This window comes from Bufo gargarizans, chromosome 2 (assembly GCF_014858855.1).
Source record: "Bufo gargarizans isolate SCDJY-AF-19 chromosome 2, ASM1485885v1, whole genome shotgun sequence".
Lineage (NCBI taxonomy): Eukaryota > Metazoa > Chordata > Amphibia > Anura > Bufonidae > Bufo > Bufo gargarizans.
This window is the reverse complement of record NC_058081.1, coordinates 500,621,168-500,765,346: the sequence shown is the minus strand read 5'-3', so window position 1 is coordinate 500,765,346 and position 144,179 is coordinate 500,621,168. Positions and strand designations below refer to the sequence as shown.

At 45.3% G+C, this 144,179-nt stretch overlaps 1 protein-coding gene across 1 annotated transcript; it reads right to left on the bottom strand.

The window, feature by feature from the left end:
- Positions 1 to 63,505: 63,505 nt before the first annotated feature.
- LOC122928424 (E3 ubiquitin-protein ligase TRIM11-like) lies at positions 63,506 to 65,731 on the bottom strand. Its single transcript, XM_044281236.1, has one exon. The coding sequence runs from the start codon at positions 65,726 to 65,728 to the stop codon at positions 64,136 to 64,138; it is 1,593 nt and encodes a 530-aa protein (XP_044137171.1). The 5' UTR covers positions 65,729 to 65,731; the 3' UTR covers positions 63,506 to 64,135.
- Between the last annotated feature and the right edge of the window lie 78,448 nt (positions 65,732 to 144,179).

The following is a 144,179-nucleotide window of genomic DNA, read 5'->3' as shown; positions in this document are numbered from 1 at the left end:
GTTTTTTTTTATTTTTACTTTTTTTTCACTTTTTTTTTTACCCAGACCCACTTGGTTCTTGAAGATCCAGTGGGTCTGATATCTGTATAATACAGTACAGTACAATATATATTGTACAGTACTGTATTTTACTTACACTTTGTCTGAACAGATCTCTGCCTTCAGCACAGATCTGTTCAGCACCATGGACAGCAGGATGCCTGAGACGGCGTCCTGTTGCCATGGGAACCTTCCCCGTCTGCTCAGTAGTGGTCACAACTGCGCAGACGGGGAAGGGTAAGGACGGGGCTTCGGGGGGGCTGCCTGGGAGCTCTCTTCCTCTCCATTCGGGGGGCTGAAAAGGCACTGCAGCCCCCCGATGGGAGAGGGAGGGAGCTACTTCTTACTGTTAACTTTTTCCATACAGCAGTCCGTACGGACCGCTGTATGGAAAGGGTTAAACGGCTGACATCGCATCACCGATGTCAGCCGTTTATACCAGGGTGCCAGCAATGTGCTGGCACCCTGGTATACCCACTCTACACCAACGAATTTTCAAGGGGAGGCGGGCGGGGGATCGCGATCCCGCCTGCCGCACCGCCCGCCTCCCGCACCGCCCACAACTCCCCCCCCTGCACCACCCGCCGGCAAAAAATCATGCAGGGGTGCAGGGGAGATGTAAAATCTATATTTGAGGTACACTAAAGTTTCTGACCGCGGGGATCAGAAACTGCAAAAAGCGCAGCAAACCGCAGGTCTGAATTGACCTGCGGTTTGCGGCGATCGCCGATAGGGGGGGGTCACATGACCCCCCTGGCGTTGTCACAGGATGCCGGCTGAATGATTTAATCCGGCATCCCGTTTCCATTAACCCCCGCGGCGCCGGAATCTGCATTTAAAGTTAGGACGTACCGGTACGCCCTGAGTCCTTAAGGACTCGGGAAATAGGGCGTACCGATACGCCCTGCGTCCTTAAGGGGTTAAGGTTCTTTGGTGGCTGGGCCCCTGTGTTTGTGACGCCAGCACCGTCAGGTGTAGAGTTGAGCGAACACCTGGATGTTCGGGTTCGAGAAGTTCGGCCGAACATCCCGGAAATGTTCGGGTTCGGGATCCGAACCCGATCCGAACTTCGTCCCGAACCCGAACCCCATTGAAGTCAATGGGGACCCGAACTTTTCGGCACTAAAAAGGCTGTAAAACAGCCCAGGAAAGAGCTAGAGGGCTGCAAAAGGCAGCAACATGTAGGTAAATCCCCTGCAAACAAATGTGGATAGGGAAATGAATTAAAATAAAAATTAAATAAATAAAAATTAACCAAAATCAATTGGAGAGAGGTTCCATAGCAGAGAATCTGGCTTCCCGTCACCCACCACTGGAACAGTCCATTCTCAGATATTTAGGCCCCGGCACCCAGGCAGAGGAGAGAGGTCCCGTAACAGAGAATCTGTCTTCATGTCAGCAGAGAATTAGTCTGCATGTCATAGCAGAGAATGAGGCTTCACGTCAGCCACCACTGCAACAGTCCATTGGCATATATTTAGGCCCAGCACCCAGGCAGAGGAGGGAGGTCCCGTAACAGAGAATCTGTCTTCATGTCAGCAGAGAATTAGTCTGCATGTCATAGCAGAGAATGAGGCTTCACGTCAGCCACCACTGCAACAGTCCATTGGCATATATTTAGGCCCAGCACACACACAGGCAGAGGAGAGAGGTCCCGTAACAGAGAATCTGGCTTCATGTCAGCAGAGAATCAGTCTGCATGTCATAGCAGAGAATGAGGCTTCACGTCAGCCACCACTGCAACAGTCCATTGGCATATATTTAGGCCCAGCACACACACAGGCAGAGGAGAGAGGTCCCGTAACAGAGAATCTGGCTTCATGTCAGCAGAGAATCAGTCTGCATGTCATAGCAGAGAATGAGGCTTCACGTCAGCCACCACTGCAACAGTCCATTGGCATATATTTAGGCCCAGCACCCAGGCAGAGGAGGGAGGTCCCGTAACAGAGAATCTGTCTTCATGTCAGCAGAGAATTAGTCTGCATGTCATAGCAGAGAATGAGGCTTCACGTCAGCCACCACTGCAACAGTCCATTGGCATATATTTAGGCCCAGCACACACACAGGCAGAGGAGAGAGGTCCCGTAACAGAGAATCTGGCTTCATGTCAGCAGAGAATCAGTCTGCATGTCATAGCAGAGAATGAGGCTTCACGTCAGCCACCACTGCAACAGTCCATTGGCATATATTTAGGCCCAGCACACACACAGGCAGAGGAGAGAGGTCCCGTAACAGAGAATCTGGCTTCATGTCAGCAGAGAATCAGTCTGCATGTCATAGCAGAGAATGAGGCTTCACGTCAGCCACCACTGCAACAGTCCATTGGCATATATTTAGGCCCAGCACCCAGGCAGAGGAGGGAGGTCCCGTAACAGAGAATCTGTCTTCATGTCAGCAGAGAATTAGTCTGCATGTCATAGCAGAGAATGAGGCTTCACGTCAGCCACCACTGCAACAGTCCATTGGCATATATTTAGGCCCAGCACCCAGGCAGAGGAGGGAGGTCCCGTAACAGAGAATCTGTCTTCATGTCAGCAGAGAATTAGTCTGCATGTCATAGCAGAGAATGAGGCTTCACGTCAGCCACCACTGGAACAGTCCATTCTCAGATATTTAGGCCCCGGCACCCAGGCAGAGGAGAGAGGTCCCGTAACAGAGAATCTGTCTTCATGTCAGCAGAGAATTAGTCTGCATGTCATAGCAGAGAATGAGGCTTCACGTCAGCCACCACTGCAACAGTCCATTGGCATATATTTAGGCCCAGCACCCAGGCAGAGGAGAGAGGTCCCGTAACAGACAATCTGGCTTCATGTCAGCAGAGAATCAGTCTTCATATCATAGCAGAGAATCAGGCTTCACGTCACCCACCACTGTAAGAGTCAATTTTCATAAATTTAGGCCCAGAACCCAGGCAGAGGAGAAAGGTCCCGTAACAGACAATCTGGCTTCATGTCAGCAGAGAATCAGTCTTCATATCATAGCAGAGAATCAGGCTTCACGTCACCCACCACTGTAAGAGTCAATTTTCATAAATTTAGGCCCAGAACCCAGGCAGAGGAGAAAGGTCCCGTAACAGACAATCTGGCTTCATGTCAGCAGAGAATCAGTCTTCATATCATAGCAGAGAATCAGGCTTCACGTCACCCACCACTGTAAGAGTCAATTTTCATAAATTTAGGCCCAGAACCCAGGCAGAGGAGAAAGGTCCCGTAACAGACAATCTGGCTTCATGTCAGCAGAGAATCAGTCTTCATATCATAGCAGAGAATCAGGCTTCACGTCACCCACCACTGTAAGAGTCAATTTTCATAAATTTAGGCCCAGAACCCAGGCAGAGGAGAGAGGTCCCGTAACAGACAATCTGGCTTCATGTCAGCAGAGAATCAGTCTGCATGTCATAGCAGAGAATGAGGCTTCACGTCAGCCACCACTGCAACAGTCCATTGGCATATATTTAGGCCCAGCACCCAGGCAGAGGAGGGAGGTCCCGTAACAGAGAATCTGTCTTCATGTCAGCAGAGAATTAGTCTGCATGTCATAGCAGAGAATGAGGCTTCACGTCAGCCACCACTGCAACAGTCCATTGGCATATATTTAGGCCCAGCACACACACAGGCAGAGGAGAGAGGTCCCGTAACAGAGAATCTGGCTTCATGTCAGCAGAGAATCAGTCTGCATGTCATAGCAGAGAATGAGGCTTCACGTCAGCCACCACTGCAACAGTCCATTGGCATATATTTAGGCCCAGCACACACACAGGCAGAGGAGAGAGGTCCCGTAACAGAGAATCTGGCTTCATGTCAGCAGAGAATCAGTCTGCATGTCATAGCAGAGAATGAGGCTTCACGTCAGCCACCACTGCAACAGTCCATTGGCATATATTTAGGCCCAGCACCCAGGCAGAGGAGGGAGGTCCCGTAACAGAGAATCTGTCTTCATGTCAGCAGAGAATTAGTCTGCATGTCATAGCAGAGAATGAGGCTTCACGTCAGCCACCACTGCAACAGTCCATTGGCATATATTTAGGCCCAGCACCCAGGCAGAGGAGGGAGGTCCCGTAACAGAGAATCTGTCTTCATGTCAGCAGAGAATTAGTCTGCATGTCATAGCAGAGAATGAGGCTTCACGTCAGCCACCACTGGAACAGTCCATTCTCAGATATTTAGGCCCCGGCACCCAGGCAGAGGAGAGAGGTCCCGTAACAGAGAATCTGTCTTCATGTCAGCAGAGAATTAGTCTGCATGTCATAGCAGAGAATGAGGCTTCACGTCAGCCACCACTGCAACAGTCCATTGGCATATATTTAGGCCCAGCACCCAGGCAGAGGAGAGAGGTCCCGTAACAGACAATCTGGCTTCATGTCAGCAGAGAATCAGTCTTCATATCATAGCAGAGAATCAGGCTTCACGTCACCCACCACTGTAAGAGTCAATTTTCATAAATTTAGGCCCAGAACCCAGGCAGAGGAGAAAGGTCCCGTAACAGACAATCTGGCTTCATGTCAGCAGAGAATCAGTCTTCATATCATAGCAGAGAATCAGGCTTCACGTCACCCACCACTGTAAGAGTCAATTTTCATAAATTTAGGCCCAGAACCCAGGCAGAGGAGAAAGGTCCCGTAACAGACAATCTGGCTTCATGTCAGCAGAGAATCAGTCTTCATATCATAGCAGAGAATCAGGCTTCACGTCACCCACCACTGTAAGAGTCAATTTTCATAAATTTAGGCCCAGAACCCAGGCAGAGGAGAAAGGTCCCGTAACAGACAATCTGGCTTCATGTCAGCAGAGAATCAGTCTTCATATCATAGCAGAGAATCAGGCTTCACGTCACCCACCACTGTAAGAGTCAATTTTCATAAATTTAGGCCCAGAACCCAGGCAGAGGAGAAAGGTCCCGTAACAGACAATCTGGCTTCATGTCAGCAGAGAATCAGTCTTCATATCATAGCAGAGAATCAGGCTTCACGTCACCCACCACTGTAAGAGTCAATTTTCATAAATTTAGGCCCAGAACCCAGGCAGAGGAGAAAGGTCCCGTAACAGACAATCTGGCTTCATGTCAGCAGAGAATCAGTCTTCATATCATAGCAGAGAATCAGGCTTCACGTCACCCACCACTGTAAGAGTCAATTTTCATAAATTTAGGCCCAGAACCCAGGTAGAGGAGAAAGGTCCCGTAACAGACAATCTGGCTTCATGACAGCAGAGAATCAGTCTGCATGTCATAGCAGAGAATCAGGCTTCACGTCAGCCACCACTGCAACAGTCCATTGTCATAAATTTAGGCCCAGCACCCAGGCAGAGGAGAGAGGTCCCGTAACAGACAATCTGGCTTCATGTCAGCAGAGAATTAGTCTGCATGTCATAGCAGAGAATCAGGCTTCATGTCAGCCACCACTGCAACAGTCCATTGGCATATATTTAGGCCTAGCACACAGGCAGAGGAGAGGTTCATTCAACTTTGGGTAGCATCGCAATATAATGGTAAAATGAAAATAAAAATAGGATTGAATGAGGAAGTGCCCTGGAGTCCAATAATATATGGTTATGGGGAGGTAGTTAATGTCTAATCTGGACAAGGGACGGACAGGTCCTGTGGGATCCATGCCTGGTTCATTTTTATGAACGTCAGCTTGTCCACATTGGCTGTAGACAGGCGGCTGCGTTTGTCTGTAATGACGCCCCCTGCCGTGCTGAATACACGTTCAGACAAAACGCTGGCTGCCGGGCAGGCCAGCACCTCCAAGGCATAAAAGGCTAGCTCTGGCCACGTGGACAATTTAGAGACCCAGAAGTTGAATGGGGCCGAACCATCAGTCAGTACGTGGAGGGGTGTGCACACGTACTGTTCCACCATGTTAGTAAAATGTTGCCTCCTGCTAACACGTTGCGTATCAGGTGGTGGTGCAGTTAGCTGTGGCGTGTTGACAAAAGTTTTCCACATCTCTGCCATGCTAACCCTGCCCTCAGAGGAGCTGGCCGTGACACAGCTGCCTTGGCGACCTCTTGCTCCTCCTCTGCCTTGGCCTTGGGCTTCCACTTGTTCCCCTGTGACATTTGGGAATGCTCTCAGTAGCGCGTCTACCAACGTGCGCTTGTACTCGCGCATCTTCCTATCACGCTCCAGTGCAGGAAGTAAGGTGGGCACATTGTCTTTGTAGCGTGGATCCAGCAGGGTGGCAACCCAGTAGTCCGCACAGGTTAAAATGTGGGCAACTCTGCTGTCGTTGCGCAGGCACTGCAGCATGTAGTCGCTCATGTGTGCCAGGCTGCCCAGGGGTAAGGACAAGCTGTCCTCTGTGGGAGGCGTATCGTCATCGTCCTGCCTTTCCCCCCAGCCACGCACCAGTGATGGACCCGAGCTGCGTTGGGTGCCACCCCGCTGTGACCATGCTTCATCCTCATCCTCCTCCACCTCCTCCTCATCCTCGTCCTCCTCGTCCTCCAGTAGTGGGCCCTGGCTGGCCACATTTGTACCTGGCCTCTGCTGTTGCAAAAAACCTCCCTCTGAGTCACTTCGAAGAGACTGGCCTGAAAGTGCTAAAAATGACCCCTCTTCCTCATCCTCCTCCTCCTCCTCCTGGGCCACCTCCTGTTCCATCATCGCCCTAAGTGTTTTCTCAAGGAGACATAGAAGTGGTATTGTAACGCTGATAACGGTGTCATCGCCACTGGCCATGTTGGTGGAGTACTCGAAACAGCGCAACAGGGCACACAGGTCTCGCATGGAGGCCCAGTCATTGGTGGTGAAGTGGTGCTGTTCTGTAGTGCGACTGACCCGTGCGTGCTGCAGCTGAAACTCCACTATGGCCTGCTGCTGCTCGCACAGTCTGTCCAGCATGTGCAAGGTGGAGTTCCACCTGGTGGGCACGTCGCATATGAGGCGGTGAGCGGGAAGGCCGAAGTTACGCTGTAGCGCAGACAGGCGAGCAGCAGCAGGATGTGAACGCCGGAAGCGCGAACTGACGGCCCGCACTTTATGCAGCAGCTCTGACATGTCGGGGTAGTTGTGAATGAACTTCTGCACCACCAAATTCAGCACATGCGCCAAGCAAGGGATGTGCGTCAAATTGGCTAGTCCCAGAGCTGCAACGAGATTTCGCCCATTATCACACACCACCAGGCCGGGCTTGAGGCTCACCGGCAGCAACCACTCGTCGGTCTGTTGTTCTATACCCCGCCACAACTCCTGTGCGGTGTGGGGCCTGTCCCCCAAACATATGAGTTTCAGAATGGCCTGCTGACGTTTACCCCGGGCTGTGCTGAAGTTGGTGGTGAAGGTGTGTGGCTGACTGGATGAGCAGGTGGAAGAAGAGGAGGAGGAAGCCGAGAAGGAGGAGGTGGCAACAGGAGGCAAAGAATGTTGCCCTGCGATCCTTGGCGGCGGAAGGACGTGCGCCAAACAGCTCTCCGCCTGGGGCCCAGCTGCCACTACATTTACCCAGTGTGCAGTTAGGGAGATATAGCGTCCCTGGCCGTGCTTACTGGTCCACGTATCTGTGGTTAGGTGGACCTTGCTACAGATGGCGTTGCGCAGTGCACACTTGATTTTATCGGATACTTGGTTGTGCAGGGAAGGCACGGCTCTCTTGGAGAAGTAGTGCCGGCTGGGAACAACATACTGTGGGACAGCAAGCGACATGAGCTGTTTGAAGCTGTCTGTGTCCACCAGCCTAAATGACAGCATTTCATAGGCCAGTAGTTTAGAAATGCTGGCATTCAGGGCCAGGGATCGAGGGTGGCTAGGTGGGAATTTACGCTTTCTATCAAATGTTTGTGAGATGGAGAGCTGAACGCTGGCGTGTGACATGGTTGAGACGCTTGGTGACGGAGGTGGTGGTGGTGGTGTTGGTGGTACATCCCCTGTTTGCTGGGCGGCAGGTGCCAACGTTCCTCCAGAGGCGGAGGAAGAGGCCGAGGCGGCAGCAGCAGAATAGGCCGAGGCGGCAGCAGCAGAAGAGGTAGCAGGGGGAGCCTGAGTGACTTCCTTGGTTTTAAGGTGTTTACTCCACTGCAGTTCATGCTTTGCATGCAGGTGCCTGGTCATGCAGGTTGTGCTCAGGTTCAGAACGTTAATGCCTCGCTTCAGGCTCTGATGGCACAGCGTGCAAACCACTCGGGTCTTGTCGTCAGCACATTGTTTGAAGAAGTGCCATGCCAGGGAACTCCTTGAAGCTGCCTTTGGGGTGCTCGGTCCCAGATGGCGGCGGTCAGTAGCAGGCGGAGTCTCTTGGCGGCGGGTGTTCTGCTTTTGCCCACTGCTCCCTCTTTTGCTACGCTGTTGGCTCGGTCTCACCACTGCCTCTTCCTCCGAACTGTGAAAGTCAGTGGCACGACCTTCATTCCATGTGGGGTCTAGGACCTCATCGTCCCCTGCATCGTCTTCCACCCAGTCTTGATCCCTGACCTCCTGTTCAGTCTGCACACTGCAGAAAGACGCAGCAGTTGGCACCTGTGTTTCGTCATCATCAGAGACATGCTGAGGTGGTATTCCCATGTCCTCATCATCAGGAAACATAAGTGGTTGTGCGTCAGTGCATTCTATGTCTTTCACCGCTGGGGAAGGGCTAGGTGGATGCCCTTGGGAAACCCTGCCAGCGGAGTCTTCAAACAGCATAAGAGACTGCTGCATAACTTGAGGCTGAGACAGTTTCCCTGGTATGCATGGGGGTGATGTGACAGACTGATGGGGTTGGTTTTCAGGCGCCATCTGTGCGCTTTCTGCAGAAGACTGGGTGGGAGATAATGTGAACGTGCTGGATCCACTGTCGGCCACCCAATTGACTAATGCCTGTACCTGCTCAGGCCTTACCATCCTTAGAACGGCATTGGGCCCCACCATATATCGCTGTAAATTCTGGCGGCTACTGGGACCTGAAGTAGTTGGTACACTAGGACGTGTGGATGTGGCAGAACGGCCACGTCCTCTCCCAGCACCAGAGGGTCCACTAACACCACCACGACCATGTCCACGTCCGCGTCCCTTACTAGATGTTTTTCTCATTGTTATGGTTCACCACAACAACAAATATATTATTTGGCCCAATGTATTGTATTCAAATTCAGCGGGATATAAATTTGAGGCCTAGTATTTAGGCGCTGGGTGACCGGTATGGATTTAGTGACAGAATTAGACTTGGAAATGCACAGAAGCGTGTGTGTGTGAAGTTATTCTGAATGACCCAATGTGCACCTTGAATATTATATACCCTTTTAGGGATAGATTTCAAATAGCTCTGATATAGCAGAAACCACTAAATTATGAAATTGCTAAATTGGGAATTGTACTTCAACCCAGAACAAAAAATGTGCTTTGACGGACACTAAATATCTTGCCCAGCAACAACAGTACAACGGTGGGTAACGAGAGATTTAGAGGGAATTAAATTTGAGGCCTAGTATTTAGGCGCTGGGTCACCGGTATGGATTTAGTGACAGAATTAGACTTGGAAATACACAGTAGCGGGTGTGTGTGAAGTTATTCTGAATGACCCTATGTGCACCTTCAATATTATATACCCTTTTAGGGATAGATTTCAAATAGCTCTGATATAGCAGAAACCACTAAATTATGAAATTGCTAAATTGGGAATTGTACTTCAACCCAGAACAAAAAATGTGCTTTGACGGACACTAAATATCTTGCCCAGCAACAACAGTACAGCGGTGGGTAACGAGAGATTTAGAGGGAATTAAATTTGAGGCCTAGTATTTAGGCGCTGGGTCACCGGTATGGATTTAGTGACAGAATTAGACTTGGAAATGCACAGAAGCGTGTGTGTGAAGTTATTCTGAATGACCCAATGTGCACCTTCAATATTATATACCCTTTTTGGGATAGATTTCAAATAGCTCTGATATAGCAGGAACCACTAAATTATGAAATTGCTAAATTGGGAATTGTACTTCAACCCAGAACAAAAAATGTGCTTTGACGGGCACTAAATAACTTTCCCAGCTACAACAGGACAACGGTAACGAGAGATTTAGAGGGATTTAAATTTGAGGCCTAGTATTTAGGCGCTGGGTGACAGGTATGGGTTTAGTGACAGAATTAGACTTGGAAATACACAGTAGCGGGTGTGTGTGAAGTTATTCTGAATGACCCTATGTGCACCTTCAATATTATATACCCTTTTAGGGATAGATTTCAAATAGCTCTGATATAGCAGAAACCACTAAATTATGAAATTGCTAAATTGGGAATTGTACTTCAACCCAGAACAAAAAATGTGCTTTGACGGACACTAAATATCTTGCCCAGCAACAACAGTACACCGGTGGGTAACGAGAGATTTAGAGGGAATTAAATTTGAGGCCTAGTATTTAGGCGCTGGGTCACCGGTATGGATTTAGTGACAGAATTAGACTTGGAAATACACAGTAGCGGGTGTGTGTGAAGTTATTCTGAATGACCCTATGTGCACCTTCAATATTATATACCCTTTTTGGGATAGATTTCAAATAGCTCTGATATAGCAGGAACCACTAAATTATGAAATTGCTAAATTGGGAATTGTACTTCAACCCAGAACAAAAAATGTGCTTTGACGGGCACTAAATAACTTTCCCAGCTACAACAGGACAACGGTAACGAGAGATTTAGAGGGATTTAAATTTGAGGCCTAGTATTTAGGCGCTGGGTGACAGGTATGGGTTTAGTGACAGAATTAGACTTGGAAATACACAGTAGCGGGTGTGTGTGAAGTTATTCTGAATGACCCTATGTGCACCTTCAATATTATATACCCTTTTGGGATAGATTTCAAATAGCTCTGATATAGCAGAAACCACTAAATTATGAAATTGCTAAATTGGGAATTGTACTTCAACCCAGAACAAAAAATGTGCTTTGACGGACACTAAATATCTTGCCCAGCAACAACAGTACACCGGTGGGTAACGAGAGATTTAGAGGGAATTAAATTTGAGGCCTAGTATTTAGGCGCTGGGTCACCGGTATGGATTTAGTGACAGAATTAGACTTGGAAATACACAGTAGCGGGTGTGTGTGAAGTTATTCTGAATGACCCTATGTGCACCTTCAATATTATATACCCTTTTTGGGATAGATTTCAAATAGCTCTGATATAGCAGGAACCACTAAATTATGAAATTGCTAAATTGGGAATTGTACTTCAACCCAGAACAAAAAATGTGCTTTGACGGGCACTAAATAACTTTCCCAGCTACAACAGGACAACGGTAACGAGAGATTTAGAGGGATTTAAATTTGAGGCCTAGTATTTAGGCGCTGGGTGACAGGTATGGGTTTAGTGACAGAATTAGACTTGGAAATACACAGTAGCGGGTGTGTGTGAAGTTATTCTGAATGACCCTATGTGCACCTTCAATATTATATACCCTTTTTGGGATAGATTTCAAATAGCTCTGATATAGCAGAAACCACTAAATTATGAAATTGCTAAATTGGGAATTGTACTTCAACCCAGAACAAAAAATGTGCTTTGACGGACACTAAATATCTTGCCCAGCAACAACAGTACAGCGGTGGGTAACGAGAGATTTAGAGGGAATTAAATTTGAGGCCTAGTATTTAGGCGCTGGGTCACCGGTATGGATTTAGTGACAGAATTAGACTTGGAAATACACAGTAGCGGGTGTGTGTGAAGTTACTCTGAATGACCCTATGTGCACCTTCAATATTATATACCCTTTTTGGGATAGATTTCAAAGAGCTCTGATATAGCAGGAACCACTAAATTATGAAATTGCTAAATTGGGAATTGTATTTCAACCCAGAACAAGAAATGTGCTTGAACGGACACTAAATAACTCGCCCAGCTACAGCACTAGGGACAGATTTAGCTGGATATAAATTTGAGGCCTAGTATTTAGGCGCTGGGTGACCGGTATGGATTTAGTGACAGAATTAGACTGGGATATGGCCAAAAAATGAACAGACTATTGCTGGTTAAATGCACTTGGTGTGACAGCTTCACCCTGATGTAGGCTTTAGCCAAAAAACAACCACACCATTGAGGGTTAAATGCACTTGGTCGCAGCTTGTGCTGGCGCACCACAAGACACAAAATGGCCGCCGATCACCCCAGAAAAATGAGACTGACAAACGGTCTGTGCAGCCTAAAAACAGTGAGCAATTGAGGATCAGCAGCTCAATGATCCACAGCTGCAGATCGATCAGTTAATCAAGTCCTTTGGAGGAGTTAATCTGCCTAATCTCGCCCTACTGTCGCAGCCGCAACCTCTCCCTACGCTAATCAGAGCAGAGTGACGGGCGGCGCTATGTGACTCCAGCTTAAATAGAGGCTGGGTCACATGGTGCTCTGGCCAATCACAGCCATGCCAATAGTAGGCATGGCTGTGATGGCCTCTTGGGGCAAGTAGTATGACGCTTGTTGATTGGCTGCTTTGCAGCCTTTCAAAAAGCGCCAAGAAAGCGTCACAAAAGCGCGAAGAAAGCGACGAACACCGAACCCGAACCCGGACTTTTACGAAAATGTCCGGGTTCGGGTCCGTGTCACGGACACCCCAAAATTCGGTACGAACCCGAACTATACAGTTCGAGTTCGCTCATCCCTAGTCAGGTGTAAATGTTGAGTGTTGTAGTGGAAATGATGAGTAGAGATGGCCTTGCAGTTCGCCCGGCGGTTGTTTCAAGGCAAACTTTGCGTGTTCGCAATTCACCGAACATTCGAACATATGGAGATATTCACGCCCGCCATATTCTTTTACATTGTGAAGAACTTTAACGCATGTCACATCCATCAGGTGGTACAGGACGGCCAATTGAGACGTTTCAGCACATAGACATACCCCCTACCTTATAAATATACCTGATCTGGCCGCCATTTTACATTCAGTGTTTTGCCAGTGTAGGGAGAGGTTGCTGTGTGGAGCAGGGACAGGCTGTTAGGGACACCAAACGGTAGCCACCCTAAATTAGGGCAGTTGAGATACACTCTGGTGTGCCAAATCAATGTACCCCCCCAGGGGTTAATATCCACGCGTGGCTGAGAGACTAGACACTGACACAGAAGTTGGTCAAAGCAATCTCTAACTTTTAATTACATGGGGGTAAGCGTATATACATTTTCAGAAGAGGGCAGTCCTCACTGAGGCTAAAACATTGTTTCATTGGTCAAAAAGGAAGAAGAGATAAGAGAGAGGAGATAGCACCCTGGCTTTTGCGCACTGGGTCCTACTTTGGAATGTGAACTAATGTAAACATCTGGTTACCATTGCCATTTTGTAATGGAGTTTATTCTAACAAGAATACTGCCTACGTCATATGTGACACTTCAAAGAGGTGCTTCTCTATAGGCAGTGAATAATATATACATATCATCAAGCCATATGATTGGCTTACGCATTCCACCACACTCTGTAGAAAGATGACACCTGTAGAAAGATGAGAAATCAGACACTGACCACAGCACAGCTCTTTGCCCCCCTCTCTCTCCTCTCCAGTCTTGAAACAAAGAGGGGGGTGGGTGGGCACTTGGAAGTAGAAAAAGTTAACTCATTACAATCCTAGATATACAAAATATAGAATAAAATTCACACATCTTTAACAGTCCCCCCTTGAATTTCATTCTCTCCCTAAACCTAAACATCTGTCCCAATGCTCCGCCTCCTCTTCACCAGCTTCCACGACAAGCCATTCCTAGCGAACAGCCTCCCGTGACACTGGATTTGAGCAAGGGGAAGTCAGATGATCTTTCCCTAACTGGCGTTGACATTATATCGGGGGACTAGAGGTCATCAGTGCTCCTGATTTTCTGGATCGAAGTTTTCATACAATTTTTCCATATTCTTTTGAGTCATGATCAACAGTCACACAAGGGAAAACCAGTCTCAACACTTCCTTGAAATCAATCCAATTATGCTTTTCTTTGAGCTTCACTGTGCTTGTGGTCAACAACACTCGGAATGGACCATCAAACCAGGGTTTTGGGACTTTTCTAACGTGTCTTTTTCTACCACCCAATCTCCAGACACAAGTGGGTGGGTTCCTGGTACTTTATCAAAACCTGGAAGTGAAGCAAAAACTCGAAAATGTACTTTAGTCAAATGCTTATACAAAACTGATCACATAATCTGTCAGACAACCATGTTGCATCTGGAGCTGCTGTGGGAAGTAAAATCCTATTCTAGGGGCCGACCCAAAAAGGACCTTATAGGGACAAAGGCCTGTCTCACGGTTAGGCGTATACCTTACTAAAAGAGGGCTACCAGCAGGTACTCTATTAAGGCTTTGAATCTTTAACTTAGTGTCCCGTTCAGTTCCTTTTCCCTACTCTACTGCTGCTTTGTGGATGGTACGAAGCATGTAAGGCCTGTCCTACACCCAAAACCTTCATCATCTCCTGCATCACTTCACCTGTGAAGTGAACACCTGTGTCACTTTCAATGATCTAAGGTACCCCATACTTGCACACAACTTCGGCCATAATCTTCTTTACTTCTTTGGGTACGGTTTTGGCCATCCTGAAAACAAGTCATCACATATCAATACATACTCATACATGCCCACCTTGGATATTTGAAGGTAGTCTGCAAACATTGAAACAGATACAAAAAGCAAGACGTGTTTCTTGGGTACCTTAACCACCTTGCCCACATTGTTCTGGGCACAAACCATTTATCCTTGAGTATGTCTGACTGTTACAGTGCTGAACCCTGGGGCATACCATATGCTACGTACTAAATCACATATAGCAGTTTTTGTCTCGTGCATCACTCCATGGGTTGCCTGTGCCATCGTGGAGTAGAGGGACCTGGGAAGGTAGTTTCCCTTCTTATTTGTAGTCCCCCCTTTTTCATCCACCAGTCCCTTTCCTCCTTCCCCATCTGGTTGAGTAAGGTCTTAAGAACTTTCGGGAGACAGGAGGAGTTATTTCAGGGACCTGAACTGTGGCCACTTAAGACAGGGGTCTGCTTAGGTAATTTGGCAGCAATTTTTGCCGCCTGAACTGCCGTGGCTTTCCCCTTTGCCTCCTCTGCATCTGTTTACAGTGGCCTTTCGTTGCTATCATCACCCCTCATGTTAGTGACAAGAGGGCTTCCATCAGAGACCTCACTGCTTCCCCATTTTCGATGGGTTTACCTGAAGCGATCAAGGAGTCTCTGGCTTTCCATATGGGCCCATAGTCATGGGCTATCCCAAAGCACACCTGGAATCAGTGTAAAGGGTGGCTGTTTTCCATCTGCATATCTGCAAGCCATCTTCAGAGTCTTTTAGCTCCACTTCTGAGCAGACATGTGTGGTAGTTCACGTTTAATCACCACTGCCCAACCTGTGTAGTACCTGCCATACTGGCCATACCTTGATCCATCCACAAAGAGCTCATGATCTAGATTACCTAATGGCTGATTTACCAAATCCCACTACCTCTTGTGACATCATCTGCAAACAGTCCGGAGCCTCTTCCTTTGAATCTGAAAGAAAAGTTTAAAGTGCGGTGCCCTAACTCTTCCCTCCCCCCTTGGTCCAGAGGCAACAGGATGGCTGGGTCCAAACTATTACACCTTTGGAGAGCAACATTGTCAGGCAACAAAATGGAACAATAATGGGCAACAAAACAATCATTTGGATTGTACGTTCATGAGGATAGATGTAATATCATCATCACTTTGTGGTTCAGAACTATCTCAGAGCTTTCATCAAGCACAGCTAGTACAACTACTATAGCTCTGAGGCAGAAAGGGGCACCTCTGGCCACGGGGTCAAGTCTGACTGAATAATATTGTCACGGACGGTGTACAGGAAACAAGACAAAGCAACATGCATATATGACTGAGTGGAACCAAAGCTAAGGAACCAAAAGGGAGACCCCTGCACAAGACCGGAGACTATCCCTGGCTGCTCAGCCTATGCAAAGATCCGAAAGGTGGAGGTTTGCATATCCACGTACCTCGACTATATAACCCCTGAACACCCTACAATAGTGAGGGGACACGACCACCGGCTCCCTACTCCAGACACGGAGGGAGTCAGGGTCTTCTGGGATCCAGCAAACAGAAAATAACAGATAAATGTTCAGCACTTAACTTTGTAGTAGACAGGAAAACAAGATCAGAATACACACACACTCCAGGAGGAAGTATAAGCCGCCCAGCAATGCACCATGGGGAGGGATTTAAAGGGAAGCAATCAGTCCAACTCCATGACACCTGAGAGAGGCTAATGAGATGAGGAACTGAACAGCACAACAAAGAGAACTCAAGGAGGAGGTTCTGAAAGGCCTCTGTCAGAGCTTCTCAGCTGTCTGGTTGTGACAGTACCCCTCCCTCTACGAGTGAACTCCGGACACTCAGAGCCCACCTTCTCAGGATGGGACCTATGGAAAGCCCTGATGAGACGAGAGGCCTTAATGTCCGTCACTGGGACCCACATCCTCTCCTCAGGACCATAACCCTCCCAATGAACAAGGTACTGAAGAGAACCACGAACAAGACGAGAATCCACAATCCTAGAGACCTGAAATTCAAGATTCCCATCAACCATAAACGGAGGAGGAGGCAAAGGCGAGGGTACAATGGGTTGAACATAAGGTTTCAATAAGGACTTATGAAAAACATTATGGATCTTCCAAGTCTGAGGAAGATCAAGACGGTAGGCAACAGGATTGATGACAGACAGGATTTTGTAAGGCCCAATAAACCTAGGACCCAACTTCCAGGAGGGAACCTTCAATTTGATATTCTTGGTAGACAACCACACCAGATCACCAACATTCAGGTCCGGACCAAGCACACGTCTCTTATCTGCCACACGCTTATATCTCTCACTCATGCTCTTTAGATTATCCTGAATCTTTTGCCAAATAGATGACAAAGACGAGGAGAATCTGTCCTCATCAGGTAAACCAGAAGACCCCTCTCCCGAGAAAGTCCCAAACTGCGGATGAAACCCATATGCACCAAAAAATGGTGACTTATCAGAGGACTCCTGACGACGGTTATTTAAAGCAAACTCAGCAAGGGACAAAAAAGAACACCAATCCTCTTGATTCTCCGCCACAAAACAGCGCAGATATGTCTCCAGATTCTGATTGACGCGCTCTGTCTGGCCATTCGACTGCGGGTGGAAAGCAGAAGAGAATGACAACCGAACCCCCAAGCGAGAACAGAAAGCCTTCCAGAATCTGGAAACAAACTGCGTGCCCCTATCAGAGACTATGTCTGAAGGAATACCGTGCAATTTGACAATGTGATCAATAAATGCCTGCGCCAGCGTCTTAGCATTGGGCAAACCAGGAAAAGGGATGAAATGCACCATTTTGCTAAAACGGTCCACCACCACCAGAATCACAGTCTTCCCCGAGGAACGAGGGAGGTCCGTGATAAAGTCCATGGACAGATGTGTCCAAGGATGGGAAGGAATGGGTAAGGGAAGGAGAGGACCTGATGGCCGTGAATGAGGGACTTTAGCACGAGTGCAAGTCTCGCAGGCTGCCACAAAATCCTCAACCGACTTATGAAGCGCAGGCCACCAGAATTTCCGAGCGATGAGATCCAGTGTGGCTCTTGCCCCCGGGTGCCCAGCAAGGACCGTATCGTGATGTTCCTTAAAAATCTTGTGTCTTAAAGTGAGAGGCACAAACAACCTCCCAGGAGGACAAAGATCAGGAGCCTCTGACTGGGCTGCCTGCACCTCTGCCTCCAATTCAGAAAAAAGAGCAGAGACCACCACACCTTCAGCCAAAATGGGACCCGGGTCTTCAAAATTCCCGCCTCCCGGAAAGCAACGTGACAGGGCATCTGCCTTCACATTCTTAACTCCAGGGCGGAACGTGACCACAAAATTAAACCTAGAAAAGAACAAAGACTATCTGGCCTGTCTCGGGTTCAGACGCTTGGCTGACTCCAAGTAGGCCAGATTTTTATGGTCAGTAAATACGGTAATAGGGTGTCTGGCTCCCTCTAGCCAATGGCGCCATTCCTCAAAAGCCAACTTGATGGCCAACAATTCCCTATCTCCCAAATCGTAATTTCTCTCTGCGGAGGAGAGTTTTTTCGAGAAAAAGGCACACGGTCGCCATTTGGCAGGAGAGGAACCCTGAGACAAGACCGCCCCCACACCCACCTCAGAAGCATCAACCTCAACTATGAAGGGTAAAGAAATATCAGGTTGCACCAAGATGGGAGCGGAAGCGAAACTCTCCTTGATATTAGAAAAAGCCTTACGCGCCTCTACTGACCAAGAAGACAAATCTACCCCCTTTCTGGTCATATCAGTGAGTGGTTTAACAATAGAGGAATAATTCAAAATAAACTTCCTGTAATAATTGGCAAAGCCCAAAAAACGCATCAGCGCCTTCTGATTCTCAGGAAGCTCCCACTCAAGCACAGCGCGGACCTTCTCGGGGTCCATGCGAAAACCAGAAGCGGAGAGAAGAAACCCCAGAAATTGAATTTCTGGAACCGCAAACACACATTTTTCCAGTTTCGCATATAATTTATTCTCCCGCAGGATGAGCAAGACCTGACGTAAATGTTCCTTATGAGTTTTGAAATCAGGAGAAAAAATCAAAATGTCATCCAAATACGCTAATACAAATTTTCCCATCAAATGATAAAAAAATGCTGTTCACGAAATGCTGAAAAACGGCTGGGGCATTCATTAAACCAAAAGGCATAACCAAATTCTCAAAATGGCCCTCAGGAGTATTGAAGGCCGTCTTCCATTCGTCTCCTTCTCTGACCCTGACCAGGTTGTATGCCCCTCTTAGATCTAATTTGGAAAAGACTTTAGCCCCAACAACCTGGTTAAACAGGTCCGGGATCAGAGGAAGTGGATAAGGGTCACGAATAGTGATACTGTTCAGCTCCCTGAAATCCAGACAAGGTCTTAAAGAACCATCTTTTTTCTTAACAAAGAAAAAAACTGCGGCAACAGGTGACTTCGAGGGTCGTATGTGTTCTTTTCTCAGACTCTCAGAGATATAAGCACGCATAGCGATCCTCTCAGGTTGAGAAAGATTGTATAAACGAGATTTAGGCAGTTTGGCGCCTGGGATGAGATTAATAGGGCAATCATACTCCCTGTGCGGGGGCAAATCCTGAACTCCACTCTCAGAGAAGACATCCGAAAATTGAGAGAGAAAAGATGGTACAGTCTTAGTAGCAACCTCAGAAACAGATGTCGTGAGGCAATTCTCTCTGCAAAAGTCACTCCAACCATTTATTTGCCTCGCTTGCCAATCAATGGTGGGGTTATGTTTAGTGAGCCAGGGTAGCCCCAACACTAGAGGGGTAGGTAATCCGCTAAGGACGAAACATGACACATCCTCAACATGAGCATCACTCACAATTAAACGGATATTGTGAACTATGCCCTTTAAAGGGCTTCTGTCACCCCACAACAGTCATTTTTTTTTTTTTGGGCTAGTTACATTCCTTATAGCGCGATATAGGAGAATATAATGTTGTCACTTACTTTCATGCGGCCGTTTCTTGAGAAAACGAAGTTTTATAATATGCAAATCCGGTCTCTACCAGCAAGTAGGGCGTCTACTTGCTGGTAGCCGCAGCAGAAAACCGCCCCCTCGCCGTGTTGATTGACAGGGCCAGCCGTGATCTCCTCCTCCGGCCGGCCCTGTCAGTATTTCAAAAATCGCGCGCCTGTGTTGATTCGGCGCAGGCGCTCTGAGATGAGGAGGCTCGTCTCCACAGAACTCCCTCAGTGCGCCTGCGCCGATGACATCACCAAAAGAGAAGACGTCATCGGCGCAGGCGCACTGAGGGAGTTCTGAGGAGACGAGCCTCCGCATCTCAGAGCGCCTGCGCCGAATGAACAGAGGCGCGCGATTTTTGAAATACTGACAGGGCCGGCCGGAGGAGGAGATCACGGCTGGCCCTGTCAATCAACACGGCAAGGGGGCGGTTTTCTGCTGCGGCTACCAGCAAGTAGACGCCCTACTTGCTGGTAGAGACCGGATTTGCATATTATAAAACTTTGTTTTCTCAAGAAACGGCCGCATGAAAGTAAGTGACAACATTATATTCTCCTATATCGCGCTATAAGGAATGTAACTAGCCCAAAAAAAAATATGACTTTTGTGGGGTGACAGAAGCCCTTTAATGATTTCTGAGAAAGTGGAGCGGAATCAATAGCAAAAACAGGAATATCCATTCCCAAAGTGCGCACCTGGAAACCATGAGTTATCGCAAATTGATTATCAATGAGATTGACAGCTGCTCCACTATCCACAAAAATCTCACAAAAAATGTTCTTGCTCTCTAGCGCCACCCTAGCCGGCAGGACAAAACGGGAACTACAAGCAAACTGAAAACCTTCAATTTCCGCCTCAACCCTGCCAATAGTAACAGACGGAACATTTTTAAAAGATTTTTTCCTGTTTGTTTCTTTATTACTCCCAGAAAACTGCCTGAATCTCCTAGAGGGACAAATATTTGCCAAATGATTTATACCTCCACAACAAAAACAAACCCTCCCATGCGAGCTGAATCTTCTATTGTCAGCAGCAATCAACCCCAGCTGCATGGTCTCCTGCTCAGAAGGGGCTGACAGCGACTGAGACCCCTGCGCACAGAATGGGACCGCTGCACTGTCCTGGGACTGAGTATGACAGGAAGGGGACATCTCTCCTCTCTCTCTAAGACGCCTGTCAATACGAACGGCCTGAGACATAGCAGAGTCCAAAGAAATAGGCCTCTCATGAAAGGCAAATGCATCTTTCAATCCCTCTCAAAGACCATGGCAAAATTGACTTCGGAGTGCAGCATCATTCCAACCAGTATCAACTGCCCATCTCCGAAATTCTGAGCAGTATATTTCTGCGGATTGTTTACCCTGGCATAATAGACGTAGTCTAGACTCAGCCAGAGCAATACGATCCGGATCATCATATATCTGACCCAGGGCTAAAAAGAATTTATCTACTGAACGGAGAGGCCGTGCCCCCTCCGGCAGCGAAAAGGCCCAGGACTGAGCGTTACCTCTGAGCAGCGATATAATGATCCCCACCCTCCGTTCCTCATCACCAGAGGAATGGGGAAGAAGGCGAAAATGGAGTTTGCAAGCCTCTCTAAAACGCACAAAATTCGCACTACCCCCGGAGAACGTATCCGGGAGCGAGATCTTAGGCTCAGAACAAACTCCATGAACGCAAGCTGAACCGGTCACTTGAAGCTGAGAAAAAGTCTTACGGAGATCAGCTACCTCCAATGAAAGACCCTGGAAGCGTTCAGCCAAAAGTGAAACCGGATCCATGCTTGAGACGGTTTGGGCGGCTTATAATGTCACGGACGGTGTACAGGAAACAAGACAAAGCAACATGCATATATGACTGAGTGGATCCAAAGCTAAGGAACCAAAAGGGAGACCCCTGCACAAGACCTGAGACTATCCCTGGCTGCTCAGCCTATGCAAAGATCCGAAAGGTGGAGGTTTGCATATCCACGTACCTCGACTATATAACCCCTGAACACCCTACAATAGTGAGGGGACACGACCACTGGCTCCCTACTCCAGACACGGAGTGAGTCAGGGTCACCTGGGATCCAGCAAACAGAAAATAACAGATAAATGTTCAGCACTTAACTTTGTAGCAGACAGGAAAACAAGATCAGCATGCACACACACTCCAGGAGGATGTATAAGCCGCCCAGCAATGCACCATGGGGAGGGATTTAAAGGGAAGCAATCAGTCCAACTCCATGACAGCTGAGAGAGGCTAACGAGATGAGGAACTGAACAGCACAACAAAGAGAAATCAAGGAGGAGGTTCTGAAAGGCCTCTGTCAGAGCTTCTCAGCTGTCTGGTTGTCACAAATATGCTACGGGGCGTAATTGCTGGCCATGCAGTTGGGTGAGGATTGCTAAGTCATGGCCACTCACTTCATAGCAATACAATCTAAATGTAATAATCTGATAGGCTCAGTGTGGGGGAACACAAAATTGCCAGTTCTTGGCATAAAAAGCATCTACCACCTCATCTGTGAGGCAGTAGGGACTAAAGGACAAATCAATCACAGTGGAGTGAGTAGAGGTAACGGGAACCTGAGCCGACAAGGTGTCTGTGTGTTGGGCACGATGTGGGTGTTAGAAACTGTGGCTTCATTAACGGCATGTAGGTCATGTACCATCCAATGGTGAGTGGTTTGTTTTTCTCAGCTTCTGGGAGTACTGATACAAACATGGACCAGGGAATTTTATCACCAATGGCCAACAAACAAAGTTCTTGGTCGTCGAGGGCACCTGTAAGCGTCACAGTGCCGTCCTCCTGATGTGGGATACCAGCATGTACTTTTGCAAACAAATCTGCACCTAGGAGGCAACAAGGGGCGTTACCACTGACCAGCAAACGGGCAAGCGCATCTTGGTTAGGGGCAAATCTAATATGGATGGTTTCTGTTGAAAAAAAGGGAGCGTACTACTTTCCCATCCACTTCTACCCAAAGACTAGTGTCCTTGGAGAGTAAATCAGGGGAGTCCATGTTTGCTGTGCACAACTGTCTTGGCTGCTCCAGTATCAATCAAAAATGGGACTACTTCTTTATCACCCAGAGTGAGGGATATCATTGGGCCAGACTGAATCTGCTAAAAATGTTTAAAGATAGAGCCGATACTGGATTTCCTGTTTCTTAATCTTGATCTAACTCCCCCCCCCCTCACCTGTCTGTGTTCCCCTTTGACAAAAAGCATAGGTGTCTGTGGGGACAGACAGTGATCCGGGCATGGTCAACATAGATTACAATCCTTTCGTGAGGTGTGCACGAGGAGTACCACACACAGCACAACACTCTCTCTTCTGGGATCTGGGTCCCACAGACTCTGCAGGCCCACCATAGGGTGGCAGACTTACTTTTCCCTCACTTCAATGAGGCGTTTGACATCAGGCTGAAGCAATGCCAAAGGAACACTACCTATGGTTGGCACCACTGAACCACCCAATGCCGCTTGATGTTACTCTGCATTTTGGCTTACAGAAGTATCCAACTTTTCCTATCGCAGAATTAATAGACTGGAAAACAAAACAGGACTTCTCATCTTCCATGGGAGTGTCTGTAACTAGGGGATGGGCACAAGGGCTGTCGTTGTCTGTAACGTCCACCCCTATCCTGTCCCTCCGCTCTGAGTCATCTAAGTCCACCCCCTTCAGTCGGACGCTGTGGTCCTCCTTCTTTCTCTCATTAGTGCCCCAGCATGAGAACAGAGCTCTGATGTGAAGCACAACACTTAACATGTAACACGTAACTTCAAACATTGAAACAAACAGATCGGACAATACAGACATGAACACACAAAGGGCCCATAAGAAACTTTTCATTGACTTCAATTTAAAAATAAAATAAATAAATAAAAATGTACAGCTTGATCAATGCTGTTGGCACCAAAAAACTTCCAAGAAAAATAAAATAAAATACTCAATGCGCATATTATTTTAAAAAAATTAATAAAAATAAATAAATACCGTACTCCATACGCATTCATGTTTTCATGTACTCATTTTCACAAGCAGCTCATAACCACGCCCTCATACATAAAAACTGAATTGCATTCACAGCTCTGCTAAAAACCTCCATCAGTCTTCACACATATTTGCCTCAATTACAACTCAAAGCCACACCCATTCACATTCCACTGAATCATTTATGTCTTCCAACCCACATTGTTTCATCCCAAAACTTGCAGCACAGACAAACACAGCTTTCCTGGAAACAGATAGCCACACCACACCCAGAATTGCTGATGGTCTGTCGCTGTAAGACAATATACATGTTATAATCATTCAGTCATTTTGTTAAAAGCTGGATTCCCACAGTACACTGCTTGGGAAAGAAGAAAGAAAGAAAATTATTGAACAATTCTTTGTCTTGTATAATATATTACACATCACTTAGTCTGCATCATTCCCTCATTCCCTCCCACCTTTTTCCTTCGCCTGCTCCCCTTATCTCAGGAATGTTTCTGTTAAGGTGGGGGAAGTGAGTCTCTGTAGCTCACACTGGATACAACACCTATCCATTAATTGACCATCTTTGACTGCTGTAATCTCTAGGATATTCCCTATTTAAACACACACATTTTATTAGGGTAACAAAACTTAACCGGTTCATTTCGGAACATTTAACACAAGCGCCGTTCTGATTGCAGACACTGGGGCACTTTCTTTCTTTCTTGTTAATGCCATCAGTTAACATCCTGACACTGCACTGTTTCTCACTTATTAGAACTCCCCCCCTCAAAATCATGGGAGTTCTGATGCCCACAGTCTGTAAGCTCTATGTCACGACCCTTGGCCATGGTCGTGACTCCTTGGGAGCCGCATGCTGTTGCCCGCGGTTTGCCGTTGTCAACCGCAGCTGGGAGCACTTAGTTGTTTGCCTCAGGTGCGGTTGACGCGGACAATAGGCATGCGTGCGGTTGCCCTTGGCAACGTGTTTTATGTGCACTCCCTTTGTCGTTTTGTGGTGCACGAGGTTATGTGTTGTATGCACGTAGACACCTCCCTTCACCGTCCGCGGCAACGTCTGTTGTTGTATGCATGTGGTGGCAGGGTTTCGGCCTGCGGGCTGTTCCCCAGTACATGGTGCCACGCATGCCGTTGCTGGCGGTAACAGGTGAGTGGGTTGGTGTGGGTTATGTATTATGTGCACTTCCCCTTATATGTGTGTTTTCCCTTCTGTGTGCTGGAAGGGTTAACTTCCTTCCCAGTGTGTGTGATGTCACTGGGTGTGGTTGACTGGTGGGTGTGGCCTTTTGGCCTATATAGCCTGAGTCTCTTGCAGGCTTCAGTAGGTTGCTCTCAGCCATGCTGGCTGGAGCAGCCTCCTGTCTCCTCCATCTGCCTGGTGAGGACCATCCTTCTGGTCATAAAACCTCTGTCGGGAATTTCTATGTTTCACAGTGTTATTTAGGTGTGTGTGGGGTTTTATGTTAGTGCAGCTTGTGGTCCTGGGTTCCTGTGGGATGTCTGGTGTGTGCTGTGTTCGTTGGTGTCTGAACCGCAGCACCTGCACATGGGATCCAGGGTTTGTTGTCTGTGGCAGGTGAGTGGTGTGTTGGTTCCATTTGCCTGTCACTGCCATAAGTCTGTTATTGTATTCCCCTGTGTTGCTTGGCCGTTGAGACTCCTGCTCCCCCGTTCCTAGGAGGAGCAGGTCGTCTCACTCTGTCCCCTAGTACAGGGCCGACTTGAGGGCTCGTAGGGACTTTAAGGTTCCGGCGTATGAGTCCTCCTACCACCAAGGTCGGCTCATACAGATAGGAGACAGGGTCAGCGTTAGGGACGCAATAGGAGGTGACCTGCTCCCTAACTCTGTGGTCCCGGCCAAGGGGTAACCCTACCATCTCCTGGCACCGCACGGCTGGGGGTTTCCCCCACCGCCAGCCGTGACACTCTAACTTCACAGATTCTTACAGATCTTCATCCCTGTTGCCAGGGGACGACCTCTGTCCGAGTCTACACTTTCTCTAACATTCTTTTTCACATTTTAACTTTCAATTCTTCCCTCGCTACTAGCTAGGGGCTGTATTTTCTCTTTCTTCATAATGCTGGCACTGACCCATATCAAAACAACAGTATTTCAGACTGACACACACACAAAACAGAGGAGTCATCAGCACCTTTAACCCTTTCCTCCGCAGACAAAGGATTCACCCTCCCCTCTGGTTGGCTCAAATCTGACTATCACGTCTGACTAGTTAGCTGGGACTCCCCGCACGTCTTCCCTAAGACCAGGGGTCAGGCGGGCTCCGTCACATCTTCCTGGGGTCAGGTCAGTTGGAGAATATCTCCGCAGTCTTCCCTTATCTCAAGGATCTAAGGGTCATGCGGATCCACGCCTCTCCCTGCCAGGTCAGCCGGAGCTTACTTTGTCCCATTCCTCGGTGCTACAGCGCCCCCTTCCCAACCAGGAGGTTACTGTCCCCTCCCTTTGTCTGTGGCTTTACCGTCTGTGCTCAACTCACTCCTCACATAAATCACAAACACACACAAAACATATACACACCAGAGTGATCTATCATTTCAGACTATTGGTTCTATAGACTCCAAGCTTTCAGCATTACAGCCGACTACTATACTTACATGGGTACCACCTCACAGCAGACTGAGCTATCTGAGCATGACAAAGTAACTAACAGAAAGGCAGATGAGATAAAAAGTTTTCTCACCTTTCTTTGAGGTTGTAATCCTCTCTTCTCTGCCGTTCGTCAAGCTCACGGGCCAATCTTGTCAGCTGTCTGATGCTACGTTCGCTCAGAGTCCCATCTGGGGTGCCATTTGTTAAAGCCACCCTAAATTAGGGCATTTAAGATACACTCTGGTGTGCCAAATCAATGTACCCCCCAGGGGTTAATATCCACGCGTGGCTGAGAGACTAGACACTGACACAGGAGTTGGTCAAAGCAATCTCTAACTTTTAATTACAGGGGGGTAAGCGTATATACATTTTCAGAAGAGGGCAGCCCTCACTGAGGCTAAAACATTGTTTCATTGGTCAAAAAGGAAGAAGAGATAAGAGAGAGGAGATAGCACCCTGGCTTTTGCGCACTGGGTCCTACTTTGGAATGTGAACTAATGTAAACATCTGGTTACCATTGCCATTTTGTAATGGAGTTTATTCTAACAAGAATACTGCCTACGTCATATGTGACACTTCAAAGAGGTGCTTCTCTATAGGTAGTGAATAATATATACATATCATCAAGCCATATGATTGGCTTACGCAGTCCACCACACTCTGTAGAAAGATGACACCTGTAGAAAGATGAGAAATCAGACACTTCCCACAGCACAGCTCTTTGCCCCCCTCTCTCTCCTCTCCAGTCTTGAAACAAAGAGGGGGGTGGGTGGGCACTTGGAAGTAGAAAAAGTTAACTCATTACAATCCTAGATATACAAAATATAGAATAAAATTCACACATCTTTAACACTATCGATAGGTGTGATAAACAGAGCTGAGCGATGTGTATAACCAACTAGGTCCATTTCTTTATAGGGTAAGGTTCTGGACGGGGTCGCTCTAATCTGGTCTGTGGTTAGGCTATCAGGGCCAGAATAGCACCCCCTGTAGGGCAATATCAGGGACAGTTCTTTGCCCACCCTGTCCCTCAATACCACATCATCATCTAGCCCAGGGATAGAAGTTTTTTGCTTTCCCTCCGGGATTCATGGATGTGCACTGGAAACCCCCAGATTGTGGTAGGACATATGGTTTCTGATTTGGTGCCGCCGAGCACCTGATTTAGTGCCGCCGAGCACTTGTTATTGCCTACCACATCTATGCTTTTTGCTTAACTTTAATAAATTGAATTAATTTTAATTTTGAGGGATATCTTTTCCATTCACACGTCCGAAAATGGGTCCGCATCCATTCTGCAATTTTGCGGAACAGGTGCAGACCCATTAATTTTCAATTTGCAATTTTCAATGTGCTGTCTGCATCTGCATTTGCGGATATGCACTTCCGCATCCGTGCTTCCGTTTCCACATAAAAATAGAACATGTCCTATTCTTGTCCGCAATTGCAGACAAGATTAGGCATTTTCTATTATAGTGCCGGCGATGTGCGGTCCGCAAATTACGGAATGCACATTGCCAGTGTTCGTGTTTTGCAGATTCGCAAAACACTTACAGACGTGTGAATGGACCCTCATAGTAACATTATTAAAGGTTACGTTTTATCTTTATGTATATTCTAATGGATTGCCTTCCTTGTACAATGTTATAATATACTTTCTATGTTAGAAAGTATATTATAGTGCATTTGTATTGTGTGGCAGTTGTGTGCAGTTCTGCTGCAATACTGCAGGTATATAGAGGGACAAGCGTTATTGGAACAAATAATTTCTAATTTCGCCTAGTAAAGAAACTACTCACCAGCAGCAGCTAGACCTAGAGCAGGACCTGAACCAGCAGGTGGTGGCATACTTGGACAGTACCCTGCCACCCTACATTGAAAATCCGCTGGACTACTGGGCAGCCAAATGGGATTTGTGGCCGCAACTGGCAGAGTTTGCCCTGGAAAAGCAGTCCTGCCCGGCCAGTAGTGTGGCAACAGAGCGGGTGTTTAGTGTGGCGGAGGCCATAGTTACCCCAAGAAGTACTCACCTGTCCACCCAAAATGTGGAGAGACTGACCTTTGTCAAGATGAATCAGGCCTGGATCAGCCAGGATTTCCACCCACCAGTGCCTGATGTAACAGACTAGATCATCCATTGTGCCAACACTTTGACAAAAGAGACCGGTTTCTTCTGGCTACCTGCCTTAGCTACTATTCTGATGTTGCCACCCGCCTGATGCCACACATTAAATGCCACACATCTGATGCCAAGTGCTCCTTCTTTCACCCACCATCTTAATATGGTACTGGTATTGCCACCCACCTCCCCACTCTGTCACCGGGTCACTCTGTGGTCTCCTGATGCTGCCGCCACCTCAACACTATGTCACCTTGCCACTCTGTGGTTTCCTGATGCTGCCACCACCTCCACACTATGTTACCTTGCCACTCTGTGGTCTCCTGATGCTGCTGCCACCTCCACCCTATGTAACCTTGCCATTCTGTGGTCTCCTGGTGCTGCTGCCACCTCCACACTATGTCACCTTGCCACTCTGTGGTCTCCTGATGCTGCTGCTACATCAACACTAAGTCACCTTGCCACTCTGTGGCCTCCTGATGCTGTTGCCACCTCCACACTGTCATTGTGCCACCCTGTGGCCTCCTCATGCTGCTGCTGCTGCCACCTCCACACTGTCATTGTGCCACTCTGTGGCCTCCTGATGCTTCTGCTTCCACCTTCACACTGTCATTGTGCCATCCTGTGGCCTCCTCCTGATACTGCTGCTGCCACAACCTCCACACTCTGTCATTGTGCCACTCTGTGGCCTCCTGATGCTTCTGCTTCCACCTCCACACTGTCATTGTGCAACTCTGTGGCCTCCTCCTGATGCTGCTGCCGCCACCTCGACACTCTGTCATTGTGCCATTTTGTTGCCTTCTGATGCTGCGTCTGCCACCTCCACACTGTCATTGTGCCACCCTGTGGCCTCCTCCTGATGATGTTGCCACCTACAGACTCTGTCATTGGGCCACTCTGTGGTCTCCTCATGCTGCTTCCACCTTACCACTATGTCATAGGGCCACTCTGTAAACTTCTCATGCTGTTCCCACCCTCTCCACTTCATGACTGGGCCACTATTTTGCCTTTTGGCCTGGCTGACATCATCATTTATTTGACCCTTCTTCTGATCTGTCAGAAGGAAGGAAAAATTTGATGCACAACGGATCCTGTCTATGTAACAGCTGTAAGGCCTCATGACATGGTGCCTATTTTGCATCAGAATTGGCTTATGATTTGGTAGCCAAAAGCTGGAGTGGGTACAAAGCTCAGAAGACATGCAAATATTCCATTCACATGTCATCTCTGTTTTGGATCCACTCCTGTTTGTTTTGGCTTTAGCAAGACTGATGTATTACTGACCAAATGCTGACCGAGTGAAGGCGGATGCTCCACAGACCGGATCCGTTTTTTGGGAGTTATTGTTCTGACGGATCAGAGGAAGGGCAAAATAATGTCAACACAAACTTACTGCTGACACCCTCTCCACTCTGTTGGGGGAGCTCTACTTGTATAAGCGTTTAATAGAACAGGTTCTGTAGGCATCCACGTGGAATCAGCTGCCGACGGTGTAAAAGGAGTGCACTTCTTCTTGGCGCTAACATTGACCTGTAAGGCTGGGTTCACACTTGAGTTATTTAGGCAGTTTTGGCCCCGTAACTGCCCAAATAAGTGAAGTGTGCAGTGATTCTAAGAGCGACGCCTGTCATCTGCATGTCATACTGACTCACAGTATTATTTTACTACCACAGCAGACTCCCTATGCGTGTTACTGCAAGCAGGGCTGGACTGGGGATAAAAACCAGCCCTGGAAAAAGTTGCATACTAGCCCCACAGCATTGCGTCAATATTACTTGTTTATAAAAGGGAAAAGCATTCATTTTAAAACACGTGTGTTAACACGAATATGAACTTTGTCCCACAATAGCTCTTTTGTAGAACCCCAATTGTTCAGTTTATCACAGTGGACCAGCTTTTCCCAACCAGGATGCCTCCAGCTGTTGCAAAACTATAACTCTCAGCATGCCCAGACAGAGTTTGGCTGGCAGTGCATGCTGGGAGATGTAGTTTTGCAACAGCTGGAGGCATCCTGGTAGGGAAACACTACAGTAGACCATTATCCCATCCAATTGGGTCAGAACTAAGACTAATCAAAGAACTTTACTTTAAAGAATGGAAGACGCAGTTTCAAACTCTTACTTTATATTAGTTACTCAACAAACACAAAACCAGTAGTTGATGAATAGTGCAAAAAAAAAACTTGAGGGTAAAAAAGTGCAAATAAACCTTTTGAGGTAAAAAGTGCAAAATGTTATACTAAACCACGTGACCATGGACCATGCTGGTATAACCCGGGTATCTCCTGTATATAATTATATATGTACAGCTGGTATAAGTTATATATCTTCTTGTATATAGTGATATGTAGTGATGGACGAACATCTGCCGGGATGGTTCGCGAACGTGATCGCGAGAACGCGATCAAATGTTCGCGAACCGCAAGTTTGCGGCAGGTCCCATTCATTTTAATGGCAGGCGAACCTGAAAAACCTTCAGCTCATATTTGCAGCCAAGAAATAATTACTAGAAGTGCCCAAATGGTCCCACAACATGGACAATGACATACCAGATGTATTATTTGAATTTGCGATCTCCATTTATTATTTTTTTCAATGCGAAATATCGGCAATATAATTTCCTCGTACGCGCATGCGCAAATGCACTATACAGTACCCAAATGCACTATAAAGAAAGTATATTGGTTTATAACACCCCGCTTCAATCAATTTTTGGGGGGGGCGACTGGTATATCACACCAGTAGAAATGATTTGTTCCAATAACGCTTGTCCCTCTATATACCTGCAGTATCGCAGCAGAACCGCACACAACTGCCGCACAATACAAATGCACTATAATATACTTTCTAACATAGAAAATATATTATAACATTGGAAGGCAATCTATTAGAATATACATAAAGATAAAACGTAACCTTTAATAATGTTACTATGAGGGTCCGCAAAACACGGACACCGGCAATGTGCGTTCCGCAATTTGTGGACTGCACATCGCCGGCACTATAATAGAAAATGCCTAATCTTGTCTGCAATTGCAGATAAGAATAGGACATGTTCTATTTTTTTGCGGAAACGGAGGCACAGATGCGGAAGTGCAGATCCGCAAATGCGGATGCGGACAGCACATTCCGGCCCCATTGAACATGAATGGGTCTGCACCAGTTCCGTAAAATTGCGGAACGGATGCGGACCCATTTTGCGGACGTGTGAATGGAAAAGATATCCCTCAAAATGAAAATAAATTTAATTATTAAAGTTAAAGGGGTTCGGCACTTTGTTTCAACTGATGATCTATCCTCTGGATAGATCATCAGCATCTGATCGGCGGGGGTCCGACACCCAGGACCCCCGCCGATCAGCTGTTTGAGAAGGCAGCGGCGCTCCAGCAGCGGCGCGGCCTTCTCGCTGTTTACCGCTGACCCAGTGAAGTCACGACTAGTATCAACTAGAGTGGGCGGGGCTATACAGTGAGAAGGCCGCGGCACGACTGAAGCGCCGCTGCATTCTCAAACAGCTGATCGGCGGGGGTGTCGGGTGTCGGACCCCCGCCGATCAGATGCTGATGATCTATCCAGAGGATAGATCATCAGTTAAGGCTACTTTCACACTAGCGTTCGATCGGATCCGTTCTGAACGGATCCGTCCATATTAATGCAGACGGTGGCTCCGTTCAGAACGGATCCGTTTGCTTTATAACTTAGAAAAATTTTCTAAGTGTGAAAAGTGTGAAAGTAGCCTGAGCGGATCCGTTCAGACTTTACATTGAAAGTCAATGGGGGACGGATCCGCTTGAAGATTGAGCCATATGGTGTCATCTTCAAGCGGATCCGTCCCCATTGACTTACATGTTAAGTCGGAACGGATCCGCTCGCCTCCGCACGGCCAGGTGGACACCCGAACACTGCTTGCAGCGTTCAGGTGTCCGCTCACTGAGCGGAGCGGAGGCTGAGCGCTGGCAGGCGAATGCATTCTCAGTGGATCCGCCTCCATTGAGAATACATTAGGGCCAGACGGCTGCGTTTAGGGCCACTTGTGAGCCCCTTCAAACGGAGCTCACGAGCGGACACCTGAACGCAGGTGTGAAAGGAGCCTTAAACAAACTGCAGAACCCCTTTAAGCAAAAATCATAGATGTGGTAGGCAATAACAAGTGCTAGGCGGCACTAAATCAGGTGCTTGGCAGCACCAAATCAGAAACCATATGTCCTACCACAATCCGGGGGGTTCCAGTGCACATCCATGAATGTTGTATTGAAGGACAGGGTGGGCAAAGAACTGTCCCTGATATTGCCCTACAGGGGGGTGCTATTCTGGCCCTGAAAGCCTAACCACAGACCACCTGCCCTGATAAGAGCGACCCCATCTGGAACCTTACCCTATATAAAAATGGCCCTATTAAGCCCCTAGCCCCTAGGCCCCTGACTTCCAGGTGATCACTATATAGATCTATGTGTTTTTGATTCATTATAAAAGTATATTATAAGTATATCGCACCCCTTTGTGTATCACACATATAGATGGCACACCTATACTAGTCCTTAAAATGACTTTTGTGGCCCTATTAGCTAGCGTTTGGTGTCCCTAACAGTCTGTCCCTGCTCCACACAACAACCTCTCCCTACACTGGCAAAACATTGAATCTAAAATGGCAGCCAGATCAGGTTTATTTATAAGGTAGGGGGTATGTCCATGTGCTGAAATTGGCGTGTCTCAATTGGCTGTCCTGTACCACCTGATGGATGTGTCATGGATCAAAGTTCTTCATAATGTAAAAGAATATGGCGGTCGCAAATTTCTCCATGTGTTTGCATGTTCGGCGAATCGCTAACGACCGCTGGACGAACCGCAAGGCCATCTCTAGTGATATGGACCATGCTGGTATAACCTGGGCATCTCCTGTATATAATTATTTATGTACAGCTGGTATAAGTTATACATCTTCTTGTATATAGTAGTTATATAGAAACATAGGAACATAGAATGTGTCGGCAGATAAGAACCATTTGGCCCATCTAGTCTGCCCAATATACTAAATACTATAGATAGCCCCCGGCCCTATCTTATATGAAGGATGGCCTTATGCCTTTCCCATGCATGCTTAAACTCCTTCACTGCAGGAAGGCTATTCCATGCATCCACTACTCTCTCAGTAAAGTAATACTTCCCGATATTACTTTTAAACCTTTGCCCCTCTAATTTAAAACTATTTCCTCTTGTAGCAGTTTTCCTTCTTTTAAATATTCTCTCCTCTTTTACTTTGTTGATTCCCTTTATGTATTTAAAAGTTTCTATCATATCCCCTCTGTCTCGACTTTCTTCCAAGCTATACATGTTAAGGTCCTTTAACCTTTCCTGGTAAGTTTTAGCCTGCAATCCATGTACTAGTTTAGCAGCTCTTCTCTGTACTCTCTCCAAAGTATCTATATCCTTCTGGAGATATGGGGCCAGATTTATCATTACTCTGACAGATCACTCCACTTTCACATATGGCTAAAGTCAGTTTTAGCTAAGTCAGATTTATGATCGGCCCTTTATGACTGTGATAAATGTGGTTTGATGATAGCAGTTTATCCGTCAGTAAGAGACTTTAAAAAAGTCGCACATCTGTACAAAAAAGTTGCATGTTCTTTTAAAAAGTCACATAAGATAAGCATGGTCCACACTGGAATGATTTTGCAATTTTTTTTGCGACTTTTTAAATTGGCGCAATAGTAAATCTGTCTAGTGATTCATTTACAAAAAAACACGCCCACTTTCAGAAAACTAGCGAGCATAGTGCAGAGCCAATAAAAGTCGCACATTTTTGTGCAGTTTAAGCGATTGCGCAAAAATTTGCAATTTTTTCACTCCATTATTCTGACTTGAAATTATGATAAATCTGGCCCATGGTCTCCAGTACTTTACACAATACTCCAAATGAGGTCTCACCAGTGCTCTGTAGAGCGGCATGAGCACCTCCCTCTTTCTACTGGTAATGCCTCTCCCTATACACCCAAGCATTCTGCTAGCATTTCCTGGTACTCTGTGACATTGTCTGCCTACCTTTAAGTCTTCTGAAATAATGACCCCTAAATCCCTTTCCTCAGATACTGAGGTTAGGACTGTATCACTGATTTTATATTCTGCTCTTGAGTTTTTATGGTGCATTATCTTGCACTTATCAACATAAAATTTTAGTTGTCAGATTTATGACCATTCCTCTAGTTTTCCTAAGTCCTTTTCCATTTGGTGTATCCCTCCAGGAACATCAACCCTGTTACAAATCTTTGTGTCATCAGCAAAAAGACACACCTTACCATCAAGGCCTTCTGCAATTTCGCTGATTAAGATATTAAACAATATGAGTCCCAGAACAGATCCCTGAGGTACCCCACTAGTAACAAGACCATGGTCTGAATATACTCCATAGACAACCCTCTGTTGTCTGTCCCTCATCCACTGCCTAATCCATTCAACAATATGAGAGTCCAAGCACAAAGACTGCAATTTATTGATAAGCCTTCTATGTGGGACAGTATCAAAAGCCTTACTAAAGTCTAGATAATCGATGTCTACTGCATCTCCGCCATCAATTTTTTTAGTCACCCAATCAAAAAAATCTATAAGACTAGTTTGACATGATCTCCCTGAAGTAAACCCATGCTGTATTTCATCTTTCAATCCATGGGATTTTAGATGTTCCACAATCCTCTCCTTAAAGGGGTATTCCCATCATCAGTTTTCATACTTACCTGCGTCCAGCGCGACGTTCATTTCCTGGATTCAGCTGGGCGTGATTGACGTCTTCTCCCGGCCGGGCGGCGCTTGCGCAGAAGACTGAAGCTTTTCTCCTGGCTGGTCCGCACAATGTCCTGAACACGCACGCTGCCGTGCATGCTCCATGGTGACTTATTCCTGGCCTGTAAAGTACAGAGACGGCGTGCGTATTCGTGGCTCTGTACTATACTAGCCAGAAAGAAGTCATCATGGCGCATGTGCGGCGGCGTGCGCGTTCAGGACATTGCGTGGCCCGTCCGGGAGAAAATCTTCAGTCTTCTGCACAAGCGCGGCCCAGCTAGATTCAACAGGCGAGAGGTAGCCGTAACCAGGGAAGACAAAAGACAACAATCAGGTAGGAGGGGACTTATTTTCTCAAAAAGGGTGGGAATTGGGTAATAAAATGTATTTACAAAAATGATCACTGTCAAATCATTAACAGATTTAACAGTGATCATTGTGATGGGAATACCCCTTTAAGTATGGTTTCCATTAATTTCCCCAATATTGATATCAGGCTTACTGGCCTATAGTTGTCCGATTCCTCCCTACTATCTTTCTTGTGAATGGGCAGAACATTTGCTAATTTCCTATATTTTGGGACGACTCCTGTTACCAGTGATTGGTTAAATAAATCTGTTAATGGTTTTGCTAGTTCACCGCTAAGCTCTTTTAATAGCTTTGGGTGTATCCCATCAGGCCCCTGTGACTTATTTGTATTAATTTTAGACAGCTGACTTAGAACCTCTTCCTCTGTAAAGAAATATGCATCAAAAGATTTATTAGTCTTCCTCCCTAACCAAGGTCCTTTTCCTTCATTTTCCTTTGTAAAAACTGAACAGAAGTATTCATTGAGGCAGTGAGCTAGTTCTTTATCTTCTTCCATATACCTTCCTTCTTTCGTTTTAATTTGGTAATTCCTTTTTCCTTTTTTCATTTATGTATCTGAATAATGTTGTAGCTCTTTTTTTCACTAACTGAGCTAATTTCTCTTCTGCCTGTCATCCTCGTTTTGTTTGTTTTTTATAATTACTAAATGCTATCTTTTTGTTTTTAATGATTTTGGCCACTTCTGCTGAGTACCACAGTGGTCTCTTCCTTTTTTGCTTTTACTGACAAGCCTAATGCAAGTATCTGTTGCCTTCAATAGTGCCATTTTTAAGTAATCCCATTTCTACTGAACTCCATTGAAACTGTTCCAATCTGATAGGGACTCGTAAACGACTAATCTAATTTTAGAAAAGTCCGTTTTTCTAAAATCGAAATGTTTTGTTTTTGTGTGGTGTGACTTATTCACTGTACTTATAATAAACCACACTGACTGGTGATCACTAGATCCCAAGCTTTCCCCTACAGTAATATCAGATACCAAATTTCCATTTGTGAATACTAAATGTAAAATGGCCTCATTCCGGGTTGGCTCCTCCATTACTTGCTGTAGAGATAATCCCAGTAGGAAAATTTAGAATATCTATACTCCTGGTAGAACTAGCTATTTTGGTTTTTCAGTTTACATCAGGAAGATTAAAGTCTCCCATAATGATAACTTCCCCTTTTAATGTCATTTTAGCTATTTCCGCAACTAGTAGATCATCTAATTATTTGACTTAGCTAGGCGATCTATATATCACACCTACACAAGTTACCCCTCAAGCTGCAACGTAACTCAAACTGACTCTAAATTGGTTTTGCTAACTTGAATTAGATTAGATTTTATGCTATCTTTCATATACAGGGCCACCCCTCCCCCTTTCTTGCCTTCTCTGCCTTTCCTATATAGAGAGAACCCTGCTATTGTTATATCCCAGTCATTACTCCCATTGAACCATGTCTCAGTAACAGCCACTAAATTTATATTCTAAGATGCCATTAGAGACTCAAGTTCATTGATCTTATTCCATAAACTGCGAGTATTTGTAGACAAGACCCATGAGCTACTGGCATCTTCTGGCATTGTTCAGGGGGGCAGTCAGACTGCTGGATTATCACTCTTTTGCCAAACTTTCCTAGTTTAAATGCTCCTTAGCAAATACTTTGAACTGTTCACTGAGGACATTCGTTCCCTTGAGAGAAAGATGCAAACCATCTTTCTTGTACAGTTCTTTTCCATTCCAACGAGAGCTAACACGAGAGACAAAGCCAAACCCTTGGTTCAGACACTATTTACCAAGCCATACATTAAATTCCTTAATGTGCATCTTCCTGTCATGCTGAAGGTTATGCACAGGCAAAACTGCAGAGAATGAATCAGTCGATGCAACCTCCCATATATCATTACCAAGTTTGTGAAAAGCTTCCTTCACCTTTGAAACCTCATTTCAAGTCAGATCATTTGTCCCAAGATGGACAATAACACCCACCTCCCTTTCCTGCTTTGCTTGCCTAACAATATTAAGGTTACGTCGTCTGTCCCTGCTAGCGGCAGCAGTAGGGAGACATCTCACAAAACCATTTTCCTCAAACTTCACACCTCTTATGATAGAATTGCCCACCAACAGCTGCTTACTATCAGATCTCACCTTATCCTTTTTCTCCTTGACTGCAGTCTAGCATACTTTAGGCATAAGAGATGATTGTTCCTCACCCACTGTGCCTGAGCCATCCTCCACGTTGCTCTTGCGCTCTGAAAGTGCTGCAAATGAATTATGGAGAGCCACCGACTGTGGGACATGTCTTCTATCAACAACTCTAAGTCTACCAGAACCTGCTGTAACCCATCTTCCATTTCTAGGGGGCCTCTGTGGCAGTGGCATTGCTATGTTCCAAGCCTGAGTTTAACAGTTAATTTACAAATCTCAGATTTCAAAAATGACATTTCCTGCTGCATTACGGAGAGCTGTCTACAGATCAGACAGCATCCGAACCTCCAAAGAGTGGAACCTGAAATAAAAGCACAACAATTCCTGCACAGAACCAGGTCTGCCATTGTAACGAGGGGAAATATTTTAAACAAACTTTTTTAGATTGTATCCACCTCCAGATTACCTCCTGAGTATCTCAAATGCACTTAGTAATGCTGCACTTGAGAATGCTGCAAGCTATAATTAGGCAAGCTAATACTATGTTGCTATATATACACACACTCCTACTAAAGCTCCTCCCCCAACAACACATTTAACACCTTAATCACCCTATGCTCATTTGCAATCAAACAATAGCAAAAACCTGTCTAACAAATTCCTTACCTGTTTTGAAGCACAGTGTCTGAGTAGCCACCAAAAATACATCTTAAGCTCTGCTGTTTTGAAGCACAGTGTCTTAGTAGCCGCCAAAAATACAGCTGAAGTTCTGCTACAGTGGAAAAGCTCTAAGTTAGTCTCCTGAATATCTCAAATGCACTTAGTAATTGTTGCATTTGAGAATGCTGCAAGCTATAATATGGACGATGCTGGTATAACCTGGGCATCTCCTGTATATAATTATATATGTACAGCTGGAATAAGTTATACATCTTCTTGTATATAGTGGTATGGACCATGCTGGTATAACCTGGGTATATTCTGTATACAATTATATATGTACAGCTGGAATAAGTTATACATCTTCTTGTATATAGTAAATGGACCATGCTGGTATGACTTGGGTATCTCCTGTATATCATTATATATGTAGAGCTTGTATATAGTGTATAACTTATACCGGCTCTACATATATAATTATATATAGGAGATGCACAGGTTATACCAGCATTCTCCATATCAGTATCACTGTATACAAGAAGATGTATAACTTATGCCAGCTCTACATACATAATTATATACAGGAGATACCATTACCCAGGTTATATATCATTATATACAGGAGGTACCCAGGTTATACCAGCATGGTCCATTAAAGATTTATAATTTATACCAGCTGTACATTTATAATGATATCCAGATAATGCCTAGGTTATTCCAAATTAGTACATATTTAATTTATACTCAGATATATAGTCCTCCTGTAAGTACCTGGGGCAGCAGGATCTGTGCTAACCTTGTGCCTAGTGGGCTGAGTGCTGATTCTGCTGGCTCTTCAAGCACTGGATGGCCTGGACCAGGAGCGAGGAATTGTGGATGGCAGGCAGTGCTAGTGAGCATTAAACAATGGCACCCATGCTCTGCAGCCGCTCCCGCCTAAACTAAAGGTACGCGCCGTCGGATGTGCAACTCACGCAGCAGTGCTGATGACGTGTGACATCACATCATACAGCACACTGCACGGTCCTGGGCAGATTATCGGTATGTCCAGGTTCAGCTCTGAGCCCGGACAACCCCTTTAAGGGGTCACTGACCCTAAATTACCCAGCTTATATATATACAAGTAGATAGATGTAGGTGCAAGGATCTCAGCACTGAAATATAGTAAAGATGGAGGCATCCCAGGTCAGTCGCTCCCCAGCCTTCATATGGCCAGCAACACAAGAAATGCAACATTTAGATTTACTACCCCTTTAAGAAATTGGGCATTGCAAAATGGATTCTTTGGTTTAGGCGCTTTGGTAAACAGGACAATGCCTGGCAACCATGCCTGGCTCAAACTGCCAAGTTTTCCCTTCACAGAATTGTTTATACCCAGTATTAAAACAGTGCCAAGACAAAGAGTTAGGGCTGTATTACACCAAACAGACTGATTTTCTCACCAATCATTGGTCAGATGGCCGTTTACACACACAGATCTTTTGTTATACTCACCAGCTATTGGTCTGATTGGACAGAAATTTACTGGTGTAATACAGCAGTTAGAGGACAGTCGACAACATGATCTTAGGATTCATGTAAGGTCTGTCAGGTAACTAGAAACCCTTGTATCCATAAGACCGAGTTAGTCAGTGAGGTCGGTGCTGCCCCTAGATGGGCATTTAAGCAGTTCTGTGCCCCACTAAAGGTCACATGACGAGGCCAGCCTAGACCCAGGGTATACAAAAGAGGCCGACCTGTGACACCGAGCCACACAAAGCTGGTGCAATGGGTATGTGACAATCCCTACATCTGCACATGCATCCACTGATCTGATGACAGCAGGCAGAGGTAGTGAGGACTTGAGACACTAATATATGCAGATCTTTCCATTAGGCCCCTGCACACAACAAAAAATGAGGACAGCAAACGATGCGCTGCCCACATCCGTAAATCTGTTCTGCAAAAGAGCTAGAGCGTGTACTTTCTGAAGACAAGAATAGGCATCCTACCTCCCTAGCCTCTGTCTCCACGCCGCCGGCACACACTCGCTCCCGAGTCGCTGGGAAAGCGTATTAAACCTCTTGTGACATCATAAGGACACATGCTGCGTGACCAGACAGGCCATCCACTAACACCGCCTTGTTCAGGGTGGGGCGTTTTAGACGTAGCTTGTGCGGTAAGCCAGACCTTGCAGGGGAATTATGTGTGAGGTCACAGTGTGAGCAATAAGTGGGCCGAGGTGAATACAGTTCTGGTTACTCACGGTTATGTCGTCCCTGGGCAGGCTCGCATTAGTGAAAAGGAGAATGGCACAAGGATTCTCTGGGGCACACTCTGGTGTAAGGGACACTGGTCAGATGGTGGTTTGAGGTGCCCTTAGTGGTCTGTATTAATGTGCTAGTGGCAAGGTCCCTTGTAGTCGTGACGCCAGTACCTTTTGTATGGAGGTACAACCATTTACTGTTGTATTAATAGAGGAACTTGAGTCTGAGGCAAACAGGATGAAACTCAAAAGGGAACTTTACTGAAGATGACTCTTGATAATAACACATCCAATGCATTAAAACAGTCTCTTGATACAATCCGGCATTAAGCACAATCTCCCATACATATGGGGAAAGGGAAATGCAAATCCTCAATGAAGTACAGGCTCTTGTGTCATATCAGAAAGCTACTGCTCAGACTAGGCTTGTAATAATAATGAAAGTCTTACACTGGTCAAAACTCTGGCTTTTTCTGAATCCTGAAACTTCTATTCCAATGTTGTTCTGACAGTTGGCCTAACTGTCCTCAGGATTTAAACTGGAGATGTAGATGCTTCAAGCTATCTCCTACACCTACTACAAAGGTGCCTAATTAGTCCTCAGGTAATAACTATCTTGCTAATCCTTTGTCTTGCATAAACATGATACTCGGCTGTATACAGTTTAGACATTGGTCACCCTGGAAGAGCGATCTATAGGAGTGGATTGCTCACCTCTAGGTAGAATACTTGCAGGCCTTAACCCTTGGCTATGGAGCCGACAGGAACAGAGTAGAGAGGCTAGCAATATGCCTCCCTCCAGATATTCGGCTACATGACTGTTGCTTTCCTGTAGGCTCATGAGAGAATTGCATTGAACTGAACTCTCACTTGGATTGACCTGAGCTCATCTGAACTGGTTTTGATTGACCTCAACCAGCCAACAACACTCTGCCTAACTCTGGTCAGAGCTAAGCTATTTATACACACTGGCACTGCTCCATCTTGTGGAGAAAAAAGTGTAGTGCACCCTAACTAGGCCTGTGTAAAGGATATTTGCATATAGAATCACATTGTGACATGGAGAATATGACAGGAGATAAAATACAAAATACAGGCATATCACACAACATTAATACATAATTAAAATAAGTTTGCGGTGCCCATGGTCACGTTAGTGGGACACTGCATAAACCCGTAGTATAACATGTGTCGACCCCGACACATCCAGTAACAGGAAGACGGTCATCTGAAAAACACCAATACATATGCCATGTACAATCACCTCCAAAAAGAGCAAATATAAATATGGACTTTGCAATGTAATACAAATACATTCTATGCAAATACGTCACATACAATATATATACAGTACAGACCAAAAGTTTGGACACACCTTCTCATTCAAAGAGTTTTCTTTATTTTCATGACTATGAAAATTGTAGATTCACACTGAAGGCATCAAAACTATGAATTAACACATGTGGAATTATATACATAACAAAAAAGTGTGAAACAACTGAAAATATGTCATGTTCTAGGTTCTTCAAAGTAGCCACCTTTTGCTTTGATTACTGCTTTGCACACTCTTGGCATTCTCTTGATGAGCTTCAAGAGGTAGTCACCTGAAATGGTTTTCACTTCACAGGTGTGCCCTGTCAGGTTTAATAAGTGGGATTTCTTGCCTTATAAATGGGGTTGGGACCATCAGTTGCGTTGTGGAGAAGTCAGGTGGATACACAGCTGATAGTCCTACTGAATAGACTGTTAGAATTTGTATTATGGCAAGAAAAAAGCAGCTAAGTAAAGAGAAACGAGTGGCCATCATTACTTTAAGATATGAAGGTCAGTCAGTCCGAAAAATTGGGAAAACTTTGAAAGTGTCCCCAAGTGCAGTCACAAAAACCATCAAGCGCTACAAAGAAACTGGCTCACATGCCGACCGCCCCAGGAAAGCAAGACCAAGAGTCACTTCTGCTGCGGAGGATAAGTTCATCCGAGTCACCAGCCTCAGAAATCGCAGGTTAACAGCAGCTCAGATTAGAGACCAGGTCAATGCCACACAGAGTTCTAGCAGCAGACACATCTCTAGAACAACTGTTAAGAGGAGTCTGTGTGAATCAGGCCTTCATGGTAGAATATCTGCTGGGAAACCACTCCTAAGGACAGGCAACAAGCAGAAGAGACTTGTTTGGGCTAAAGAACACAAGGAATGGACATTAGACCAGTGGAAATCTGTGCTTTGGTCTGATGAGACCAAATTTGAGATCTTTGGTTCCAACCACCGTGTCTTTGTGCGACGCAGAAAAGGTGAACGGATGGACTCTACATGCCTGGTTCCCACCGTGAAGCATAGAGGAGGAGGTGTGATGGTGTGGGTGCTTTGCTGGTGACACTGTTGGGGATTTATTCAAACTTGAAGGCATACTGAACCAGCATGGCTACCACAGCATCTTGCAGTGTCATGCTATTCCATCCGGTTTGCGTTTAGTTGGACCCTCATTTATTTTTCAACAGGACAATGACCCCAAACATACCTCCAGGCTGTGTAAGGGCTTTTTGACCATGAAGGAGAGTGATGGGGTGCTGCGCCAGATGACCTGGCCTCCACAGTCACCGGACCTGAACCCAATCGAGATGGTTTGGGGTGAGCTGGACCGCAGAGTGAAGGCAAAAGGGCCAACAAGTGCTAAGCATCTCTGGGAACTCCTTCTAGACTGTTGGAAGACCATTTCAGGTGACTACCTCTTGAAGTTCATCAAGAGAATGCCAAGAGTGTGCAAAGCAGTAATCAAAGCAAAAGGTGGCTACTTTGAAGAACCTAGAATATGACACATTTTCAGTTGTTTCACACTTTTTTGTTATGTATATAATTCCACATGTGTTAATTCATAGTTTTGATGCCTTCAGTGTGAATCTACAATTTTCATAGTCATTAAAATAAAGAAAACTCTTTAAATGAGAAGGTGTGTCCAAACTTTTGGTCTGTACTGTATATATATATATATATATATATATATATATTTATATATCTCAGTAGTTTGGGTAAATCATGGGCGTTGACACTGTTCGGTGCTTGACAGGGAAATATGGGCGATGATCATCAGTAAGGGCAATAAAGTCCATGGCAAGTAATAAAGAGTCTCAATAAGTATTGGTAGATATCAAAGTGCAAATATAATATTATAGCATATAAAACTTTTTAAGAAATAGTTTTGTGCAATGATCACAGAAAATGTCTTTCTGGGCATATAGCTTAAAACATTATAAAACATGGTCCATTGCAAAAATCCCTAATCAACTTGAAAAGGGGGTTAAAAGGGAAAAAATTTGCAAAAACAGGCACAACGGTGATGAGTAATACTGTAGTGTTCAGTAGGGAATCCTGAAACAGGCACAATGTGGCATTTGGATCCAAAAAGTGACTTTAGGAACTGTCACTAGCCGTGGTGAACTGGCAGCAGCTAAACATTGTAACAACAAAGGAAATCCCAAACTGGAAAAGTCAAGGTAAATTGTATTAAATTGGCAGGCCTATTCACAAATAAGTGTCCATTCCACCCTGGTCATCAAAGATGGTGAATCCAGGATCTGCTTTTAACTGAGGTCGGTAGTTTGGATCAAATAAAGGGTTCACCTTGGCAATTGTGTTTGCTGCCAGGTAAATTGGAAAAGGACCTACCCATTGCATTGACTCTTTAAGTTGTGGGGCAGATACTCTTTGTGGACGAACCCGGCTGGTAGCATAAGATAGTTTGCTTATAGATTCTCAAATCATAGGCTCATCACAGATAGATTTTGTGTTTAAAGGAACAGCAGCAATTGGCTCTGATGTAGCAGAGTCCATAGGAGTGCGTACTGCATTTGTTCACACTCACCATGTGGAGTCTGGTCTGTCTGAAGTGCAGCAATATGGCATAAATCCTCTAGCTGTATCTCCAGTCTAGCAATCTTCTCTTGTATATTTTGGGTCTTGGCATCAGGCTCTACAGCAACAGGTTTTATCTTTTCTTGGCGCATCTGATCCAGATAAGTGCTGAACCGTTCCTGATTCACAATGTCCCCAGGCGTTTGAACTTTGCGCGGCAGCTCCGGTGATGGATATGGACTGATAGGGCGCTCCAAGACAGTAGGTTGCCAGAAAATGTTGGGTCCAATAAAGGTGGCTTTCTCTTGGTAAGTGGTATGGATTGGCTGACTGGGGACCTCTGTGGTAGTCTCATATAGTTCATCGGCTTCCTCCCAGTTTTCCTGTTTAGGCCAAGGGCGTGTCACAGCTGTGGCATACGGACCTCTCAGGCGCTCCGCAGGGGTAAATTGAATGGGCTCACCTCAGGTTCTGCAGGTATCCCGGCAAGTAGCTCTGCTTCACCGATCTGCGGTTTACGAAAAGATCACGGCCAGTGGTAAGATCTTTAATAAAGCCAAACTCACGATCCTTGTCGAAGGTGATTACAGTGCCCGACCTCCGTTGCAGGCGGGGCTGACATTCTCTTGGGTCCTCATGAATGGCTTTAGCAACTTCTTCGAAGTATATTTTGGCTTGAGTCGTCTTGCATACCGCAGCGGCACGTATCTCTTGCATTAAAGTAGGCCACAAGGGATTCGGCCTAGGAAAGTCTCTGTTCAAATTTAGGCAGGGGCAGGGCGGCCTCTCCGGTCCCGGAGAGTAAGCTGGTGGCTCACCCATTTCGAGTACTGCGGCTCCGGGCTGTGCATCGGCAGGTGCTGGAGTCTTGTTCACTGCTCCGGTGCCAGTCATTCTTAGGAGCGCAGTCTCCGGTATGCTTTCAGACAGCAGGACATGCAACAGTCCTTCCCACTGCTAAGTCAGACTTCCTCCTTTTTCTGGCACGCCCCCTAGGTAATCCAAATGCAAATTATGCTTGGTCTGTGGCACAGCAGAAATATTACTACCGCTTTTTTCAAATCCAGTGGCGCCAAATTTTCCCGCTTTGAGAGTGGAGTGTCTTAGTTGTTACTGCCAAGCTGCTCAGTGATAGCGCAGAAAACAATTACAAGTCCTTCGGCGGCCATTTTAAATGCAAAACAGTCCATTCAAATACAGCAAACAGCACTACTGACTTTTCAGAAATCCACAATTTTGCAGTTTTAACGATGCCGTTTTGTAGTAGAAGGATAGCGCAACACATGCAGTTTTAACAGTTCTTTGGCCCAATAGAAGCAATAAACAGTTGGGGCTCATTCACAATAGGCAATCACAATAAAGCAGGGTTTTGCAAGTCCAGTTCTCACACAGCGCCAATTTCAATTATTGCAGTGCACAAAAATACAACAATGCACAAGGCCAGTTCATTTAAGGCACATAGGATATTTATCGGAAATCCTGTTCTATAAGGCACAGAGGATATTGATCCTGTTCATGACGGCAATTTTAATTATGCGGTATGCCAGACTTTGCAGGGGAATTATGTGTGAGGTCAATAGGTGGGCCGAGGTGAATACAGTTCTGGTTACTCACGGTTTGTCGTCCCTGGGCAGGCTCACATAAATGAAAAGGAGAACGGCACAAGAATTCTCTGGGGCACACTCTGGTGTAAGGGACACTGGCCAGATGGTGGTTTGAGGTGCCCTTAGTGGTCTGTATTAATGTGCTAGTGGCAATGTCCCTTGTAGTCGTGACTCCAGTACCTTTTGTATGGAGGTACAACCATTTACTGTTGTATTAATAGAGGAACTTGAGTCTGAGGCAAACAGGATGAGAACTTAAAAGGGAACTTTACTGTAGATGACTCTTGATACGTCACATCCAATGCATTAAAACAGTCTCTTGATACAATCCGGCATTAAGCACAATCTCCCATACATATGGGGAAAGGGAAATGCAAATGCTCAATGAAGTACAGGCTCTTGTATCACATCAGAAAAGCTACTGCTCAGACTAGGCTGGTAATAATGAAAGTCTTACACTGGTAACAACTCCGGCCTGATTCTAATCCTTGATTAAAGGTGCTTTTCTGAATCCTGAAACTTCTATTCCATTGTATTTCCGACAGTTGGCCTGACTGTCCTCAGTATTTAAACTGGAGATGTAGATGCTTCAAGCTATCCCCTACACCTGCTACAAAGGTGCCTAATAAGTCCTCAGGTAATGACTATCTTGCTAATCCTTTGTCTTGCATAAACGTGATAATTCCTTATATACTCGGCTGTATACAGTCTAGACATTGGTCACCCTGGAAGAGAGATATATAGGAGTGGATTGCTCACCTCTAGGAAGAATACTTCCAGGCCTTAACCCTGGGTTATGGAGCCGACAGGGACAGAGTAGAGAGGCTAGGAAGAGGCCTCCCTCCAGATATTCAGCTACATGGCTGTTGCTTTCTTGAAGGCTCATAAGAGAACTGCATTCAGCTGAACTCTCACTTGGATTTACTTGAGCTCATCTGCACTGGTTTGGATTGACCTCAACCAGCCAATAACAGCCTAACTTAGGTCTGAGCTATTTATACACATTGACACTGCTCCATCTTGTGGAGAAAAAAGTGTAGTGCACCCTGACTAGGCCTGTATATTTGCATATAGAATCACATTGTGACATGGAGAATATGACAGGAGATAAAATACAGGCATATCACACGATATTAATACATAATTAAAAAACCTTTTCGGGGCCCGCGGTCACGTGAGTGGGACACTGCACTTGTACGAGGAACTAATCACGTGAATAGATGTGGGCGTGTCCTGCGGGTTGCCTGTAGGGGGCCAAGGAGCCTCCTTGCTGTTGCCTGCGGCCCGCCGTGCGGCAGTCAGGGCTATCAACCTAACAAGAATTTTCCGGCCAGCCAGTCCGGCCCTGACTGCAAGGCACAGTGTTCTACACCACTATAAAGGCTCTCTGGAGCCAGGATATAGCAATTTTTTATGGCGATTCGCCATGAAGAAATTCGGATAGATTTTTTGGGAAAAATCTGGCCAACCTGCTGAATCGAATTTTTGAGAAATTCACACATCTCTACTGTAGACCATCAAAGATGTTGGCCATGACATTTACACTACAAAATATTTACTTGGACACTATGGGAGACATTTACTGAGACCAGCATTTTAGACGCTGATCTTAATAAGCCCTATAGCTGGTGGTGGAGCGCTGGCCTCCACATAACTTCAGTGCATCCAGTGCCAGTTCTAAATGTAAGACAGCTTCCTTGCTGTATTACATTTAGACCATTTGCTATGCCTAAACCAGGCATAGAAAATGATGAATGAGACGGGTCTGATAGCCCACCCCCTTCCCCACCCATGCCATGCCCACTTTTTCAGACCTGGCGTGAGTAGGGAAGAAGTCGCAGATTCTGCTGCACCATGGTGTGCGACAGAATCTGCACCAGATATACATCACAAAAGTTGCGTATATCTGATCATAAATGACCCCCCCTCATGTGTCTGGCTATTTATTTCAGCCTTATATATCATTATTATTCATTTGAAGTTGGTTTGATACACCCAGTGTACAGATAATAGCGCCCAGGTCACCAGCTACCTACCAGCTTCTGGAAAGATATAACCCATTACTTAATTTCCCATATACAGTTGAGATCAGTAATCCATAGGCTTTAATTTAGCCTGCAGCAATGATTTGCAAATATTACCATTTGTGAATCTTCTCTTTTATCATTACAGAGGTTAAATCCTGTAACAATATCCATTCTATCCCTGTAACCGTTCTGTGCCAATTTGTCAAACGCGCAAACGCGTGGCCTCATTAGCGGGGTCTATGATAGAAAATTTCTTCAGCAGCTTAGCACGATTGTTAAATCATATTATGCTTAATCTTATTAATAGCATGACGCAATCCCCCAACCAGTATTTCATTAGTCTTAAAAAAGCGCAGCGGGATGAAGAGGAATCCTCAAGCCAACCATAGGATAAAATTACCTTGGAATTGTTACACATTTAAAAGGATAATGTATTTTATTAAAAGACAATGGCAAATTGGAGAAAGATTCTTATTAATAGCAACAGCAATAGTAGTTAGAGCTGCTTTGTCAGATCTGGATCTGTGCTAAGTATAAGAAAGGCAAATTCTTCATCTTATAGAGGAGCAATTCCAGTCACCAATCATACAGGAACAATTGCTTAATGAATTGGTAAATCATTTTTAAAAACAGGTTTTGCTATATACCTATTTGTTATGGATGTCTATCCATCATGCCTAGGAAAGGGCACAATTTTTACACCTTTTATTGCCTGGGAGGAACCTTGTTCAATGTTTATTTTCATCACCTATGTGACAACAATTTTGTCTAACAAAAGTGGTTGTTACTTTTAACCCCTTCCAGCAAAAACCAGTTTGGACCAAATGCCGAAACCCCATTTTCAAATCTGACATGTGTCACTTTATCTGGTATTAACTTTGGAACACTTTTACATATCCAAGTGATTCTAAGATTGTTTCTCGTGACACACCATACCATGTTAGTGGTGAATTTGAGTTGATATGTTTTACCCTTATGTATAAAAATAAAAATCTAAAATGTTCTGAAAATTTGGAAAAATTAGCAATTTTCAAAATTTTAATTTCTCTGCTTTCAAGACAAATAGTGATTCCTCGCAAAATAGTTATTATCTAACATTCCCCTTACGTCTACTTTATGTTGGCATCATTTTGAAAACGTCATTTTATTTTTTAAGAAAGTCTTATATTTTTGGAAGCAATTCTTAAAAAAATAATTTTTAAGGACCAATTCAGTTCTAAAGTGACTTTAAGGTGGTTACATAATAGAAACCAACCAAAATTGCACCCCCTTTAAGAAACTAAACCCCTCCATTTATTTAGAACTGATTCTACAAACTTTGTAAACCCTTTAAGTGTTCCACAGGAATTAAAGCAAAATTTCAGGGGTCATTTATTGAGACCGGGCGTACCAGTTACCGGAGAATGCATGGACACACTGTAGGTAAAGAAAGTGCAGAAGGGCTCCAGCATCCAAATTTCCAAGTCTTTATTAGCAAATCGCTTAAAAGTCAGTACAGGAAACATACAGTCGACGCATTTCGACTAACATATGTAGCCTTAGTCATAACATGAAGGTGCATGGTGAACAAGTGAATTTTGAGAGGAGCCAGGAAACAATGACAGCTCTCTAAAATTAGACGACTGAATAAATAAATAAGGAACTGCCTAGTAGTGCTGAATCAGATCAGATTTCCTATTCAGACCAAGGAAAGGGATGCATGTCCTTAAAACAGACACAACCAAAAAGTTTCTCTGTTGAAAAGCGTTGTCTGATAGTCACCTCCCCTAGGGAAACATGTTCCCTCATCTGCAATTTCATACTAGAGATATTTTTTATTGTGAACCTGCAGAAAATGTAAAGAAACAGCAGATAACATTTGTAAAATAGGCTGGTCTTTGGAAATGTCAGAGATATTCCTTCTGATCCGTGTCGTTAGTGAACATGTAGTGTAGCCGACGTAATGCAAGTTGCAAGGTGTGCAAGTGATCAGATAAGCCACATAGGTGGAGTTACAGTTTGCATACTGCACTATGTTGTAACGCCGCCTGTGGTGCAGAAAACAAAGAAGTGTGAGACCTTAATTACAGAAGAGCAGAAACACTTGGAATGCCCATTTGTAGGTTCCCTTGTGGGAAAGCCATGATGGACTAGGACCACCAGAGGATAGAAACAGACTAGAGGATAATAATCCAAAAAGTATACCGTATGGTAAATCTGTATATATAAGAAGTATGGAGACAGCATGTCCTTTCTGTGAGATTTATTTCAGATGCAACATTTGCTTGACAAAGGCTTGTATCTAGAGTTGAGCGAACACCTGGATGTTCGGGTTCGAGAAGTTCGGCCGAACTTCCCGGAAATGTTCGGGTTCGGGATCCGAACCCGACCCGAACTTCGTCCCGAACCCGAACCCCATTGAAGTCAATGGGGACCCGAACTTTTCGCCACTAAAAAGGCTGTAAAACAGCCCAGGAAAGGGCTAGAGGGCTGCAAAAGGCAGCAAAATGTAGTTAAATCCCCTGCAAACAAGTGTGGATAGGGAAATGAATAAAAATAAAAATAAAATAAATAAAAATTAACCAATATCAATTGGAGAGAGGTCCCATAGCAGAGAATCTGGCTTCATGTCAGCAGAGAATCAGTCTTCATGTCATAGCAGAGAATCAGGCTTCACGTCAACCAACACTGGAACAGTCCATTGTCATATATTTAGGCCCTGGCACCCAGGCAGAGGAGAGAGGTCCCATAACAGAGATTCAGGCTTCATGTCAGCAGAGAATCAGTCTTCATGTCATAGCAGAGAATCATGCTTCACGTCACCCACCACTGGAACAGTCCATTGTCAGATATTTAGGCCCCGGCATCCAGGCAGAGGAGAGAGGTCCCGTAACAGAGAATCTGGCTTCATGTCAGCAGAGAATCAGTCTTCATGTCATAGCAGAGAATCAGGCTTCACGTTACCCAACACTGGAACAGTCCATTGTCAGATATTTAGGCCCTGGCACCCAGGCAGAGGAGAGAGGTCCCATAACAGAGATTCAGGCTTCATGTCAGCAGAGAATCAGTCTTCATGTCATAGCAGAGAATCAGGCTTCACGTCACCCACCACTGGAACAGTCCATTGTCATATATTTAGGCCCCGGCACCCAGACAGAGGAGAGGTTCATTCAACTTTGGGTTGCCCCGCAATATAATGGTAAAATGAAAATAAAAATAGGATTGAATGAGGAAGTGCCATGGAGTACAATAATATATGGTTAAGGGGAGGTAGTTAATCTGCACAAGGGATGGACAGGACCTGTGGGATCCATGGTTCATTTTTATGAACGTCAGCTTGTCCACATTGGCTGTAGACAGGCGGCTGCGTTTGTCTGTAATGAAGCCCCCTGCCGTGCTGAAAACACGTTCAGACAAAACGCTGGCCGCCGGGCAGGCCAGCACTTCCAAGTCATAAAAGGCTAGCTCTGGCCACGTGGACAATTTAGAGACCCAGAATTTGAATGGGGCCGAACCATCAGTCAGTACATGGAGGGGTGTGCACACGTACTGTTCCACCATGTTAGTGAAATGTTGCCTCCTGCTAACACGTTGCGTATCAGGTGGTGGTGCAGTTAGCTGTGGCGTGTTGACAAAACTTTTCCACATCTCTGCCATGCTAACCCTGCCCTCAGAGGAGCTGGCCGTGACACAGCAGGCTTGGCGACCTCTTGCTTCTCCTCTGCCTTGGCCTTGGGCTTCCACTTGTTCCCCTGTGACATTTGGGAATGCTCTCAGTAGCGCGTCTACCAACGTGCGCTTGTACTCGCGCATCTTCCTATCACGCTCCAGTGCAGGAAGTAAGGTGGGCACATTGTCTTTGTACCGTGGATCCAGCAGGGTGGCAACCCAGTAGTCCGCACACGTTAAAATGTGGGCAACTCTGCTGTCGTTGCGCAGGCACTGCAGCATGTAGTCGCTCATGTGTGCCAGGCTGCCCAGAGGTAAGGACAAGCTGTCCTCTGTGGGAGGCGTATCGTCATCGTCCTGCGTTTCCCCCTAGCCACGCACCAGTGATGGGCCCGAGCTGCGTTGGGTGCCACCCCGCTGTGACCATGCTTCATCCTCATCCTCCTCCACCTCCTCCTCATCCTTGTCTTCCTCGTCCTCCAGTAGTGGGCCCTGGGTGGCCACATTTGTACCTGGCCTCTGCTGTTGCAAAAAACCTCCCTCTGAGTCACTTCGAAGAGACTGGCCTGAAAGTGCTAAAAATGACCCCTCTTCCTCCTCCTCCTCCTCCTCTTCCATCATCGCCCTAAGTTTTTTCTCAAGGAGACATAGAAGTGGTATTGTAACGCTGATAACGGCGTCATCGCCACTGGCCATGTTGGTGGAGTACTCGAAACAGCGCAACAGGGCACACAGGTCTCGCATAAAGGCCCAGTCATTGGTGGTGAAGTGGTGCTGTTCCGCAGTTCGACTGACCCGTGCGTGCTGCAGCTGAAACTCCACTATGGCCTGCTGCTGCTCGCACAGTCTGTCCAGCATGTGCAAGGTGGAGTTCCACCTGGTGGGCACGTCGCATATGAGGAGGTGAGCGGGAAGGCCGAAGTTACGCTGTAGCGCAGACAGGCGAGCAGCGGCAGGATGTGAACGTCCCGCACTTTATGCAGTAGCTCTGACATGTCGGGGTAGTTGTGAATGAACTTCTGCACCACCAAATTCAGCACATGCGCCAGGCAAGGGATGTGCGTCAAACCGGCTAGTCCCAGAGCTGCAACAAGATTTCGCCCATTATCGCACACCACCAGGCCGGGCTTGAGGCTCACCGGCAGCAACCACTTATCGGTCTGTTGTTCTATACCCCGCCACAACTCCTGTGCGGTGTGGGGCCTGTCCCCCAAACATATGAGTTTCAGAATGGCCTGCTGACGTTTACCCCGGGCTGTGCTGAAGTTGGTGGTGAAGGTGTGTGGCTGACTGGATGAGCAGGTGGAAGAAGAGGAGGAGGAAGCCGAGTAGGAGGAAGTGGCAACAGGAGGCAAAGAATGTTGCCCTGCGATCCTTGGCGGCGGAAGTACGTGTGCCAAACAGCTCTCCGCCTGGGGCCCAGCTGCCACTACATTTACCCAGTGTGCAGTTAGGGAGATATAGCGTCCCTGGCCGTGCTTACTGGTCCACGTATCTGTGGTTAGGTGGACCTTGCCACAGATGGCGTTGCGCAGTGCACACTTGATTTTATCGGATACTTGGTTGTGCAGGGAAGGCACGGCTCTCTTGGAGAAGTAGTGCCGGCTAGGAACAACATACTGTGGGACAGCAAGCGACATGAGCTGTTTGAAGCTGTCTGTGTCCACCAGCCTAAATGACAGCATTTCATAGGCCAGTAGTTTAGAAATGCTGGCATTCAGGGCCAGGGATCGAGGGTGGCTAGGTTGGAATTTACGCTTTCTTTCAAATGTTTGTGAGATGGAGAGCTGAACGCTGCCGTGTCACATGGTTGAGATGCTTGGTGACGGAGGTGGTGGTGTTGGTGGTACATCCCCTGTTTGCTGGGCGGCAGGTGCCAACATTCCTCCAGAGGCGGAGGAAGAGGCCGAGGCGGCAGCAGCAGAAGAGGCCGATGCGGCAGCAGCAGAAGAGGCCGAGGCGGCAGCAGCAGAAGAGGTAGCAGGGGGAGCCTGAGTGACTTCCTTGTTTTTAAGGTGTTTACTCCACTGCAGTTCATGCTTTGCATGCAGGTGCCTGGTCATGCAGGTTGTGCTAAGGTTCACAACGTTAATGCCTCGCTTCAGGCTCTGATGGCACAGCGTGCAAACCACTCGGGTCTTGTCGTCAGCACATTGTTTGACCACTGCTCCCTCTTTTGCTACGCTGTTGGCTCAGTCTCACCACTGCCTCTTCCTCCGAACTGTGAAAGTCAGTGGCACGACCTTCATTCCATGTGGGGTCTAGGACCTCATCGTCCCCTGCATCGTCTTCTACCCAGTCTTGATCCCTGACCTCCTGTTCAGTCTGCACACTGCAGAAAGACGCAGCAGTTGGCACCTGTGTTTCGTCATCATCAGAGACATGCTGAGGTGGTATTCCCATGTCCTCATCATCAGGAAACATAAGTGGTTGTGCGTCAGTGCATTCTATGTCTTTCACCGCTGGGGAAGGGCTGGGTGGATGCCCTTGGGAAACCCTGCCAGCGGAGTCTTCAAACAGCATAAGAGACTGCTGCATAACTTGAGGCTCAGACAGTTTCCCTGGTATGCATGGGGGTCATGTGACAGACTGATGGGCTTGGTTTTCAGGCGCCATCTGTGCGCTTTCTGCAGAAGACTTGGTGGGAGATAATGTGAACGTGCTGGATCCACTGTCGGCCACCCAATTGACTAATGCCTGTACCTGCTCAGGCCTTACCATCCTTAGAACGGCATTGGGCCCCACCAAATATCGCTGTAAATTATGGCGGCTACTGGGACCTGAGGTAGTTGGTACACTAGGACGTGTGGCTGTGGCAGAACGGCCACGTCCTCTCCCAGCACCAGAGGGTCCACTAACACCACCACGACCATGTCCGCGTTTGCGTCCTTTACTAGATGTTTTCCTCATTGTTATCGTTCACCACAAGAACAAAAATATTATTTGACCCAATGTATTGAATTCAAATTCAGGCCTTTTTTTAAAGACAACTAACACTATCTGGCTATCTATTTAGATACCGTATTACACTAATACAGGCACAGCAGTAACCACAGATTTAGCTGACTATAAATTTGAGGCCTAGTATTTAGGCGCTGGGTGACAGGTATAGGTTTACTGACAGAATTAGACTTGGAAATGCACGGTAGCGTGTGTGTGAAGTTATTCAGAATGATCCTATGTGCACCTTGAATCTGATATATCCTTTTAGGGATAGATTTAAAATAGCTCTGATACAGCAGAAACCACTAAATTAGGAAATTGCTAAATTGGGAATTGTATTTCAACCCAGAACAAAAACTGTGCTTTGACGGACACGAAATAACTTGACCAGCCACAGCAGTAACGACAGATTTAGCTGGATATAAATTTGTTTCCTAGTATTTAGGCGCTGGGTGACAGGTATAGGTTTACTGACAGAATTCGACTTGGAAATGCACAGTAGCGTGTGTGTGAAGTTATTCAGAATGACCCTATGTGCACCTTGAATCTGATATACCCTTTTAGGGATAGATTTAAAATAGCTCTGATACAGCAGAAACCACTAAATTAAGAAATTGCTAAATTGGGAATTGTATTTCAACCCAGAACAAAAAATGTGTTTTGACGGACACTAAATAACTTGACCAGCCACAGCAGTAACGACAGATTTAGCTGGATATAAATTTGAGGCCTAGTATTTAGGCGCTGGGTGACAGGTATAGGTTTACTGACAGAATTAGACTTGGAAATGCACAGTAGCGTGTGTGTGAAGTTATTCAGAATGACCCTATGTGCATCTTGAATCTGATATACCCTTTTAGGGATAGATTTAAAATAGCTCTGATACAGCAGAAACCACTAAATTAAGAAATTGCTAAATTGGGAATTGTATTTCAACCCAGAACAAAAACTGTGCCTTGACGGACACTAAATAACTTGCCCAGCCACAGAAATAACCACAGATTTAGCTGACTATAAATTTGAGGCCTAGTATTTAGGCGCTGGGTGACAAGTATAGGTTTACTGACAGAATTCGACTTGGAAATGCACAGTAGCGTGTGTGTGTGAAGTTATTCAGAATGACCCTATGTGCACCTTGAATATTATATACCCTTTTAGGGATAGATTTAAAATAGCTCTGATACAGCAGAAACCACTAAATTAGGAAATTGCTAAATTGGGAATTGTATTTCAACCCAGAACAAAAAATGTGCTTTAACGGACACTAAATAACTTGACCAGCCACAACAGTACAGCAGTAACGACAGATTTAGCTGGATATAAATTTGAGGCCTAGTATTTAGGTGCTGGGTGACAGGTATAGGTTTACTGACAGAATTAGACTGGGATATGGCCAACAAATAACCACACTATTGATGGTTAAATGCACTTGGTGTGACAGCTTGACCAACCACACTATTGAGGGTTAAATGCACTTGGTGACAGGCTCAGCTTGCCCCTGATGTAGTATATGGCCAAAAAATAACCAGACTATTGATGGTTAAATGCACTTGGTGTGACAGCTTGACCCTGATGTAGGATTTAGCCAAAAAACAACCACACCGTTGAGGGTTAAATGCACTTGGTGACAGGCTCAGCTTGTCCCTGATGTAGTATATGGCCAAAAAATAACCACACTATTGATGGTTAAATGCACTTGGTGTGACAGCTTGACCCTGATGTAGGATTTAGCCAAAAAACAACCACACCATTGAGGGTTAAATGCACTTGGTGACAGCTTGCCCCTGATGTAGTATATGGCCAAAAAATAACCAGACTATTGATGGTTAAATGCACTTGGTGTGACAGCTTGACCCTGATGTAGGATTTAGCCAAAAAACAACCACACCATTGAGGGTTAAATGCACTTGGTGACAGGCTCAGCTTGCCCCTGATGTAGTATATGGCCAAAAAATAACCACACTATTGCTGGTTAAATGCACTTGGTGTGACAGCTTGACCCTGATGTAGGATTTAGCCAAAAAACAACCACACCATTGAGGGTTAAATGCACTTGGTGGCAGCTTGTGCTGGTGCACCACAAGACACAAAATGGCCACCGATCACCCCAGATAAAAGTGACTGAAAAACGCTCTGGGCAGCCTAAAAACAGTGAGCAATTCAATAGCAGCAGTTCAATCATCCACAGCTGCAGATCGATCTCTGAATGAAGTCTTTTGGAGGAGTTAATCACTGCCTAATCTCGCCCTAACGTCGCGGCTGCAACCTCTCCCTATGCTGATCAGAGCAGAGTGACGGGCGGCGCTATGTGACTCCAGCTTAAATAGAGGCTGGGTCACATGCTGCACTGGCCAATCACAGCCATGCCAATAGTAGGCATGGCTGTGACGGCCTCTTGGGGCAAGTAGTATGACGCTTGTTGATTGGCTGCTTTGCAGCCTTTCAAAAAGCGCCAAGAAAGCGACGAACACCGAACCCGAACCCAGACTTTTACGAAAATGTCCGGGTTCGGGTCCGTGTCACGGACACCCCAAAATTCGGTACGAACCCGAACTATACAGTTCGGGTTCGCTCATCCCTAATTGTATCTAACAAAATTGCACTTCAGTAGGAAATAACTCCATGAGGACACCTACCATCCCTTGACCTTTTGACCTTTTAACCATTTAACCACTATTTATGAACATTAATGAACAATTTTTAATCCTTTTACTCTTTGGACAATCGCCTGGGACAATACCCTCTGAATGGTTATTTAGAAGGACATATACATTGATGTAACCATGTATATGACTATATCTACACTCACCTAAAGAATTATTAGGAACACCATACTAATACGGTGTTGGATCCCCTTTTGCCTTCAGAACTGCCTTAATTCTACGTGGCATTAATTCAACAAGGTGCTGATAGCATTATTTAGAAATGTTGGCCCATATTGATAGGATAGCATCTTGCAGTTGATGGAGATTTGAGGGATGCACATCCAGGGCACAAAGCTCCCGTTCCACCACATCCCAAAGATGCTCTATTGGGTTGAGATCTGGTGACTGTGGGGGCCATTTTAGTACAGTGAACTCATTGTCATGTTCAAGAAACCAATTTGAAATGATTCGAGCTTTGTGACATGGTGCATTATCCTGCTGGAAGTAGCCATCAGAGGATGGGTACATGGTGGTCATGAAGGGATGGACATGGTCAGAAACAATGCTCAGGTAGCCCGTGGCATTTAAACGATGGCCAATTAGCACTAAGGGGCCTAAAGTGTGCCCAGAAAACATCACCCACACCATTACACCACCACCACCAGCCTGCACAGTGGTAACAAGGCATGATGGATACATGTTCTCATTCTGTTAACGCCAAATTCGGACTCTACCATTTTAATGTCTCAACAGAAATCGAGACTCATCAGACCAGGCAACATTTTTCCAGTCTTCAACAGTCAAATTTTGGTGAGCTTGTGCAAATTGTAGCCTCTTTTTCCTATTTGTAGTGGAGATGAGTGGTACCCGGTGGGGTCTTCTGCTGTTGTAGCCCACCTTTCTTTCCCATTCTGACATTCAGTTTGTAGTTCAGTAGATTGTCTTGACCAGGACCACAACCCTACATGCATTGAAGCAACTGCCATGTGATTGGTTAACTAGATAATCGCATTAATGAGAAATAGAACAGGTGTTCCTAATAATTCTTTAGGTGAGTGTATATCTATATGTAGCTCTTTATATATATTCATATATATTAATAAGTATATATATTAATATCCATCTCTGTTCCATATTTTTTCTTTCTACTTTTTTATCCACTCTGTCATCCCCCTAGCAATTTTTTTTATCAGTATCTTATTGATATGTAGATTTTTAATTGTAATATTTTTTTTTATTTTTTTTTTTATTGATTTTATATTGATTTTACCCTTATATATACTTAATAAAATATTTTCCACCCGTCGTATGCGGGTGGTTACAGATAATGAGTTCCTGCCATCCTCTATTTTAAATTTTAACCACTTTCTATTGATTGGGTGTAATCAATCAGGGCAAGTGCAGCCTCTATATTACTATCTAAGATTTAAGCTCATGTCTATTCTGGATAGGTTCTGGGCAAACTTTGCCAGGTTTAGGGACACAGGGGGCTGGAATAAATAATTTTCATTCCAATTTCCAAGCCAGACACAGTTATTGTCAATATATTCTGTAATGAATCTGTTCCTCCCCAGGACATTGTGGTGTGGCTTCGGAGGCACTGTGACCTTGTGTCTGACCTCACCAAAAACAGGAACTATGATGGTGTCTGGACTGGAGGGTGGAAGGTTTTCTCTAAAAATTGCTTCAAGCAATGTGAACAGCATCAACGTAAGAAGGATCAGACACGCGGTATAAGATCATCTCATATATCTAGATGTCATCTTTTTACAAGAGACACGTTTGACCACCTTAGGGCATCTACGCGAGGCTTCAAGTAAATAGCGATCTGGTCCTTCTTACTGGTCACTGGCTGTGGAGCCTTATGCCGGGGTGGCCATATTGTTTAATACCAATGACTTGACTGTGCACAGGTTAACGGAGGTAGCTATTTGAAGGTGCTGCTGCTGGAAGTGACCATCCATGGTAGACGGCTCCGCTTCATTAACATCTACAGCACACAGACAGTGGCTGAGAGAATCCAGCTATTTAATTACATAAAGCAGTATCTCTTTACCTCTAAACCTGTGGTGATGGCTGGGGACCATGTTACTTTGTCATCAGGTGATAGGTCCTCGGTCAGAGTGGTGTTCAGAGACTCCAGAGTCTTACAAAACATGATATTGCAGGCTGGCCTAAGTGATGTCTTCGCACAGGATGGTAGGAAGCCAAACTTTACACATTCTCGTGCTGACAGGAGCAGTAGAATAGACATGGCGTTTGTGAATCCTACAGAGACTGTTAGCGAGATGAGTGAGAAGGTTGTCCCCTAATTTGACCACCTACTGTACTTACAGTTCTATCAATTATATTATAGACTTTATGTGAGTCAAATTTAAGAGGAATAAGTGAAACTACAGTATCAAGATCATGACAAGACCATAGTAAGATGATGAAGAAAATGCCTAATAAGATATTAGATTAGTTCTTAAATCTATTTTATTAGTAGTCAATCACAGTTTACCATATATTCAGCAAATATTATTTTGTTGTCAAATAAATAATTAAAGAACAATTAATTTATAAGTAAGAATGAAGAGTCCAAGATAATTGTAAAATTTGATGTTGTGGGTTCGAAAAGATATATCTTACCCTCAAGAGGGGGAGATGTTAACCACCTCAGCCCCCCTAGCTTAAACACCGTTAATGACCAGACCACTTTTTACAATTCTGCACTACACTACTTTCACGGTTTATTGCTCGGTCATACAACTTACCACCCAAATCAATTTTACCTCCTTTTCTTCTCACTAATAGAGATTTCATTTGGTGGTATTTCATTGCTGCTGACATTTGTACTTTTTTGTTATTAATCGAAATTTACCCAAAAAAATTCCAAAAAATGAAAATTTTCACTTTCAGTTGTAAATGTTTTTTTTTAAATACATTTCTATATGAATTTTTCTCAAAATTTATTGTTCTACATGTCTTTGATAAAAAAAAATGCAATAAGTGTATATTTATTGGTTTGGGTAAAAGTTATAGCGTTTACAAACTATGGTACAAAAATGTGAATTTCCACATTTTGAATCAGCTCTGACTTTCTGAGCACCTGTCATGTTTCCTGAGGTTCTACAATGGCCAGACAGTAGAAAACCCCCACAAATGACCCCATTTTGGAAAGTAGACACCCTAAGGTATTCACTGATGGGCATAGTGAGTTCATAGAACTTTTTATTTTTTGTCACAAGTTAGTGGAAAATTATTATTATTTTTTTTTCTTACAAAGTCTCATATTCCACTAACTTGTGACAAAAAATGAAAACTTCCATGAACTCACTATGCCCATAACGAAATACCTTGGGGAGTCTTCTTTCCAAAATGGGGTCACTTGTGGGGTAGTTATACTGCCCTGGCATTTTAGGGGCCCTAATGCGTGAGAAGTAGTTTGAAATTCAAATGTGTAAAAAATGTCCTGTGAAATCCTAAAGGTGCTCTTTAGAATTTGGGCCCCTTTGCCCACCTAGGCTGCAAAAAAGTGTCACACATGTGGTATCGCCGTACTCAGAAGAAGTTGGGCAATGTGTTTTGCGGTGTCTTTTTACATATACCCATGCTGAGTGAGAGAAATATCTCTCTAAAAGTCAACTTTTCCCATTTTTTTATACAAAGTTCTCATTTGACAGAGATATTTATCTCACCCAGCATGTTTATATGTAAAAAGACACCCCAAAACACATAGCCCTACTTCTCCTGAGTACGGTGATACCACATGTGTGACACTTTTTTGCAGCCTAGGTGGGCAAAGGTGCCCAAATTCTAAAGAGCACCTTTAGGATTTCACAGGGCATTTTTAACACATTTGGATTTCAAACTACTTCTCAAGCATTAGGGCCCCTAAAATGCCAGGGCAGTATAACTACCCCACAAGTGACCCCATTTTGGAAAGAAGACACCCCAAGGTATTCCGTGAGGGGCATGGCGAGTTCCTAGAATTTTTTATTTTTTTTGGCACAAGTTAGCGGAAAATGATGATTTTTTTGTTTGTTTTTTTCTTACAAAGTCTCATATTCCACTAACTTGTGACAAAAAATAAAAACTTCCATGAACTCACTATGCCCCTCATGAAATACCTTGGGGTGTCTTCTTTCCAAAGCAGGGTCACTTGTGGGGTAGTTATACTGCCCTGGCATTTTAGGGGCCCTATTGCGTGAGAAGTAGTTTGAAATCCAAATGTGTTAAAAATGCCCTGTGAAATCCTAAAGGTGCTCTTTAGAATTTGGGCCCCTTTGCCCACCTAGGCTGCAAAAAAGTATCCCACATGTGGTATCGCCGTACTCAGAAGAAGTAGGGCAATGTGTTTTGGTGTGTCTTTTTACATATACCCATGCTGGGTGAGAGAAATATCTCTCTAACAGACATTTTTTTTATACAAAGTTGTCATTATAGAGAGATATTTCTCTCACCCAGCCTGGGTATATGTAAAAAGACACCCCAAAACACATTGCCCAACTTCTCCTGAGTACGGCGATACCACATGTGTGACACTTTTTTGCAGCCTAGGTGCGCAAAGGGGCCCAAATTCCTTTTAGGAGGGCATTTTTAGACATTTGGATTCCAGACTTCTTCTCACGCTTTAGGTCCCCTAAAATGCCAGGGCAGTATAAATACCCCACAAGTGACTCCATTTTGGAAAGAAGACACCCCAAGGTATTCCTTGAGGGGCATGGCGAGTTCATAGAAGTTTTTTTATTTTTGGCACAAGTTAGCGAAAATAGTTTTTTTTGTTTTTTTTTCTCACAAAGTCTCCCTTTCCGCTAACTTGTGACAAAAAGTTCAATCTTTCATGGACTCAATATGCCCCTCAGCGAACACCTTGGGGTGTCTTCTTTCCGAAATGGGGTCACATGTGGGGTATTTATACTGCCCTGACATTTTAGGGGCCCTAAAGTGTGAGAAGAAGTCTGGAATATAAATGTCTAAAAAATGTTACGCATTTGGATTCCGTGAGGGGTATGGTGAGTTCATGTAAGATTTTATTTTTTGTCACAGGTAAGTGGAAAATGAGACTTTGTAAGAAAAAAAAAAAATAATCTATTTCCGCTAACTTGTGCCCAAAAAAAATTAAATCTTCTATGAACTCGTCATGCCCCTCAAAAGTGATCTTTTTTTAGCGCCGCAGCGATTTTACGGTGTTTTTGCAGTGATCATAAAAAAAATATTTCTGTCACTGCGGTGGGGCGGACTGAACGCAAGTGTGCGCACAAGATCAGGCCTGATCGAGCGAACACTGCGTTTTTTGTAGAGCCTATAGAACATGTCCTAGTCTTGTCCGGACAAGAAAAGGCATTTTCTATATAGTTCTGGCAATGTGCGGATCTGCAAAATGCGGAAAGCACATTGCCAGTGTCCGTGTTTTGCGGATCCGCAGTGTCTGTGTTTTGCGGATCCGCGGTGTCCGTGTTTTGCAGATCCACGGATCCACAAAACACATACGGACGTCTGAATGGAGCCTTACAGGGGGGTGATCAATGACAGGGGGGTGATCACCCTATATAGACTCCCTGATCACCCCCCTGTCATTGTTTACCCCCTGTAAGGCTCCATTTAGACGTCCGTATGTGTTTTGCGGATCCGATCCATGGATCCGTGGATCCGCAAAACACATACGTACCTCTGAATGGAGCCTTACAGGGGGGTGATCAATGACAGGGGGGTGATCAGGGAGTCTATATGGGGTGATCACCCCCCTGTCATTGATAACCCCCCTGTAAGGCTCCATTCAGATGTCCATATGTGTTTTGCGGATCCGATCCATGGATCCATGGATCCGCAAAACACATACAGACCTCTGAATGGAGCCTTACAGGGGGTGATCAATGACAGGGGGGTGATCAGGGAGTCTATATGGGGTGATCACCCCCCTGTCATTGATCACCCCCTGTAAGGCTCCATTCAGATGTCCATATGTGTTTTTCAGATCCGATCCATGGATCCGCAAAACACATACGGACCTCTGAATGGAGCCTTCCAGGGGGGTAATCAATGACAGGGGGGGTGATCAATGACAGGGGGGTGATCAGGGAGTCTATATGGGGTGATGAGGGGTTAATAAGTGACAGGGGGGGTGTAGTGTAGTGGTGTTTGGTGCTACTTTACAGAGCTGCCTGTGTCCTCTGGTGGTCGATCCAAGCAAAAGTGACTACCAGAGGAACAGGTAGCAGGTACATTAGACGCTGTTATCAAAACAGCGTCTAATATACCTTTTAGGGGTTAAAAAAATCGCATCTACAGCCTGCCAGCGAACGATCGCCGCTGGCAGGCTGTAAATCAGCTAGTCTACCTGCAGTTCCTGTGAACACGCGCGCCTGTGTGCGCGCGTTCACAGGAAATCTCGCGTCTCGCGAGATGACGCCCAGGCGCGTCCGGGAGGAATAACAGGGCTGCCGCAAAGACGCAATCCTGCGTGCGGCGGTCCTGTACTGGTTAAATAATATGTGATATAATATTAATTGGTATTTAGTATAAAGAGTTTGTTACACTACACACTGACACCATCTATAGTAATACATTTGGCAATGGGAGGTCTGTATGAGAATGTCAAGACCTATATTTGAAGTCTACCATATACATTATGACAATATATAAGCCCATACATTAGTAAGACACGCCTCACGTCTGTATCTATGGTATAGGAACAGACAAAGGGGTCGTCTTCTTACTCACTCTGCTGGGGGTTGCTGAGGAACGTGGAGCCTTGGAAGAGGATTCCTGACGTTAAACATTGATACTTTATGGACTTTCATAGTCACACATGGACAATAGATTAAGACTTCCTAAACTATTTTTGTAAGTAATCATCTTTTATGAAGACTGAAAATAAATCACAATATTATTTTATTTTTTTATATATAACTCTTGTTGAATCCTGGTGATGAGTCCTCCTCGCGTTCTTTACTCCAAATAACTCATACACTAGATTTGGAGAGGATTACCAAATCCGTTTCATATTACAATTTGTGATATCTTACAGTGTCACCAGTCTCAGGGCAGATTTTATAGGTTATGAAGGTTTCTCCCAATTGCTTCTTCCCCCTGATATCTTTACAGAACTGCTCCATACACATAATGCAGCATGAAGGGGCTCTGTGAAGGTGGCAGTGAAGGTGTGTAAGTGTCTGATGGGGTCACACAGCTCATAAAAGGACAGCTGCCCGGCCTCATAGTCCAGACATATCCTGAATCTATTACTGGATATCTTGTCAGGTAATTTGATACCTTTACCATCATGTTTCACTACATACTGATTAATAAACCTACTCAAACACCAGGACTTGTTATTATCTCCAATGTATGACTGGCCTCCCCACCTGTCTATACTGGGATAACACATCCCCACCCTCCATGTCTCTGATCCACTAATCTCCACATCCCAGTAATGTCGCCCTGAGGTAAATCTCCTGCTGCTCATCACCTGAAAATTCTGGAATCTCTCTGCTGTTTCTGGGCGATTTTGATCCTTGTATGTCGCAGTTGCAGTTTTCAGGTCGTCTGATATAAGGATGTTATTAGCAGCTGTGTTTACATCCAGTAATATGTCTCCAGGACCCTCCATATAGATCCCTCTCCTTATATCTGTTATTATGTCACATAATGTGTGTAATTTGTCTGAGATCACAGCCACATCCAGATCACCTACATCATGGAGACATCTATTTATGTCTTCATCACCTCCTTCCTCCTCAGGATCACACAAATCACCTGTATCTGGTTCCTGTAAGACAGTCAGTGGATCAGTCATGTTACACATCTCCTCAATGTGTCTCATCTTCCTGGACAGCTCGTCCTTCTTTACTTCCAGCTTCTGGATCAAAGAAGATAATGAAAGTGACTCTTCCTTTTCCTGCCTGGAGATCTCACTTAGGACCCTCTTCTCCAGGTCGTCCAGTTGTCTCCTGATATCTGTAAACAGGGCAGTGACTCTCTCTGCTTCCCCAGATGCTTTTTCTTGTGCTTTTCTCCAGTGCTCCTCTAGGTTCTGGACTCTTTTCTCAGACTCCTCCCTCTTTCTGGTCAGTTTCTGAAGAAGATTTCTTTGTTTCTTCTTCTTCTTCTCAGAGGCCTCATCCAGCATCTCCACCCGATGTCCCTTATGTTCTCCGGCCAAACTGCAGGACACACAGATACAAGCAGAGTCCTCAGTGCAGTAATACTCCAGGATCTTCTTATGTACAGAACATTTCCTGTTCTCCAGGGAAGTGCTGGGGTCAGATAAGACGTGTTCTGATGACTTGCTGTGAACTCTCAGGTGTTTTTCACACAGAGAAGCCTCACACATCAGACAGGATTTTACAGCAGGTACAGGAGAGTCCACACAGTAAGTGCAGCAGATCCCGGTTTCCATATCTTTATGTTGCGTAAACAGGAAATTCTCCGTAATGTTACGCAGAGCTAAGTTCCTCATCAGTGCAGGCCGCTCCTGAAACTCTTTTCTGCATTCAGGACAGGTATAAACCCCAGACTCGTCCTGTGTTTCCAGTGCACGATCAATACAGACCCGGCAGAAGTTGTGTCCACATCTCAGCATTACAGGATCTGTATAGGTGTCCAGGCAGATGGAGCAGTCCAGCTCAACTCTCAGATCAGCAGACGCCATGGCTGACAGAGGACAACAGAAACGAAACTGCAGTTCTCTGAGGTTCAAAATCCAGAGGGCGGGTTTATGCATGTGTGCACAGAGTGCGGCTGAACAACACAAGATCAGTCACTATAAGGCTACATTCACACGACCGTATGTGTTTTGCAGTCCGCAAATTGCAGATCTGCAAAAAAAACTGATGACATCCGTATGGCAATGTTTTTTTTTTGTGGATCCATTGTAACAATTAGTGATGAGTGAGCACCAATGTATTCGAGTGTTCGGCCTGAACACATTGCTATATTCGTGTGCTCAGTCGAGCACCAGAGTATAAGGGAAGTCAATGGAAGACCACACACCCCCTGCTTGGAATAGAAGAGGGTGTCTGGTTCACAATAAAAGGTTAAAAATGGATGGATACCCCATCAAAATGGCTTGGAAACAGCATTAAGAGGATAGCTGGATACATCTTAGACACCTATTTCGTACGACATACAATAGACAACCACACAAAAACTAATTGCCAAAAGCCAGGTATGTGCCCAATCTATCCATGTATCCAGTATACCTTACAATAGCAGCCGTGTGCACTATGAGATATTCCAAACCAGCTCTCATCTGACTGAGAACCAGTAAATCTCAAAGTTATTTTGCATCTGTTGGATAGCTTGGGTGGACCTGCATACCTAAATCAATATCATTGGGGGGCCAAAAAGTTTTCTGATTGTCCTAACATAATATTCAATAACCTTTCTATACAGTTTTGTCATGTAAAAACTCATTTGCATAAACATGGGCTTATGAACATGCAAATGGACTGAATCTGCCTTGTTTTTCAGCTCTCATAAGACTATGAAAACCAATAGATGGCGCTATGGAGTTATGAACAGCGCCCTCTATTGGTTTTACAGACTTATGACAAGTCTAATATTCTTTTCAGAAGACTATGAAACCAATAGAGGGCGCTGTTCATAACTCAATAGCAACCTCTATTGGTTTCATAGTCTTCTGACAAGAATATTAGACTGATTCTTATGACAAGCTTATTAGCCTTTTGCATGGCAAATTCGCGATTAGAATATTCGCGATCTACACTAGGATGATATCTGACACTGGGAAAGCTGGGTAATAACTCAGTAATAAAATCTGACACTGGGAAAGCTAGGTAATAACTCGCAATCTACACTGAGTTATTACCCAGCTTTTCCAGTGTCAGATATTATCAATGACTTACTACATAATTATTACATAATATTCGCTATATTGCTATATATTCATTTTTTAGAATATTAGTAATATTCTAAAAATAGAATATATAGCAATATAGCGAATATTATGTAATAATTATGTTGGAATAATTAGCTTTGGTTTTCTACTTGAGAGCCACTAAACGGTCTGATATTGGTAGGGGGCTATGGAGGCTTAATTCCAGCATCCTGGATGATGTCTATGTCCAGGATTGTGTCCACTCCCTTTTTCAGGTTCAGCTACAGAGAGTGGACTTTTATAATAACATGGCTGACTGGTGGGAGGACGTCAAGTAGGAGATCAGATCCCTCTTAAAGAGGCTGTCAGTTAAAAGAGGGAAGAGTAAGTTCAGCCAGTGTCTCAAGCTGCGGAAAGAATTCGAGTCACTCTATTCGGCGGGTAGGAATGACAAACAAAGGATCGACCGACTGAAATCTTAAATAAGTCCATATCAGTACAGCAGGTACACCTCTCTGTTTTTTGAACGGGATTATGGGTCCTTGGGGGCTCCTGATCCCTTTGAAAATTTCAGGGAACGTGTGGTTAATAAATCGGTCGCAGGTCTCACTGACTCCCAGGGCGTTTTGCAGGAATCTCGGGAGGGTATCCTGGGGGTGGTGAGATCTTACTATGCTGACTTGTTTCAGAAGAAGGTTTTGGATAATAAAAAAATGGCTCAATCCTTGGAGGCAACTCCAGGCCCTAATACTAATGATGTGAATTTTTCTCCTTTGACAGCAGAATTAACAGTGGAGGAGGATAAAGAGGCCATTGATCAGTTACATCTAAAGAAGGCACCAGGTCCAGATGGTATTACCGCAGAATTTTATAAGAAATTTAGGGACCTCCTGGCTCCAATCCTCATGGACGTGTACAAAACCTGTCTAGAAAATCACCTGGTGCCTCCGTCCATGAGGGTGTCCTCATTAATTCTGCTGTCTAAAGGTAAGGAGCCTAGTGACATCAAGAACTCGAGGCCAATAGCCCTCTTGAATGTCGACGGGAAGATTCTGGCAAAAATTCTGCCCTCTTGTTTAGTTTTTTTGTCCCGGGCAGTGTTGGCAGGCTGTCAGTTCGGCACAGTAAAAGGGCGGAACATATCTGGAACAGTCATCTCAATAAGAGAGATTTTTGAGAGATGTAAAGCTCTGAGGTATGGGAGATACCATATGTTGTTGGTCTTGACCAGGCTAAAGCTTTTGACAGAGTAGACCATGAGTATCTATGGGCCACTTTGTCAAAGTACGGTATTCCAGGACAATTTATTGATTGGCTAAAAACTTTATACTGTAAGGCAAATAGCTTTCCTCTGACCAATGGTTGGCAGGGGGGCACTTTTAAAGTAGAGGAAGGGGTGAGACAGGTTTGCCCGTTGAGTCCACTGCTGTATGTATTTGCCTTAGACCCGTTTCTGAGGTCACTGCAGGAGTATGATTTTCAGGGTGTGCCGGTCCCCATTGCTTGCCTTTGAAAGTAGTTGCCTACGCGGATGATGTGACTGTGGTGATATCTGAGCCTCGTGAGGTGCAGATGTTGTCTGCAACCATCAGAAGCTACTCGGAGGCCTCCAGGTCAACCTTGAGAAGAGTCAAGCTCACAGGTGTTGATTGGTTAAAGGGCATCTGCAATGGCCAGGATACGGGTTGTCTAAGTTCTGTATTTGTCATGACGCCAATTGCAGCATGCGCAGGGTACTATCCCAGGGCCTTTTCAAGGTGTTATAACACACGTCCCAGAATAGAAATGCCAGAGTGGTGTAATGGCTTATAATGTATCTATAGGGTGGTGATAATTGTGTCAACGGTGTCTCCTACCTGGACATGGCTGGACTCCTGGCTCCTGGCTCACTTGCAATAAATTTAAGTGTAGTGATAGTAGGAGTAATAGAGGAATTTTGCAGCAGAAATGCAGTCCAGACCTTTAGATGAAGTTCAAATGTTTCTTTACTGAAGATAACTTGTATCCAAGCAGTATACAGCTTTGGTCTCTGGTCCCAGCAGGTTTTAGCAATGATTGGCTGGAATGAATACTTCCCTTTCGTCCTAACAGCAGCACAAGTGGGGTATTTGCCCCTGTGAAGCTGGTCAGGACAGGCAGAATTGTTGTTGAATAAAATTCTGCATCATCAATAATTAATTAGTTAATTAATTCCCCCCCCCCTTATATAGCCTGTCCCCAACAGGACCAGTTGCTTTTTTTCTGTCCTGTGGGTTCGGTCAGGCAGGCATGATTCTACCCCTAGAGTCTCGGCAGATACCTGGCGGGCCAGGTTACTCTTTTTCCACGAACTGTGGTACTATTCTTGCGGGGGGAGGAGGGGGCAGTAGGAGCCCCCTTAACTATAATTTGAACATTTTTTTTGTTTAGACTATAGGATAGTTCGATATACATAGGGAGCCTGGGGGTTGTTGGAGGAGGAGCTACCACTCCCTCCTCCCCCCTACCTCCCCTTCCTGCTATATAAGGCCAGGTTGCTGGCTGGGTCAGTGTTGCACTCAGTCTCTGTGTGCAGCTGACCTTGACTTTGGCTGATCCTGTGATCCTTACTCTGATCAGAAGTTCCTCAAGGCTGTGTTCAGGTTTTCAATATGACGTCCCCCTCTCACGCTAAGATTGACGTCTGGTGCAGACCCTTTTGATTTGGAGCAATTTTATTAGTGCTTTATTTCTTTCTTAGGAAAGTCTGCTTACAAGCAAAAACATTTGACTTGTTCCGGTTGTGGCACCCCGTTGCCAGACTCCTACGAGTTTAATCGATGTCCAGGCTGTCGTCCCAGGCCGACCAATCCTGAGCCTACTGTCGTGGAGATGTTCTCGTGGATAAAGGAGTTCATGGACACCTCCATTGCTGAGATCAAGGGGGCGGTCTCTAATAAAAGACCTAGGCAGGCCTCTCCTGGGCCTGTTCTGATGTCCGAGGATGTGGTCTCGCTCGGAAATGATTCCTCCTCTGAGGAGGAAGAATCGGTCTTTTCCTTTCCAGCTGAGAAGACCCAAAGATTCCTGCGCTTCATCAGGTCAAGGGACCAGGATGTTGAGCAGGGGGAAGCTCCACACTCCACCGCTAGGGGGCCAAGGGCCTTCAAAGTGGATGAGTTGCTTAAAAAATTAATGGCGACAGAATGGAAACATCCAGAGAAAGGTCCGGTTTTAACCAAAAGATTTAAGCTTATGTTCCCCCTACAGGACGGGGACTCCCTGGATTGGGTCCCACCACCTAAGGTGGATATGGCTATAGCCAAACTTTCCAGGAGAACCTTGGTCGGATGATGGGAGTAATCTGAAGGATCCCCTTGACAGGCGCGCTGAATGTTCGCTTAGGCGCAACTACGCGGCGGCATCCGCCTCTGCCTCTGTGGCCATAGCCTGTACCGAAGTGTCTGACTTCGTTCGTGCCCGCACTCTTAAGATCCAGTCGGATATAGATTCGGGAGTCGCCAGAAATGGTATTCTGGACCAGTTCAAGACTCTACTGTTGGGCATAGATTTCTTGGCGGATGCATCTCAGCGGCAATTAAAGCTAGCTGCTAAATTGATGGCTCTGTCTGCAGCCAGCAGACGTCCTCTATGGCTGAAGCCCTGGTTAGCGGACAATATCTCCAAGTTCAACCTGTGCACTCTTCCTTATGAGCCTGGCAGGTTGTTTGGTTCCGAGCTTGATCGCTTGATGGAAAATCTAGCGGACATGAAGGGGAAATCACTTCCTCAGCAATCCTTTCAAGGACGTGGAAGAGGAACAAGATTCCAGGGAAGAGAGAGGAGCCAGAGACGCTCCGAAGGCTATAAGAGGGGCAGAGGTCGCGGTCGCAGGAACCGCAGGGCTGATCAATGACTCTCGGCAGCCCACCACCTCCCCGTCCCCACCCCCCACACTTCCGCACAAATCTCCCTGTTTGAATCCTCCAATAGGAGGTTGTTTGTTTTGGTTAAAAAAAATTTGGAAGCAAGCAATTCCAGATCCTTGGGTGTTGCAGGTCATCACAGCCGGATACAGGATTGACTTTATTTCCCAACCTCAGGAGAGGTTCGTCCTTACAAGGCGTTTAACACCCAGCAGGCAGCTGGTTCTGGAGGACTCTGTACTCCAGTACATAGTGAAGGGGGCGTTAGAGGAGGTTCCTCCTCGAGAGCTCGGTCAGGGAGTATATTCTCCCATTTTTCTCGTCCCAAAGCCGTCAGGAGACTGGCGCATGATTATTGATCTGCGTTACCTAAATCGGTTTATCAGAAAGAAGCGTTTCCGGATGGAAACCATTCGCTCAGTCCTAAACATCCTGAATCTGAAGGATGCTTACCTTCATGTTCCTATCTATCCGGCCCACAGGAAATATCTCAGAGTTGCTGTTTCCATAAAAGAGGTAGTGAAGCACTACCAGTTTGCTGTGTTGCCTTTCGGCATCTCCTCTGCGCCGCACACCTTCACAAAGGTTGTGGCTCCTGTGGTCGCCCACTTAAGACTTCTAGGCTTAGAAGTCATCTCTTATTTAGACAATTGGCTTTTAAAAGCCGCGTCCGCAGACATCTTACAAGTCCAGCTTCAACAAGCTCTCCACACTCTGCAGAACCTGGGATGGCTCATAAATTGGGACAAGTCTGAGTTGGTCCCCTCTACCACAAGGCGGTTTCTGGGGTTTGTGATAGATTCACAACAAATGACCTTATATCTGTCTCCTCAGAGGAGAGACAGAGTAATAAAGGCTGCAGAGTTCCTCCTATCCCCCAGACGGGTGTTTATTCGGGTTCTCATGAGGATGTTAGGCCACATGTCAGTGTCTGCAGAGGCAGTGCCTTGGGCCTTGTGGCATCTTCGCCCACTACAAGAAGAGGTCTTAGCGGTTTGGAGTCGCAAACCCAGGGACCTAGATCGGACTCACTCCCTGTCTGTAAAAGTCCATTCTTCCCTCAGGTGGTTGAAGAACCTTGTGGATGGAAAGCCTTTGTCCCAACCTCATTGGCCGATTTTGACCACGGACGCCTCCCTTCTAGGCTGGGGAGCCCATCTGGGACACAATACAGTTCAGAATACCTGGAATCCTCAGGAGAGACTCCTCTCGTCCAATCTGAGGGAGTTGAGGGCGGTCAGGTTAGCCCTCAATCATTTATCTCCTTTCATCGTAGATCAGGCTGTGAGAGTACGGACCGACAACACAACTGTGGTTGCTTATCTAAACAGACAGGGAGGAACGAGATCCCGGACCCTCCTGAGGGAGGTGGGATTAATTCTATCTTGGGCAGAGAGCAATCTATCTCATCTAGTGGCAGTCCACATCAGAGGGGATCTCAACATGGTAGCAGATCGTCTAAGTCGGGGCCTTCCGGTACCCGGGGAGTGGTCCCTGAACGACAACATCTTCTCCAGGATAGTCCAATGCTGGGGGACTACCGAGATCGATTTGATGGCAACTCGTTTGAACGCCAAAGTAGGCAGGTTCTGCTCCCTGTACAAAGAGGACAATCCGGTAGCGATAGATGCTCTGTCCATAACATGGAGGTTCAGGCTGGCTTATGTGTTCCCTCCAATTTCCATGATACCAAGGGTATTGATGAAGATCAAGCAAGACCAGATCTCAGTGATAGCCATCATTCCATTCTGGCCGAAGAGGTCTTGGTTCACCCAGCTCATGCAGATGAGCCAGGGCAATTATTGGAGACTTCCCCTAATACAGAACCTAGTGTACCAAGACACAGGTCCCTGTCTAGATCTGAGGAGGCTCAGTCTGACAGCCTGGAGACTGACCGGTCCCTTCTAGAAGCTAGAGGACTTTCGGTGAAGGTCCTGAGGACAATCTCTCACTCCAGGGCGGATTCTATGAACCAGAAATACTCTCGCATATTCAAGATATTTATGCAGTGGTGCACGGATAGAGAGGTAGTTGCCTCAGATCCTCCTCTCTCTGATATCCTTCAGTTCCTGCAGGATGGCCTAGACAGAGGTCTAAACCCATCTACACTGAGAGCTCATGTTGCCGCCCTGTCGGCAGGCCTTGGTAAACCAATTTCTCAGGACCCCCTAATCAAGAGGTTCCTTAAAAGTGCTCAAAGGCTTAGGCCCAGCATCCAGAGACCAATCCCTGATTGGGAGCTACCAGTGGTATTAAGGGGGTTGTGCTCTCCCCCCTTCGAGCCTTTGGAACAGGTAGACTTAAAGTACCTATCCCTCAAAGTTACTTTTCTTTTTGCCATAACCTCAGCCAAGAGGGTTGGGGAGCTCCAGGCCCTGGGGGCAGCGGAACCATATTTAAAATTTCTGCAGGACAAGGTCCTGTTAAGATTTCTGCCTACCTTTCTACCAAAGGTTCCTTCGTTTGTAAATACCAATCAGACGATAACACTACCTGTGTTTTTTCCTACCTCTAACACTCCTGAGGAGGAGAGACTACTTACCTTGGACCTCCCCAGGGTCCTCAGAATATATTTAAACAGAACTGAAGAATTCAGGAGATCGGAAAATCTGCTGATTGCTTATGCAGGGAGCAACAGAGGACTCAAGGTTTCCAAGCCTTCCTTGAGTAGATGGATTAAGGAGGCTATTAAGCTGGCTTTTATGTCCCAGGACTTACCACCGCCATCTTTCTTATCTGCCCATTCTACTAGGGCAGTTTCTACGTCATATGCAGAAAGGAAATTAATCCCTTTAGAGCAGATCTGTGCTGCCGCCTCGTGGAGTACGAAAAATACCTTTATTTCCCATTATCGCCTAGACAGTAGGCGTGCAGAGGGAACAGCCTTTAGACGGTCTGTGCTAAATGCTGCTCTCCCATAAGTCAGATTCCTAACTCCTGTGGGATAGTTCAACTAGTCAGTGGGAAGTCCTTTAGCCCTCCCAAAATTTGTGCGAGGTTCTTGCTACTTCCCCACTTGTGCTGCTGGTTAGGACAAAAGGGAAGCGTCAATTTTGACGTAAATTTGTTTTCCCTTAGTCCTAACAGCAGAACACAAATATCCCTCCCTCTATGCTGTTATGATTACTTGTTAAAAAAGCAACTGGTCCTGTTGGGGACGGACAATATAAAGGGGGGGGGGATTAATTAGCTAATTAATTATTGATGATGCAGAATTTTATTCAACAAAAATTCTGCCTGTCCTGACCAGCTTCACAGGGGCAAATACCCCACTTGTGCTGCTGTTAGGACTAAGGGAAAACAAATTTACGTCAAAATTGACGCTTCTGCTCTTTAAATGTGAGCTTGCAGGATAATTCTTCTGCTTGGTAGCTCTGTAATTGTGGCAGGTACTAATCTTCAGCGCTTTTCTATAACTTCTGCTTTGTGGGGACAGACTAGCTGAGGAAGAATGGCTTCTCCTAGGTCTCTGGACTTATCTCTCAGATGGTTTCTCAGGGGAGGCTTTCTTCCTGAAACTCTGGAGGCTGTCTTTAGTTCTCTGCTTCTTCCTGAAGCTGAGGCTGAAGGAGCTCAGACTGGGAATATGACTAAGACTCAGACTGAGACTTGGTCCTTGCTGTCTCCCCTATCCAGGGGGTAACTAAAATCTGGTTCTAACAGTTTTTTTCCTCCCTTGCTGCAGGAAGATGGAATAGTCCACCTCTCTTCAGAAGGGGGGCAGAATAGAACAGGATTGTTCTACTCTGAACTGCCATAACATTAAAACTATCTCTACCAATGATGCTGCCACTTGCTGGTGACCAGGCAAATTAAAGGAAACAATTACATTTAACATAGGTTTATGCACATTTGTGGAGGACATAAGCAAAATCACATCAGATGACAATACAAAGGCTCTTAGAAGATAGTAGCGGGGTAGAGGCGTGCAGTAACAACTCTGGGGTGTGTGGTAATGTGAACAGTGCTGGAAGGTGTGTTGTCCCACTTCAGGTATCTCAGATATGTGAGACAGATAAAATCCAGAGAGTGGCAGTAGTCTCAGCAAAGCATAGTTTGCTGAGACATTTTTGTATACATTTTCTGGGCTGGATTTTACTTGGACTGGTGGCTAGGCTTGGTAAAGGGAGTTCCCAGTCCACACCCTTCCAGTATGGGTTTTTCTTTCTACCTGAGGTGATCGCAGGTGAGGCCTGCTGTAATCAGGCTTGCATAAAGCGCCTCAGAGTAGGTCAGTCTGAGGAGGGAGAGCGAGACTGTTCTGTGAAGCAGAGGCTCTGTGTGTGGTCTCAGTCAGGAGGACTGAGGGGCCACAAGGCTTTGAATAGCCTGAGGTTTGGAGGACCTAGCAACACCTGGAGAATGAGGGTTGCACGCCCAGCGTCTGGAGGACTACTGGGCCACACTCCCCCAAAAGGTACTGGAGTTGCCACAGCCTTGAGGCTGCAGTATTGGTGTTGGCTGAGGAAAGCCGCATATAATGTCCATGTGTGAACTGAGCTCTATGAGTGAGGTAGGGACGTATTTTGTTTAGTTAGCGCCTAGACGGGCAGGAGTTTATTTGTGTTTTAAGTGTTGGCGGTGCGGGAACCTCACCCCACCCAGCGATGTATAACTGGACTATCCTTTATGAGAAGACTGTCAATAAATGCACAGTTTGGACATGAAAATCCGTTGTCTGGTGAGATATCTGTGAGTGTGACCCCCTGAAAAGAGACGATCCCTTACATATGGTGTCGGATGCGGGCAAGTTGTCCATGAGAGAAGGGCAACGGTCGGTTGCTAGGGGAAACAACAAGAGAAAGAGCAGGTGCTGCTGAATCCTGCTGTGCTGGAGTTTAAAGGGCTGGAAGCCTGTTTATTTGGTGGAGCAAGGGCTGCTCATGCTATTGTGGACTATTTTTGCTGTGGTGCAGAGATTTAAAGGGCCAGAAGCCCAGAAAAAAGACTGACCTGTTTGAAAAAAAAAAAAATAATAATTTTTTTTTTCCTTTTGCTGTTTTGCTATAGAGGACTATCTGTTGTTATGGGGTGGATGGAGGATTTCACCAAGCAGCTGATGCGGGCCAATCTGAAGGCTAGCCAAAGGCAAATGATGTGGCAACAGGAGCAGGAAAAGCTCATGTGCGGGTTGGACAAACCAAGAGACGTCCTATCCCAAGGCGTTTCCCATAGTAACCGCTGTGCGGAGGAACTGGGCAGTGACCTCGTGACCAGGAACCAAGAACTGCAGGTTCTCGGGATGCGGTTGGATGCAGAGGTGGTGTATGCCGTTGCCAAGGGCAACCGACGGGAAGAGAGTGAGATGGAGAGCAGTGCGGCTCTCAAGAGTTCAAGTGTTTTCTGCCAAGGTGTACAGAGTCCTAGAGAGGATGTGCAAAGATGCCGTAATGCTGTTGCTAAGAGCAACCAACCTCGACAGCATGTAGCTGTCCGGCAACAGAGAGAGTGCTACTGGAGATGTCGCCAAGTGGGAAGGTGTGCACCTGGTTGTCCTATGACCAGGAATCCAAGATGGGAGGTTCCCAACATCCCGGGAAAAGGATGATGTCTACTGTGGAGATGGACATATCGCACGTGAGAGGGACGAACCCGAGGCGACAATGGGTAAGATCGTTCCTGTAATTGCTGGTGTAGCAGACCACGTGACAGTGAGCATGGCTCTGGAGGTTGGGCATGTGACTGACCGGGGCCCTGGTACCTCAGAGACCGTGAACTGTGGTGTGAGCTGGCGGCAGTTGCTATATGCTGGGCCAGGAGGTGTTGAGACATTGGGACTAGAGACTGCGCCGAAAATGTGCAACATTGTGGTGAATGGCAGTTCAGTCCAGGCGTTGTTGGACGCAAGGTGCCAGGTGAGCCCGGTACATGCCAGTTTGGTTGCTGGGGACTATGTGCGGAACAATCATGTGGATAGTAAGGACTATCCAATGGCTCTCACTGAGTGTGAGACTCCAGTGGGAACTGGGACTTATAAGTTTGGAGTTGCAAACAAGCTTGCGCATGATGTAGTTTTGGGCCGTGATTTCCCCTTGTTTTGGGAGTTGTGGAGTAATGGAGACACTTCTGCAGAGAGTGCAAAAGCTCCTGCAGAACTTGTACCTGTCCCTTTAAGTGAACGTGTAAGGGAAAGGACCATTAAAAACAGTGATGTAGTTGAAGTGAAAAATGAAAATGTGAGGTCATGTGAAGTATATGATGTTGACATGCCTTTTCCCTTTCAGGATGTGATCAGGAGAGAAGTGCCCCTCCTGATAAAAATGTATGTGATACAAAAATGCTGGTTAATGTTGTGAGCCCAGAGGGTGTACCACACGTACCAGGGGTGGATATGCAGTACCCACGGGGTTTGATGGTTGCTGGGGAAGTGTCCAATGTGGGGATTAGCACATCGGTGCCCCTAGAGGTCAGAATGGATAATGATGACACGAGTAATATAAGTGACGCATGTGCCGTAGCCGATAGCAACTCAGAGAAAGGAGCTACCCAGTCAAGGTCTTGCGAAATTAAAGTAGTTGCTAGTAGTGACCAGACAATAGTTATACCTGACGTGACGAGAGTTAAGTGGGGAGACGTCAGCCTAGTGACTGAGACCTATACCCAGGCAGTGGTAGATGACCAGACGTGTCAGTATAGCTGCAATCAGAAAGAGATGAGTGAGCTGAAGGATCTACTGCCTGATATCCAGGTGAAGAGTAAAGGCTCCAAAGAAGCACAGAAAACTGCGGTAGACATGGACAATGTGCTTAAAGAGACTCTGGGTAGGACCCCCACAGGGTGTCTAAAAGAGAATGGTGGTACTCCTACATCTGCTGCTGCAACAGAGCAAAGCGGGGAGCAGCTGGAACAGGAAGCCAAAGAGCGGGGCGCTTCCTTCACGGTTGTGCGCAAAACCAAGAAGAAACTTCAGCGAGAATTGGATGATCTGATGGTGGACCTGGACCACCAGAGGCAAATTATGTCTCATATAGAGAAGTACGGCTCGGCCCGATATGACAAAAAACGTGACCGAGCTGAGGCTGATGCTCCAGTGAAGGAGACCAAGGCCCTCTGCTTGGTTAGAGCCCTTGAAGTAGCGCTTGAGGAGCGAGGTGAATGTGAGAGGCTGAACAAGCAACCCAGAGCAGAGATGGAGAATCTCATGAGCTCAAATGATGACGTCGGGAAGAACGTCTATGAGTTGGAGAAGATGGAAGAAGTTTCTTCTGAACAAGTTGATGAAGCTGAGGTGGAGGCAGAAGTCAAGAGACTCATGGCAATGAGTGGCCAGGACCGGGTCATGAAAGATGTCCCCTCTGCCGTCAATGCCTTCCAGAAAGCCAGCGGTCTGCTGGGGAAGAAATATGAGGAGACAGACGGCCAGTATACAGATGTTGTCTGCTACTGTGAGATGGCTCTCCTAGAGCCTGCCCAAAAGGAGAACAATATCCTGGGTGACCCTCTGGAGGAAATGCCAGAAGATGAAGAGTCTGATGAGGACCCTGGTGTTTCCAGTACCTCCAACCTTGATGAGAAAGAGGAGGAGGGGTTAATAATGCAAGTAAATGCCGTGTCCGAGAAAGATGAGAAGGCCAACAAAGGGAATGAAGACTCCAAAGGAGACTCAAAGGCTGAAGAAGCTAAGGACGATGAGTTGGAGTGGGAGAAATTCTCAGATGTACCACAGACCAAAGATAAGGCTGAAGAAGAGTCTGCCGAAGTGGGCAGAGCTACTGAAGAAGCAGAAGACTCTGAAACTGAAGCTAAACCTGAGCTAAACCCTGTGGGGAGTAAAGAAAAAAGTGAAGTGTTATCTGTTGATAGAAGAAAGAAACAAAGCGTGTGTGACCAGGTGACACCAGAGCGGCTAAAGGGTGATATAAAACTGACCAGCCGGATCTCCAACAAAAGGAGGAGGCGGGAGCTCCTCATGGAAAACACGACTGTAAAGATTGCGGAAGTTAGAGGTCGTGGACCTAAGAAGAAATCTGGAAAAGGAGCAAGCCAGAAAGCTAAGAAAAAGTTCTCCAGCAAAGAGGAGAAGGGGGAGTCCATTAGACACTGTCTGCTAGGTAGAAAATCAGTGTTTATGAAAAACCAAGCTCTACTAGCCTGGGGGTGGCAGAATAGAGAGAAATATGTGACACTGACCACATCTTCCAGAGGGCATGGTACGATGTGGGAAAATCCCCAGACCTCGGGTCTGAAGAAGAGGGGGGGGGGGGGGGATATGTGGTAATGTGAACAGTGCTGGAAGGTGTGTTGTCCCACTTCAGGTATCTCAGATATGTGAGACAGATAAAATCCAGAGAGTGGCAGTAGTTTCAGCAAAGCATAGTTTGCTGAGACATTTTTGTATACATTTTCTCGGCTGGATTTTACTTGGACTGGTGGCTAGGCTTGGTAAAGGGAGTTCCCAGTCCACACCCTTCCAGCATGGGTTTTTCTTTCAACCTGAGGTGATCGCAGGTGAGGCCTGCTGTAATCAGGCTTGCATAAAGCGCCTCAGAATAGGTCAGTCTGAGGAGGGAGAGCGAGACTGTTCTGTAAAGCAGAGGCTCTATGTGTGGTCTCAGACAGGAGGACTGAGGGGCCACAAGGCTTTGAATAGCCTGAGTTTTGGAGGACCTAGCAACACTTGGAGAACGAGGGTTGCACGCCCAGCGTCTGGAGGACTACTGGGCCACACTCCCCCAAAATGTACTGGAGTTGCCACAGCCTTGAGGCTGCAGTATTGGTGTTGGCTGAGGAAAGCCGCATATATTGTTCATGTGTGAACTGAGCTCTATGAGTGAGGTAGGGATGTATTTTGTTTAGGTAGCGCCTAGACGGGCAGGAGTTTATTTGTGTTTTAAGGCCTCTTTCACACGGGTGTGAGTTTTTTTTGCCCGGATAAGAGCCGGGTGCGTTGCGGGAAAATGCGCGATTTTTTCTGCGCAAGTGCAAAACATTGTCATGCGTTGCACTCGCGTGAGAAAAATCGCGCATGTTTGGTACCCAAACCCGAACTTCTTCATAGAAGTTCGGGCTTGGGATTGATGTTCTGAAGATTGTATTATTTTACCTTATAACATGGTTATAAGGGAAATTAATAGCATTCTGAAAACAGAATGCATAGTAAACCAGCGCTAGAGGGGTTAAAAAAATAATAATAATAATTTAACTCACCTTAGTCCACTTGATCGTCAAGCCCGGCATCTCCTTGTGTCTCCGCTGCTGATGAACAGGACCTGGGGTGAGCTGCTCCATTAAATACAGGTTAAGGACCTTCGATGACGTCACTCCGGTCATCACATGGTACGTCACATGATCTTTTACCATGGTGATTCACCATGGTAAAAGATCATGTGATGACCGGAGTGACGTCATCGAAGGTCCTTAAGCTCTATTTAATGGAGTAGCTCACCCCAGGTCCTGTTCATCAGCAGCGGAGACACAAGGAGATGCCAGCTTCGCGAGCAAGTGGACTAAGGTGAGTTAAATTTTTTTTTATTTTTTTTTAACCCCTCTAGCGCTGGTTTACTATGCATTCTGTATTCAGAATGCTATTATTTTCCCTTATAACCATGTTATAAGGGAAAATAATAATGATCGGGTCTCCATCCCGATGGTCTCCTAGCAACCATGCGTGCAAATCGCACGGCATCCGTACTTGCTTGCAGATGCCATCCGATTTTCACACACCCCATTCACTTCTATGGGGCCTGCGTCTCGTCAAAATCGGAAAATATAGAGCATGCTGCGATTTCAACTGAACGCACAAGTGATGCGTTAAAAACATCGCTCATGTGCACAGCCCCATAGAAATGAATGGGTCAGGATTTAGTGCGGGTGCCATACGTTCGCCGCACGGATCGCACCCGCACGGAAAACTCGCCCGTGTGAAAGGGGCCTAAGTGTTGGCGGTGCGGGAACCTCACCCCAACCAGCGATGTATAACTGGACTATCCTTTATAAGAAGACTGTCAATAAATGCACAGTTTGGACATGAAAATCCGTTGTCTGGTGAGATATCTGTGAGTGTGACCCCCTGAAAAGAGACGATGATTTACAGGTGTTACACATCTGTCAGCAGATTTATACCTATGAAACTGGCAGACCTGTTCCATGTGCGCTTGGCAGCTGAAGACATTTGTTTTGACCCCATGTTCATATGTGCCTGCATTGCTAAGAAAAAGGAAGTTTTAATATATGCAAATGAGCCTCTAGGAGCAATGGCTGTGTTGTCATTACACCTAGCCGATCTGCTCTCTCTGCAACTGCCGTACCATTTCCACTTTGACAGGGCCAGGCAGTGAAAATGTCATCACCTCCGGGCCCATCAAAGCAGAGACGGTGTGAGTTGCAGAGAGAGTAGAGCCTCTAGGTGTAAAGGCAATGCCCTCGTTGCTCCTAGAGGCTCATTTGCATATATTAAAACATAATTTTTCTCAGCAATGCGGGCACTTATGGAAATGGGACCAACACCGATGTCTTCAGCTGCCAAGCGCACATGCAACAGGTCAATAGTGATGTCCCGAATAGTTCGCCGGCGAATAGTTCCCGGCGAACATTGCTTGTTCGCGTTCGCAGCTGCGGGCGAACATATGCGATGTTCGGTCCGCCCCCTATACATCATCATTGAGTAAACTTTGACCCTGTACCTCAGTCAGCAGACACATTCCAGCCAATCAGCAGCAGACCCTCCCACCTCCTGGACAGCATCCATTTTAGATTCATTCGGAAGCTGCATTCACAGTGAGAGGAGGGAGAATGTTGCTGCTGCTGATTCAATAGGGAAAGCGTTAGCTAGGGCATTGTTCTGTGTCCACAGACTCATCTGCTGTAAGGACAGCATCCTGACAGCACCCCAAAAAGCCTTTTTTTTTTTTTTTTTTTTTTTATAGATATATATAATCTCTTGCAGTTGCCTGGCTGCCCATGTGTGAGAGGCTGCAGGCTCAGTCACAGACAGCACGTGCACACCATTCATACAGGGTGTGACAGAAAATACCTTGCAGATAAAAATTCTATTTAATATTTTTCTGTGACAATCACATTTGCAAGCCCGTGTGTGTCAGGCCCACACCGACTGTATTGTGGCCACTGGCTAGTGGCTAGGCCTCCACTCATACCATTACAGGGTGTAATTCACTCAAATACCTTGCAGATAACAAAAATTATATAAAAAAAAATTTCAGTGATATAATCACATTTGCAAATTGCAAGCCCGTGTGTGTCAGACCCACACAGACTGTACTGTGCCCACTGCCCACAACTTATATAGGGTGGCACAGTACCTTGCACGCATAAACCACTTACCTAAAAAAAAATGTCAGGCAGAGGCAGGCCACCCCGCAGGGGCCGTCGTGGTCGTGGTGCTGTGATTTCGACTGGAATAATGCCCAGTGTTCAGTGGCCACGTACCCTGAACCCAAAAAATTCTGAGAAAATAGTTGACTGGCTTACACGGGACACCAATCCTCAACAGCTTCCGCTAAGAACCTTGACGCACCATCCTCCTCCAGCTCAGCTTTGGTCACCACTCTCCCGCTACCGCCACCACCACCACAGCCGCTTCACTTGATCCCTCAGAGGAGTTATTTACACATCAGTTGAATGAAATTAGTGATGCGCAACCATTATTGCCAGGGGATGTAGATAACAGGGATATGTCTCAGTCAGGCAGCATTACACACATGGATGTACAGTGTGATGATGATGATGATGTTGTACCCGCTGCTGCTTCCTTTGCTGAGGTGTCAGATATAAGTGAAGTGGTTGATGATGACGATGTGTCCGTGGATGCCACGTGGGTGCCTGCTCGAAGAGAAGAAGAGGGGGAAAGTTCAGAAGGGGAGACAGAGAGAAGGAGGAGACGAGTTGGAAGCAGGGGGAGGTCATCGCAATGAGCTAGTGGCACAGTCAGACAGCATGTATCGGCACCCAGGGTCAGCCAGACAGCACGCCAATCAACGCATGCTGTTGCCACCACCAGAATGCCATCATTGCAAAGCTCAGCAGTGTGGCATTTTTTTTGTGTGTCTGCCTCTAACAACAGCGATGCCATTTGCAACCTGTGCCAAAAGAAACGGAGTCGTGGGAAATCCAACACCCACCTAGGTACAACTGCTTTGCGAAGGCACATGATCGCACATCACAAACACCTATGGGATCAACACATGATGACGAGTAGAAGCAGCACACAAGCTCAAAGCCACCATCCTCCTCCTGGTCCAGCATCTTCAGCCACGTCAACCACTGCTGTCCTCCTTGCCCACTCTCAACCACCCGCCACTCTGCCGCTCACCTTCAGCAGTTCCATCTCATCTGCCCACAGTCAGGTGTCTGTAAAGGAAATGTTTGAGCGTAAGAAGCCAATGTCACAGAGTCACCCCCTTGCCCGGCGTCTGACAGCTGACTTGACGGAACTCTTAGCCCGCCAGCTTTTAACATACCAGCTGGTGGAGTCTGAGGCCTTCAAAAAATTTGTCGCTATTGGGACACCACAGTGGAAGGTACCCGGACAAATTTGTTTTTCAAATAAGGCAATCCCAAGCCTCTACTCAGTGATTGAAAAGGAAGTCATGGCATCTCTGGCATACAGTGTTGGGGCAAGGGTACATCTGACCACTGATATCTGGTCTGCAAAGCACGGTCAGGGCAGGTATATCACCTTCACTGCGCATTGGGTCAACCTGCTGATGGCTGCCAAGCATGGAATGCGTGGCTCTGCAGCGGAGTTGGTGACACCGCCACGACTTGCAGGCAGGCCTACTGCCACCTCCTCTACTCCTCCTACTCCATCCTCTTCCATAACCTCCTCGGCTGAGTCCTCTTCTGCTGCGGCGTCTGGCTGCACATCAACTGAATCCCCCGAGCTCCCCAGGGGCTATTCCACATTTCGGATAGGACAGTGTCACGCTGTCTTGGGGTTGACTTGCCTGAAAGCAGAGAGCCACACCGGACCAGCACTCCTGAACGTACAACGCTTTGTGTCTAAGTACCCAGGCTTACAGGACGTTCTCAAGCAGGCCAGGAAGGTGTGTGGCCATTTCAGGCGTTCCTACATGGCCCTGGTGCACTTTTCAGACATTCAGCGCTGAAACAACTTGCCAGTGAGGCGCTTGATTTGCGACAGCCCGACACGTTGGAATTCAACACTCCTAATGTTCGACCGCCTGCTCCAACAAGAAAAAGCCATCAACGAGTATTTGTATGACCGGGGTGCTAGGACAGCCTCTGCGGAGCTGGGAATTTTTTGCCACGTTACTGGACGCTCATGCGCAATGCCTGTAGGCTCATGCGTCCTTTTGAGTAGGTGACAAACCTAGTCAGTCGCACCGAAGGCACCATCAGCGACCTCATCCCATTTGTTTTCTTCCTGGAGCGTGCCCTGCGAAGAGTGCTGGATCAGGCTGTAGATGAGCGTGAAGAGGAAGAGTTGTGGTCACCATCACCACCAAAAACAGCCTTGTCATCATCGCTTGCCGGACCTGCGGCAACGCTGCAAGAGGAGTATGAGGAAGAGGAGTCAGAGGAGGAATGTGGCTTTGAGGAGGAGGAAGGCCAACCACAGAAGGCATCCCAGGGTGCTCGTTGTTGTCATCTATCTGGGACCCGTGGTGTTGTACGTGGGTGGGGGGAAGAACAGACCGTCAATGACATCAGTGAGGAGGAGGAACGGGAAATGAGTAGCTCGGCATCCAATCTTGTGCAAATGGGGTCTTTCATGCTGTCATGTCTGTTGAGAGACCCTCGTATAAAAAGGTTGAAGGAGAATGACCTGTACTGGGTGGCCACGCTACTAGACCCCCCATATAAGCAGAAAGTGGTGGAAATGTTACCAAATTACCGGAAGTCAGAAAGGATGCAGCAGTTCAAAACCAAACTAAAAAATATGCTTTACACAGCTTATAAGGGGGATGTCACAGCACAACGGGAATCTAACAGGGGAAGAGGGGAAAGTAATCCTCCTCCTACCACGACCACAGCAGCAGGGACAGGACGCTTTACAGATGTGTTGTTGATGGAGGAAATGCAGAGCTTTTTCAGTCCTACACATCGCCACAGCTAGAGTTGCGCGAACACCTGGATGTTCGGGTTCGAGAAGTTCGGCCGAACTTCCCGGAAATGTTCGGGTTCGGGATCCGAACCCGACCCGAACTTCGTCCCGAACCCGAACCCCATTGAAGTCAATGGGGACCCGAACTTTTCGGCACTAAAAAGGCTGTAAAACAGCCCAGGAAAGAGCTAGAGGGCTGCAAAAGGCAGCAACATGTAGGTAAATCCCCTGCAAACAAATGTGGATAGGGAAATGAATAAAAATAAAATAAATAGAAAATTAACCAATATCAATTGGAGAGAGGTCCCATAGCAGAGAATCTGGCTTCACGTCACCCACCACTGTAACAGTCCATTGTCAGATATTTGGGAATGCTCTCAGTAGCGCGTCTACCAACGTGCGCTTGTACTCGCGCATCTTCCTATCACGCTCCAGTGCAGGAAGTAAGGTGGGCACATTGTCTTTGTACCGTGGATCCAGCAGGGTGGCAACCCAGTAGTCCGCACACATTAAAATGTGGGCAACTCTGCTGTCGTTGCGCAGGCACTGCAGCATGTAGTCGCTCATGTGTGCCAGGCTGCCCAGGGGTAAGGACAAGCTGTCCTCTGTGGGAGGCGTATCGTCATCGTCCTGCATTTCCCCCCAGCCACGCACCAGTGATGGGCCCGAGCTGCGTTGGGTGCCACCCTCCTCCACCTCCTCCTCATCCTCGTCCTCCTCGTCCTCCAGTAGTGGGCCCTGGCTGGCCACATTTGTACCTGGCCAGGGGCGTAACTAGAAGTGACTGGGCCCCACAGCAAATATTTGTAAGGGCCCCCCCCCAGCGCGCTTCGCATCTCCCTCCTCCTGTGTAAACCCCACTCCTTTGGCACAGTGTAGCGGTATACTGTATATTGTGGGGCACAGTGTAGCAGTATACTGTATATTGTGTGGCACAGTGTAGCGGTATACTGTATATTGTGTGGCACAGTGTAGAGGTGTATATTGTGGGGCACAGTGTAGAGGTATACTGTACATTGTGGGGCACGGTGTATGCTATGTGTGTATAACATAAACATATTTCATATGAACACTTACAGTTACTTGACCCTTGGGGATCTCGGACGCCAATAATTCTCCTTATAATGTGACAGTGCAAAAATACCCCCTTGTAATGCCCCCAGTTGAGCTAATGTCCCCATAGTGCCCCCATAATGTGCCAGTATAAAATACCCCTATATAGTGCCCCCAGTAAATTCCCCCATAGTGCTCCTCTCCCCCCTTCCTGCTAGTGCCCCCCATAATGTACCAGTATAAAATGCCCCATATATAGTGCCCCGGTAGATGCCCCTCAGTGTCCGGCCTCTGATAGGCTGCCGGCCTAGTGTCCCCCATAATGCCCCCCAATAATGTGCCAGTAAGTGTCCCCATAGATGCCCCCCCATCATGTGCCAGTATCAAGTGCCTCCCCCCCCCCACAACATGTCCCAGTATCATAGTGCCATCTCCCCACATGTGCCAGTATCAAGTGCCTCTCTCCTTCCCACCCCCCATGTGCCAGTATCATAGTGCCAAACCCCCCCATGTGCCAGTATCAAGTGCCTCTCTCTTCCCCCCCATGTCCCATTATCATAGTGCCATCTCCCCCCAAAAAAGTGCCAGTATTAAGTGCCTCTCCCCCCATGTGCCAGTATCATAGTGCCAACCCCCCCCCCACACATGCCAGTGCCAACTGCCATCTCCCCCCCCAAAAAAAAGTGCCAATATCAAGTGCCTCTCTCCCTCCCCCTCCCCATGTGCCAGTATCAGGTTCCTCTCCCCCCCCCCCATGTGCCAGTATCAAGTGCGTACCCCCCCTCTCCCCTCCAGGTGCCAGTATCAGGTGCCTCTCCCCCCCCCCCATGTCCCAGTATCATAGTGCCACCCCCCCCCACAAAAAAAGTGCCAGTATCAAGTGCCTCTCTCCCTCCCCCCCCCCACCCCATATGCCAGTATCAGGTGCCAACCCCTCTCCCCCCCCATGTGCCAGTATGAGGTGCCTCTTCCCCCCCCCATGTGCCAGTATCAGGTGCCAACCCCCCCCTCCCCCCCCAGGTGCCAGTATCAGGTGCCACTCTCCTCCCCCCATATGCCAGTATCAGGTGCCACTCTCCCTCCCCCATATGCCAGTATCAGGTGCCACTCTCCCCCCCCCCCCATGCCAGTATCAGGTGCCACTCTCCCTCCCCCCCCATGCCAGTATCAGGTGCCACTCTCCCTCCCCCCCATGCCAGTATCAGGTGCCACTCTCCCTCCCCCCCATGCCAGTATCAGGTGCCACTCTCCCTCCCCCCATGCCAGTATCAGGTGCCACTCTCCCTCCCCCCGTGCCAGTATCAGGTGCCAACCCCCCCCTCCCCCCCAGGTGCCAGTATCAGGTGCCACTCTCCTCCCCCCATATGCCAGTATCAGGTGCCACTCTCCCTCCCCCATATGCCAGTATCAGGTGCCACTCTCCCCCCCCCCCCATATGCCAGTATCAGGTGCCACTCTCCCTCCCCCCATGCCAGTATCAGGTGCCACTCCCCCCCATGTGCCAGTATCAGGTGCCACTCTCCCTCCCCCCCATGCCAGTATCAGGTGCCACTCCCCCCCCCCATATGCCAGTATCAGGTGCCACTCTCCCTCCCCCCCATACCAGTATCAGGTGCCACTCTCCCTCCCCCCCATGCCAGTATCAGGTGCCACTCTCCCTCCCCCCGTGCCAGTATCAGGTGCCAACCCCTCTCCCCCCCCCAGGATCCAGTATCAAGTGCCAACCCCCCTCCCCCATGTGCCAGTATCAGGTGCCACTGCCAGTATCAGGTGCCACTCTCCCCCCCCCCCCCATATGCCAGTATCAGGTGCCACTCTCCCCCCCCCCCCATGCCAGTATCAGGTGCCACTCTCCCCCCCCCCATGCCAGTATCAGGTGCCACTCCCCCCCCCATATACCAGTATCAGGTGCCACTCTCCCTCCCCCCATGCCAGTATCAGGTGCCACTCTCCCTCCCCCCCGTGCCAGTATCAGGTGCCAACCCCTCTCCCCCCCCAGATGCCAGTATCAAGTGCCAACCCCCCTCCCCCATGTGCCAGTATCAGGTGCCACTGCCAGTATCAGGTGCCACTCCCCCCCCATATGCCAGTATCAGGTGCCACTCTCCCCCCCCCATGCCAGTATCAGGTGCCACTCCCCCCCCCATATGCCAGTATCAGGTGCCACTCTCCCCCCCCCCCCCATATGCCAGTATCAGGTGCCACTCTCCCTCCCCCCCATGCCAGTATCAGGTGCCACTCTCCCTCCCCCCCATGCCAGTATCAGGTGCCACTGCCAGTATCAGGTGTCTCCCGCTCCCCCATGGCAGTAACAGTCGGGTATTAAAAAAATAAATAATAAACACTTCTACTTACCTCCATGTCAGCGATGCGAACCCACGACCTTCTGCTTCAGAGGCAAAGCAGCTAACCACTAGACCAGACCAGACCAGCTGCCTTGCTCCTCACTGAAACAAATATGAGACTTCTACTGTTATAGCTGGCTCACATCTATACACATGACAGCTGCTCATATATAGAGATATAGCAGAGCTGAATGTGCTGAGACAGCTGTCATATACAGATATAGCAGTATCTCAGATATATCTCTATATGACAGCTGTTCCAGCACACTCAGCTCTGCTATATCTCTATATGATAGCTGCTCCAGCAAACCCAGCTCTGCTACATCTATGCATATGACAGCTGCTCAAAAACACCCAGCACTGCTATATCTCTATATGACAGCTGTTCCAGCACACTCAGCTCTGCTATATCTCTATATATGACAGCTGCTCCAGCACACCCAGCTCTGCTACATCTATATATCTCTAAGTATTGCTGTACAGTAGATGGATATATAGAGATATAGCAGAGCTGAGTGTGCTGGGGCAGCTGTCATGTGTATAGATGTAGCAAAGCTGGGTGTGTTTTGGCAGCTGTCATGTGTATAGATGTAGTAGAGCTGGGTTTGCTGGGGCAGCTGTCATATATAGAGATATAGCAGAGCTGATTGTGCTGGGACAGCTGTCATATAGAGATATAGCAGTGCTGGGTGTGTTGGGGCAGCTGTCATGTGTATAGATGTAGCAGAGCTGACTGTGTTTTGGCAGCTGTCATGTGTATAGATGTAGTAGAGCTGGGTTTGCTGGGGCAGCTGTCATATATAGAGATATAGCAGAGCTGAGTGTGTTGGAGGCAGCTGTCATGTGTATAGATGTAGCAGAGCTGGCTGTGTTTCGGTAGCTGTCATGTGTATAGATGTAGTAGAGCTGGGTTTGCTGGGGCAGCTGTCATATATAGAGATATAGCAGAGCTGAGTGTGCAGGGACAGTTGTCATATAGAGATATAGCAGTGCTAGGTGTGTTTGGGCAGCTGTCATGTGTATAGATGTACAATTAGCCAGCTATAACAGTAGAAGTCTCATATTTTTTCAATGAGTTGTAATGCAGCCTTTATGGCTGTGAGGGTAAATGCTTTGCCACTGATACACTGCTAGATCGGAGGTTGTGGGTTCGAATCCCAGACCAGGAGACTTTAGCAGACAGTAAAATTAGATCACATTAGCAGCTGCTGTGAAGGGGCCCTGAACACGATATTTAACTAACTTGAAAATAAAACTGACACACACGCTGCCGGGGCGCCGGCCCCCTTGCTTCCCCGGTAGTTACGCCACTGTACCTGGCCTCTGCTTCATCGCCCTACGTGTTTTCTCAAGGAGACATAGAAGTGGTATTGTAACGCTGTTAACGGCGTCATCGCCACTGGCCATGTTGGTGGAGTACTCAAAACAGGGCACGGAGGCCCAGTCATTGGTGGTGAAGTGGTGCTGTTCCGCAGTGCGTGCTGCAGCTGAAACTCCACTCCAGTCTGTCCAGCATGTGCAAGGTGGAGTTCCACCTGGTGGGCATGTCGCATATGAGGCGGTGAGTGGGAAGGCTGAAGTTACGCAGAAAGGCGAGCAGTGGCAGGATGTGAACGCCGGAATCGCGAACAGACTTTATGCAGTAGCTCTGACATGTCGGGGTAGTTGTGAATGAACTTCTGCACCACCAAATTCAGCACATGCGCCAGGCAAGGTATGTGCGTCAAACCGGCTAGTCCCAGAGCTGCAACAAGATTTCGCCCATTATCGCACACCACCAGGCCGGGCTTGAGGCTCACCGGCAGCAACCACTTATCGGTCTGTTGTTCTATACCCCGCCACAACTCCTGTGCGGTGTGGGGCCTGTCCCCCAAACATATGAGTTTCAGAATGGCCTGCTGACGTTTACCCCGGGCTGTTCTGAAGTTGGTGGTGAAGGTGTGTGGCTGACTGGATGAGCAGGTGGAAGAAGAGGAGGAGGTGGCAACAGGAGGCAAAGAATGTTGCCCTGCGATCCTTGGCGGCGGAAGGACGTGCGCCAAACAGCTCTCCGCCTGGGGCCCAGCTGCCACTACATTTACCCAGTGTGCAGTTAGGGAGATATAGCGTCCCTGGCCGTGCTTTCTGGTCCACGTATCTGTGGTTAGGTGGACCTTGCCACAGATGGCAAGTGCGCACTTGATTTTATCAGATACTTGGTTGTGCAGGGAAGGCACGGCTCTCTTGGAGAAGTAGTGCCGGCTGGGAACAACATACTGTGGGACAGCAAGCGACATGAGCTGTTTGAAGCTGTCTGTGTCCACCAGCCTAAATGACAGCATTTCATAGGCCAGTAGTTTAGAAATGCTGGCATTCAGGACCAGGGATCGAGAATGACTAGGTGGGAATTTACGCTTTCTCTCAAATGTTTGTGAGATGGAGAGCTGAACACTGCTGTGTGACATGGTTGAGATGCTTGGTGACAGAGGTGGTGGTGTTGGTGGTACATCCCCTGTTTGCTGGGCGGCAAGTGCCAACGTTCCTCCAGAGGTGGCAGCAGCAGAAGAGGCCGAGGCGGCAGTAGCAGAAGAGGTAGCAGGGGGAGCCTGAGTGACTTCCTTGTTTTTAGGGTGTTTACTCCACTGCAGTTCATGCTTTGCATGCAGGTGCCTGGTCATGCAGGTTGTGCTAAGGTTCAGAACGTTAGAGACATGCTGAGGTGGTATTCCCATGTCCTCATCATCAGGAAACATAAGTGGTTGTGCGTCAGTGCATTCTATGTCTTCCACCGCTGGGGAAGGGCTAGGTGGATGCCCTTGGGAAACCCTGCCAGCGGAGTCTTCAAACAGCATAAGAGACTGCTGCATAACTTGAGGTTCAGACAGTTTGCCTGGTATGCATGGGGGTGATGTGACAGACTGATGGGCTTGGTTTTCAGGCGCCATCTGTGCGCTTTCTGCAGAAGACTGGGTGGGAGATAATGTGAACTAGTGATGAGCGGCAGGTGCCATATTCGATTTCGACTAAATTTGCGAATATTCGATAGAATATTCGTTTTATATTCGTCGAAATCGAATATTCGTCATTATTCTTGTTATCGCGATTAATATGCGATTTAAATAATCGAATTTCGATTTTAACTTAAAGGCTACTCTCCTATTGAAATAGCAATGCGATTAATTCAAGTTATAAAAATCGAATTTCGATTTTAACAGCACTGCTATATTCCATATTCGTTAATTCTAGCCTAATATGGCATATAGCAGTGCTAAGTTAAAATCGAAATTCGATTATTATAACTTGAAAAATCGAATTGCGATTTCAACGTAATTCTCAAATCCGACAGTACATTCTAGTATATGGAGTCGTTCCCATGGTGATGGGGACGCTCCATAAGCATGGAATATGGCTTCAATGGCTTGGTAGAATTAGCGAATTGACGAATATATTCGTTATATTCCACAAAACGAATATAACGAATGTATTCGTCATATTCCACAAAACGAAGATAACGAAGTATTCTGCATCTTCGTTTTAGCTACCTATTCGTCAATTTCGCTAATTCTAGCAATGATATAGGAAAGTTGACTATAGACGACAGCTAAGTATAATTCGCTATGCGATTATATGACTGCTTTTTTTTATAAATAGTATAATTATAATAATTATCAGGTATTATAATTATTCTATTTATTTAAAAAAAAAGCAGTAATATAATCGCATAGCGAATTATACTTAGCTGTCGTCTATAGTCAACTTTCCTATATCATTGCTAGAATTAGCGAAGTTGATGAATAGGTAGCTATGCAGAATACTTCGTTATCTTCGTTTTGTGGAATATGACGAATATATTCGTTATATTCGTTTTGTGGAATATAACGAATATATTCGTCAATTCGCTAATTCTACCAAGCCATTGAAGCCAACCATATAGTAAACCAGGTCCAAGTTGGAATCGCAATTCGATTAATTCAAGTTATAATAATCGAATTTCGATTTTAACTTAGCACTGCTATAGTCCATATTAGGCTAGAATTAACCAATATGGAATATAGCAGTGCTAAGTTAAAATCGAAATTCGATTATTATAACTTGAAAAAATCGAATTGCGATTTCAACGTAATTCTCAAATCCGACAGTACATTCTAGTATATGGAGTCGTTCCCATGGTGATGGGGACGCTCCATAAGCATGGAATATGGCTTCAATGGTTTGGTAGAATTAGCGAATTGACGAATATATTCGTTATATTCCACAAAACGAATATAACGAATGTATTCGTCATATTCCACAAAACGAAGATAACTAAGTATTCTGCATCTTCGTTTTAGCTACCTATTCATCAACTTCGCTAATTCTAGCAATGATATAGGAAAGTTGACTATAGAGACAGCTAAGTTTAATTCGCTATGCGATTATATTACTCCTTTTTTTTTTTTTAAATAAATAGAATAATTATAATACCTGATAATTATTATAATTATACTATTTATAAAAAAAAGCAGTCATATAATCGCATAGCGAATTATACTTAGCTGTCGTCTATAGTCAACTTTCCTATATCATTGCTAGAATTAGCGAAATTGACGAATAGGTAGCTAAAACGAAGATGCAGAATACTTAGTTATCTTCGTTTTGTGGAATATGATGAATACATTCGTTATATTCGTTTTGTGGAATATAACGAATATATTCGTCAATTCGCTAATTCTACCAAGCCATTGAAGCCATATTCCATGCTTATGGAGCGTCCCCATCACCATGGGAACGACTCCATATACTAGAATGTACTGTCGGATTTGAGAATTACGTTGAAATCGCAATTCGATTTTTCAAGTTATAATAATCGAATTTCGATTTTAACTTAGCACTGCTATATGCCATATTGGTTAATTCTAGCCTAATATGGTCTATAGCAGTGCTAAGTTAAAATCGAAATTTGATTATTATAACTTTGTCATGGAACCATGAACCAGACGTACAACAAGAGATAAGTGGAAATAAGAAGGCTTTATTGAAAATCAAGCTGTAAGCAAAAGTCCAAACGGATGGCTAAACCGAAGCAGGGTCTTGCGTAGACAGAGGTCAGGAACCAGAAGGGTAGTCAGACGAAGCCTGGATCAGGAACCAGCAGGGTAGTCGGACGAAGCCAGGATCAGGAACCAACGGGGTAGTCAGACGAGGCCAGGATCAGGAACCAGAAGCAGCAGCAGTCTTAGAAGCATGTGAACACAGGAGGACCAAGCAAGGAACTGAAGCCACAGACCTCCTATATATATGAGCTAGGCATCCAGCTCCTCCCAGTGGGAAGGAGAAGCCGCAGGGTGGGAGGCTACAAGAAACCCAGAAACCAAGATGGCCGCCAGCACATGTCAAACGAAGGAGAACAGTAAGAAGGTAAGACCATGACAAACTTGAAATAATCGAATTGCGATTTCAACGTAATTCTCAAATCCGACAGTACATTCTAGTATATGGAGATGTTCCCATGGCGATGGGGACGCTCCATGAGCATGGAAGTCGGCAGAAGCGGCAACGGGCACTGACTGGAGCAGCCAGGAAGCCAGGAATCCAAAGGACAGGTAAGAACAACTTTAGGGAAGTGGGAAAGAAAAAAATATAACAATAAAAAAAAAAAAAAAAGAAAAGAATATTCGAAATATCGAATTTATATCACTATATTCGAAATATTCGTGAATTAGCGAAGTTCCGATATTCGCGAAAAAAATTCGATATTCGAATATTCGTGCTCAACACTAATGTGAACGTGCTGGATCCACTGTCGGCCACCCAATTGACTAATGCCTGTACCTGCTCAGGCCTTACCATCCTTAGAACGGCATTGGACCCCACCAAATATCGCTGTACATTATGGCGGCTACTGGGACCTGAGGTAGTTGGTACACTAGGACGTGTGGCTGTGGCAGAACGGCCACGTCCTCTCCCAGCACCAGAGGGTCCACTAACACCACCACGACCATGTCCACGTCCGCGTCCTTTACTAGATGTTTTCCTCATTGTTATCGTTCACCACAACAACAAAAATATTATTTGGCCCAATGTATTGAATTCAAATTCAGGCCTTTTTTTACAGACACCTAACACTATCTGGCTATCTATTTAGGTACCGTATTACACTAATACAGGCACAGCAGTAACCACAGATTTAGCTGACTATAAATTTGAGGCCTATTATTTAGGCGCTGGGTGACAGGTATACGTTTACAGGCAGAATTAGACTGGGATATGCACAGTAGCGTGTGTGTGAAGTTATTGAGAATGACCCTATGTGCACCTTGAATCTTATATACCCTTTTAGGGATAGATTTAATGTGGCTCTGATACAGTTTACAGTCAGAATTACACTGGGATATGGCCAAAAAATAACCACACTATTGATGGTTAAATGCACTTGGTGTGACAGCTTGACCCTGATGTAGGATATAGCCAAAAAACAACCACACTATTGAGGGTTAAATGCACTTGGTGACAGCTTGCCCCTGATGTAGTATATGGCCAAAAAATAACCACACTATTGATGGTTAAATGCACTTGGTGGCAGCTTGTGCTGGCACACCACAAGACACTACATGGCCACCGATCACCCCAGAAAAAAGTAAATGAAAAACGCTCTGGGCAGCCTAAAAACAGTGAGCAATTGAATAGCAGCAGTTCAATCATCCACAGCTGCAGATCGATCAATGAATGAAGTCTTTTGGAGGAGTTAATCACTGCCTAATCTCGCCCTAACGTTGCAGCTGCAACCTCTCCCTATACTGATCAGAGCAGAGTGACGTGCAGCGATACGTGACTCCAGCTTAAATAGAGGCTGGGTCACATGCTGCACTGGCCAATCACAGCCATGCCAATAGTAGGCATGGCTGTGACGGCCTCTTGGGGCAAGTAGTATGACGCTTGTTGATTGGCTGCTTTGCAGCCTTTCAAAAAGCGCCAAGAAATGGACAAACGCCAAACCCGAACCCGAACTCTTACGAAAATGTTCGGGTCCGTGTCACGGACACCCCAAAATTCGGTACGAACCCAAACTATACAGTTCGCTCATCCCTAGCCACAGCCCTTCGGGATCCAGCCTTAGAGAACGACTCGACCGACAGGTAGCAGACTACCTTGCCTTAACTGTAGATATCGACACTCTGAGGAGCGATGAACCCCTTGACTACTGGGTGTGCAGGCTTGACTTGTGGCCTGAACTATCCCAGTTTGCGATAGAACTTCTGGCCTGCCCCGCTTCAAGTGTCCTGTCAAAGGACCTTCAGTGCAGCAGGAGGCATTGTCACTGACAAAAGAAGTCGCATCTGTCAAAAAAGTGTTGATTACCTCACCTTCATTAAGATGAATGAGGCATGGATCCCGAAGGGACTGACAGTGGGGGATACGTTTGACTAACAAAAGGCCTGATGACATGCCTTGGCCTCAAATTGGTCCCCACGCTGCTGTATTTAATGTCTGCATACCGGATGACTTTCGTAAATTCTCCGCCACCAACTAGGGTTCAAGCCGCAATGTTTAGTCACCTTTCTGCCTGGAAAACATCAATTTTTGCGGCTGCAACAATACCTAATTTTTCAGGCATGTGTACATGCCTAATTTTTCTGGCCTCTAATGCTGCACTGTGGCTGCAAAAACAAAACAAAAAAAAAGGCACATACATGTGTCAATTCCCCTTCGTGATCGGTACCTTGTTGTGGTGAAGGGGCTTGCATATCACAATGAAGCGATCATCACCTCTATGAGTGTGTTGGCAATGTTGCCACACCCCAGATAAGGCCGTTGCTTCATTATGATCAGACTAAAAGCGATCGGCTGAATAATTTTTCATAGAAAAATTTTTTTTATTTTTTTTTAGTTTGTATGGGTTTTTAATACATAAAATAAATAAAAAATCATAATAAAGTCTCTTAATAGTTTATTAGAAATAATGCAGACAATTTAAAAAATCCCCTTCAATTCCAATAAAAAGCAAGTACAGAGCTCAGAACAAAATTATTTCAGGATGTTGTTTATTCGACAATGATTAATCAATTTGACACACGTCCCCAGATTGGGGACGTAACAGGGATTAAACTGATAGGAATAGTACTAGTTAAGACACCACTCATATAGGGTGTCACAGCACATTGCTCCGTGCACGCGCAGTGCCCCAACTTGGGAGTAAGAGGACCGACCAAGCTGCTTTTATCCATCTCCCGGTTCCTAAAATCAATTCAGTTTGGTGTATCAGAGTTTGGTCTGTCACTGTGAAAGCAGTCGAAGGTACCCGGCCTAAATTTTTTTTCACAAAGGGCAATCCCTGATATGGGACGTAACAGGGATTAAACTGATGAGAATAGTACTACAGAAAATACCACTCATATCGGGTGTGACAGTAAATTGCACGGCGCAGCCGCAGTGACCATGGCGTGGATTCAAACAAAGGGGAGGGAGCTAGCATTTTTTTTAACCATCTCCCTGTTCAAAAAATCAATTCAATTCACCTTTTGGGGACCCTTGGTGTTGTACGTGGCTGGGTGGAGGAAGAAACCTTCAATGACATCAACGGGACATGGCTAGCTTGGTATCCAACCTTGTGCAAATGGGAAGTTTGCGGTTGGGCAAATGGACTGTTTGCGGTGCATTAAAAGGGGAGTTTGGTCTGTCAATGTCTGTGAAGCGGGCGTAACCCTTAAACTACCTGATCGATACAACATCATACCTGATCGTATACACACACTGGATGTTTGAAACCATGTTGTTCAAAAAAATTTAGGAATGTTAGGTGATTTATGCCCTTTATGGATTAAAATCCAACTCTGCGTCAACTATGTAATTTTCCATGGGAGTATTGCCATGGACCCCCCTCCGGCATGCCACAGTCCAGCTGTTAGTCCCCTTGAAACAACTTTTCCATCACTATTGTGGCCAGAAAGAGTCCCTGTGGGTTTTAAAATTCGCCTGCCCATTGAAGTCAATGGCTGTTCGCCCGTTCGCGAACATTAGCGAAAATTCGCGTTCGCTGCTCGCGAACGGAAAATTTTATGTTCGCGACATCTCTACAGTTCAGTCAGTTTCATAGGTAAAAATCTGCTGAATAAAGATTGGTTATACCAGCGCACAACGTAGTGTGTGGCGGTATATAATCACACCCAAATATTACTGAATTATTAATGTGAATGAGAATTATTAAAATTTAACGTTTACTAAGTCCTTTAAAATTACGAATGGGTGAAAAACAACGATACTTACAACAATGATTAAGAAGAACCGCCACAGACAAACAAGATTTACAAATACCTCTACGGATAATGTCTAACGTTAAGATAAAAAATGGTTTGATCTTACCATATCTAGTGGATGCCTCGGCCTGTGGGGGTTGGTTCAGGTATTCGTTGGTTACCCGAATCTGTGTGATCTGGGTGCTGATGTCTCAGGCAGTGTGAATACTCCTGTATTACCCTATTGTGTCTTTCCTACCTAAAAGTGGGCTGGGAGCTAGATACACACCTGCCTAGCACACATGGAGCACCCGCCCCGACCAGGGGCGACCCCATATCGAACCTTACCCTCAGTAGGGGCCTAATCCTATTAATACCCTAATTGCGCAGCCCTACACGCCATGTTTCGGTCTCAATGTCCAGACCTCATCAGGGGACTTCAACGATGTTTTCACGGGTAACTGGAAACAAATTACAAATATATACTAATTATAGATCACTAAATACTCTGAGTGGTAACTCTAAATAAGTATATTAAAGACTCAGATTACTTACTGAAAGAAGAAGGTATTGTTTAGCCTCGTACTTCCACTCTGGATATTCAATGGGTCATATCCACGCCATAACATGGGAAGTGTCCCATGTAAGCTGTCTGTCTCACCCAAAATGGTCATCTGGGTGAGCAATTATTGGTTGCTATCCACCACTTTAAATACCCCACCTCCCGGTACAAGTACGCCCCCCGATTACCTGTCTCACCTGTCCGCAACAGCCATAGTATCTGGAATAGTGTGTGGAACGCACGCCGCTCGCATGCTTTCCACCGGACCGGAAGCTGGCATCACATGGTGCGGGCTCGCCGGAAGTGAGGTCAGGGCCTGCATCTGAGCGTCACCAGTTGCCGGGCAACTGCCCAGCTCGCTTCTGCAAAGCCCATATGCTGCATTTGATAGCTTGCCTGCTGTTTTAGTAATGCTCAATCGCAAGTATAAATAAAAATTGGATATTAATCTGACAGAATGATCAAGCTCAAGCCTCAATCCCGGTATAAGGGAGCTAGAAAAGGTGTATAAGGAACAGATAGTTTCCTGGTGGGAAGTCCAAAGCTTGGAACACTACCTTGAACATAATATAGTGCCATGAGGTCTGCGTATCAATTTGACTCCTGCTACACGCTGTAGAAATGCCACTCATGAAAAAATGGGAGCTGGAGGCTACGTATAGTTCATTGCGATTTATGAAAATTCTAATTGAACAGGAGCGGCAGACTCTGGTGGGACTTGATATTAAACTACGAGACCAAATAACTATCACGCAGACATTTTCACAGGAAACGGATTTTGGGACAAAGGAGAAACAACTTCAGACCTCTTTAGATAAATTCCAATATCATCTCAAAGAGCGTAAACACAAACAATTTACTCGAGATTTGGCTGATTTTAAAGAAAATAAGGTATATGTACAACCGATAGAAAGAAGGAGGTTGACAGAAAGAGAGACCCCTTACAAACAAAAATCACAACAAGACAGACATAACCCCTGCAGAGGTTTTTTTTTAGACGGTTTGGTGCAACATAGGTAGTGCTGCACACCAATATAGGTATCGCCCCCCCCCCCCCCCCCAAAGCCTATGGAAATTATCACAAAGACCTGTGGTGGAGGGACCGAGTGATCCCTATTGTCTGATTCCCTTGGAGTGGTCAAGGGAACAAACATAAAAAATGGAAAATTCTTACCAATTTATATATGGGCCTCGCTTAGCCACCACGTGTTTGTGGGTTAAGGCAGGAGGTAGTCACATGTGGCAGGTACTTCATCCGATATTCATGGAAGACTGAGAAGGAGGTCAGGGGTATCCAACTGGTCCGGTATTAGAGTGGCATCAGGAAAGAAACTCACCCTAGTACCTCCCTGCTTGGCCTGACCTGGCCCTAGTGACCTAACACGGGGTCCGTGCCCCGCAAGGGGTGGCCCCGTCCGGAACCTTGCCCTGATACGAAAGCCCTAGGTGACCCTAACAGAGGGTGACTAGGGGCAAAATTCTTAATCTCAAGGCAAGTGGAGATATAGGTATAATTAAGTTATATATATCTCATAAGTAATTTAAGATGGTGAGAGACTAAAACGCACACATGACTGCACGTGTCTAGTGATATGTCAACGTGTCCCGACGCGTTTCCTTAGTATAACATATCTAAACAAATCTCCTTAGTATAACATATCTAAATAAATCCACTGTTATAGAAGACCAAGACCCCATAAATCATCAGGGGACACGGGGCTTAGTATTATGGCTCCTGTCAGTCAAATAATTGCCACTGTAATAGATATCCCAGTGTAGCAAGAATGTGGGGGGTATTAAATCAAGGAGTACCCTCCATTTTAATAAGGACTGATGACAGAGTGAGGCATATGGAAAACATTGCTGCTGGAGCGGTGTCAAGAGAATCCAGAAGCGGCGGCCTACAGGTTCAGTGTGCCGACCCTCACATAAGGTGTACGCCTGGTGATTTTTGTTTGTAAGGGGTCTCTTACTCCCCATCTTGGGGGAATGGATCTAGTAAAAGTTAAGTTTTAAATTGTTACTGCTCCCCTTCGTTTTCATATTCTCCTATTTCTCTGAGCGGTACCCAGGAGATCTGCCCCCGCAGTTAAATATCCTGGGAGGACTTACCTACTGATTTCTCATCAACTGAGACGGATCAGTCAGAATCAGATAAAGAATCCTATACAGGTAACCGTAAAAGAAATAGAGTACATCAACAAACTCAGGGGGCAGAAGTAGCACAGGCCCGAAAATAATTAACCTGTCACCCCATATCCTAACCAATACCGAACAAAAGGTCTTGGAAAGGGGTCTCTCCTTTGTCCCAACATCCAAATACAATCCATTTAAAACTATAGTTGACCTGCAAAAAGCATCTTTTTGCACGTAAACTTCGATGGTATAAATATTTTCGTAATATAGATAAAAAACAAAGCATAGAAATGGGTGTTCCTGTTGAGATGGTACCGGACGTAAAATTGTTACAAAGTCTAACTACTGCAAACGAATCGGCTCCAGGTGAGGGACCCTTTACTTGCCTTAAAAACAAAAGCAGGAGGATCCCCCCCCCTATAGGTGAGACAAACTGCGTTGATGTCTTTCTGAAATTGGTCAGTAGTGACTTAGAGACTAACCACCTTTACTCTGCACCACAAAATTGTACTCCAGACGAACTACGTGCACTGGATGATTTATCCAAAAATAAAAATATCGTTATAAAACCATCGGACAAAGGTGGCAACACAGTTGTCTTGAGTACAAGTAAATATGAAGCAATATGTGAGAGTTTACTGGCCCCTCATGACTGTTATGAAATTCTTCCTGGCGACCCGACCGTGGCCTATAAAAAAGAACTTAAATGTATTCTAGAAAGAGCCAACTTCGCCAAATTAATCAAGAAGAGTTTGACTTTCTCTTTCCCCAATGTCCTCAGATTGCGAAGTTCTTTAGCCTCCCAAAAGGCGCATAAAGGCTATGAGCCTTTAAAAGGGCGACCTATAGTATCAGGCGTCGATAGCCTTAGCCAAAACCTGGGAGTCTATATAGACAAAATCTTGGCACCGTTCGTTCTCTCCCTTTCCTCCAATGTTAAAGACACCGGTGACCTACTTAGACAACTGGAGGGAATCCACCTAGAGGAAGGCTGCATATTGGGAAGTGTGGATGTGGAAGCACTATACTCATCCATCCCACACAAGTGGGGTTTATATGCAGCATCATATTTTCTATCAACTAGGGCAGGGCTGGCCAACCTGAGGCTCTCCAGCTGTTGCAAAACTACAACTCCCAGCATGCCCAGACTGCCTACAAGTATCAGCCTACAGCAAAGCATGGTGGGAGTTGTAGTTTTACAACAGCTGGAGAGCCACAGGTTGGCCAGCCCTGAACTAGGGGTAGACACTTTCAAGCCCATAACACCTTTGTACTTGAACTAGAGTTCTCATTGAAGAGGAATTATTTCCTCTTCAATGGACGATTCTACCACCAGCTCAGGGGCACTGCGATGGGTAGTCCCTGTGCGCCATTGTACACAAATTTGTTCCTGGGCTGGTGGGAGAATACCATAGTATTCAGAGATGAATCTATGATGGAATTCCAAAGTGTTTTAAAATGGGCACGTTTCATTGATGACGTGTTTGTTATATGGAAAGGGAGTCTGGAGTGCTTCTCTAATTGGGTCCAAGAACTCAATAAAAATTAGATAGGCCTTCACTTCACATCAGAATGTCATCAATCCAAACTCCCATTCCTTGATATGGTTGTCGGGATTGACCAAAGTGGTCGTCTGGAGACCTCCATTTATCGGAAACCAACCTCCACTAATTCCCTCCTTAGGTGGGAAAGTAGCCACCCCTACCCCCTCAGGAAGGGAATACCGCGTGGTCAATACCTGCGATTAAGGAGGAATTGCTCCAGACGCTCCGATTTCATTAAACAAGCTGCAGACCTAAAAACTTGTTTTTTGGATAGGGGTTACCCGGCAGGTGTATTAACACCAGCGTATCAAATGGCACTGAACAGGGATAGAACGTCACTACTCACCCCCCGGAAGGAGACCCTTCCACCCACTGGCGGAAATGAAAATAGGGAGATCCGCCTCATAAGTACATACAATGGTTGTTCCTCTGCTATTAGAGAAATTATCTCTAAACACTGGCACGTCCTACGGATGGACGAAGACATTTGTAAGGTCATAAAGGAGCACCCCAGCATCACCTACAGGCGTGGCAGAAGTATTTGTGATCTTATGGTGCACAGCCACTATACACCAGTGGCCCAAAAGAAAACCTGGCTTGAAAGAGGCGTTTTTGGTCATTTTAAATGCGGAGGTTGCGTGGCGTGCCCCTTTATGACCAAGACAAAAGTATTCAGGAGTAACAATACAGGCAAAAGTTACACAATACAAGATTTCATCAATTGTAGCAGCATGGGAGTGATCTACAAAATCACATGTACTTGTGGAGTAGAATATATCGGTAAGACAACCAGAGAACTGAGGAGGAGGATAGGAGAGCATGATGACGTCAGAAATCGGAGAGATACACCTGTGTCACGACATGTAAACACTGAACATGATGGAAAACCCAACTGCCTTTCCTTCACGGGAATTGAAAGAATTAAGTCGGGAATTAGACGGGGGGGATGTGGACAGGAGGATCCTACAATGTGAAGCAAAATGGATCTTCTACTTGAAAACTGTCCACCCCTTCAGTCTAAATGAGCAAGAAAATTATAGTTGCTTCATATGACTGCAGTGCTGCTATAATATAACATAATATACCACCTGCACTGTGGGGTTTATCCATGCGCACACCTAGAGAAGGGCAGGTACAGGTTATCTTTAATAGAAATATTAGCATAGCACTTCTAGTGAAAACATAAAAACATAATTCATTTTGGCTTTTGTCGGTGCGATTATACCGGGATTGAGGCTTGAGCTTGATCATTCTGTCAGAATAATATCCAATTTTTATTTATACTTGCGATTGAGCATTACTAAAACAGCAGGCAAGCTATCAAATGCAGCATATGGGCTTTGCAGAAGCGAGCTGGGCAGTTGCCCGGCAACTGGTGACGCTCAGATGCAGGCCCTGACCTCACTTCCGGCGAGCCCGCACCATGTGATGCCAGCTTCCGGTCCGGTGGAAAGCATGCGAGCGGCGTGCGTTCCACACACTATTCCAGATACCATGGCTGTTGCGGACAGGTGAGACAGGTAATCGGGGGGCGTACTTGTACCGGGAGGTGGGGTATTTAAAGTGGTGGATAGCAACCAATAATTGCTCACCCAGATGACCATTTTGGGTGAGACAGACAGCTTACATGGGACACTTCCCATGTTATGGCGTGGATATGACCCATTGAATATCCAGAGTGGAAGTACGAGGCTAAACAATACCTTCTTCTTTCAGTAAGTAATCTGAGTCTTTAATATACTTATTTAGAGTTACCACTCAGAGTATTTAGTGATCTATAATTAGTATATATTTGTAATTTGTTTCCAGTTACCCGTGAAAACATCGTTGAAGTCCCCTGATGAGGTCTGGACATTGAGACCGAAACATGGCGTGTAGGGCTGCGCAATTAGGGTATTAATAGGATTAGGCCCCTACTGAGGGTAAGGTTCGATATGGGGTCGCCCCTGGTCGGGGCGGGTGCTCCATGTGTGCTAGGCAGGTGTGTATCTAGCTCCCAGCCCACTTTTAGGTAGGAAAGACACAATAGGGTAATACAGGAGTATTCACACTGCCTGAGACATCAGCACCCAGGTCACACAGATTCGGGTAACCAACGAATACCTGAACCAACCCCCACAGGCCGAGGCATCCACTAGATGTGGTAAGATCAAACAATTTTTTATCTTAACGTTAGACATTATCCGTAGAGGTATTTGTAAATCTTGTTTGTCTGTGGCGGTTCTTCTTAATCATTGTTGTAATTATCGTTGTTTTTCACCCATTCGTAATTTTAAAGGACTTAGTAAACGTTAAATTTTAATAATTCTCATTCACATTAATAATTCAGTAAAAATCTGCTGACAGATGCTTTTTAAGTGGATATATGTAGAGTTAGATAATTCTTTATGATATTCAGTGGGTGAAGGGGATGAATTTTGCAATGAATCTGTGTGGTGATAAACTATTTCTTTAGTACAAAACATAAACCACAGATAACACTCTGGTCTATACAGGACCATAGCAATAGTTTGTGCATAAGTGGCAGTGATACCCACGTCCTGGTGCTTCGGGACAGCCAGAGGCATGTCTGCATTTAAAACACCGGTATTGCATTGGGACCCAAAAGTTCTATGCTATGCCTCTAGGTCTATAAATGAAGACTCCTGGGGTATACTTTAACATTGGTATATACATTATACATTGGCATCTATGGACCTTGATGCAACTCTGTTCCCAATGCTGAGCTCTGTTATACCTGTGAACACTTTTTAACATACAGAAGAACCTTATTATGCAAAAGTATAGTGTCGAATTAATAGGTTAAGCACACACTAGTATAACAGTCAGCCATATTGGATCACAATGCTAAACGCATGTTGACCTTAGACACTGAACCTCATGGGACTCTGCTGGAAGGAAGTAATTTGTACACCCCCAGATTCTTTTAATTTACTTCCATTTAGGTATGTTTTAAAGATACTAAGTGGCCCCAGGCCATTTTTCTAACGAGGTTTCTTTTCACATAACCTCAATCAGTCGTTGTTAATTACATTTGATTCAGAATATAAGTAGCTTGAGAAAGAGCCAAAGACCACGTGAGACTCTGCCCTGAAGCTGGAACCTTTAACCTCCTTCCTAATGTGACTACAGCTTTAATTATAGAGAGCCACTATATACCACTCAATTGCCGATCACAAACCAAACCTTCAATCGAGCATGCCATATACTCATTACCCCATGTTACCGGTCTCAAAAAGTCTTCAATTACGAATGAAAATATCTCCATAATAATGAGATTGATCCTAGAAATCACCTCCGGGTGACGAAGAAACAGAAAAAAAAAAAAATGTAATTTCATGTACTGTAAATTACCTCACACTGATAACCAACCAAGTAGTGAGAATAGGCAAGAAAGTGAAATTATACAATGTTTCAATTGTTGGTGATAAATTATAGGTACAGTTAACTATTCCAGCACCTTAAAATAATGCCACGTCAAGGAAAACTAAAAATGTCCCCTGTGTACAAGAATGTAACTACTATAATACTGCCATCTAGGTACAAGAATATAGCTACTATAATACTGCCCCCTATGTACAAGAATATAACTACTATAATACTACCGCCTATGTACAAGAATATAACTACTATAATACTGACCTCTAGGTACAATAATATAACTAATATAATACTGCCTCCTGTATACAACAGTATAACTATGGTAACACTACCACTATCTACAAGAATATAAAAGTGGAAGTGGGGCACTCTCTTAAGTAAAGGGATCTTTATTAAACAATGATATATATATATATATATATATATATATATATATATATATATATATACAATAAAATTTGATACAGCAGCAGATAAAACAAGATATCAGTCCTATAGTGATGTTAAAATTTATATTAAACAAAATATCAATCCTATAATAATATTAAAATTTGTATTAAATAATGACCGACATAAATATGGATCCCAAAATGTATAAATTATTCCGTTATTTTTCCACTCATATAGGCACTTTCATTAATAGTTCCTTAATATAACCAGTCTCTTGTAAACTTCAGTCTATGACTGAGCAGAAAATTCTCCACATATGCGTATGGTGTCCAAAGTTCAAAGCAATGTAGCTATTCAAAGTTGCGATAAATATCAGAAAGGTACTGATGCATACAGTGGCGTCCCGCTGTGTTTGAAAGCGATCGCTACAGGATCAGTGTAATCTTACCCGGCGGTTCTTCTAGCTGGACAACAAGCCCTCGACTCGGCACACTTGACTTGTAAAATCCCGGTCTCAAGGGCTGCTGCTTTGGATTTGACTTATGGCGCCACTTGGGTTTGTTTGTCCCACGTGTTCTTGGCGTCTCTAGTATCGCAGTTAATGGATGTGATGAATCCCTTTCGTACAGCAATGTCCAGGCCACCGGAGTTACACAGTCCTTTCTTTCTTTAAGGGGGGATTCGCACCAGACGCGTTTCGGGGATTTGAAATATTGACCCCTTCCTCAGTGGTTAGTATCCCCCTTCTGTTATTCCATTTTTATAGTGGTTAGAGCATGTGTGAAAGACTGGTCTGGAATGTCAATTTTTCAAAGATTGGGATCCAAATGTGTTACTTTTCAACTTAAAACTGAACATGTTATTGAATGTTATACTTACAATAAAATAATATAAAATACTTATATATAATTGATCACCAACTTCCTTGGAATCGGATAGTCGAAAAAACTCACCGGTATCGCATGCGGTTTCAGTGCGTCTCCGGTGCGTTTTCTCCAAAAATTCGATATTTCCAAGGATTTTATCTAAAGAATTCATTTGGTAATCTTCTATGGTAGATCTAAAACTTAAAATCCTTAAAACATTTAAGATTCATCAAAAACTTCAAATGGGCATTATTTCAAACATCTAGATAGTCATGTATGGGGATCTTCATATATCAAATCTCTATGTCTTCTTTGTTATAAAATTTCAAAAAACGCACCGATATCGCATGCGTTTTGTAGATGCGTTTTCGGTGCGTTTTTTTTTTTTTTTAAATGATTTTTTAAGGCCCTTCAACAGGTTTCCTCAAGACAGTTCATATCAAATTCTTTTAAACATAAAATCAGCAAAGACACTGACTTAAAGAACATTAAAAACGTTAAAAGCACATTGAAGGCTGATTTTTTTTTTTCCCCTCTCTCTCTCAGCCATAGTAGAGTAATAGGGTGGAGGCCAAATGAAGAGGAAAAACTGGACCTATTTGAAATATAGTCCACAAATAGGTCCACTATATTTCAAATAGGTCCAGTTTTTCCTCTTCATTTGGCTTTTAACGTTTTTAATGTTCTTTAAGTCAGTGTCTTTGCTGATTTTATGTTTAAAAGAATTAGATATGAACTGTCTTGAGGAAACCTGTTGAAGGGCCTTAAAAATTCATTTTTTTTTTTAAAAACGCATCTACAAAACGCATGCGATATCGGTGCGTTTTTTGAAATTTTATAACAAAGAAGACATAGAGACTTGATATATGAAGATCCCCATACATGACTATCTAGATGTTTGAAATAATGCCCATTTGAAGTTTTTGATGAATCTTAAATGTTTTAAGGATTTTAAGTTTTAGATCTACCATAGAAGATTACCAAATGAATTCTTTAGATAAAATCCTTGGAAATATCGAATTTTTGGAGAAAACGCACCGGAGACGCACTGAAACCGCATGCGATACCGGTGCGTTTTTTCGACTATCCGATTCCAAGGAAGTTGGTGATCAATTATATATAAGTATTTTATTGTAAGTATAACATTCAATAACATGTTCAGTTTTAAGTTGAAAAGTAACACATTTGGATCCCAATCTTTGAAAAATTGACATTCCAGACCAGTCTTTCACACATGCTCTAACCACTATAAAAATGGGATAACAGAAGGGGGATACTAACCACTGAGGAAGGGGTCAATATTTCAAATCCCCGAAACGCGTCTGGTGTGAATCCCCCCTTAAAGAAAGAAAGGACTGTGTAACTCCGGTGGCCTGGACATTGCCGTACGAAAGGGATTCATCACATCCATTAACTGCGATACTAGAGACGCCAAGAACACGTGGGACAAACAAACCCAAGTGGCGCCATAATTCAAATCCAAAGCAGCAGCCCTTGAGACCGGGATTTTACAAGTCAAGTGTGCCGAGTCGAGGGCTTGTTGTCCAGCTAGAAGAACCGCCGGGTAAGATTACACTGATCCTGTAGCGATCGCTTTCAAACACAGCGGGACGCCGCTGTATGCATCAGTACCTTTCTGATATTTATCGCAACTTTGAATAGCTACATTGCTTTGAACTTTGGACACCATACGCATATGTGTTGATACAATGTTGCAGACACATTGAATTGCAGCTTGTCATTATTCCTAACAGGAGAATTTTCTGCTCAGTCATAGACTGAAGTTTACAAGAGACTGGTTATATTAAGGAACTATTAATGAAAGTGCCTATATGAGTGGAAAAATAACGGAATAATTTATACATTTTGGGATCCATATTTATGTCGGTCATTATTTAATACAAATTTTAATATTATTATAGGATTGATAATTTGTTTAATATAAATTTTAACATCACTATAGGACTGATATCTTGTTTTATCTGCTGCTGTATCAAATTTTATTGTATTTTTATATATATATATATATATATATATATATATATATATATATATATATATATATATATATATCATTGTTTAATAAAGATCCCTTTACTTAAGAGAGTGCCCCACTTCCACTTTTATATTTATTTCTACTTTCTCAGACTGGGTGTCGTCTGTTAGTGGGAGCACCTCTGCTGGATCCCCACCTCATTCGAGTGCGACATTATTATTTTTTATATGTACAAGAATATAACTACCATAATATTGCCCCTATGTACAAGAATATAATTACTATAATACTACCTCCTATGTAGAAGAATATAACTACTATAATACTGCCCCCTATGTACAAGAATATAACTACTATAATACTGCCCATATGTACAAGAATATTACTACTATAATACTACCGCCTATGTACAAGAATATCACTACTATAATACTGACCTCTATGTACAATAATATAACTACTATAATACTGCCTCCTGTATACAACAGTATAACTATGGTAACACTACCACTATGTACAAGAATATAACTACCATAATACTGCTCCTATGTACAAGAATATAATTACTATAATACTACCGCCTATGTAGAAGAATATAACTACTATAATACTGCCCATATGTACAAGAATATAACTACTATAATACTACCTCCTATGTACAAGAATATAACTACTATAATACTGCTTTCTATGTACAAGTATATAAACACTATAATATTGCCGATGTACACAAGAATATAATGCCTTAATACAGCCCTTTAGATATAAAAATATTACTATAATACTGCATTATATGTACAATATTGTATTATAGTACTGCACTCTATGTACTAAACATAACTACTATAAATGCCCACTATATATGAGAAAATAATGACTATAATATTACCACGTATGTACAAGAATTTAATTACTATAATACTGCCCCTACGGTCAAGAATATAACTTCTAAAATACTGCCCCCCTATGTACCAGAATATAACTTAATTAGTTTATAGTACTGCCCTCTATGTACAAGACTATAACTACTATAATACTGACCCCTATATAGAAGAATATAATTACTATAATACTTCCCTTTATGTACAAGAATATAACTACTATAATACTGCCCTCTATATACAAGAATATAACTTCTACAATACTGTCCCCAAAGAAAATACTGTATTGTACTACACTATAAAATGTTATAAATAGAGATGAGCGAATCGAAGTTGATGAAGTGGAATTCGATCAGAAAAATTAGATTTCCACCAAATCTGAATTTCCTCACACTTCATGGTAACGAATCGCATTATTTCCTAAAATGGCTGCTGCACATGTTAGGACATAGAGCAAGGAACTCTGGGAACGAGGGATCACCCACAATGCCATGCATGCTGCCAATCAGCAGCCAGCCAGCCCTGTGATGTCACAGCCCTATAAATAGCCTCAGCCATCTTAGATTCTGCCATTTTCCAGTGTACTTAGTGCAGGGAGAGATGTCAGCAGGCGCTAGGGACAGTGGTAGAAAAGACTTTAAAACTTTTATTCTGCTGTATAGAGGTTCAGTGAGAGGATAGGGAGGAATCATTCCACAGTATTGAAGCAGAACAGGGTTCAGTCGGGGACTTTACAGCCTGGGTAATAGGAATAATCCTATTACACCTTGCTACTAGTATAATAGTATAATATTTTTCGCGAATATCATAACTTCGAGAATTAGCAAAGATGTAGAATATTTGACTCTGTATTCGTTAAAACGAATATTCGTTTCCTCTGTAGCTAAATCAAATCATAGAAAGATAAAAACCTCCCTATTTCTATTTTTCCCATCACTGTTGTTCACACAAATAATTACTATTAATTAAGCCTATTAATCGCATCGCACCTGACAACTGATGTGTTGGATATTCGAATTTGACGAAGATAGTGTTATATTCGGCAATTACGAATATGGCACTATATTCTCCATATTCGTAAATTCTAATCATCGAAGTTCCTTTAACATCCTGATTATTCTACTGCATTACTTTACTCAAATGCTTTTACCAACTAGAATCAAGCGCATAGTTTCCCTAAGTATGCGCTTAAATATAATAGCCTAATGGCAATTGGCAAACTGACAATCCCAGACCCATTCTTAATCCGTATATTTCTAATATAGTGCTATATTCGTGATTTACAAATATAGCACTATATTCTAAATATTCCTATTCATTTCATCAGTCAAGCATTACTAAGCTTGTGTGCGATCCAATCCACTCTCATATTGTAAAGATGAGTTTTCGCAAAGGCTAAGTTATGTTCCATGACAAGCAACCGTGCCGAGAATTCTCTTAACATGTCAAAAGCGTTCAGTATCCTTACTCACAATTTAAACACTTTCAATATATTTTATGCGAAAATTCGCTGCTATTACATTCGTAAAAAATTATTTTCGCGTAATGGTTAGTTATTCTGAACTACTGTTAGCAGCTTATTGTTTAAAGCTTGCGTGCGATCCGATCTACTCGCATATTGTAAAGACGATTTTTTGCAAATGCTAAGTCATGTTCCATGACAAGCAACCGTGCTGAGAATTCACTTGACATGTCAAAAACCGTTCAGTATCCATACTCATTTATTTTTAGCACCTTAAATGTATAGTATTTAGCCCGAGTTCTTTCTGTTTAGCTTTGTTACATCTGTCTTGTGTTTGCGTCTGATTGTCCGCGTTTTTTCAGTTTTATAGTTAGAGAAAAAAAAAAGGTTTAGTTTTTTTGTTCAGCTTAGTTACATTTGTCTTGTATTTCCATTTGATTCTCAGCGTTTTTCTTTGTTAGTTTTATAAAACAAAACAAAAAAAGTTTAGTTTGTTCTGTCTTTGTGTCTGAATGTCTGCGTGTTTCTGTGTTTGTCTTAGTTTATTATTCATAAAAAAACAAAAAAGTTTTATTTTCTCTGAATTAGTTTGGGTTTTAAGTTAGGGGTTTTATTTTAAGTTTATTACTTTAATTTATTTTATTAAATTTTTTTTTTTTACATTACAAGTAGGGATGAGCGAACTCGAACTGTATAGTTCGGGTTCGTACCGAATTTTGGGGTGTCCGTGACACGGACCCGAACCCGGACATTTTCGTAAAAGTCCGGGTTCGGGTTCGGTGTTCGTCGCTTTCTTCGCGCTTTTGTGACGCTTTCTTGGCGCTTTTTGAAAGGCTGCAAAGCAGCCAATCAACAAGCGTCATACTACTTGCCCCAAGAGGCCATCACAGCCATGCCTACTATTGGCATGGCTGTGATTGGCCAGAGCACCATGTGACCCAGCCTCTATTTAAGCTGGAGTCACATAGCGCCGCCCGTCACTCTGCTCTGATTAGCGTAGGGAGAGGTTGCGGCTGCGACAGTAGGGCGAGATTAGGCAGATTAACTCCTCCAAAGGACTTGATTAACTGATCGATCTGCAGCTGTGGATCATTGAGCTGCTGATCCTCAATTGCTCACTGTTTTTAGGCTGCCCAGACCGTTTGTCAGTCACATTTTTCTGGGGTGATCGGCGGCCATTTTGTGTCTTGTGGTGCGCCAGCACAAGCTGCGACCAAGTGCATTTAACCCTCAATGGTGTGGTTGTTTTTTGGCTAAAGCCTACATCAGGGTGAAGCTGTCACACCAAGTGCATTTAACCAGCAATAGTCTGTTCATTTTTTGGCCATATACAAAATCAGGGGCAAGCTGCGCCTGTCACCAAGTGCATTTAACCCTCAATGGTGTGGTTGTTTTTTGGCTAAAGCCTACATCAGGGTGAAGCTGTCACACCAAGTGCATTTAACCAGCAATAGTCTGTTCATTTTTTGGCCATATACTAAATCAGGGGCAAGCTGCGCCTGTCACCAAGTGCATTTAACCCTCAATGGTGTGGTTGTTTTTTGGCTAAAGCCTACATCAGGGTGAAGCTGTCACACCAAGTGCATTTAACCAGCAATAGTCTGTTTATTTTTTGGCCATATCCCAGTCTAATTCTGTCACTAAATCCATACCGGTCACCCAGCGCCTAAATACTAGGCCTCAAATTTATATCCCGCTAAATCTGTCCTTAGTGCTGTAGCTGGGCGAGTTATTTAGTGTCCGTTCAAGCACATTTCTTGTTCTGGGTTGAAATACAATTCCCAATTTAGCAATTTCATAATTTAGTGGTTTCTGCTATATCAGAGCTATTTGAAATCTATCCCTAAAAGGGTATATAATATTCAAGGTGCACATTGGGTCATTCAGAATAACTTCACACACACCCGCTACTGTGTATTTCCAAGTCTAATTCTGGCACTAAACCCATACCTGTCACCCAGCGCCTAAATACTAGGCCTCAAATTTATATCCCGCTAAATCTGTCCTTAGTGCTGTAGCTGGGCGAGTTATTTAGTGTCCGTTCAAGCACATTTCTTGTTCTGGGTTGAAATACAATTCCCAATTTAGCAATTTCATAATTTAGTGGTTTCTGCTATATCAGAGCTATTTGAAATCTATCCCTAAAAGGGTATATAATATTCAAGGTGCACATTGGGTCATTCAGAATAACTTCACACACACCCGCTACTGTGTATTTCCAAGTCTAATTCTGGCACTAAACCCATACCTGTCACCCAGCGCCTAAATACTAGGCCTCAAATTTATATCCCGCTAAATCTGTCCTTAGTGCTGTAGCTGGGCGAGTTATTTAGTGTCCGTTCAAGCACATTTCTTGTTCTGGGTTGAAATACAATTCCCAATTTAGCAATTTCATAATTTAGTGGTTTCTGCTATATCAGAGCTATTTGAAATCTATCCCTAAAAGGGTATATAATATTCAAGGTGCACATTGGGTCATTCAGAATAACTTCACACACACCCGCTACTGTGTATTTCCAAGTCTAATTCTGTCACTAAACCCATACCTGTCACCCAGCGCCTAAATACTAGGCCTCAAATTTATATCCCGCTAAATCTGTCCCTAGTGCTGTAGCTGGGCGAGTTATTTAGTGTCCGTTCAAGCACATTTCTTGTTCTGGGTTGAAATACAATTCCCAATTTAGCAATTTCATAATTTAGTGGTTTCTGCTATATCAGAGCTATTTGAAATCTATCCCTAAAAGGGTATATAATATTCAAGGTGCACATTGGGTCATTCAGAATAACTTCACACACACCCGCTACTGTGTATTTCCAAGTCTAATTCTGGCACTAAACCCATACCTGTCACCCAGCGCCTAAATACTAGGCCTCAAATTTATATCCCGCTAAATCTGTCCCTAGTGCTGTAGCTGGGCGAGTTATTTAGTGTCCGTTCAAGCACATTTCTTGTTCTGGGTTGAAATACAATTCCCAATTTAGCAATTTCATAATTTAGTGGTTTCTGCTATATCAGAGCTATTTGAAATCTATCCCTAAAAGGGTATATAATATTCAAGGTGCACATTGGGTCATTCAGAATAACTTCACACACACCCGCTACTGTGTATTTCCAAGTCTAATTCTGGCACTAAACCCATACCTGTCACCCAGCGCCTAAATACTAGGCCTCAAATTTATATCCCGCTAAATCTGTCCTTAGTGCTGTAGCTGGGCGAGTTATTTAGTGTCCGTTCAAGCACATTTCTTGTTCTGGGTTGAAATACAATTCCCAATTTAGCAATTTCATAATTTAGTGGTTTCTGCTATATCAGAGCTATTTGAAATCTATCCCTAAAAGGGTATATAATATTCAAGGTGCACATTGGGTCATTCAGAATAACTTCACACACACCCGCTACTGTGTATTTCCAAGTCTAATTCTGGCACTAAACCCATACCTGTCACCCAGCGCCTAAATACTAGGCCTCAAATTTATATCCCGCTAAATCTGTCCTTAGTGCTGTAGCTGGGCGAGTTATTTAGTGTCCGTTCAAGCACATTTCTTGTTCTGGGTTGAAATACAATTCCCAATTTAGCAATTTCATAATTTAGTGGTTTCTGCTATATCAGAGCTATTTGAAATCTATCCCTAAAAGGGTATATAATATTCAAGGTGCACATTGGGTCATTCAGAATAACTTCACACACACCCGCTACTGTGTATTTCCAAGTCTAATTCTGGCACTAAACCCATACCTGTCACCCAGCGCCTAAATACTAGGCCTCAAATTTATATCCAGCTAAATCTGTCCCTAGTGCTGTAGCTGGGCGAGTTATTTAGTGTCCGTTCAAGCACATTTCTTGTTCTGGGTTGAAATACAATTCCCAATTTAGCAATTTCATAATTTAGTGGTTTCTGCTATATCAGAGCTATTTGAAATCTATCCCTAAAAGGGTATATAATATTCAAGGTGCACATTGGGTCATTCAGAATAACTTCACACACACCCGCTACTGTGTATTTCCAAGTCTAATTCTGGCACTAAACCCATACCTGTCACCCAGCGCCTAAATACTAGGCCTCAAATTTATATCCAGCTAAATCTGTCCCTAGTGCTGTAGCTGGGCGAGTTATTTAGTGTCCGTTCAAGCACATTTCTTGTTCTGGGTTGAAATACAATTCCCAATTTAGCAATTTCATAATTTAGTGGTTTCTGCTATATCAGAGCTATTTGAAATCTATCCCTAAAAGGGTATATAATATTCAAGGTGCACATAGGGTCATTCAGAATAACTTCACACACCCGCTACTGTGCATTTCCAAGTCTAATTCTGTCACTAAACCCATACCTGTCACCCAGCGCCTAAATACTAGGCCTCAAATTTATATCCCGCTAAATCTCTCGTTACCGCTGTCCTGTTGTGGCTGGGAAAGTTATTTAGTGTCCGTCAAAGCACATTTTTTGTTCTGGGTTGAAATACAATTCCCAATTTAGCAATTTCATAATTTAGTGGTTTCTGCTATATCAGAGCTATTTGAAATCTATCCCTAAAAGGGTATATAATATTCAAGGTGCACATTGGGTCATTCAGAATAACTTCACACACACCCGCTACTGTGTATTTCCAAGTCTAATTCTGTCACTAAACCCATACCTGTCACCCAGCGCCTAAATACTAGGCCTCAAATTTATATCCTGCTAAATCTCTCGTTAACGCTGTCCTGTTGTGGCTGGGAAAGTTATTTAGTGTCCGTCAAAGCACATTTTTTGTTCTGGGTTTAAATACAATTCCCAATTTAACAATTTCATAATTTAGTGGTTTCTGCTATATCAGAGCTATTTGAAATCTATCCCTAAAAGGGTATATAATATTCAAGGTGCACATTGGGTCATTCAGAATAACTTCACACACACCCGCTACTGTGTATTTCCAAGTCTAATTCTGTCACTAAACCCATACCTGTCACCCAGCGCCTAAATACTAGGCCTCAAATTTATATCCTGCTAAATCTCTCGTTACCGCTGTCCTGTTGTGGCTGGGAAAGTTATTTAGTGTCCGTCAAAGCACATTTTTTGTTCTGGATTGAAGTACAATTCCCAATTTAGCAATTTCATAATTTAGTGGTTCCTGCTATATCAGAGCTATTTGAAATCTATCCCAAAAAGGGTATATAATATTCAAGGTGCACATAGGGTCATTCAGAATAACTTCACACACACGCTTCTGTGCATTTCCAAGTCTAATTCTGTCACTAAATCCATACCGGTCACCCAGCGCCTAAATACTAGGCCTCAAATTTATATCCCGCTGAATTTGAATACAATACATTGGGCCAAATAATATATTTGTTGTTGTGGTGAACCATAACAATGAGAAAAACATCTAGTAAGGGACGCGGACGTGGACATGGTCGTGGTGGTGTTAGTGGACCCTCTGGTGCTGGGAGAGGACGTGGCCGTTCTGCCACATCCACACGTCCTAGTGTACCAACTACCTCAGGTCCCAGTAGCCGCCAGAATTTACAGCGATATATGGTGGGGCCCAATGCCGTTCTAAGGATGGTAAGGCCTGAGCAGGTACAGGCATTAGTCAATTGGGTGGCCGACAGTGGATCCAGCACGTTCACATTATCTCCCACCCAGTCTTCTGCAGAAAGCGCACAGATGGCGCCTGAAAACCAACCCCATCAGTCTGTCACATCACCCCCATGCATACCAGGGAAACTGTCTCAGCCTCAAGTTATGCAGCAGTCTCTTATGCTGTTTGAAGACTCCGCTGGCAGGGTTTCCCAAGGGCATCCACCTAGCCCTTCCCCAGCGGTGAAAGACATAGAATGCACTGACGCACAACCACTTATGTTTCCTGATGATGAGGACATGGGAATACCACCTCAGCATGTCTCTGATGATGACGAAACACAGGTGCCAACTGCTGCGTCTTTCTGCAGTGTGCAGACTGAACAGGAGGTCAGGGATCAAGACTGGGTGGAAGACGATGCAGGGACGATGAGGTCCTAGACCCCACATGGAATGAAGGTCGTGCCACTGACTTTCACAGTTCGGAGGAAGAGGCAGTGGTGAGACCGAGCCAACAGCGTAGCAAAAGAGGGAGCAGTGGGCAAAAGCAGAACACCCGCCGCCAAGAGACTCCGCCTGCTACTGACCGCCGCCATCTGGGACCGAGCACCCCAAAGGCAGCTTCAAGGAGTTCCCTGGCATGGCACTTCTTCAAACAATGTGCTGACGACAAGACCCGAGTGGTTTGCACGCTGTGCCATCAGAGCCTGAAGCGAGGCATTAACGTTCTGAACCTGAGCACAACCTGCATGACCAGGCACCTGCATGCAAAGCATGAACTGCAGTGGAGTAAACACCTTAAAACCAAGGAAGTCACTCAGGCTCCCCCTGCTACCTCTTCTGCTGCTGCCGCCTCGGCCTATTCTGCTGCTGCCGCCTCGGCCTCTTCCTCCGCCTCTGGAGGAACGTTGGCACCTGCCGCCCAGCAAACAGGGGATGTACCACCAACACCACCACCACCACCTCCGTCACCAAGCGTCTCAACCATGTCACACGCCAGCGTTCAGCTCTCCATCTCACAAACATTTGATAGAAAGCGTAAATTCCCACCTAGCCACCCTCGATCCCTGGCCCTGAATGCCAGCATTTCTAAACTACTGGCCTATGAAATGCTGTCATTTAGGCTGGTGGACACAGACAGCTTCAAACAGCTCATGTCGCTTGCTGTCCCACAGTATGTTGTTCCCAGCCGGCACTACTTCTCCAAGAGAGCCGTGCCTTCCCTGCACAACCAAGTATCCGATAAAATCAAGTGTGCACTGCGCAACGCCATCTGTGGCAAGGTCCACCTAACCACAGATACGTGGACCAGTAAGCACGGCCAGGGACGCTATATCTCCCTAACTGCACACTGGGTAAATGTAGTGGCAGCTGGGCCCCAGGCGGAGAGCTGTTTGGCGCACGTCCTTCCGCCGCCAAGGATCGCAGGGCAACATTCTTTGCCTCCTGTTGCCACCTCCTCCTTCTCGGCTTCCTCCTCCTCTTCTTCCACCTGCTCATCCAGTCAGCCACACACCTTCACCACCAACTTCAGCACAGCCCGGGGTAAACGTCAGCAGGCCATTCTGAAACTCATATGTTTGGGGGACAGGCCCCACACCGCACAGGAGTTGTGGCGGGGTATAGAACAACAGACCGACGAGTGGTTGCTGCCGGTGAGCCTCAAGCCCGGCCTGGTGGTGTGTGATAATGGGCGAAATCTCGTTGCAGCTCTGGGACTAGCCAATTTGACGCACATCCCTTGCTTGGCGCATGTGCTGAATTTGGTGGTGCAGAAGTTCATTCACAACTACCCCGACATGTCAGAGCTGCTGCATAAAGTGCGGGCCGTCTGTTCGCGCTTCCGGCGTTCACATCCTGCTGCTGCTCGCCTGTCTGCGCTACAGCGTAACTTCGGCCTTCCCGCTCACCGCCTCATATGCGACGTGCCCACCAGGTGGAACTCCACCTTGCACATGCTGGACAGACTGTGCGAGCAGCAGCAGGCCATAGTGGAGTTTCAGCTGCAGCACGCACGGGTCAGTCGCACTACAGAACAGCACCACTTCACCACCAATGACTGGGCCTCCATGCGAGACCTGTGTGCCCTGTTGCGCTGTTTCGAGTACTCCACCAACATGGCCAGTGGCGATGACACCGTTATCAGCGTTACAATACCACTTCTATGTCTCCTTGAGAAAACACTTAGGGCGATGATGGAAGAGGAGGTGGCCCAGGAGGAGGAGGAGGAGGAAGAGGGGTCATTTTTAGCACTTTCAGGCCAGTCTCTTCGAAGTGACTCAGAGGGAGGTTTTTGGCAACAGCAGAGGCCAGGTACAAATGTGGCCAGCCAGGGCCCACTACTGGAGGACGAGGAGGACGAGGATGAGGAGGAGGTGGAGGAGGATGAGGATGAAGCATGGTCACAGCGGGGTGGCACCCAACGCAGCTCGGGTCCATCACTGGTGCGTGGCTGGGGGGAAAGGCAGGACGATGACGATACGCCTCCCACAGAGGACAGCTTGTCCTTATCCCTGGGCAGCCTGGCACACATGAGCGACTACATGCTGCAGTGCCTGCGCAACGACAGCAGAGTTGCCCACATTTTAACCTGTGCGGACTACTGGGTTGCCACCCTGCTGGATCCACGCTACAAAGACAATGTGCCCACCTTACTTCCTGCACTGGAGCGTGATAGGAAGATGCGCGAGTACAAGCGCACGTTGGTAGACGCGCTACTGAGAGCATTCCCAAATGTCACAGGGGAACAAGTGGAAGCCCAAGGCCAAGGCAGAGGAGGAGCAAGAGGTCGCCAAGGCAGCTGTGTCACGGCCAGCTCCTCTGAGGGCAGGGTTAGCATGGCAGAGATGTGGAAAAGTTTTGTCAACACGCCACAGCTAACTGCACCACCACCTGATACGCAACGTGTTAGCAGGAGGCAACATTTCACTAACATGGTGGAACAGTACGTGTGCACACCCCTCCACGTACTGACTGATGGTTCGGCCCCATTCAACTTCTGGGTCTCTAAATTGTCCACGTGGCCAGAGCTAGCCTTTTATGCCTTGGAGGTGCTGGCCTGCCCGGCAGCCAGCGTTTTGTCTGAACGTGTATTCAGCACGGCAGGGGGCGTCATTACAGACAAACGCAGCCGCCTGTCTACAGCCAATGTGGACAAGCTGACGTTCATAAAAATGAACCAGGCATGGATCCCACAGGACCTGTCCGTCCCTTGTCCAGATTAGACATTAACTACCTCCCCATAACCATATATTATTGGACTCCAGGGCACTTCCTCATTCAATCCTATTTTTATTTTCATTTTACCATTATATTGCGATGCTACCCAAAGTTGAATGAACCTCTCCTCTGCCTGTGTGCTAGGCCTAAATATATGCCAATGGACTGTTGCAGTGGTGGCTGACGTGAAGCCTCATTCTCTGCTATGACATGCAGACTAATTCTCTGCTGACATGAAGACAGATTCTCTGTTACGGGACCTCCCTCCTCTGCCTGGGTGCTGGACCTAAATATATGCCAATGGACTGTTGCAGTGGTGGGTGACGTGAAGCCTCATTCTCTGCTATGACATGCAGACTAATTCTCTGCTGACATGAAGACAGATTCTCTGTTACGGGACCTCTCTCCTCTGCCTGTGTGTGTGCTGGGCCTAAATATATGCCAATGGACTGTTGCAGTGGTGGCTGACGTGAAGCCTCATTCTCTGCTATGACATGCAGACTAATTCTCTGCTGACATGAAGACAGATTCTCTGTTACGGGACCTCTCTCCTCTGCCTGTGTGTGTGCTGGGCCTAAATATATGCCAATGGACTGTTGCAGTGGTGGCTGACGTGAAGCCTCATTCTCTGCTATGACATGCAGACTAATTCTCTGCTGACATGAAGCCAGATTGTCTGTTACGGGACCTCCCTCCTCTGCCTGGGTGCTGGGCCTAAATTTATGACAATGGACTGTTGCAGTGGTGGCTGACGTGAAGCCTCATTCTCTGCTATGACATGCAGACTGATTCTCTGCTGACATGAAGCCAGATTGTCTGTTACGGGACCTCTCTCCTCTGCCTGTGTGCTAGGCCTAAATATATGCCAATGGACTGTTGCAGTGGTGGCTGACGTGAAGCCTGATTCTCTGCTATGACATGCAGACTGATTCTCTGCTGACATGAAGCCAGATCCTCTGTTACGGGACCTCTCTCCTCTGCCTGTGTGTGTGCTGGGCCTAAATATATGCCAATGGACTGTTGCAGTGGTGGCTGACGTGAAGCCTCATTCTCTGCTATGACATGCAGACTAATTCTCTGCTGACATGAAGACAGATTCTCTGTTACGGGACCTCCCTCCTCTGCCTGGGTGCTGGGCCTAAATATATGCCAATGGACTGTTGCAGTGGTGGGTGACGTGAAGCCTCATTCTCTGCTATGACATGCAGACTAATTCTCTGCTTAAATGAAGCCAGATTGTCTGTTACGGGACCTCTCTCCTCTGCCTGTGTGTGTGCTGGGCCTAAATATATGCCAATGGACTGTTGCAGTGGTGGCTGACGTGAAGCCTCATTCTCTGCTATGACATGCAGACTAATTCTCTGCTGACATGAAGACAGATTCTCTGTTACGGGACCTCTCTCCTCTGCCTGTGTGTGTGCTGGGCCTAAATATATGCCAATGGACTGTTGCAGTGGTGGCTGACGTGAAGCCTCATTCTCTGCTATGACATGCAGACTAATTCTCTGCTGACATGAAGACAGATTCTCTGTTACGGGACCTCCCTCCTCTGCCTGGGTGCTGGGCCTAAATATATGCCAATGGACTGTTGCAGTGGTGGGTGACGTGAAGCCTGATTCTCTGCTATGACATGCAGACTAATTCTCTGCTGACATGAAGACAGATTCTCTGTTACGGGACCTCTCTCCTCTGCCTGTGTGTGTGCTGGGCCTAAATATATGCCAATGGACTGTTGCAGTGGTGGCTGACGTGAAGCCTCATTCTCTGCTATGACATGCAGACTAATTCTCTGCTGACATGAAGCCAGATTGTCTGTTACGGGACCTCTCTCCTCTGCCTGGGTGCTGGGCCTAAATTTATGACAATGGACTGTTGCAGTGGTGGCTGACGTGAAGCCTGATTCTCTGCTATGACATGCAGACTGATTCTCTGCTGACATGAAGCCAGATCCTCTGTTACGGGACCTCTCTCCTCTGCCTGTGTGTGTGCTGGGCCTAAATATATGCCAATGGACTGTTGCAGTGGTGGCTGACGTGAAGCCTCATTCTCTGCTATGACATGCAGACTGATTCTCTGCTGACATGAAGCCAGATTCTCTGTTACGGGACCTCTCTCCTCTGCCTGTGTGTGTGCTGGGCCTAAATATATGCCAATGGACTGTTGCAGTGGTGGCTGACGTGAAGCCTCATTCTCTGCTATGACATGCAGACTAATTCTCTGCTGACATGAAGACAGATTCTCTGTTACGGGACCTCCCTCCTCTGCCTGGGTGCTGGGCCTAAATATATGCCAATGGACTGTTGCAGTGGTGGCTGACGTGAAGCCTCATTCTCTGCTATGACATGCAGACTAATTCTCTGCTGACATGAAGACAGATTCTCTGTTACGGGACCTCTCTCCTCTGCCTGGGTGCCGGGGCCTAAATATCTGAGAATGGACTGTTCCAGTGGTGGGTGACGGGAAGCCAGATTCTCTGCTATGGAACCTCTCTCCAATTGATTTTGGTTAATTTTTATTTATTTAATTTTTAATTTAATTCATTTCCCTATCCACATTTGTTTGCAGGGGATTTACCTACATGTTGCTGCCTTTTGCAGCCCTCTAGCTCTTTCCTGGGCTGTTTTACAGCCTTTTTAGTGCCGAAAAGTTCGGGTCCCCATTGACTTCAATGGGGTTCGGGTTCGGGACGAAGTTCGGATCGGGTTCGGATCCCGAACCCGAACATTTCCGGGATGTTCGGCCGAACTTCTCGAACCCGAACATCCAGGTGTTCGCTCAACTCTAATGAAGACAGATTCTCTGTTACGGGACCTCCCTCCTCTGCCTGGGTGCTGGGCCTAAATATATGCCAATGGACTGTTGCAGTGGTGGCTGACGTGAAGCCTCATTCTCTGCTACGACATGCAGACTGATTCTCTGCTGACATGAAGCCAGATCGTCTGTTACGGGACCTCTCTGCTCTGCCTGTGTGCTAGGCCTAAATATATGCCAATGGACTGTTGCAGTGGTGGGTGACGTGAAGCCTCATTCTCTGCTATGACATGCAGACTGATTCTCTGCTGTCATGAAGCCAGATTGTCTGTTACGGGACCTCTCTGCTCTGCCTGTGTGCTAGGCCTAAATATATGCCAATGGACTGTTGCAGTGGTGGGTGACGTGAAGCCTCATTCTCTGCTATGACATGCAGACTGATTCTCTGCTGACATGAAGCCAGATTGTCTGTTACGGGACCTCTCTCCTCTGCCTGTGTGCTAGGCCTAAATATATGCCAATGGACTGTTGCAGTGGTGGCTGACGTGAAGCCTCATTCTCTGCTATGACATGCAGACTAATTCTCTGCTGACATGAAGCCAGATCCTCTGTTACGGGACCTCTCTCCTCTGCCTGTGTGTGTGCTGGGCCTAAATATATGCCAATGGACTGTTGCAGTGGTGGCTGACGTGAAGCCTCATTCTCTGCTATGACATGCAGACTGATTCTCTGCTGACATGAAGCCAGATTCTCTGTTACGGGACCTCTCTCCTCTGCCTGTGTGTGTGCTGGGCCTAAATATATGCCAATGGACTGTTGCAGTGGTGGCTGACGTGAAGCCTCATTCTCTGCTATGACATGCAGACTAATTCTCTGCTGACATGAAGACAGATTCTCTGTTACGGGACCTCCCTCCTCTGCCTGGGTGCTGGGCCTAAATATATGCCAATGGACTGTTGCAGTGGTGGCTGACGTGAAGCCTCATTCTCTGCTATGACATGCAGACTAATTCTCTGCTGACATGAAGACAGATTCTCTGTTACGGGACCTCTCTCCTCTGCCTGGGTGCCGGGGCCTAAATATCTGAGAATGGACTGTTCCAGTGGTGGGTGACGGGAAGCCAGATTCTCTGCTATGGAACCTCTCTCCAATTGATTTTGGTTAATTTTTATTTATTTAATTTTTATTTTAATTCATTTCCCTATCCACATTTGTTTGCAGGGGATTTACCTACATGTTGCTGCCTTTTGCAGCCCTCTAGCTCTTTCCTGGGCTGTTTTACAGCCTTTTTAGTGCCGAAAAGTTCGGGTCCCCATTGACTTCAATGGGGTTCGGGTTCGGGACGAAGTTCGGATCGGGTTCGGATCCCGAACCCGAACATTTCCGGGATGTTCGGCCGAACTTCTCGAACCCGAACATCCAGGTGTTCGCTCAACTCTAATTACAAGTTAAATCAATTTTTTTTGACACACGTCCCTACCCCAATAAAGTTTTACCCAAAACACCTTTACATTAGTTTAGTAAATAAAATAAAAAATATGAGTGCATCGGGCCGTGCAGGCAGCCACGGTGGGGCCAATAGAGGAGTCAATTCCGGTGCTGGACCGCTGCCAGCACGGGGCCGCTCCTCCAGTCACGGACAGGCAGGGGCAGGTGGCAGGGGTGTCCGCCTGATCCGTGACTTTTTTAGTTTAAGCAGCCGTCCAAGGGCCATAAATTCGCAGGACGCCGAGACAGTGATGGCTCTGGTGGCTGACTCAAGTGCCACGCAGTCCTCAGCCCCAGTTCACAGCAGCAGCAGTAGCGGCAGATCTACGTCTCCTGTAGAAGCAACCCCCACTCCCACAGAATTGTCCCCGCTCATGTTTGAAGACGAGGACACTGAGCTGGACATTCTGGGAGAGGCTATGCAGGAGGCTGAATTACAGTTCAGCCCTCAAGATGGGCAGGACTTTTTGGAAGGGATGGGGGATAACGAGGAGGAGGAGGGAGTAACTACAATACATACTCCTTTGAAATCCCTTCCAACAGGTGCGGGTGGTTTGAAAAACACAAAACCCGCACCTAGTCAGACCCAGGTGTCAGCGAGGGGACAGCAGATCCCACAGTTTGGCACCGTGTCTGACATTGCAGATGAGTAGGAGGGTGACGCCGAATGGGTGCCACCTACTTTGTCAAGTGACAGCAGCACTGAAGAAGGTAGGCACCCGAGGCAAACTGTGTGCCAGGTCTCCAGGGAGCCCATTGGCAGGGGCTCTACTGTTGAGAGGAGCAGGCAGCAGCAGTATGCTCCACCTGTGCACACCGAGCCCCAACAGGCGCAAGCCAGCACCACCCCATCGGACAGGAGGTTGGTGCGGAAGTCGCCTGTTTGGGTTTTCTTCACCCTGGCAACAGATGATGTTACTGTTGCCATTTGTAACCTCTGCCATGCCAGGGTGAGGAGAGGGAGGTCAGTTGCTCGGCTGGGTACCGCAACCCTGAACCAGCATATGCGACTGAACCACTGGCGGGAGTGGGAACAGAGTAAGAGTGGTAGTAGCAGCAGCGCCACCGGCAGTGTGCAGGGGACAGCAGCTCCTGCCACTGTACAGTAGCTCCCCCTCTCTATTGCAACTACTGATTCCCACCCCCCAGCTCCCTCTAGTAGAGGTATTGGTACCGGCAGCCATCCCTCTGCAACCAGTGCACCCTCCCCTATCTCCCCCTCTGCCGTCCGGCGCCAGCTATCAGTTGCTGATGCTTTTGAACGCACCGCGCCCTACGCCCCAGGGGAACGACGTGTGCGTTCACTCAATGGGCTCCTGGCAAGGGTTATTGCCCAACATCTGCTTCCGTACAATCTGGTTGACAGCAACCCATTTAGGCAGATGTTGGAGCAGGCCCAACCCCGATGGCGTGTCCCCAGCCGCCATTACTTTGCCAGGACTGGCGTCCCTGCCCTACACCAGCATCTTTTGCAGAATGTATGCCTGTTGCTGGATCATGCTGTCAGCGACAGGGTGCATCTATCAATGGATGCTTGGACCAGCAGGCATGGGCAGGGTCGATACCTAAGTTTTACAGCCCATTGGGTTTCCTCCGAAGCGCCGGGGAGGGAACGGCGGTATCTGAGTTTGTGGTGCCGCCCCGGGGTGTCCATGGGAGGAATGCTCCTCTCCCGCAAGCCACTGTCTCCACGGCTGCTGAGCCCCCAAGCAAGCGACCCTGTAGCTACGCAAGTGTGGGGCACATCCACTGCCAGGCCGTGCTCCAGCTTGTGAGCTTTGGGGAACGGAGACACACTGGACCTGATGTTCTGTCCGCACTACAGGCTCAGGTCCAGAAGTGGCTGACACCCCGAAGGCTCCAGGCAGGTATGGTTGTCTATGACAACGACAGCAACCTACTCGCCGCCCTTCAAGCTGGTAGTCTGACACACATGCCCTGCATGGCACATGTCCTCAACCTTGTGGTACAGAAATTCCTTTGCACTTACCCAGGGTTGAGTGACATTGTGCAAAGGGTACGTAGGATTGCCAGCCACTTCCGCCGATCCCCAACTGCCGCCGCGTCCCTATCCAAACTGCAGCGGGACAACAGCCTGCCCCCCCACAGGCTGATTATTGACAGTGTAACGCGGTGGAACTCCACCCTCAACATGCTGGAGAGGTTGTGGGAGCAGCGACGGGCGGTGAGGGAATACCTGCTGGAGCTAGGCACTCCAGGGCCATCACACCCACTCCCCTATGTCACTAATGCGGAGTGGGGGCAGATTCAGCAAGTCTGCCACGTGTTGGCCCCATTCGAGCAGGCGACAAAGATGGTCAGCAGGGAGCATGTTGGCCTCAACGACGTGCTCCCCTTAGTGTTCCTGCTGGACAGGACACTAGATCGCCTGCTTGAGGCTGGGGAGAGTGCCTTGGTGGAGCATGAAGAGTCAACCATGCTCCACCAGGACCAGGCCCAGGACGAGGAGGAGGAGGATGATGATGAATTAGTGGACATCCAGGAGTCTGGGCTTGGTCAGGAGGGAGAGCCGGTGCTGGGGGCACCGTTAGTCCGGGGGTGGGGCACCTCCGACCGGGAGCAGCAGCATCAGCAGCAAGAGGACCAAGAGGTCATGGTCCAGGGCAGCTCTGAAGTGTCACAGCAGGCTGCGCTCTTCCCCATGGCTGCCCATATGGTGCGATGCCTCAGGAGGGACCCCCGGATCAGAAAAATAAAGGAGAGGGATGAGTTTTGGTTGGTCACCCTTTTAGACCCTCGCTGCAAGGGGAAACTGGAGCAGTTTCTACCATCCAGCCAGAGGCAGGCCCGTATTAAAAAATTGCGGGCCTGTCTGGTCCACCGGCTGGGGAAAGCAAACCCTAGGCCTCATGCTCCAGTTCTCCCCGCCCATCTCACCCAGCAGGTGGCTTGTCACCTGTGCTGGTCACCCCTCCTAAGTGAAGTATTCTACGGGATGTGTGACACTACTCACCGTGTGTAGTACAGCCTTGTAACTATAGCCTTATTTAGCTGCATGAATGGATCCACAGGATTTACTTTATGCTGTTAAAAACAAAGAAGGGCGCACCATAGGGTAATACCGTTGGTAGACAGATAAAATAAATGGTTCCAGTACAGGGCTCACCTTTTGTGGTTGTGCTATTTGTAGGCACAACTCTAGTAAAAGCTTGTCAATGACTGCGATGGAGTCTCGGTTCACTGGTGGATCTGCAGCCGCGGAGGGATGACTTCTTGTCGGAGATCCTTGAAGTCTCCAAGAAGTGGTAGGATACAGATATAAATAGATAAAATATCCCAGGGCGCAAGAATCCAGTCCAGATAGTAATAGTAAATAGAAACGTATTTATTGCAGAAGTACAACGCGTTTCGGGGAGTAGTTTCCCTTCATCAGGTACATAACACTGCATATGAAATCACATAAACACACAGCATTTAAATACCCCCCAAAAAATCGCCAAAATGGAAAAGTGGGCGGGCTAAGAAAAGGGGCGTGGCTTGTGGGGAGGAGTCCCCAGCCGATGTGCATAGATAAAAAAAGTTCAATAGTTGCTGATATAAAATATATATAATGATAACAATGCAGAGGCACCAACAATGCTGGTGAAGCCAGAAACGTGGGGGTGTAGTGCTCCGATCAGTTTATCTGCCTCTGATCCAGGAGCGCTTGTATTGAAGGGGGAGGTCACATGATTGGAACCTGGTCATATGATCGTGGCTTGCTGGCAGAAGATAGTATCCTCATTGCTGGGTAACCAGGACGCTTAGTGGCCACACTGATGCATTGCGGACACGAGCGCAGCGAGGATGACAGGGGAGGGAGGTGGAGTCGGTGTTGCAGGGAGGGCGGACCTGTGGTGTGAAATCTATTGATAGCAAGGGGAAGCTCTGTCATATTATCCGGATCAGGGGCTGAAGGGAGTAGGAATATGAGACGCTCAAAACAGATAAATTGATGATACTTGCTAAAAGGATTAATCACTTCTAATAATGATAAAAAAAATATATAAAATTGTCCATTATAGGGTAACTAATTAGTGATGCATAATTAGTAGTAGAAGAACCAACTGATAGAATAATTATCAACCAATAATTAATTGGGGGCTAATGATTGGAGAAAGATGGGATGGTGAGGAGGGAGGTGATAATTGAATAGGAAGGTATTACTCCATAATGATGCATGTACATGTTGATTACAGCAATTGATGATAATGGGTATATTAATGGATACAAATATACATACATATATATATATATATATATATATATATATATATAATAAATGATAAAGGGAAAGGGAATTTATTATATATTAATCAATAATAAATGAGGAATATATATATATATATATATATGTAAAAAATAAATAAAAAAAAACGAATGAACAAATCCATGATATAGAATAAATGAAATAAAGTAAATTAAATAAATAAAAAATATATATGTAAATAATAAAAATGTTGGCTCGATATATGGAGCGTCATGCTTGCATATGTGCAGAAAAACGGTGGCGGTGGGATATGCATGTAAAGTACTACATTATACAACCTTGGGGGACCTCGGCTGTTCGAAATAGGGAATGTCACGATTGAAACATAACTGAACCCAGGGTATTTCAGAGGTTTATCTCGAAGGCCTCATTAAGACCGAATGGATTAAGGCAGTTGAGTTTGTATATCCAAAACATCTCGCGCCTTCTGATCGACTGCATGATATTGTGGCAATCGGAGCTGATTTGTTCAATGGGCATGATGGAAAAGCCAGTGGCGAGGCCCTCATGGCGAATGGTTGCGTGTCGGGACACGCTGTGCTTTAGAAAACCCTTTTTGATATTCGACCGATGTTTGTTGAGCCTGTTGCGCAAGGTTTGGATTGTCCGCCCCACGTACTGTAGGCCGCAGGGGCATTCCAGTATCTACAACATGTACATGCATCATTATGGAGTAATACCTTCCTATTCATTTATCACCTCCCTGCTCACCATCCCATCTTTCTCCAATCATTAGCCCCCAATTAATTATTGGTTGATAATTATTCTATCAGTTGGTTCTTCTACTACTAATTATGCATCACTAATTAGTTACCCTATAATGGACAATTTTTTTTTTTTATCATTATTAGAAGTGATTAATCCTTTTAGCACCAAGTATCATCAATTTATCTGTTTTGAGCATCTCATATTCCTACTCCCTTCAGCCCCTGATCCGGATAATATGACAGAGCCTCCCCTTGCTATCAGTAGATTTCACACCACAGGTCCGCCCTCCCTGCAACACCGACTCCACCTCCCTCCCCTGTCATCCTCGCTGCGCTTGTGTCCGCAATGCATCAGTGTGGCCACTAAGCGTCCTGGTTACCCAGCAACCAGGATACTATCTGCTGCCAGCAAGCCACGATCATGTGACCGGGTTCCAATCATGTGACCTCCCCCTTCAATACGAGCGCTCCTGGATCAGAGGCAGATAAACTGATCGGAGCACTACACCCCCACGTTTCTGGCTTCACCAGCATTGTTGGTGCCTCTGCATTGTTATCATTATATATATTTTATATCAGCAACTATTGAACTTTTTTATCTATGCACATCGGCTGGGGACTACTCTCCACAAGCCACGCCCCCTTTCTTAGCCCTGCCCACTTTTCCATTTTGGTGGTTTTTTTGTGTGTATTTAAATGCTGTGTGTTTATGTGATTTCATATGCAGTGTTATGTACCTGATGAAGGGGAACTACTCCCCGAAATGCGTTGTACTTCTGCAATAAATACGTTTCTATTTACTATTACTATCTGGACTGGATTCTTGCGCCCTGGGATATTTTATCTATTTAGATCTGTATTATTTCGCTGCATGACCGGCAATAGATGAACCATGCTGAGCACTAAAAGCAGCTGACGATGAACAACGACAGTAGACGGGGACCATGACAGAGTCATGAACGAGGGGAATGAGAACTGACCCAGGTGGCGGAGACATGGACACTAACACAACTGGCCCAGGCCAAGCAACTTCTTCACTGACTTCTGGGCTCTGTTTGATCTCAGGACGGTGTGGACGTGCACATGTCGTTAGCTCTGGATGTGAGCAGCGACAATCGTGTATGGGTCTGGCGACTTGTGTTACATATCCCTCCTCACAGACAAACGGAGGACAACAGAGACACTACTAAACCCTTGCAGTCCTTTATCCCTCTGGCTCAGAGAAATCAGAACACGTTGAGTCATGCTGCGTTAACGCAGTGGTCTGCTACAGAATTGATGCGCCTTATATCGAAAATTATAGATGAATGTTGCTGTCATAAAGGATACCTGATTGATTAATTGAAAATGGAGTGTGTTCAAAATGTCAAATTGCTTTAGTAAAAACATTTTTTCAATGTAAATATTTTGTTTATTATATATGTTACGACATTACAGTTTTAGACTATGAAATTAAAAATTTAACTTGGTTTTTATTAAGTTTTGGGTTGTGTTCATGGTTCAAGGAATGTGTTTATATATTTTTCTGCTCCGTATTCTTTTTCTTTTAATTTCATAAACAATGCAGAAATATATATCTTCTGCTTCTGTAAAAATTATGTTTTGTAATTTACAGAAAAGTCAATACAGTGTCAAGTATCAAACATAGAGCGAAATATTCAATAGATTGACCTGAGTCCTAAAATGTGTAATAAATGTTATAAACACTTTAAAAAAAATTGAAGTGTAGAACTGATAAGTAAAAGGTGGATATTTAAGATATATGTAAATATAAAAATGTTATCCTGATTGGCAATAACTAAAAATTTTTGTGGGAAAAAATCTTACTAAAACCACAATCAAAATCCTGGAAATGTTTAACAGAGTAGGTGCTTAATGAAAAGGGAACTTAAGACATTGGTACTGAACATTTGTTTACAATACCCTTATGAAAAAACATATAATATTTATTTAATTTTGTTATATAAAAAATGTATATGCTAGGGAGCTTACAGATCGGACTCTGGAGCAATTTCAGAATTTTATGTTGTCGGATGATTCAGGATTTAACATGTTCCAGAGTGATACGCTCAACAAAAAAAGATGAAGATGAAGTGATTCACGCATCATGCCTAGTGCTTACTGTACAAGCCTGTGGGTCCAGTGCTATATTCTGGCGTTGCTACAGTTGTTCAAGTGTATGTTCAGCATTGAGCAACAGTATGTTTTGAAAGAATTAGGTCACAGGACTAATTCAACAGATCAAGTGACCAGGTTATTAATACATTAATTAATGTTTTCTGCTGTGATGCCATGAGCAGTCTTCAAGAAGACAATGCCATCATGCATCTTGTATCAAATGTGAACTAGTGGTTCAGGGAGCATTAGACCTAATTTAAATCCAGGTACAAACCAGATATTTGAGACATTTACGACAGTATATATTTTTTTAATTCCCTTATTCGGAATAGTTATGAATCATAACTTTTGAGTCTACATTTTACTACAGTGTTAACTGTAAAACATGAAGGTTCTTCAACCTGCGTAGGCAACCAGCATGGATCACTTTTTCTACTTTGCACTATAACAAGTCTAGAGTGTAGAATTCTAAAAACATGGTTTGGATTGTTCATATTCATGCATGTGCTGTGTTAATTATGTATTGTCAATATTTAGACAAATAAATATGTATCTAAGTAATAATATTTTAAAAAAGAATCCGGTGTTGTTAGGTTTCATTTACAAAATTTATTTATTTTACTTTATTTTATTTTATTATGTTTTATTAAAAAAAAAAATGGGTTTGGGGCGCCAGTGTTGTGGTTCACGATGTAGCAAGTTGTGGACCGCATGTGGCCTTCCCTTGTCAAAAGGTCTTGTGCACTAAAAATTGTACTGGACTTATTGATGAACCTAATGAAAAATTTTAATAAAATTTTTTTATTTATTTTTTTGCTACTGATTAAAGAGGACCTTTCACTACTCTACAAACGAAAAACTAACTATACCTGTGGGCAGAGCGGCGCCCAGGGGTCCCCCTGCACTTACTAGTAAGTCTGGGCGCCGCTCCGTTCGCCCGGTATAGGCTCCGGTGTCTGCGCTCCCTCTGACTGTTTTCTTGTAGGAGGCGTGTCCCTTGCTGCACTGCTGGCCAATCGCAGCGCACAGCTCATAGCCAGGCTATGAGCTGTGCGCTGCGATTGGCCAGCAGTGCAGCAAGGGACACGCCTCCTACAAGAAAACAGTCAGAGGGAGCGCAGACACCGGAGCCTATACCGGGCGAACGGAGCGGCGCCCAGACTTACTAGTAAGTGCAGGGGGACCCCTGGGCGCCGCTCTGCCCACAGGTATAGTTAGTTTTTCATTTGTAGAGTAGTGAAAGGTCCTCTTTAAGGTTCGAACATGGTGTTGTCTGTTGTCCTGGGAGGGATGGCTGACTTCCGTGTTGACGTATCTAGATGGTTGGGTCTGACTGGCGTTATACTCATCCGTGTGACAATCCGGTTTTGTTAATGAAGCCTGAATGACACATGTATATAGGGATAGTTACTTTTATATATTTTTTTAAATATTGACAATTATGTAATGATAATTTGCACATGCAAAATATATATAGACACAGCTTTAAAAAAATTGAATTAAAAAATACCTACTATATAATGTTCCTCACCAGTTGGAGAATTCTTATACTCTGAGTCATGTAATCACATTTTTCGGTCTGTTTGGCGGAAGCAATGCCAGGAAATTTACATTTTTTTGTAATAAGTGTGCTATAAAGGATCCGTGCTGTTTCGTTTTTACAACATGCCTTTACCATTTTGCTTATTACCGATTTTTTTATTTTTTTTTAATTTATTTTTTGTGGGGTATCCACAATTATTTCTAAATAAATTTGATATTAGTTCTCAGTCTTATTAATTGAGCTCTTTTAATAATAATAACGTTTTTGTTACTAATGATTTAATTGGCTGGATACAAATATTAATAATTTGTATTCTTATAACACAAAATTATTATTTATTTATTTTAAATATTATTAATCTGTCAAGTTTGTCAATTTTAAAAATAATGTATTTATGTTGAAAGTAGTTATTTCTTGTATTTATAGATGAAACTTGATGTCTTCAATTGTTTTTATTTTCCCCCAAAAAATTGGATTAACGCTAAAAACGAATAACATTTTGCTGTCTGTTCCTGCTGAGTGAGTCAGGGCTATGTGTAGACCTTAAACTACAACGTTAACTAACCATATGCCTGCTGCTGGTTTGTCAAGATGATTCGGAGATTAACGGTGGATTATAAGGCCTACACCAACCATAAATGCTGATAGTCTCCAATTGCTTAATAATTATGTGTAGGCCATATACTCAACAATTATCAAGGACTACTGCTATTGTCAATATGCATTGAAGTTCTGTGTAGGACAAATAATGTCCCTTTTATATGTACCTGCAGGTGATGTTTGTCAGTCTACTGATAAGTTTGTGATGGAGTATAGGGGCCTTACTGTAACCTAATGTTTTGAAATTAATAATAAAACTTCAATTAATCAAATAAAAACAAACACGCAATATATTTTTACCATTAAAATAGTATATTTATAAAAACTGAACAAAATAAAATTAAATTAACAATTTGCCTTAAAGGGTTTCTACCACTTAGGTGTCACATATTTGGCTGTCAGACACTAGCGATCCGCTAGTGTCTGCTCTGGCCAACCATCCTAATATAATTGCTTTTGGGGCGGTGGTTTGGCTAAAAAAACTACTTTTATTAATATGCTAATGAGCCTCTAGGTGCTATGGGGGCGTCATTAGCACCTAGAGGCTCCGTCTACCTTGAGAAACTGCCGCCGCCGAGCGCGTCCCTCCAGCCCGCCCATCTCCTCCTGAATGCGATCCTCGTATGTATTCTGCGCATGCGCAGTGAATGTCTGACCGCTTCCTTGCTCAGACATCTCCACTGCGCCTGCGCGATGACGCCATAGTGCTCCGAGGAACAGGCGCAGTGGAGATGTCTGAGCAAGGAAGCTGTCAGACATTTACTGCGCATGCGCAGAATACATACGAGGATCGCATTCAGGAGGAGATGGGCGGGCTGGAGGGACGCGCTGGGGGCGGCAGTTTCTAAAGGTAGACGGAGCCTCTAGGTGCTAATGACGCCCCCATAGCACCTAGAGGCTCATTAGCATATTAATAAAAGTAGTTTTTTTAGCCAAACCACCGCCCCAAAAGCAATTATATTAGGATGGTTGGCCAGAGCAGACACTAGCGGATCGCTAGTGTCTGACAGCCAAATATGTGACACCTAAGTGGTAGAAACCCTTTAAGGCAAGACCTTTAATTGATCATGGAGGTTGATGAGTTCCTCCATGGCCTTTGTGTGCTGCTCCTCCAACACAGCCATCTGGTGGGAGTACTGTAGCCTTATCTCCCTGATTTTGCGGCAGTGCTGCTCCCGGAACTGCCTCAGTAGGGTCCTATGGTCCCGTTGAAGGACCTTAATTTTTTTTTTTCATTGCTTTAAGTACTGTTAAAAAATAATAATAATTATATATACAGTACAGACCAAAAGTTTGGACACACCTTCTCATTCAAAGAGTTTTCTTTATTTTCATGACTATGAAAATTGTAGATTCACACTGAAGGCATCAAAACTGTGAATTAACATGTGGAATTATATACATAACAAAAAAGTGTGAAACAACTGAAAATATGTCATATTGTAGGTTCTTCAAAGTAGCCACCTTTTGCTTTGATTACTGCTTTGCACACCCTTGGCATTCTCTTGATTAATTTGTTTATATAATGCTATTTGATTTGTATCATACATTTTTACTTATTGGTATAATTGATAGGGCTCTTGTTATTTTTTTGTAATTTTATAATCATTTTATTTTTAAATAATATTGCAACGATAAGATTGAAAAGTGTGAAAAATAAACAAATTAATTTATCTACATCATAACCATTATCTGATCTACTAAATAACACTAGAGTGTAATGAAGTATTCCGAAATAAAAAAAAATCATATTTTATTCATTGAGATGTAAATAATATTAGATCAAATTTATCTAAAAATAAAAAAATCTGATATGTAAACTGTGGTCAGTGGATTCACCCCCAGAAGTCTTTACTCTTGAGTAAAAGAGCCATGTATGGCGACTGTGGCAAAGTACGACGTGGTTGGCACAATAGTGTTCTTGTTATAACTTTATTTTTGCCATAATTATAAAAAAAATTATTTTAACAATATTATATTTAGAAACTAAGGATTGAAGTTGCTATATGCACTGTAGTAAACCAAAGGGGAGAATCAGGGATGCTTGGTATGTCTCAAAGGGAATGTATGCCTCAGGGAGATAATTTACGTTAATCAGTACGTCTGGAATCAGCACACCTGTTTTGTTTCTGGGGTTTTGTCTTTAATATTGATTTTTGAACGGGTTTTAAATAGTTAACTTAAACATTGGGTGGGACAGGTCTCACCCGTACTCCATCCTATGTTCTCATAACAGTGCTGTTAAAAAGGCTGTTAAGATAAAGTGTGGACACGCCATCCCAACGCAGAACAATCTGAGAAGGGAACCAGACCTGTGAAAGATTGTAGAGTGTTGCGATAGTACTGTCTTGTTACCCTTCTTGTAATGAACTGTAAGTTTGGGACTTTCTGTTATCCAATATAACTAAACTAATACGTGTGTGTGTGAATGAGTTTAAACAACAAAAGCCCATATTTACCCTGCTTGTGTGGGGTGGTGACTACTCCGTCATCATCCTCTTCCTCCGACTCATCATCCTCAAAAACTGGAGGGGGACTCTGGTAGGGCTGACGGTCCAGCCTCTTCCTCCTCCATTAAATCCCCCTCCTGTGGTGGTGCAGGGGCATTTGGTGGCCCTGAGGGTCCTGGCTGCTCCTCCTCCTCCTCCCCCTCAGACACCTCCCACGAATCCCTACTGGCAGGCCTGCGTCTGACAGAGGGAAGGCGAGCACCTATAACAAATTAGACTTATGTAAAAATAAAAATCACAAATAATAAATGTACCTCAGCATTACGTTACTTTTGTTTATTTCACCAACACTCAGTAATCATTGTACCTGGACAGTGAGTATCCTGGATCTGGCGGATTCTCTCCAGATGCCGCCGCTTGAGGTCCGACCATTTCTTTAACATGGCCAATGGGGTGTGTTTGCCACCATGCTCCCTCCTTAACTCCTTCCTTATGTCCCGCATGATCACCTTCTTGTCCGAGTGTGATCGGAGGTCATCATAACCTCTCTCACAGGCGCTGCGTGATTAAAAAAGAAATCATTTAATCAAAAACATTTAATAAAACGAAGATTACGCAACGTTAACATTAGCAGAAGTGGAGTACGTCAGGCTATTCCAGGAAGTTGAACAAACGGTCGGATCCGTCCTGCCGCTAGTTCACTTATGCCCCCAGACAGTGGTGTAGCTAGAAATGACTTGGCCCCACAGCAAATTTTTTAATGGGGACAACCTAACTACCACAGAAATATTTTCACAAGCCCTTCCTTTCATGCCACCCACATAACTGTGGATAGTAAAGATCGCTCTCTCACACCAGTCCCATCAGCTGTTCCATCCGTTTTCTACACTGTCTATACTGTCACTGTATATAATTTCATTGTGTAATACTGTTGAGGGGGCCCTGAAAAAATCTTTTAGTCCTCCTCCTCCTGGATTAGCCCCTTCTGGGTCAGGGTCCCCAAGCAGCCCCTGGGTTTGTTGGTATGCAGTGTGGGTATATTATGTGAGGCAGGAAATTAGATGTGCAATGTGCATCTGATATATATGTCTGCTATCCATACATAATGACACGTCGGCCACATGTATGTATGGATAGCATATAAATATATAGCAGATGCCAGTGAGATAGTGCTTTGATGGCAGACCAACCATTTGTCATATCAAAAATGCTTAACTATTTATTTTAGTAATACAAATAAAATCACATTTTATCTAGTATAGATGTTAATGATTATGTGCAAAAAATATTACTTTTGAATATCAACAATACTTCTTTCAACCTATCATATATAGCTAATCAAAGTATGTGCTATGCGAATTTAAAAGACATCCGAAAAATTAAATTCAATAAACCTACATAAGAATATTAGTAAGATATGCCAAAAAAGCGTGTGCGATAGAATGTTCAATTTACTTACACTTACTATGATGAGGCGCTCTTCCTCAGCTTCTTTAAACTTGCTTGCCACCATCTTAACAATCGCATGTAACTTTAACTGACGCACGATGGATTCAAGATGAAACTGGTTACTTCGAGCCGGGAGTGAATCACGTGCATGCGCATGAGCATATGAACATTTCAATGCCGTTTAAGCTATGTGTATTTTTACGAATATTCAACATATTGCTGATATATCAGGTTTTATAATATTCGTAATATTTTAAATCAATTTTGTATTTGAATATCTAGAATATTCGTAAAAGACACAGTGGATATAGTGCTTTAGTATTTTTTAAATCTTTACTTTAATTTAATTTTTACTAATATTGGCTAATGGATAATGCTATATTGCAATAACATTGTTTTTTTATAATATTCGTCTGATGTTATATTGCAATATAGCGAATATTCGAAACCGTAAATATAGGAAAGGCTACTTTCACACTAGCGTTCATAGGTCCGTTCGTGAGCTCCGTTTGAAGGAGCTCACGAGCGGACCCGAACGCCTCCGTCCAGCCCTGATGCAGTCTGAATGGAGCGGATCCGCTCAGACTGCATCAGTCTGGCGGCGTTCAGCCTCCGCTCCGCTCGCCTCCGCACGGACAGGCGGACAGCTGAACGCTGCTTGCAGCGTTCAGCTGTCCGCCTGGCCGTACGGAGGCGAGCGGATCCGTTCAGACTTACAATGTAAGTCAATGGGAACGGATCCGCTTGAAGATGTCACCATATGGCTCAATCTTCAAGCGGATCCGTCCCCCATTGACTTTACATTGAAAGTCTGAACGGATCCGCTCAGGCTGCTTTCACACTTAGAAATTTTTCTAAGTTATTAATGCAGACGGATCCGTACTGAACGGAGCCTCCGTCTGCATTAATATGATCGGATCCGTTCAGAACGGATCCGATCGAACGCTAGTGTGAAAGTAGCCAAAGTTGTATTGTATACACTGAACAGTGAACACTAGAGATTAGAGACATTTAGGAAATCGCAACATGCGACTAATAAATCGCATATTCAGCGCGTTAAATAAAAATTAACGAATATTCGATTTCGGCGAATATAATACGAATATTTGCAAAATATCGCGAAATCGAATATGGCACCTCACGCTCATCACTACTTGCTACACTGACTGGGGATCCAAATTGCCATTATACAGCTCTGCAATTTCAGCAAACCGTTCTTATTTTTGGGGTTTGATACAGCCATTAACAGAGTTTATTACAAGGAAATATTTCTACATCTTATTTGCCCTTGTGTGGTGCAATTATATGTTCTAAAGTATTTTTTGTCATGTATTAGTAGGAAAAAAGGGCTTGTTAGCCGTTGTGTGGTGAAGTGAGAAAATTACAGCCCCTTTGAAGTGTATTAGTAGCAAAAAAAAATATATTATTTGCTTTTCAGCGGTGCAGTTATATGTTCTAAAGCCCTTTTTGGCGTGTATTAGTAGAACAAAAAAATCCAGTCATTATTTTCACGATTGCGCAAATCGGCACTAATGATGCGCATATTTTTTACACAATACATGCAACTTCACACTTGATCAGGTCTGAGTAGTAGTGTTGGGCGAGCATGCTTGGCTGAACACTAATTTTACTCAAGTATCTCGATGCTCGGCACATCGCAGTGTTCTGCCGAATACCGCGTGTGCTCGAGCACGATGCTCGAGTCTCCTCCCTGCACGTTTGTTGGCTGCTACGTAGCCACTAAACATGCAGGTAAGTGCTGCCATTCACTGTAATGCCGTAGCCATGTTGGCTACTGGCATTACAGTGATTTGCTGGCCGGAACGCGTCATCGGGTGCAATATAGCACGCGATGACACTTGTTCGGCTCAGTCTTAGTCAGGGAAAGGTGGAGAGCAGAAGGGAAAGATAGTGTAGGGAGTGAAATAGGAATATTTTAGTTTTTATACTTGTTATAGACCCAAAAGTCCTTTTAAGGACTATTGTTGTGTCTGGCAGCAATATATATTTTTAGCGCAACCTGCGCTAAATAGCGTACGATTGTTTGGCCGCTGCAGACAGCGACATTATCTGCTCTACATCTCTTGTGTAACATGTGTGCAGCCTAAAATTATCTGTGACATCCAGTGTACTTTTTCCGTAGACGGTGTCCTCTGCGGACAGTTACATTACCTGCGCTACATCTCCGGTATAACGTTAGCGCATCCGAAATATCAGTGACATTCAGTGTAATTTTATTCGCCGCTGGTGACAGTGACATTATCTGCTCTACATCTCCTGTCTAACCTGTGCGCAGCCTAAAAATATTTGTGACATCCAGTGTACTTTTTCTGTAGACGGTGTCCGCTGCGGACAGTTACATTACCTGCGCTACATCTCCTGTATAACGTTGCGTATCCGAAATATCAGTGACATTAATTCAGTGTAATTTTTTATTAGCCGGTGGTGACAGTGACATTACTTGCGCTATACCTCCTGTATAACGTTTGTGCAACCTAAATATCAGTGACATTAATTCAGAAGGAGTATATAAGAAAAAACGAAATGGGAGCTTCGCCGACTTGTAGGAGAACATCTTCTGGACATAGAGAAGCGACGAGACACTGCGGTGGCTCATCGTGTATGTGAACTCCACCAGGGAGACCCTAGGGTCATTAAAGTCATGGGCATTGAAGCCGTTAGCCCCCCTAAACGCGGGGGAGACTGGGACAATATTCTATTACAGCGTGAGGCGCGCAGGATCTTTCTCCTACGGACGGTTACACCGACAGGTCTTAATAAACAACTGAACTACAGTTGTTTCTTGTTAGCCAGCAGTTGCCCTTAGTTACTATTATCATGACTGTAATATGAGCCGAGGGTCTCGTCCTTTCCTGGATTAGCTATGATCAGCCTTTCAATGCCTTTGTGTTTTATAGCCTGCTACATATTGTTTAGGGGTTATATCTTTTTCCCTTTTATTAGTGAGGACTTTTCCTCATTAATGATTATGCACATCTTATCTTGTTATTATTTATGACTTGTTTACCTTATCACTTTGCCACCAAAAACTTACCTCCTAATGGAAGACCATTATAAGATTTAGTTACTAATGCCAATGGCCAACGTTTCTCTTGTTGGACCATTATCCAGTCGTCTATTTTGTCTTTTATTATGATAAATGGCCTTTAATACCTTGCTTAATATTTGGTCCGATTGTGGGACGGTGCACTCTGGTGGTGATTTGAGGTTCGATCATCTCACCACCTGCGAGTATATAGGAGCAAGGGGTATTGTGGATTGCTTCTAATGCCGTGGTCGTTCTGGCCGGCTAACGCGATCTTGCGGGACTTAGTGCGAGATTGCGCATGCGCAAGAGTGCTAGGTTTGTTTAGGCACTTCCTTGCGCTCCATACCTCGTTCTGGATTTGTAATAAGGCGTATGCGCCGCGCTGACGTGCGGGCGGGTGCGCTCATTTGTCACTGGCATCGTAGGTGGCGGCAGCGCAAATCAGGTAACTATTTAAATAAGGTGGGAGCGCCAGTTTAGTTGGCGTCTCATGTGCAGGCATACTCATCTTTATTCTGCACCACCTTTTGCCTCCTAACTTTGAGGTTGCCCCTGGAGGGTTCCACCATCTTGGCACCCCTCCTGACCAGCTGACTTATCACTGTCAACTTGCTGTTTGGGATTGATGATTTATTTAAGGATTGATCCCTAGCACGTTTTTCATCTCCCCTGATGAACTGCTTTTTGTTCTGGCAGTGAAACATGCGTGTAGGGAGTGTTTCATGTATATTTAGGGACATATAGATTTTTAGACCAAGGGACAGGTTCCTGATGGGGTCGTTCTTGTTAGGACGAGTGCCCTGTGGCCAGGCTGCTACTTATCATCTAGTATCAGGGCTGAATGGCTAGTTAGCCATAGGGCTTGAACAGGGACCCTACATAGCTGTGTATTACTGCCATCTTTTTGTCGACTGGACATAATCTTTAGATGGGTACAATACGAATTCAGCTTTTGGTGAAGGATCTGGTGACTGTCCCTTGGTACCGGTAGGACTTGCTGGTTACTAGTGCCGCCGTGCACTTTATTTATTGTATTTTTTTTCATTTGGGATATTAATGATTGCACTAATTGGGGGTTGACTGCCCTCTATCGCAATGTTTGTCTTTGCACACTATATTTTGGACATTATATATTTTATCTGCATTATTCATAAATGTTATGTTTTAGGATTACCTCTTCTGAATAATATTTTGACCTCGGGTAATCTAGAGCACAGGCATGCATCAGTTCTGACCTCTCACTTAGGAATTATTTGACATTAATTCAGTGTAATTTTTTATTAGCCGGTGGTGACAGCGACATTACTTGCACTATACCTCCTGTATAACGTTTGTGAAACCTAAATATCAGTGACCTTAATTCAGTGTCATTTTTTATTAGGCGGTGGTGACAGCGACATTACATGTGCTATACCTCCTGTATAATGTTTGTGCATCCTAAATATCAGTGGCATTCATTCAGTGTAATTTTTTATTAGGCGGTGGTGACAGTGACATTACTTTACTATACCCCCTGTATAACATGTGCGCATCCTAAAAATATCTGTGACATTCTGTGTACTTTATTTGTGCACACACTTACAAAACCTGCGCTATTGTACGTGTGACATATTTGCAAGCATATATTCCATTTAATATGCACAAGGCGAGCGTTAAGGGATGGGGAAGTAGCCGTGCTGCTGATGGTGCACGCAGAGGCCATGGCCCTGGGCGTGGTGAAACTGTGTCTGCTGCCAGAGCACAAGAAACACACTCATCCACGATGTCCCAGTTTGCAGGGCAGCGCAGGACACCACTCTCGAAGTCACACCAGTGCGACCAGGTGGTCAGTTAAATTGCAGCAGATAATACTTTCAGTCGGTTAAGCACCACCCTGTCTTCCACAAAGTCCAGTCTCAGTAGCCAAGAGTCTGGTCAACATAATCCTCCCCCTGATCCTCCTTCCACCTACCATGGAGAGTCTTGGCAAACAAGTGATCCTACACTCGGATATTCCGAGGAGCTGTTTTCATCACCATTCCTTTATTTGGGCCTCTCACTAAGCCCGCTTGTAGAGGGACATGAGGAAATCTTGTGCCCTGATTACCAAACTCTGGAGCATCCACAGTCAGTCAGAAGAAGATGACGGTGGGGAACTGCAATTAGTGTTTCACGAGGTGGATGATGATAATGAGACACAGTTGCCAATAAGTCAACTGCAATTAGTATCTCAAGAGGTTGGTGATAAAGATGAGACACAGATGTCAATAACTGAGGATGTTGTTAGGTCAACAATTCAGGAGGATGACCAGAGTGAGGAAGTGGAAGAGGAGGTACTGGACGATGAAGTCACTGACCCAACCTGAGAAGGTGGCAAGCCGAGCGAAGACAGCAGTACAGAGGGAGAGGGATCCGCAGCCCCGCAACAAGCTGATAGAGGTAGTGGGGTGGCAAAAGGGAGAAGGCGGACAACACCAAACAGGCCCGCAGCTGTTCCCCGGAGCACCCCCTTGCCAAGGGGTTGGTGTTCCGCAGTCTCGCTTTTTTTTTTTAGGAAAGTGCGGACGATAAAAGAATTGTCGTTTGCAACCTGTGCCTTACTAAAATGAGCAGGTGCGTAAACACTAGCAACCTCAACACCACCAGCATGATCCGCCACATGGCATCAAAGCACCCTAATAGGTGGGCCGAACGCCTGGGTCCACAATCAGTGTGTGCGAGTCACACCACTGCCTCCTCTTTCCCTGTGTTACGTGCTGGGCAATCCCCTGTCCAAGACTCAGGCCCGGATGCCTCCCGCTATGCACCTGGACCTTCGCAAGCACCATCAGCTAGTACATCCACTTCTGTGTTCCAGCGCAGCATACAGATTTCTATACCCCAGGCCTTTGAACGAAAGCGAAAATGCCCAGCCACCCACCCACAGACCATAGCACTAAATGCGCACCTTTACAAATTGCTGGCCCTGGAAATGTTGCTATATAGGCTTGTGGACACTTAGGCTTTCCGCAGCCTGATGGTACTCTGACCTCAGCCGCCAATATTTTTCATGGGGTGCAGTCACAGTCTTACATTAGCATGTGTCCCGTGACATCACCCGTGCCCTGACCAATGCAGTTATTGGGAAGGTCCACTTAACGACTGACACATGGACAAGTGCTTTTGGCCAGAGATGCCACATTTCCCTGATGGCACACTGGGTGAACGTTGTGGAGGCTGGGAGTGAGTCATACACTGGGATGGTACAGGTGCTACTGACGCCAAGTATTGCGGGCCCTTCTTCCATCAGGGTTTCCACCACCACCTACTTTATTGGCTGCAACCCCCCTTCCCCTCCTCCGCCTCCTCCTCCACTTTCACCTCTGAATTATCATCTTGCAGCACCAGTCAGCTATCAGTCAGTAGTAGTGTTGATCACGAATATTCGAATCGCGAATTTTTATTGAGAATATTGGCACTTCGAGAATTCGCGAATATTTAGAATATAGTGATATATATTCGTCATTTCGAATATTCAGTACACATGATCCCTCCCTGCTTCTAGCTTGTGGGCCAATGAGAAGGCTGCAATATCTTTGATTTTAGGAGTAGTGCCGCTCATCACTAGTCAGTAGCTGGAAGCAGTGTAGCACTGCAGTGGTGAAGCGGCAACAGGCTGCGCTTAAACTGATCTGCTTAGGTGACAAACAGGTGGCAGGGGATAAGAGACCAGACTGAGCTGTGGCTCTCGCCACTCAACCTTCAACCAGGCATGGTTGTGTCTGATAATGGCTGTAACTTTGTGGCAGCTTTGGAGCTCGGCAAGCTCACACACATACCATGCCTAGCCCACGTGTTCAACCTAGTGGTTCAGGGGTTTCTCAAAAACTACTCCTATTTGCCTGAGCTACTGGTGAAGGTGCACCACGTGTGTGCCCATTTCTGCAAGTCATTGACAGCTTCCGCCATTATGGCAATGCTGCAGCAGCGCTTGCAATTGCCAGCTCACCGACTGTTGTGCGACATGAGCATGCGCTGGAAATGGACATTACACATGTTGGCCAGGCTTTGTGAGCAGCAGAGGGCAGTAGTGGAATACCAGCTGCAACATGGCAGTCACCTTTCCAGTCAGCTTCTGCTCTTCACAAGCGACAAGTGGGCATTGATGTCTGACCTCTGTGAGGTTTTACACAACTTTGAGGAATCAACACAGATGGTGAGCGACGATAACGCTATTATCAGAGTAACCATCCCACTTCTGTGTCTACTCAAGCGCTTGCTTCTCACAATTAAGGCGGACACTTTGCATATGAAAGAGGTGGAATTGGGGGAAGACATTACACAGGGTGATAGCCAGACCACCCTCAGTTCATCTTCTCAGAGTGA

What these genes read in the sequence shown, in the direction of transcription:
- LOC122928424 (XM_044281236.1), bottom strand. Translation starts at nt 65,728, where the DNA reads ATGGCGTCTGCTGATCTGAGAGTTGAGCTGGACTGCTCCATCTGCCTG.